Source organism: Zootoca vivipara, chromosome 7, assembly GCF_963506605.1.
Source record: "Zootoca vivipara chromosome 7, rZooViv1.1, whole genome shotgun sequence".
Taxonomy (NCBI): domain Eukaryota; kingdom Metazoa; phylum Chordata; class Lepidosauria; order Squamata; family Lacertidae; genus Zootoca; species Zootoca vivipara.
In genome coordinates, this window is record NC_083282.1 from 74,956,016 (window position 1) to 75,094,415 (window position 138,400).

The 138,400-nt window shown below is 43.6% G+C and overlaps 4 protein-coding genes across 10 annotated transcripts; 2 read left to right on the top strand and 2 right to left on the bottom strand.

The window, feature by feature from the left end:
- The first annotated feature begins 28,093 nt into the window (after positions 1-28,093).
- ADA (adenosine deaminase) lies at positions 28,094-64,552 on the top strand. 3 transcript variants are annotated; one of them, XM_035122735.2, is made up of 11 exons: positions 28,094-28,210; positions 35,983-36,044; positions 37,375-37,497; positions 39,702-39,845; positions 42,346-42,461; positions 53,443-53,567; positions 54,907-54,978; positions 56,116-56,217; positions 56,447-56,514; positions 57,765-57,894; positions 61,049-64,552. In XM_035122735.2, exons 1-11 carry the CDS (start codon positions 28,175-28,177, stop codon positions 61,151-61,153), a joined length of 1,083 nt encoding a protein of 360 aa, XP_034978626.1. In that variant the 5' UTR covers positions 28,094-28,174; the 3' UTR covers positions 61,154-64,552. The 3 variants fall into 3 exon arrangements, with proteins under 3 accessions (XP_034978626.1, XP_060133261.1, XP_060133260.1); XM_060277278.1 differs by lacking the exon at positions 28,094-28,210 and adding an exon at positions 28,916-29,686; XM_060277277.1 differs by lacking the exon at positions 28,094-28,210 and adding an exon at positions 29,716-34,758.
- A 7,068-nt stretch (positions 64,553-71,620) lies between these two features.
- On the bottom strand, positions 71,621-94,093 carry PKIG (cAMP-dependent protein kinase inhibitor gamma). 4 transcript variants are annotated; one of them, XM_035123287.2, is made up of 6 exons: positions 93,680-94,093; positions 89,463-89,533; positions 84,685-84,757; positions 81,229-81,408; positions 74,099-74,277; positions 71,621-73,790 (listed from the first exon to the last, which is right to left on the bottom strand). In XM_035123287.2, exons 3-6 carry the CDS (start codon positions 84,732-84,734, stop codon positions 73,711-73,713), a joined length of 489 nt encoding a protein of 162 aa, XP_034979178.1. In that variant the 5' UTR covers positions 84,735-84,757; positions 89,463-89,533; positions 93,680-94,093; the 3' UTR covers positions 71,621-73,710. The 4 variants fall into 4 exon arrangements, with proteins under 4 accessions (XP_034979178.1, XP_034979181.1, XP_034979180.1 ...); XM_035123290.2 differs by lacking the exon at positions 84,685-84,757 and having other exon boundaries at positions 89,468-89,533; positions 93,680-94,091; XM_035123289.2 differs by lacking the exon at positions 84,685-84,757 and having other exon boundaries at positions 93,680-94,090.
- A 12,675-nt stretch (positions 94,094-106,768) lies between these two features.
- Positions 106,769-119,807, top strand: SERINC3 (serine incorporator 3). The gene is made up of 10 exons (XM_035122587.2): positions 106,769-106,951; positions 110,738-110,899; positions 111,750-111,910; positions 113,733-113,812; positions 114,389-114,526; positions 115,158-115,327; positions 116,187-116,277; positions 116,628-116,811; positions 117,373-117,597; positions 119,086-119,807. Exons 1-10 carry the CDS (start codon positions 106,913-106,915, stop codon positions 119,222-119,224), a joined length of 1,389 nt encoding a protein of 462 aa, XP_034978478.1. The 5' UTR covers positions 106,769-106,912; the 3' UTR covers positions 119,225-119,807.
- A 1,149-nt stretch (positions 119,808-120,956) lies between these two features.
- On the bottom strand, positions 120,957-129,862 carry TTPAL (alpha tocopherol transfer protein like). 2 transcript variants are annotated; one of them, XM_035122589.2, is made up of 5 exons: positions 129,768-129,862; positions 127,018-127,472; positions 124,994-125,187; positions 124,351-124,461; positions 120,957-122,748 (listed from the first exon to the last, which is right to left on the bottom strand). In XM_035122589.2, exons 2-5 carry the CDS (start codon positions 127,454-127,456, stop codon positions 122,473-122,475), a joined length of 1,020 nt encoding a protein of 339 aa, XP_034978480.1. In that variant the 5' UTR covers positions 127,457-127,472; positions 129,768-129,862; the 3' UTR covers positions 120,957-122,472. The 2 variants fall into 2 exon arrangements, with proteins under 2 accessions (XP_034978480.1, XP_060133263.1); XM_060277280.1 differs by lacking the exon at positions 129,768-129,862 and adding an exon at positions 129,489-129,734.
- Between the last annotated feature and the right edge of the window lie 8,538 nt (positions 129,863-138,400).

The window sequence follows — 138,400 nt, forward strand, 5'->3', positions numbered from 1 at the left end:
CTTTTGTGACATCACAGGAGGGCCACAGACAACGGCAACAGCTGGACAAGCATCAGCATGGCCTCCCCAGGCCTGGCCATTGTGGGGCACTTGAGCCTTATTGGCCATGTCAGTGATGGAGCCAGGGAACTTCTGCAAAAAGTGTGTTGTGCAACCTGAAAGTTTGCTTCCAGATTGGACATTATTTAGCAAAGCAAAGTACACCACACCTGGAAGAAGAAGGGGCAGCTATTGGTTTGAGGCCAAAGATGGACCCTAGTAACAGACACTAGAATGCGATATCCAGGTGTTTATGACAAGGTTCTTTCATAGCCTGCTCTACTAATTTTGATGGATGGATGGCAAGGATGCGGCTGAATGTTCATTTGCCAATGAAGTGCATTCCTCTGTCCTCTCTCTCTCTCCCCTCTTCCCATTGGACCATAAAAACACATGCTGGGAAATAGCTGAAAGGAAAGGGAGGAAGCCCTCTGTTTTCTTTTCTAAATTTGGGCCAGCTGGAGCTGTTTGAAGCATTTAAAAATAGCCATGAAGGGAACCTGCCTAGTTCCTGTTTGCTTCTCTCTTCCACCTTTTTTGCCCCTCTTTGCACTCCTTGCAGCTACAAGAAATAAACTTTGGCACATAAAGCAAATACTACCAGATCTGGATCGTATTCTGAGCCACCTGAAAAGGGGTGGGGCTGCTCCAATGGCTCCCTGTGCTCAGGGCTGAATATGCTGCATGCCTGAGGAACTTTTGGAGCCAAAGTAACTCAAATTCTGGCCCAAGCACCATGCACATGGTTCCTGCCCTGATCTAGCTGCCAGGATCCCTTTTAGGACATCAGCAGAATGCCAACCAGGTGTTCCAGAGACGGGTCAATAGGTGAATTTAATCCTTTCACCCCTGCCCTGTTTTAATCTCCCAACCAAAAAGCTGAGGGGTGCAATTTCAAGTTCTATAACATGCACATTTAGGGTAGTGCCATGCAGACTAGCAATAGGTTATAAAGCCCACTAGGCATAGTGGTTCATAAAGACTTCTGTTTCCAATAATGACTACAATAGTACAATAGTACCAGGTAAGATGAGGAGAGTACCTCGGGCGGCAGGATTCACAGGAGCAGCAGATCCGGCCTCCAAGGAATGATTGGCAGCAGGAGTTAAGGCATGTTCCTTGGGGGCCAGGTCTGCTGCCTCCTTAGCAGCCTCCCATAAGGCCACCTCTATAGTATAAGAGGCACTGCTGGTCTCCTGCCACCTTTGTTCCCAATGTAGATCTTTATTTCCCCACTTGTTCAGTGTAGATCTTCACTCACCCCTTCTTCCCATTTTGTGGTTTGCCTCAGGTGCCAAAATGTCTTGGGCCTAGGGTTGCCAGACTCAATAGAGGACAGGACTTCTGTGCCTATAATTGCCCTGCTATCTTTTGAGTCTGGAAACCTTAAAGAGAAACCAGCAGACCCTTTGTTTAATTTCCAAGCAAAGGGTCCACTGGTTTCTCTTTAAGGTTTCCAGACTCAAAAGAGAGCAGGGCAATTAAAGGCACAGAAGTCCTGTCCTCTATTGAGTCTGGCAACCCTACTTGGGCCGGCCCTGCCTGATACTAATGGTTACACAGCAAACAGGAGTGCCTGGCGTGCTATGGTCCATGGGGTCACGAAGAGTCGGACACGACTAAATGACTAAACAACAACACAGCAAACGCTTCTCCCTGATCCAGTGAAATAGTTGGACTTCCCATACCAAGCCAGGTTGCATGCTGAAATAAGGGAGAGAGATGTTCCTCTTTTGGCTTCAAGGAGCACTTTTTAACCCTTATGACTGGTTTATCTGACCTCAAGTACATAACCACACTAGCAGTGCAACAGTCATGCCTGCCCACAGCCTACCCTAGAGCCTAAAAAAAAGTCTTGTGTGGTGCGATGTTATTAATTCCTTTCTGGTGTGTTTATATGACCAAGTACCAAAGAGGTTATAATAAGTGCTGACTGGTGGCTCAGTTTGCAGCTCATCAGAGAGACCGGGGAGTCCAGCTGACTTTCCACTCTTCAGAGATTGTTGTTGACAGTGCTTCAAATGCCCTGTGAATGATGGCTATGAGCAGTAAAGCTATCAGACTGCAATATCAGACTGGGAAAGCTTAACCTTACAGGTTGTGATTATAGAGAATCACAGAATTATAGAGTTGGGGGTAATCTAATCTAACCCTTTGCAGTGAAACAGGAGAAATAGGCATGCAGACCATTAGCTCATATATGCTTTTGGACTCTAGATCCTATCAGTCCCAGAGAGCATGGCCTAATGGTCAGGGACACTGGGAGTTGATAGGACCTAGAGTCCAAAAACATCTCACGAGCTACAGGTTCCCCATGCCTATTTTAAAGCCATATTTCAGGTATACCTATAACATTGTTAAATGCTCCCCACTTCCCCCAAGCAGTAAGAAGTTCCAGGGCACAGCTATCAGGGCATGGCTCCTGCCTGGAGGAGAGATCACTAGAGATATATTGCTTTTTAACTATATTTGACTTATTTACAAGAAGCAGAGCACAGGTGGAAGCCAGGATCTAGGAATTCAAGAAGGGAGCAGATCCAGTGCCACACTTCAGATCTCCAGAGAGGGATGTGGCACCCCAAGATTCTTCCAGACCTCACAGGTACCCATGGCCGGCCCAAGATATTTTGCAGCCTGAGGCAAAGGACAAGATGACACCTCACTCTATTCCCATTCCATGCAGAGAAGCAGACTAGACTGCCAGTTGAATCTTACTTGTAGCCTTATCCTACAGCACACCTGAGGAAAGCAATCTAATAACAGGGGTGCAGGCAGGGGCGTCGCAATGGGGGGCGATGGGGGCGGTCCTCCCCTGGGTTCCACTCTGGGGGGGGGTACCACTTGGCGCCCCACCCCTGTGACTCCCAAGCCGAGCCTCCAGCCTCCCAGTAAAAAGTCCACTCAGCGCACCATGCCAAGCGGGCTTATTACCGGGAGGCTGGAGGCTCGGCTTGGGAGCATAGCTGCCAAGTTTCCCCTTTTCTCACGAGGAAGCCTATTCAGCATAAGGGAATTTCCCTTTAAAAAGGGAGAACTTGGCAGCTATGCTTGGGAGTCACGGGGGTAGGGGCTGTTGTGACGTGGGGTTTGTGTTTTCAGCTCTCTTGACAAAACATGCTGGAGACAGTTCTCTAGTAACAGCTCTTTATTAAAGTGAACAAGACTGAAGACTGAGGAGAGGAAAGCTACATTTATAGGGACAGGGGACTAGCTAGGAAGGGATACATTTTGGAGGGAACAATATCAAGCAATCACAGTGCTGCCTTTTGGAGGAAACCAATAAGACAGAGGATCCAAATACAGCAGCTTAAATGAACCAATAGTAGCTGTACCCTCTGGAACCAAAAGGCAGTTACTTTATCCTAATGCAAATACAGACAATAATAATACAGATATAAAATCCTTTGACTCAATACACAACACCCCTCCCCCCCTAGTGAGCACAGCAGACGTAATCCCTCAGGTACTGTGGGGTCCTACAACTTCTACCTGATCTCCTGACAACAGGTGTTGCAGGTTCTGGATTGGGTGTTACCTGTGGTGGAGGGGCTGCTATAGGGGTTTCATCAGGAACAGATGGAGTCCCAGACATCTCAGGGTCCCCGACCTGTACCTCGTCATCATGAGGACTAGCAGACCCTGGTTCATTTGCTGAAGCCCCTGGTGACTGTACCTCTGGACCATTTTCACTCTGGTCTTGCAGCTGTGCGTCATTAGCCAGGGATGAATTATCTGACTCCTCCCTGCTGAGCGCCCGGCGCCTCAGCTGATCTATATGTCTCTTCCAAACTTGCCCATTTTCCAAGGTCACATAATAGGACACAGGTCCACTAGCCCGGGTGATCACACCGGCCACCCACCGCGGACCTCGTGAATAGTTCCTCACCCAGACCAGATCTTCAGGGGCGAGATACCTTGTTGTGTCAGTCTCAGCCTGGGGGGTTGCTCTTGAATTACGGTTTGGCATTTTATCTGGGTGGACATAATCCAGCACCGTTACCAGTCTTCTACCTAAGAGCAGCTCGGCTGGCGACTTGCCCGTCGCAGTACACGGCGTCGCATGCTGCAAAAATAACATTCGCGCAATGCGAGCCGACCAGTTACCCTCCATTAAGCGCGCAATGGATTCTTTGGCTGTTCTTACCATGCGCTCAGCCTGCCCATTGGAGGATGGGTGAAAGGGCGCGGATGTGACCCCTCTTATAAAGTTATCAGCCAAGAATGCCCTGAATTCTTGGGATACAAAAGCTGCCCCATTATCTGATACAATGGTCTCAGGTAACCCGTGGGTAGCAAACAGCTGCCTCAACACCTTGATTACGGCAGCTGATGCCATGCTAGGGACCATCGCCACTTCTAACCATTTGGAATATGCATCAACGATAACCAAAAAGACCTTCCCTTGGAATGGCCCAGCAAAATCTATGTGCAGCCGGCTCCAGGGAGTCCTGGACTGCTCCCACCAGTGGACTGGTGCTCTGGCCACTTCTGGCCGCACCTCTTGGCATGCCTTGCATGTTCGTACCCATTGTTCTATGTTCTGGTCCATTCCAGGCCACCACACATAACATCGGGCTAGCGACTTCATCCTGACCATTCCCGGGTGTCCCATGTGAAGCGTCTCAAGAACCCTGTTTCTCAGTGGTGCTGGGATTATCACCCTATCTCCCCATAGGAGACAACCCTTATGCATGGACAATTCGTGCTGCCTTGTCGCATAAGGCCTGAATTTTTCTTCATGCGGACCACCTGGCCACCCCCTCCCCACCCAAGTGAGCACACGGAGAGAGAACAGCATCTTTCCTAGTTTTCTCAGCTATATCCGTAGCTGTTACAGGAGCCCCCGGAAGTGTTTCTAGCATCATAATGTGCTCCGCCGGAGCAGGATCCTCATTGCTCCCGCCAGGAAGGGGCAATCGACTCAGCGCATCAGCATGGCACAACTGTTTCCCCGGCACATGGGTCAAGGTGTACTGGAACCCATTCAGGAATATTGACCAACGCAACATTCTGGGGGAGAGAATTTGTGGCGTTTGTTTGTTTGGGTTGAACAACCCTAACAGTGGTTTGTGGTCCGTTTCAATGGAGAAATGGCGACCGTACAAATAATCATAGAACCTTTTGATTCCGGACACAATAGCCAGTGCCTCTTTATCAATTTGAGCATAGTTGCGCTCTGTGGGCGACAACGTACGGGAATAGAAAGAGATGGGCTTTTCCGACCCATCCGGTTCCCTATGACTCAGCACAGCCCCCAGACCGTATTGAGAGGCATCACATGCCAGGACCAGCGGCTTTGACTCATCATAATGAGCAAGGACGCTCCTGCTACTCAGCATTCCTCGCAAGGAGTCAAAAGCCTTCTGCTGCTCCCGCCCCCATCGCCACACATTCTTTTTCTGCAATAGTCTATGTAATGGTTCAGCTACCGAAGCTTTCTGGGGTAAGAACGAATGATAAAAGTTAATAAGTCCCAGGAATGACTGCAACTCCGTCTTGTTCTGTGGTCGTGGTGCCTCGATGATGGCCTTAATCTTAGCATCTGTGGGGTGGATGCCTGATGCATCAATTTTAAACCCCAAGAAATCCACAGTTGGCACCCCAAAACTGCATTTTTCTTTTTTCAGTTGCAACCCCACCTCCTTGAACTTGAGCAACACTGCACGGACACGCGCAACCAGTTCCTGTGGGTCTTTTCCAGCAATCAAAACATCATCAAAAAATGGCAAGACCCCCGGCAGACCTCTTAACAGGCGTTCCATGAGCCCTTGAAAAATCCCTGGGGCCACACAAACTCCGAACTGTAATCTGTTAACTCTGAACGCCCCTTTATGTGTGACAATAGTCTGTGCTTCCGCTGATTGTGGGGTTACTGGCAGCTGTTGGTAAGCTTGTGCCAGGTCAATTTTGGCGAACACCTTGCCCCCAGCCAGTTTAGCCAACAGATGTGATACGACTGGAATGGGGTATGAGTTTCCCCTGAGTGCCTTATTGATAGTACATTTGTAATCTGCACATATCCTGACTTCCCCATTTGCTTTAAGGGGTGTGACGATTGGAGTCTCCCACTTAGCAGAGTCCACGGGTGAGAGAACTCCCTGCTTGACCAATTTATCCAGCTCTGCCTCGATCTTGGGTTGCAGTGCAAATGGCACTCGCCTTGGTTTGAGTCGGATTGGAGCCACCCCGGGGTCCAACTCGAAGTCAACTGGGGGCCCTTTATAACAACCCAGTTTTCCATTAAAGAGACCAGCAAATTCCTTGCATAATACCTCACTCATCTCAGGGCAGGTTTGGATTGAATTAAGCCCTGAGATACTCAGTCCCAGGGCAGGGAACCAGTCAGTGCCCAGGAGACTGGGGCGACTGCCCTTCGCAATCACCAGTTTGAGTACAGCCTGTTTGTCCCGGAACTGTACTCTCACGGCACACATTCCCATAACATGGATGCGGCCTGCTGAGTACGACTGCAAGGTTGCCGGAAAGGGCTCCAGAGGGGGCAACTTACCCCTGGGGAAGAATGTCTTCGCGGTCTGGTCCGACACGATGGTGAATGCGGATCCGGAGTCCACCTCCATGTCACACTGCTGACCCTCAATCTTCACCTTGACGTGTGCCTTGCCTTGCGCTGGAAACTGCACGGCCCTCCCGTTGATCTCCGTTACGTAGTGGCAGTCCTTTAGAAAACGAGTTGCTGTGGGCGGTCTGCGATGCTCCAGTCTAGGTGCTCCTGTCGCTCCCGACGCCGCCGATCTACAGACCCTGGCGATGTGACCCGTCTTTCCGCACGTCCGGCAGATAGCATCCCTGAAACGACAACTCTTCCTTTCATGGTTTCCGCCACAACCTGGGCAACTGCCTCGGCGATCTCTGTGCACTGTGCAGGCCTGACGCACCGACTCGACCCCACGGACTGGGCTCTGGCTCGGAGTAGCCTCTAGCTCGTCCATGGCATGCGCAACTTCTATCTGTGGCTTAGTGGCCTTGCGACTGGCATCAAGCTCCTCTCTTTCATAATTCTCCGTGGCGGTGGCCTCTTTCAAGGCTGAAGCAAGGGTAACCTCTTCTTTAGCCACGATGCGTCTTCTGGCTTTCTTGCTGCTCAGACCACCAATAAACCGATCCAGGAGAGTCTCTTCCAGATTTTGGAAGCCGCAGTGCTGAGCGAGCTTCCGGAGTTCAGCCAGAAATGTGGATACAGACTCCCCAGCATGCTGCTGCCTCTTATGGAACTCCATCCGCCGGGCCATCTTGGTCTCAGTAGGCGCCAAGTGGCTTGTTAGGCAGGCAAGAATATCTTTGAGAGATGTCTCACTCAGCTTCGCTGGAGCAAGTAATGCCTTGGCCAGCTTGAAGGTCTCGGGCCCACAGTAGCTCAGGAATGTGGCCCTTCTTTTGCTGGCATCGGTGATCCCTTGAGCCACTGCAAAGAACTCGAAGCGTTCGACGTAGTCTTCCCAGGTGTGGGGCTCTGATGGCTGGAAGGGCTCCAATACCCTTGGACTCTCCATGGTCCTAGCGGGCAGGGTCGTCTTCTCAGCTGGCCAGTGAGTCTTGTTCTCAGCTGCAATCCGGACTCTGAGGCAGGGTTGTGTTTAACCGCTCCTCAGCATTCCGGATCCCATCCTCGTCGCCAGTTGTTGTGACGTGGGGTTTGTGTTTTCAGCTCTCTTGACAAAACATGCTGGAGACAGTTCTCTAGTAACAGCTCTTTATTAAAGTGAACAAGACTGAAGACTGAGGAGAGGAAAGCTACATTTATAGGGACAGGGGACTAGCTAGGAAGGGATACATTTTGGAGGGAACAATATCAAGCAATCACAGTGCTGCCTTTTGGAGGAAACCAATAAGACAGAGGATCCAAATACAGCAGCTTAAATGAACCAATAGTAGCTGTACCCTCTGGAACCAAAAGGCAGTTACTTTATCCTAATGCAAATACAGACAATAATAATACAGATATAAAATCCTTTGACTCAATACACAACAGGGGCGCCAAGTGGCACCCCCCCACCGCCACCGCACCGAGCGGGCTTTCTACCTGGAGTTTGTAACTGGAGGCGCATGGATTGGAGTCGCCCGGGGGGGCAGCGATACCCCGCTACGTAATACGCATGCGCATGAGCACCGAGCAGGCTTTTTACCTGGAGTTTGTAGCTGGAGGCGCGCGACTTTGGAGGCGCGGGGTGGTGGTGATACCCCGCCACGTAGCAACGCATGTGTTGTTACGTAGCAACGCCCCCCCCCCCGGGTGCATGGCAATTTGTCGCCCTGGGTGTCACGGCGCCTCGCTACGCCCATGGCTGCAGGAAAGACTGCCTGGCACACACAGTTCTATGCTCCCACAGGGGAGAATGCCTGGGGGCTGCTGCTGCTGCTATCCTCTAGCACCTATCATCAGAGACAATTGTCCCACTCTACCCAATGGTAAGGCTGGCCCTGCAGCTTGCTATGAGCATGCTTGCTGTCTAAAAAGCTGATTTTTCACACAGAGAGACCTCGAATCAGTTCCTGAGGCAGTGTGTTACTTTCACATAGCCTTTCCCTTTGCATAAACATCAACCAGGCATCCTGAGCAATTAGCCAGCAATCTTCCTAATACAGTAAAAGGAAGCTGCAGCCAGGAGTAGTTACCCATAGCACCGTGTTGTGTGTGCATATATAAATGTGGCAAACGCATCCTGCACAAGAACATAGAAAGCTGTCTTATACTGAGTCTTGGTCCATCTAGCCCAGTATTGTCCACACTGACTGTCAGTGGATCTGCAGGATTTCAGGCAAGTTGACATTCCCAGCCATACCTGGAGAATCTGGGGGTTGAATGTGGGACCTTCTGCATGCAAAGCAAACTCTGCGCTACAACTGCAATCTGTACAGTCAGATATAAATGTCATGGGGATCACAGTAACCTTAGATCGTTAGGAATGTACACTCTGTGACAAATGCACACTCTGAGTTCCTCCGGCTGCTTCACATGGGTTTGGAAGGGGAAGTTACTCTAATCCTAATAAAATGTTGCCAATGGCTGCCAAATCCCACTTTCAGCCCCAGAGAGGTTGGTCTTCAATGCAAATTTAAAAAATTGTGTCCACAAGTTGAGGTTTCCTTAACTTAATGTTTTTGCCCAATAAACTATGTGCCATTCAGGATGTGCTGCAAACTTGACCCCAGTGGATTCATTCATTTCCAAAAATGCAGGAACATTGGCGTTGAAGCAGCACTGTTCCCAGTCGCTTACGGTACCTTTTCTCTGAACCCAAGTTTTCTTGTGGACTCTGGGGGAAAACTTATTTTAGCCTAGACTTGCATCATGGTTGAGGAATGATCAAGAGGAGTGCCAACTTCATGAGAGACAGCCAGTCGTCCACAAACCGAGGTAGCTGACTCCCTAATGATCTGTTTCCAGATTCTCGACAATTGACTCTTTTGCCAACATCCACACACAAGACAAACACTTTTAGAGTTTTGACACAGCAACAGCCAACAATTCAAGGAGTGACAAAATCTCAGCTGCAAGAAATGGGTATCATTGCCTTTCAAAGCAAAACAAAATACACAAAAACTTGACTTATTTTCTGCCATTGTTGGGATAATAATCCTGGCTTAACTTACAGAGTCCTTGTACTATGCAAAGCACATTGAAACAGGTTCTATGAGTGCTTTGTCTGGTTGTTTTGTGACATTTCATATGTCATGTAAGAGCTGGAAAAAAGATTTGAACATGCAGTCCTCTGAGATTGATGCCGTTTCCTACTGCTGAACTGGCTTGTTACAGGTGCCTGTTGATACCGGTCAGCATTTGGTAGCAGTCTGCCAAGCAGCTATCTGTATTGACGAGTTTAAGACTACAATCTCAAACCCCTTTGCAATTGGCTGCAAATAAGTTGGAATGCCCAGAGGTGTCCCTGTGCCTAGCCCTGCTGACTTCAGCCCAGTGAGTGGTACCAGCATCACCCTGCAGGTGTAGAGATCCCCATTCTGCCCACCAAACTCACTGGCAGGTGAGAGCACCACCCAAGTGGGGCGTTCTGGTGATGGGGAGGGTTGGAGCCTGCCTGTGATGGACTGGATCTGCGGCAGCAATTTGCCTCTCCCCCACCTTCCACCCTGGCTAGTGTGAGCAGCAGGATTGAAGATGCAGCTGTGTCTCGGACACCCTGCCATGCCCTGCTGGATGTTTGGATTGCCCTGCCCACAGTCAAAGTGAGGCCATGCATCATGTCCAATGAAAAGACAATGGCACTGTACTTTTTAAAGCAGAAAACATAATGGCAGCAATCTGTCTCCTCTGGATCCTCAAGTCAGCAGGAGAAGTCAAGCCTCTGTGATTTTTACAAGTTAACCATCTCCCCTGAAGTAGCCCCTGCAGCTGCCGACACGGGTGATGAAATCTCACACACAGGTTTTGTGACACACACACACACACACACACACTGAAATACCCCTCTCCATTGGTGGAAAGGTGAGCACACAACCTCCACACTAACACTGGGGGATAGCCGGAATCCCACTCTGTGCACCAACTTTATTTTCTAGAATCATAGCATTATATATATTTGTGCTAGCAAAGCAAGGAGGAATATTTTTCAAATATTCTGTCTATGACAGCAAGAAGAGGACACAATTTCACAGACTCTCCAATCAAGCATTCTCACAAATGTTTGCTTATTTGCATGTGTGACAGACACTTGGTTGGATGGGCCTGTCCTTGCCTCTGCTTGTCCACCAGGTTTCTCTTACGCACAGCAACCCAGGGCATGTGGGCAGGGGGGGGGGGTTGCAGTGATTTTTAGGAAGTCATTAGTTTGCACCAGGCGTCCTATTGGAAAGACCCAGTTTTCTGAGTGCATGTTCTGGAAGTTGGGCAATAGGGGCAGTACAGGATTCCTTTTGGTGTACCAACCTCCCCGCTGCACCAAGGATTCCCTGCCCGAGCTGCTTCAGGTCGTGGCGGATATTCTCCTGGAGACACCTAGTCTGGTTGTCCTAGGGTATTTTAACATCCATGCCGACACGAACCTACAAGGGGCCGCTCAGGACTTCGTGGAAAGCATGGCCGCCATGGGGCTGTCCCTGAATAAGTATGGCCCAACTCATAGCCACGGACATGCCTTAGACCTGGTGTTTACCTCTATGGATGTTGGTGATCTGACATTAAGTAAAAGTGAAACAAAAGAAGTGTCATGGTCAGATCACTTCCTGGTGCAACTGGACTTCTCCGCGACCCTTCCCCTCTGCAGGGAGGTGGGACTGATTCAGATGGTCTGCCCCCGCCACTTAATGGATCCAATGGGCTTCCAGAGAGTGGTAGGGGATGTTTTATCCCATGTTGATGGCCTTTCAGCTGATTCCCTGGTGGCCCGCTGGAATGTGGAGTTAACCAGGGCTATTGACTGTCTGGCTCCAAAGCGCCCTCTCCGATTGCATGGAATGCGTGGTTTTCCCCGGAGCTGAGGGTGATGAAACAATCGTTGAGACAGCTAGAGGGCAGGTGTGGAGGATTCCCTAGTCTTGAATGGGGTAACTGTGCCCCTGAAAGACCAGGTGCACAGCCTGGGAGTCATTTTGGACTCACAGCTGTCCATGGAGGCACAGGTTAATTCTGTGTCCAGGGCGGCTGTCTACCAGCTCCATCTGGTACGCAGGCTGAGACCCTACCTGCCCGCAGACTGTCTCGCCAGAGTGGTGCATGCTCTGGTTATCTCCCGCTTGGACTACTGCAATGCACTCTACGTGGGGCTACCTTTGAAGGTGACCCGGAAACTGCAATTAATCCAGAATGCGGCCGCTAGACTAGTGACTGGGAGTGGCCGCCGGGACCACATAACACCGGTCCTGAGAGATCTACACTGGCTCCCAGTACGTTTCCGAGCACAATTCAAAGTGTTGGTACTGACCTTTAAAGCCCTAAACGGCCTCGGTCCTGTATACCTGAAGGAGCGTCTCCACCCCCACTATTCAGCCCGGACACTGAGATCCAGCACCGAGGGCCTTCTGGCGGTTCCCTCATTGCGAGAAGTGAGGTTACAGGGAACCAGACAGAGGACCTTCTCGGTAGTGGCACCCGCCCTGTGGAACGCCCTCGCAGCAGATGTCAAGGCAATAAGCAACTATTTTACTTTTAGAAGACAACTGTTTAGGGAAGTTTTTAATGTTTGATGCTGTACTGTTTTTAATATTCGGTTGGAAGCCGCCCAGAGTGGCTGGGGAAACCCAGCCAGATGGGCGGGGTATAAATAATAAATTATTATTATTATTATTATTAGCATGTCATCTCACAGCCCACACTTGTGACACAATCACGGACATTACTGGGATTTCAAAGGTGGAATTGATGTTCGAGCAAGTCAATCAAAACATTGTGTTTTGGTTTTTGGGGGAGTTTTTAGGCCACTGGTCCTATCACCTCCTGGCAAATAGAAGGGGAAGAAATGGAGGCAGTGAGAGATTTTACTTTCTTGGGTTCCATGATCACTGCAGATGGTGACAGCAGTCACGAAATTAAAAGACGCCTGCTTCTTGGGAGAAAAGCACTGAAAAACCTAGACAGCATCTTAAAAAGCAGAGACATCACCTTGCCAACAAAGGTCCGTATAGTTAAAGCTATGGTTTTCCCAGTAGTGATGTATGGAAGTGAGAACTGGAGCATAAAGAAGACTGATCGCCGAAGAATTGATGCTTTTGAATTATGGTGCTGGAGGAGACTCTTGAGAGTCCCATGGATTGCAAGAAGATCAAACCTATCCATTCTGAAGGAAATCAGCCCTGAGTGCTCACTGGAAGGACAGATCCTGAAGCTGAGGCTCCAGTACTTTGGCCATCTCATGTGAAGAGAAGACTCCCTGGAAAAGACCCTAATGTTGGGAAAGATTGAGGGCACAAGGAGAAGGGGACGACAGAGGATGAGATGGTTGGACAGTGTTCTCGAAGCTACAAACATGAGTTTGACCAAACTGCGGGAGGCAGTGGAAGACAGGAGTGCCTGGAGTGCTCTGGTCCATGGGGTCATGAAGAGTCGGACATGACTAAATGACTAAACAACAACAGGTTTTCCTGAAAGCTCAACAATTTTGGTGGTTTCCTAAAGAAAAACTCAACAATTCTGTGGTCTTTCTGAAAAAAGCACAAATTTCAGGGTGTTATAGTTTTTACTTTTTGAAATATGGCAACCCTACAATGCAGCCAATATAAAGTAGCAAAATATGCAAGAAGGTAAAACTGAAGTAAGCCCATGCATAGATAAAACAGTTATATTTATAAGAATATTTATTTTCAAGAATGTTTATAAGCTCATGAAAAATACCAAGGCAGTATGCAGTACACTTAGTGTACGTCAATTAAGTTCACTGGAAGGACAGATCCTGAAGCTGAGGTTCCAATACTTTGGCTACCTCATGAGAAGAGAAGACTCCCTGGAAAAGACCCTGATGTTGGGAAAGATGGAGAGCACAAGGGGACGACAGAGGATGAGATGGTTGGACAGTGTCATCGAAGTTACCAACATGAGTCTGACCAAACTGCGGGAGGCAGTGGAAGACAGGAGTGCCTGGCGTGCTCTGGTCCATGGGGTCACAAAGAGTCGGACACGACTAAACGACTAAACAACAACAACATGTCAATAAAACTCCTGTTCTCATCTATCATTCCTTTTAAGCCTGTTTGAGCTTAAATCTGTGGGGAAAGATAGCTGGGGGTTGGACTGGATGACCTCCTAGGATACCTCCAGCTCCACAGTTCTTATGGAACCAGCCACAGAATGGCATTACTGTATTCTATGCAGCCCCTCCACAAACCCCTAGAGCAGTCAACAATGTGCTGAATTTCCTGTGCTGTATTCCAGAACATATACGGCACCTTGGCTACACAGAGCTTGTCTTAAAGACCCATGCAATTCCTAAAAGAGGTCGGAACATTTATTTGAACAAGAAAGCCAGAGAGCCTCCTGTGGAGAATAAAATATGACTGTGCTGGCAAAAGGGACTGGCCTGCGTGGAACATGCCTGGTTTGCAGCCAGTTCAGCAAGCGCATAGTGCCCTCTAATGGCGGCTTGGCACAGATACTGACAGATTCATTAGAAATGCAGGAAAATAGGTGTATGGATATGTGATTGAGAATAAAATTAGTCTTCAAATGTATATAAAATGTGGAAAGTAAAAGAAAGAAAGAAAGAAATGCAGGAAGTTACATTGCTATTGTTTAGTCCTTTAGTCGTGTCCGACTCTTTGTGACCCCATGGACCAGAGCACGCCAGGCACTCCTGTCTTCAAGAGGTCAAGTGGCAGAGGCGGTTGCTTAGTGTGTCATCTGTACCCAGGCTTGGGTTTCAGCTCTTTCCTAATTAACCGAGAGCTGTGGTCATTTACGGATTGCTGAATTGATAAGCTTGTTTATCTGGTATCCAGAGGATTGCCCAAGAGTGCTCTAGGAGATGGCATCAGTTTTACCTGCTGTGGAAGAAAAGAAAGGGCCATGTCATGACCATAGATGTGGGTGGGAAATAGTGAGATGATACACACACAGGAAAAGCACAATATTTGCTGACTGCAAATGCAACTCTAGCTTACAGCAAAAAAACAATGATTAGCAGTGCTGGGATCTACCAGGCTAGAAACATCCAAGATGGCCATACAGGTATGGTACCAGAAGAATCAGAGACAAGGTGCAGCTGAATACTACCAGTTCCTGGGTGATCGAAAGCTAGAGAAAAATATGGCCCTTATTGTGCTGCTTGTGATCTTCACATGTGGGCCTGTGGGAAGCAGGATATTGGATTTAAAAAGCCTGTCTGAGTGCTGTCTGTTTCATGAAGAAGAGACTTTACCAACTTTATCGGTTTTCAGCCTCCTTTTGCCTGGTGCAGGTTGATAAACTATTTAACTTTCTGACCCCAGGAAAAGCATACATCTAACAAGCATGTTGCAGGAAACAAATTGTGTGGGTTTAAGGCAGGCTATTTTGTACTCGTATTTTATCTTGAAATAAATTAAAATAGAGGCACCCCAATGCAAAGGTAGGCTGCCAAACAGAGTCTGGAAACAGAGTCTAACTCCGTTTCTGCCAATGTTGTTAAAACATTTTCAAGTTTACCTGAACAGGAAAAAACAGGAGCAGGGTGGGAAGCAGATTGCATTTGTTTTGTTCTGTTCCCAACTTCTCTTTGGGAAACTGCAGTCATCACTGAATGACAGTATGTACTTTAAAAAATATATTTAGTACTTTGTTCAAATATATATATTAATTACAGTACAAAACAACAAGAAACAGTGTTTAAGTATTTCCTTTCGGAATTGTTTTTTGGGTGGGGAATGGGATAGTACAACTATAAAACTTGGAGTTCCTGCACTCCCATTAATAGCACTGATACTTTTCTGTGTGGATTATGCCATTTTATGCTACACAGGAAAAAAGGAGGCTGCCTTCTACCAAGTCAGACCATTGGTCCTCCCAATGAGGAGCAGGACTCAGAGAACTGATTTTGCTATTAGCATATATGGTGACTTTCTTAAGAAGCACTGCAGCTGCACTTGAAATACACTTGTTCTGCTGAGCCAGCATAGTATGTGCTACGTTCCCAATGGATGCCATTGTTTATAGCACACACAATCCTCTTGTGCAAAGCTTTGTAGTTAGGGTCAGGGTGATTTTAATTGGCCTGACCTTGATCCAAGGTATCTATTTTTATCCTTAATCAGATGTTGCTATGGCTTTGAAGGCCAGGTTATTTTCTTAAGCAAGGGTTTCCTCATCTTGCGGTTTGATTCAAAGCAGAAGTGTGTGTCCACCTTACCAGAAAACCATTGATAAACAGTTCCCAGAACTCTGTTATCTGATCACAATGAATAAGTCTCCGTATGCATAGAAGAGATGACTAGGGAAATAGAAGCTGGATTGCGGTTTTTTAAAAAATAATAATGAGAGATTTACCATTTTAATTGTTCTTCTTTCCAGCAGATCAGTGCAATCAGAAAGCTGCATAGCACCTAATCAAACCCACATCTGAATGTCTGATACCTCCTTCCAAATTCCATTTTAAGACTGCGACTAATACAGATTCCATGGTCACAATGTCAGCCGATTTTTGTGCTCTCTCTGAACCTTGCTTTGCTTACCATCTTGTACTGTTCTGGAAAACTTTAAAGCTTGCACACACTTTTGTGACATCTTGGTTGACCTAATAGAGGAATTACCTTAATGGGGATTTTGCATTCTTTACAGAAACTATGTACATTTGAAATTATGAAAAAGTGTTGTGGGTACCCGTCATAAAATGGCTGTCATGGGTGGCATGACATTAACACCAAATTGTTGCTGTGGGGTATCATACCCTCCAACACGCTGTGACGAAAAACTGGGATGGCATCTTCCGGGCCATAAGCCTGCATGAGTCATGTGACCCAGGCAAGAACGCGGCCCTGAAAAAGCACTTTTTCAGGGTGAGATGGTGGTACCCCAAATGACCGCTGTCCTCTCATAGGGAAAAACAGGATGTCCCGTGGGAGGGCGGGGGGGCGGCGCGGGGGTTGGGGGGCAGGCTGGTCAGCGCCCCCTCCATTTTGGCGCTCTAGGCAATGGCCTAGTTTGCCTAAATGGACGCGCCGGCCCTGCTCCCCTGTTCAGATGGAAGTGAGGATGGGTAAACAGTCCTTGAATCCAATGAAATGTGGGCATATCTGAAGGGGTATATTGAATGCAGGAGAGGCAAAGCCAGTGCAAACAGGAGCTGTCAGGAAGAGCAAGCAGACTGCTGCACATTTATTTTTTTATTTTTGAGGGGATATTTACTGAGAACTTTCAGAGGCACCAATTGGAGCTACTGGTGGGCACACTGGCACCTATGGGTGCCATGTTGGTGACTCCTGTGTTAGGTGACAGATTGGAATGTGAAGTCCATCACAGTCCAGGAAGGTGACAGAACTGGGAGAAGACTACTATGTTGCAACACCTCAGGCCTTTGGAATCTCTAATCACCAGTTATGTTGCTAATTTGTTTATTATTCTCTCTTGAGGCAATGATGTAAATAATGTGCTATTTTTAAAGAGATTGTTTTTAATTGTTATTATCTTGTAATTAACAATAACAGGAAGATCTTGCAAAATTAGCAGTTGAAAGCTTCAGAAACGCACAAAAAGGAAACACCAATGAGAAGGTGAAATTGAATGCCCTTTTTCATTCTCAAAAATGGATTGCAGTATCCTAATTTACTGTAGACTCTGAGCAATCTTAGAACATTGTAAAACCATAGATTAAATATGGCATCAGATTATTTCTTTTACAATATTCAATAAAATTATTCCTTCTTATTAAAAAGATCACAGGTTTGTTTGTTTTTTGTTCTCTAAATCTAAGAAAATGTTATTTTAGCCACAATGGCAAATTCCTATATTTTGCCCTGCCATTATTTGATGGAAGGTATCATAAATAATTTCAGCTTCCTTGCAAATCGTATTCTAGCAGCTGTTAACATATGTGAGATTCACAGATCTTTCCACATAATTTAGCAAGAAAAATACCAGCTGGAAAGGAATTTCATACCGTCATTAGTATTTATTTGGTTTTGAGTTTCCTCAAGCATTGGACAAATAAGAATCCCACCACATGTGAAAGAAGTCTCCACTTTGTTTTTGACATTTGCATCATACAGATGGATCATTTTATTAATTTTATGTATCATGACTGGGGGGGGGGTGTACTATGTATTCAAAATTTTGAACTGGAATCTCTGATTGCCAGGTATATTGGTGATCACTGTAGTTTATGTACAACAATAATGTAAATTACATGTTCACATTTTAATCAGCTCAGTTTTATTTTAAAATTTTTGATTGCATATCACTGAGAGTTTTAGCATTACTGTATACTGTTGTTCCTGACTCTTACATTGTTTCATAGTTTTGTTTGGTCAGGGATTATTCCCCTTTGTTGTCTTGGTTACTGCTGCAGAAAAACAAGAGTTCTGCATGTGATGTTTCTATGCAAAGCTTGAATGTATACAGGATGAACCCAGTGACCTGATCATTCACAGCAACTGTTAACTAGTGATCATAACAGCTTTTTTTCTGGATCTGTCATCTATTGGTTCTAATAATTCGTATTACCTGTAAGTACACCTTTTCTCCAATGAACCCCAAACATTGCATACATGGTTCTCTCCCTCCCCATTTTATCCTCGCAACCCTGTGAGATAAGTGAGGCTGAGAAACAGGGACTGACCCATGGCCACTCAATAAGTTTCATGGTTGACTGAGGATTTGAACCCTGGCCTCTGAGCTCCTAGGCCAGGCATAGGCAAACTCGGCCCTCCATATGTTTGGGGACTACAATTCCCATCATCCCTGACCACTGGTCCTGTTAGCATGTGAGTTGTAGTCCCAAAACATCTGGAGGGTCGACTTTGCCTATGCCTGTCCTAGACCAACAACTCTTAATCACTAAATCATACTAGCCCTATTGGTCTGTACAACTTCCTTCTCTGCTAAGCTACTGGGACAGGCATCAGTTTTTGCATTGTCGTAGACATATGCAATTACCCTTGCAGAGTTAGCCATCTACCAACCAAGGAGAAGCCCGTACCACTCCCTGAAGAATGCTTCTAGAGCAAGGATAGTGAATATGGTGCCATCCAGGTTCTGCTGGGCTCCAACTATCATCGGCCTCAGCTAGCTATGGTCAAGGATGGTGAGAGTTGTATAGTCCAGTAACATCTGGAGGGCACCACATTGACCAGCCCTGTTCTGGAGTGTCTTGTATCAAGGTGTGTCGTACTGTTGTATATATTTTGTAATGTTAGCATCACAGATCATTACACCAGCACTTCCCAAACATGTTTCTATTTTAAATTAAAATTAGAGGCACACTTCACACTTTTGCCTCCAACAGTTTGCTTCCTCTGAGTAAACAATCCTCAGAGGAGCCTCCCTTCTACCTCCCAACATGGGCGTAGGCAGGGGGGGCAGGAGGGGGCAGCTGCCCCCCCCTAGAAGCAAAAAAATTAATGTATTTTACAGACCATAACCAGCACTTTTCCCCTCCAAAAACTGAAGTGGAAAGGGCTTTGCTTTAGCAAGAGCAGCTAAGTCTCCGCTTGCTGGGGGGGGGGGGACACAGCAGTAACAAAAACACATCAAATAAATAAAGCAAAGTGGCTACCAGTAGTTAAGCAGTTAAGACAATGGAGCATATATCCCCAGGCAAGATTCGATAGCTGACCATTTCACCCTATTGTTCTTAAGTGGCAGTTGTTAATGAGCATTCAGGAGCATTAAGAGTTCTATTGGCGATTTAATGAGGGTGCAGACTCAGAGGATTCAATTTGAATAAGGTGGCTCTGCAAGGCTAAAAAGAAGTGAATAAGAAAGGGGGGGCTGTAGCTTTGACAGACACAGTGATGTTTATAAAAAGCATTGGTGTTCTAGTCTGCCCCTCCTCCTGCATCTGTATACTGTAAATCAGGGGTGGCCACCTCCCAAGAGACTCTGATCTACTCAGAGTTTAAAACTGGGGGTGATCTACCCCCTTTTGGGGGGTTCAGGTCAAAGCTATTGAGGTTTTTTTAAAGGAAGGGAAGCCCTGTTTTTTGGGGTTTAGGTCAAACTTGTTGAGCTTCTTTTAGGAGGGAGGCCCATTTTTGTTTAGGGTTTCAGGTCATAGTTCAACTTTTTTGAGGGAGGAGGAAAATTTTGGGTGAGCTTTTTTTAGGGGTGCCAGTGACCTACCAGTGATCTACCACAGACATCCAGTGATCTACTGGTAGATCACAATCTACCTGTTGGACGTGCCTGCTGTAAATCAAGCAGAGCGAAAGCTGCTTACAAGGCTCCTGTACATGCAGAGTTCCAGCATCACAGCGTCACCCAGAGGCACCCACAAATATGAGTTATCCCTCTCTCTATTTCTTCCTTCCTTCCCTCCCTCTTCCATCCTTAATAAAATACGGGGGGGGCAGATAAGCCCCACATAGAAAGCCCATCAACATGGGGGGATGACTCTTTCAAATACGGTATTTACCAGTAATTGGGGGGGGGGGAGAGGCACCTAGGCCTCTAGGAGTTGGCTGCTATGCCTAGGAGTAGGACAATTCAAGAAAGCAGAACGATGCATATGGTATGGTAATATATCAATAGAATCGTAGAATTGTAGTCGGAAGGGACCACAAGGGTCATCTAGTCCAACCCGCTGCAATGCAGGATTTTTTTCCTAAGGTGGGGCTTGAACCATGGTTGAAATATTATGCTGATATGCAGCAACGCCTCGGAGCCGTCGTGGCTGCGGCCATGCCTTGCCTCGCCCTCGCCCGCCCTGCCACCCCCTCTCGCCTGCCCGACCCTCCCGTCCTCTTGCTGCAGAGTTCCAGCATCACACCGTCATCCAGAGACACCCACAAATATGAGTTATCTCTCTCTCTATTTCTTCCTTCCTTCCCTCCATCTTCCATCCTTAATAAAATAGGGGGGGGCAGATAAGCCCCACATAGAAAGCCCATCAACATGGGGGGATGACTCTTTCAAATACGGTATTTACCAGTAATTGGGGGGGGGGCACCTAGGCCTCTAGGAGTTAGATGCTATGCCTAGGAGTAGGACAATTCAAGAAAGCAGATTGATGCATATGCTATGGTAATATATCAATAGAATCATAGAATTGTAGTCGGAAGGGACCACAAGGGTCATCTAGTCCAACCCCCTGCAATGCAGGATTTTTCCCCTAAGGTGGGGCTTGAACCATGGTTGAAATATTATGCTGATATGCAGCAACGCCTCGGAGCCGTCGTGGCTGCGGCCATGTCTTGCCTCGCCCTCGCCTGCCCTGCCACCCCCTCTCGCCTGCCCGACCCTCCCGTCCTCTCCAGCCAAGCAGGGTAGCCGCCAACGCTACCAGCCCCAGAAGCACAAGGTGGCCGCTGCTGCCACCGCCACGATGTCATCAGGCCCGTTGGCCCTTTAGCCCCACCCACTTTGTGGCCCCTCCCCTTCTGTGCCTTGGCCCCGCCCCTGAACGACCATGGCTTGCCCCCCCCTAGTTTTGATCCTGGCTACGCCCCTGCCTCCCAACATCATTTCTGAAGTGACGATTACTTACAAGCAAAATAACCACAGTGGGCAATTAACAAGGCACTATTGTAAGCATATTTATAGGTCCCTATAGGTTTAGAGCAGGCTTCCTCAACCTCGGCCCTCCAGATGTTTTGAGACTACGATTCCCATCATCCCTGACCACTGGTCCTGCTAGCTAGGGATCATGGGAGTTGTAGGCCAAAAACATCTGGAGGGCCGAGGTTGAGGAAGCCTGGTTTAGAGTTTTCCTATGTGCTACCGTACTTTAAAGCATTTGTGGCTGCCATGGAATAAAGTGGTGTGCTTTTTCAGTGGGTGGCAGGATTATGTGTTCAGGTAGGCGAAAAGCAAATAAATGTACTGTGTAAGAGTACTAGAACTGTGTAAAAGACTCAGTGCATGTTTCTGGGCTTGTGTTTGAAAAAGAGATGGGCAGAACAAAGGCTGGAAGTAAAATAGGAAGCGTGATAGCACTTAGCAGATCTAAGTATGTGTACCCAAGTATATGCATGCACATTTGATTACATTTACCCTTTTATTGCCCTTTCCTTCTTCCCTTCCTTTTGCTGTCTCTTTCCCAATCACAGTTAAAATGCAGGTTGTAAATTACTCAGTCAGTAGGAACCTGTTCATTATTTGCTTACGTTCCAATCATGTGCATAGGCCTGCATAAATAAATAAATGCAGCAGGACAATGATTACTCACTCAGTGAAGAAGGGAGAGAGCAATTGGAGCCAAATGCACAGCATAATGGAAAGGCAATATTTTTATTTCAAGGACATGACTTCTAATTTACAAAAGTGTGAATCTGATTCTACTCTCAGGTAGCTAATTCACTAGTGCTGGGGTCCCCAAGGTGGCAAAGGTGGGACTATGGCAGGCCCGGCTCTAGGGGTAGTCTCGGTGGCGCGGGGCGCCAGGCCAGCAGGAGGGCGCTGCACAGCAAAGCCATGCGGAAGCCGCGCTGCGCCCGCCCACCAGGGCAGGGGCGCCGGAGTGATCTCTGCGCCAGGGCTCCAGGGCGCCCGACCGGCTTGAGACGGCCCTGGACCATGGCAAACCATCCAACCTTTGGAGACCCAAAACTGGGATGCATGTCTTCCAGGATTTGTTCCCAGGTGAGTCATGTGATCTGCCCCTCACTCTCCCCTCCCCCCAAAAGCACTTTTTCGGGATGAGAGCACAGTGCAAGATTGCGACACCCAAATGGCTGCCACGATCTCGCACGAAAAAACAGGACGTCCTGTTTTTTCCAGGGCACTTGGCAGGTATGCCATGGCACTCCCAGACACCCTCTTAGGTGCCCATCAATGAGGGTTTATTGTTCACTTGGTTGTTTGGGGATGGTGGCCTGTTTTTTCTTATCTGTATTTTATTTGTTTTAGGGTCTGCATAGGTGTGTTCCCTGTTGTTGGTGGTGGTGGTGTGTGAAGATGGGTCCTGAGCCACCTTTTCTTCAGTGAGATGGCTATTTTGTGGTACACATTACAATTTCTTAGATTTCCAAATGTGCTCCCAAGTCCAAAATGATTGGGGATCCCTGCCCTATTACTACAATAGCACGTGTGCCTATTCAGAAGTATGTTCCATTGTGTTCAATGGGGTTTTGTTCCCTGGAAAGTGTGTATAGAATTGCAGGCCAATAGTCATTTATACTCCACTGAAAAAGAAAGCAAGGTTGAGAAGCATCTAGCAACTACTGTAGAATCACTACTCACTATTGGACGACAAGAACCAAATAGGCAAAACGAACAACGCAGATGTAGTGTTTCTTATTGTGGGGGTAGAATCATAAAGGAGATACAGAATAGTGTGGTTTGGCAGTTTGTAATACTATGCACAACATGCAGAAGCAGTGCAGCTGAAGCAGCATGGGGGAAAAAACACCATAGCAACTTTTTATGTTAATCATGTCAGAATCTAGGGACTTCCTTGACCTTCACTTGTGGTTTTCCCAAAAAGGCAAACTGAAACCACATCTGTTCACCCAGCTTTGCCGGAACCTGCCTGTCCCTGCCTGTCCCATGCACTATCATCAGTCATCTGTGAACTGTAAACAGGTTTCACAAGAGTTTGTTTTCAGCATTCACAAGAATTAGGTACAAGCACCCCATACAGCAAGGTTAAAAACTTAGTCAGATGACAAAAGCTACAAAGCAGCCATGAACACATTTAGTCCTAGAGCACACTCTCCAGAATGGCTGCACCTTTCATTTGACAAATTGGACTCCGCAAAGGCTTGTGCCGCAGTTGATGTGTAGATCTTCATGGTGCTGCAGGTAGAGCTGTCACTTACGCACTCCCACTCTCAAAAAAGGGGGTGGGGAGAGGAGAGGGAAAAGGGAAAGGCAAGCACGAACTTGCATAAAAACTGTACGCTATTGTTGCTAGAATTTAAAAGGAAACGCATCTCGCCATAGTGTGGAGACCTTTGGCCTGCTTAGTCTGCTGTCCAGGTACAAATTGCTGACAGATAACTTCAAGGTCCCTTCTGTTCTCTCTTCTGATGTTTCTTTAATCTTTAAATTGGACATGGACTACTAGGCATCCCTTCAAACAGAGAATGCCTTCAAATAAGGGGCTGTTATCTGACAGTTCCTCAAACAGAGGCATGTCATCTGTAAAACAGGGGCGACGCCCACCCTAATAGAGGACTTGTATGCCCCGCAACAGACTAATAAGGCTTCCCTTCTAGATTCCCTCCCCCAGCAATTGTGACATCAACAAAAAGAAAAATGCCAATGTGTTCAATACAAAATTGGATAAATCTGTGTATTTTTATAACTATTTTTGTTATTATTTATTATTAAAACACTGACATCCTTGTGAGCCTAAAACACCATCCAAAACCATTAACAAAGGGAATAATTAAAAATACTGACTAGGTTAGATGAGAACTGTGTAAGCAAATTTCTTTAGTTTTTGAACTTCTTGTTAAAATGGCAGCTGCTAATTATTATTCATTTAATTTTTTTAAAAAATGCTTTGTCCTTCAAAGGAAGGCTAGATACACTAACTCAATTTAAAAATAACACCAGTCAGCATTATAATACATTATAAAGCAATAGCAGATAAATGCAAAACAAAAATAACATCTTAAAACTATAGCTCTATTACTTCCTGCTACTCAATATCAAGTTAAAATCCTGCCCTAGTCTACACTGAGCTCTGTGCAAGGCTGCCTTGAAAGAACTGGAACATTTATGCTGGTACAAAATGCAGCAGCACAAGTGCCAGCTAGAATCTGGCAGAGCAATCACATAACACTAACGTTGCATCAGTTTCATTGGCTGGCTCCCTATTTGCTTTTGGGCCCAATTCAAATGGTAATAATTTTTTAAAAAGCCTAGGACCAAACCACCATCTTCAATTGGAGCCAGCCTCCTATCTTAGGTCTTCACAGTGGTAATCCTGTTATAAATTCCTAATGTTAGAGATCTAATGGATAGGTATGCTTTTGACCCTTTCCCCATCTCTTCTATCTCCCTTTTACCTTTGTCCATGGCTTCCCCAAACAATTTTTGTTTCCGAAGTATACACCTTCACTCAGTGGGGTCACTTTGAAAAGGGGCCTCCCAATAAGGCAGGTGTAGGTACAGTCAGTGGCGTAGCGCGGGGGGGGGGGGGGAAACGGACGGACGACACAGGCAGTTGCCCTGGGTGCAAAATTGTTAGGAGCGCAAAATTTCAATACCCAGTGCTGCCTCAATACAGCCGTGTGCTTCTACCACTGGGTTCTGTTGAAAACCATTTCTCCATGTGAACCAGGAAATGACCTCTCCAAACAGAACAACTTTCCTTTTCTCATCTCTGCAGCTGTGATCTCCTGGGTGACACAGATGCCATTAGGCAGTTGAATGTGCATGCAGGAATGGCTGTAGCTGCTGCGCAAGTCATAGTTGGTAAAAGACACTTCTAGCCACTGAAGCAAACTGCAAACCCGCTCCTTCACGAGGAGTGCAACCCCATCCAATTACACAAAACTCATCCTTAGATCTAACTGCTGTTTGCAATTCTGGTTTGTAGCATGCTCAAACCACAGTTCTATCGTTCAGAAACTGTAATTAAACTGTAGTTTAACAAACCTGAAAGTCTGAAGTTTATTTGAGCTTACAAGGGAAGTAGGAAAGGAATCATAGGGAGTATACCGCATGTGATGCATTCCTGATCATAATTTGCTGGACCAAGGATGTGATGTATGAACACGGTCTTTGTATTATTTGTATGTTTGTTTAATTCGTATTCCGGACATTTGCAGGAGGGGGGAGAGAATCTCATCTTAATTCTTGAAAATGAAGAACAAATATAGAAAACTGGATATTTACAATTAGCAGAGAAAAACTCAGAAAAAGCTTTTAATAATTTGAACTACGTAATCTGAAGTTTAGTTTTATTCAAATGCCTTATGTTAAACATCAGAAACAAGCTACTATGTGGGTAGCAGAGCTGGAATTAAACAAGCTTGACATTTTCAGAGCTCACTTAAATTGTAACTACTGCTTTTTGTGTTGTTGAATGTGCAGCATAAAACCTAAGTCAAATACCTCATTGTGCATTTGTGTACAGAGATTAGTTCAAACCTGTTCATCTAGTATCATGGCAGGTGATATTTGCAGAATGTTGTCAGTGCCATCAGTATCTTACGGTCTTTTCTTCTATATGAACTCATGTAAAAGTTGTTTTGTATCCAAGACAGCATTAAGAGAGTTATAGGAGTTCCGTTTTAAGCTTCCTTACCTATTGCAAACAGGAATGCCACCTATTTTTCAGACAGGGGTTAAATGTGCCTCATTTAAATTGGAACCAGTGATGGCGGTGAATGCCCTATGTAATTGTTTGGAGGTGATTGGAGGGTGGATGGCAGTTAATGCGTTGAGGTTGAATCCTGACAAGACAGAAGTGCTGTTTTGGGGGAAAGAGGACGGGCAATGGGGGTGGGACTCCCAGGTCTTGAATGGGGTAACTGTGCCCCAAAGGACCTGGGGGTCATTTTGGACTCGCAGCTGTCCATGGAGGTGCAGGTCATGTCTGTGTCCAGGATGGCTGTTTACCACTTCCATTTAGTACACTGGCTGCGACCCTGCCTTCCTGCCTACTGTTCTCACCAGGGTGGTACATGTTCTGGTTTTTCCCCACTTGGACTACTGCAATGTGCTCTACATGGGGCTACCTTTGAAAGTGACTCAGAAACTACAATTAATCCAGAAAGCAGCTGCTAGACTGATGACTGGGAGTGGCAGCTCGTATAGCATAACACCGGTCCTATGAAACCTACATTGGCTCCCTGTACGTTTCCGAGCACGTTTCAAAGTGCTGCTACTGACCTTTAAAGCCCTAAACGGCTTCACCCTGTATACATTGTGGAGGAACATCTCCATGCCATCGTTCAGCCTAGACACTGAGGCCATTCTTCTGCCGGTTCCCTCACTGCAGGACGAGAAGTTAGAGAACCAGGCAGAGGGCCTTCTTGGTAGCAGTACTTCCCATCAGATGTCAAAGAGATAAACAATATTATTATTATTATGAAATAAAAAATATGGTCTTATATATATATAACTGTTCATCAATGTACCAAGCAGACACGTACACAAGTGTATGGGCCACATGTGTGAAGCAGCACAGGACAGCCCTGAAACCATTTTTGACTCCCAAACTGACAAAATGTTTCTCTGCAAGGAAGGAGGGGGTGAGGGAACCTTCCCATTGTCTCGGGAATTAAAGTGATTACCATCTCAAAAGGAATGGCCAGACTACTAGGAAGGGCAATCAGAGAAGGCATTATCAGATAGCCTGGCAGACAGGGGATAAACAATGTACTCATATTTCTGTTGTAGACCGCCCTTGTTTTCTCTGATGTAGGTATGATGTATCTGGGGGGTGGTCTTGGGCTACCCCGGTTCTGTGATGTATGTATGGTATGATGCTTCTGGGGGTGGTCTTGGACTCCAGGGTGGGCAATTTTAAATGTCTATATAAGGGCAGGCACGCCTTTGTTCTAGGTCCTCCTCTTTTCTCCTGCATGAGAGAGAGCACCCTGTTGCAACAGTTCAATAAAGTTCAAGCTTACTATCTGCTTTGCTTCTCAATATTCTCTGGTTGGCCTCTGTTATTTTCTCCTACCGATGGAGAACCTACAAAGGACTCTACAAGGGCTCTTGTGTACCCCATAAGGGGATAAGGGCATATTTTGTTTATTGCAATTATTAATATTAGGAGTCTCTCTTTCTCTACCAGCTGAGCTATCCCAATTTCACAAATTACAGTTGTAAAATTCTTAGGGATAGTTTTAGCTTCTTCTTTTTTGTAAACTGCTTTGCGGTGTTTTTTTTTTTTTTGCAATCAAGCCGTATATAACAATCAATCAATCAGTCTGTCCGTCCGTCCGTCCGTCTGTCTCCAGGTGAGGCTAGGAGAGACACCCCCGACCCTGAAGAGCTACTGCTTCCAGTCAATGCAGACAATCCTGAGCTAGGGCCTTAAGGCAGGATTGCTTGTTCCTAACAGAACTCCGCACATGCTCAAGGGTGGCGGGAGCATTAACCTGATTTTGTGTGCCTCTTTGGCAAGGCCTGCCCACTCTTGCAAAGGCAAGGTGAGGAGACCACCTCAGGCGTCAGGACCCGCAGGGGCAGGAGATCCTGATGTAGATCCTGGTCGCTGGTGTCGCTGTTCTTCACTCACCCTTTCTTGCCTGGTAGGATGGGGGCGCCATTTTGTGGCGCCAAAATGCCTTGGGCCGGCCCTGCTTTCTGGCATTCATAACCTGAACTGAACCCTAGAGGTGTTGGTGGTGAGGGTAGGGTGCGGGGGGGAAAACACTCTGTATGTGTGTCAGAGATGAGCCGGCTTCGTAGCCCTCGAAGCCCTGGTATCCCTGGCCGCGACCGACAGCGTCTGTTACTGGCAGGGACGCGTTGTTGTTTCCCTCCCTTCGCCTCAGCCGCTCTCCTCGCTGCCTCGCACACCGGGCGGGCCGGTCCCAGAAGAGACCGCTGGGCGGAGCCAGCCCTGCAGGAGAGCAACAGGCCGGGCCGGCGGCCACTGACGCCCGGACTGGCGGAGGAGCAGGAGGAGGCAGCAGCATGGAGAACAGCCCGCCGGTTTTCGACAAGCCCAAGGTGAGAGAGCTGGGCGTCCCAAAGCTCGCCGTCAGCGCAGGCGGCTTTCCCGGGCTGCTGAGGTGGCGACCGACCGACCGCCGCCGGGCTCGCCCTGCCCAGGCACCTTCGCGGACCTGCCGGCTTCGCCAGGGGCGCTTGCTCGGGAGGAAGCCCCGCGGCGCCTCAGCGGCACTTACTCCCAGGGAAGCGCGCCCGGCGGGAGGATCCCTCCGTGTGCTTCCCTCTCCTGCCTTTCTCGCTCAGCCCGAGCAACCTCTCCCCACCTTCATTTCCCCCTCAACGTTATTTCTGTTTTTGTTGCCTCTTTAACGCCTCTCCCTCAGACACCCGTTCCCAGAAACAGGTCACCCAACTCCCGCCCCCCTCAAAAACCGGTGGTATTTTGTTGTTTGGTTACTATTTGCTGTTTTATAAAGGTGGGTGGGCTTCCCCGCCCTGTCTTATCCGGGGAAACCCCGGCCAGATGGGCAGGGTATAAATAATAAATTTATCATCATCATCATCTGCCCCCTTCGCTTACCTCTGTATAACCAACTCTTTTAGTTTCGGCTTTCCCCACTTTATTTGCACCCTACTCCCAAGACCCCAGTTCCTTTTCAATTCCTGCCTCTCCCACCCCCCCCACCCCATCCCATTACATTTAATGTTACTTGCCTTACAGCTCCTGGCAGATCTACCTAGGCTCCCCTCGGAAACGGCAGGATAGAAATTTTATAGATAGATAGAAATTTTATAGATAGATAGATATACACAGTATAGCAAATAACTGCCTATTCTCCCCCACTTGCTTCCTATTACTTGCATTTTATCTACTGTTGCACATGTTCCTGCTGCACGTTGCCTGTTCCTGGCCTAAATGTCCTCTTGCCTTATCCATCAAATGATAACATTAGCGTTGGTACTCCTATGACCTTTAGCCCCGCTTTGGGCATCCTGTTTGTAGGTCTGTCCAGTTTCTATTGCCGAGCATTACACAGAAAGCTAGATTTTGCTTATCAATTACGGCATTTATTTTCCGCCAAGGAGCTCAAGGATGCATAGGGTTGTCTTCCTTCCTCATTTTAACATTCCAACAACAACCCTGTGGAGAAGTTACAGGTAGGTAGCCGTGTTGGTCTGAGTCGAAACAAAATTAAAAAATTCCTTCAGTAGCACCTTAGTTGGTCTTTAAGGTGCTACTGAAGGAATTTTTTAATCCTGTGGAGTAGGTTAGAATGAGAGATAGTGACTGGCCCAGTAACACCCAGTGAAACTTGTGGCTGAGTTACTCAGCATTCAGAGCTTCCTGATACGGTACTTCTGTCTTGCTCATAGATAAGTGCTGTTTTGGCCATGTAAGGATAGGCACTCAGATTTCAGTACTGATACATAGAGTGAACAAACAGTATCTGTTTCATCAAAGTCTTTTTATGGTGTGCCTTCTGCTTTTGTCAGTATTTCAACAAATGCAGTCTGAATCTGATTGCAAGCTAGGTAAGTGTGACTTAACTTTTTTTTTCTCAATCTGAATGTATAAGACATTCATGAAGACTGTCTCCATGTGGATGCATACATCCACATTTTATAATGGGAAGTCAATGGGTGAAAATTTTGCTAAATTGCTGTATGCTTTTTTTGGTGTATTTTAGCAGCTCCTGCAACCTGAACTGCACACACCAACTTCAAGCATATAACTTTGCACGAATTGTTTAGTAAAACAGCACCTTATTCTTTATTTATATCCCACCTTTTTTCTTCAAGAAGGTCAAGGTGGTATACATGGTTCTCCCTCTCCTCATTTGATCACCACAACAACCTTCTGAGGTAGGTTAGACTGAGAGGCACCATCTGGCCCAAGATCACCCAGTGAGCCTCATGGCAGAGCAGGGATTTGAACCCTGGCCTCTGAGCTCGTAGTCCAAAAGTCTTAGCGACTAATAATATATAGATCTAATCCATTCAGCACTGATGAACTTGCATTCATTGCTGATGACGCGACAACTTTTTGCTGGAACCAGCTTATTTATCTTCAACAAGGCTCAGCAGAAACAAGTACCGTAGGAGTGTTTAACAAACAAGAAACCCTTGAAACTACTTCAATCTAAGCAGTAATCATATGGGTTGTATCTCTGACACTCTCCTTGTTTAACATTCAGTGACAGCACATTCTGCTAGTCAGTAAAGTTCCAAACAGCAGCGAAGTTCCAAATGATGAGGAAGTAAAAATGCAATGCTGAATTGCAAGAATAAGACATGTAGTAAGTTTAAAAATAGCTTTTCTTTTATGATTCATTGCCATTTTGAGACACAATATCTTCACATTTTTGCAGAAATCTGATAAAACAAGATTTTACGTATTTACGAAATAAGTGGTGCCATTAGTCATTACTCAGTGGGAGTAGTTAAACTTAGATCCAGATATTATGGTTAAAATGAGTTGGGGTAGTTCTGTGTTGTGCCAACTCATTTCATCCCTTTGTGGGTTTCTTCACTGCTCAAACTCAATTCATTAAATAATAAAGTTCACACAAATTCAGTGAAACACAACCTCCATATAAAAAAGCATTGGCAGCAGCAATATTACTGCATCCCTAAAAACAACATTTAATTTAATTTATTAGATTTATGTACCACCCTCCATCACAAGATCTCAGGGCGGTTCACAAGATAAAAGCACAGGTTAAAAACACAAATAAATACAGGGTTAAAATAAAAACAACAAGACAATAACCCCCTCCCATAAACACATTTCAAACACTAGACTATTAATCAGCCAAAGGCCTGGTTGAGGAGAAAGGTTTTTGCCTGGTGCCTAAAGATATATAATGAAGGTGCCAGGTGAACCTTCCTAGGGAGAACATCCCACAAACGGGGAGCCACTACAGAAAAGGCCCATTTTTGTGTTGCCACCCTCCAGACCTCCTGTGAAGGAGGCACATGAGCATCTGGTAATCTTTTGTAACACTTCTGAAATAAGCTGAAACATTGGCAGGAAACTGACCTTTACTGCTATGGAGCAATTGTCTGGACTGCTTTTCTCTGATGCTTCAGACTGCAAGTAATATAGTAATGATGACACTCATGATTGATATTTACAAATTTCAATAGGATATGTGGAAGAGGACAGTGCCATAGGTTTGTCAGCCCTAGTTCTAAATCATATTGTATGAGATCAAAGGTCCATGTAGTTCAGCATCTTGGTTTATGTTAGTGACCACCCAGATGCCTTTGGGAAATCCAGAAGCAGGGACTACAGTACAGTATTCTCTAAGCAGTTTATTATAATAAAAATGTTGACCCTAGTTTATTAAGAGCACTTTGCCTTCCCTAAGTAGTCTCATTGACGTCACAAACTGAGGAGGAGTCATCTGCTTTCTTCTGATAAGTGGCATCAGCTGGAAGACTTTTGCTAGTTAAGTTCAGCATGCATACTGAAGAATTTGCAGTATCAGGCTTCAGCGCTCCTTGTTTTATTTATATATAACATCTAAGTGAGTTCTTGGTCTTTGGCTCTGAATTTGTTTATAAAAAGATAAACAACAGAGGCATAATAATCATATGGTGAGGCTTTCAGACTTGTACTGAAGATAGACAATTGTTTGGTTACAGCTAGGAGAATTTTAACAATATTGCTCTTGATCCTCTTCAAAATTGGATATGTTGAATGGAACGCAGCTTGTGAAATTTTATTTCGGGAATGCATCATCTAGAAACAAGCAAAAGTTTATTCTTGCTTCAGGAGTATTTTTTACCCATAAATAAATTTAACTGGTGGATTAATTAACTACCCAGCTGCCTTTCTAACCCCATTTACCTGGGAGTAAGACCAGCGGAATTCTGTATGACTTATTCTGAGTTGCCATGGTTAGGATTACACTGCAAGATTTCTTTAATTGGATGACAGTCAACTATCATGCTTACATGATATAGTATAACAGAGTGTCATAGATTTGCAGCGCAACGAGCCAAATTTTATTAATGAAATAATTTCAAAAGCAAAGCAATGTCATCTAGAATAATTCCACCATCAGCAGCATAGGAAAAAAATATACTTAGTTTGAAAAAGTTATGAAACAACATTTTGGGATCAAACCTAAAATCATATGCATGTTACCAAGTACCTGATAAGAATAACTTATTAAAATTTAATGTACCAAATTAGTTTGTAAATAATAAACATGTAATTAATAATTAGATAAAATAATAAACGGAGCTTATTTCATTTCCCTCCCAATTTTTAACCATCCATTGTATTCCAGAGAGATAATGTGGTAGCTGGGACAGGGCAGTTCATTCGCCATTTTCTCCCTGCTGAGATGTGTTGATAATGGTTCCAGAAAGTAATGTCTGAGCAGGCTCCATTTAATTGGTTGGAGGGCATTTTATCAAGCTTTCCAGTGCTCCTTTATACCAGGGGTGGCCAAATCCCAAGAGACTGCGATCTACTCACAGAATTAAAAAGAGGCAGTGATCTACTACATTTTTGGGGGTTCAGGTTGTTGAGCTTTTTTTTTAGGGAGGAAAGCCCATTTTTAGGGGTTCAGGTCAAAGTTGTTGAGCTTTTTTAGGGGAGTCAAAGTTGTTGAGCTTCTTTGAGGGGAGCCAGTGATCTACCAGTGATCTACTGGTAGATCACGATCTACCTGTTGGATGTGCCTGCTTTATACCATTGAGACACCCAGTCATTGTATCAATGTAAGTATGTGTACAATGAGTCAGTGAGCCTGGCTGTTAACCAGAAGAGTGGTGGTTGGAGCCTACCCAGGGACAGCTGTGAGCAGAATTCCTGCACTGCAGGGTGTTGGAATAGATGGCCCTCAGGGTCCCTTCCAACTCTACAATTTTAAGATTCTACCAGGTCGTTTACAATGCATTGCTCTTCCCAGTATAAAAGGTTTGAAAACAGCCTGTATGTATTTGTCAAGCTGTAATTAATGGAACTGGTTGAGTGGGAAGAAGTATTCTATAGTAATGATAGTGGTGTGAGCTTACTGTGAACTTATTCATCTACTAAAACCCTTGAGGCATTGCAACAGCTTGTTGAACACTAGCATTGCTATGATTTCACTTGGTTGCATAAGTGTCTTGAGATCACTTTGATCCTTTCCCAGGGAGCGTAGTACAATTTTATCCATGCCCTATAAATACTGTACCTCAGCTTGCACCAGTTTCTTTTGTTAGGAAGGGAAATACTGTAATGACTATGTTTATGTCTCATAAATTAGAGGTTTTCTCTGCAACTAATCTGAAAATACACTTATTAGTGAGGGGCAATTCATTACAATAGATGTCAGGAAATCAGAGTAGCCCCCCATTGGGCAGAAACATATGGTATTAGAGAAGTCAAGAATTGGTTTAACCTATTTTAACCTACTTTCTAATATTTATATAATTAGGTTTTAGTAATAAAGTTACTAGTAATAAAACAATTGAATAACATGAAATTAAAACTCATCTAAAATTTGTACAAATTTTACAAGGAACTACAAGAAAATAAATTCTTAATGTGACATAGAAACCTTATTCATGTACTGCGCAATCCTAACAATTAGTCAGAACTCTCACAATGTGTAGCTTGGTTTGTATGAGGTTTTGAGCAGGTTTCTTTTTTGTGTACAGCAGTTGAAACATTGCATTGTGGAATTATCAGATCTAGACCAGATCAGCATCCTGATGGATACCTTCCATCTCTCGCAGCTTTTGCTATATCCAAGGAAGGCATTGGAATTTTGAATACAGTATATCTTAATATGAGCCTTCTGCAGACTCATTGACTTACAGACAGAGTTATTGTCATGTAATAAGGAACCATTCTGGGGTTCTTTAGAAATTTCATAAATAATACGTTGGAAACAAAGTCTGCTACTTGTTGCTGAAGTGTACCACTATTCTTAAACTACAGTGGTACCTTGGTTTATGAACACAATTGGTTCCGGAAGTCTGTTCATAAACTGAAGCATTCATAAACTGAAGCGAACTTTCCCATTGAAAGTAATGGAAAGTGGATTAATCCGTTCCAGACAGTCCGCGGAGTAACCGTTCATAAACTGAAGCGAACTTTTCCATTGAAAGTAATGTAAAGTGGATTAATCCGTTCCAGACCGGTCCGTGAAGTACTTAAACTGAAGCGTTCATAAACTGAAACATGAGTGTAATTGGTTCCGGAAGTCTGTTCATAAACTGAAGCGTTCATAAACTGAAGCGAACTTTCCCATTAAAAGTAATGGAAAGTGAATTAATCCGTTCCAGATGGGTCCGCGGCGTTCATAAACCGAAAATTCATAAACCGAGGTGTTCATAAACCGAGGTTCCACTGTACAGTCAAACCTCGGTTTGCGACCGCCTCCGTTTGCAACCGCCTCCGTTTGCGACCGCTTCGGTTTCCGACCACCGTGGACCCGGAAGTGTTTACATCCAGGTTCCGCAGCGCTCGGATGTGCAGAAGCGATCTGTGCAGCGTGCACAGAAGTGCTATATCGGCGCTTTGCGCAGAAGCGTGCATCGGGGGGGCGACCGATTCGGGGAGCGAATCTGCTCCGTGGAACAGATTGCGGTCGCAAACCAAGGTATGACTGTAGCTGAATACATTCTATTTTCAACTCACAACCGTGGGATGCCTGGATTGGGCATGTTATAGTGAATAGTGTTATGTTCTCTCCACTTTTCTGAGTTGTGAGAAGTTCCAGCATATGCTAGGTTTAGTTTTCTTTGGAAAGAGGTCACCGGAAGTATATGGTGTTCTGTAACATTTGAATGTATTTACACATATATAGGTTGGGTGTAGGGGAAGGCAGGGCTTAAACATTCCAAGATCAACTGCTCTCACATCAGATCTCCGGAGGGAGAATGCCAGCACTCCAAAATACTATTAGCTTGCAAAACCCAAAACTCACAGACATCTCTTTACCACAAAAGGAAATTACTAGTGCACTCATGATGAGCTATGCTGCTTTTTACAAACAGGTTCAAAAGAGTGTCCATAAAATAGGCATTTTCAATGGGAGCAGGCAAATGAAGCAAATCTTGGAATCTGATACGTTTGTGGCTTCTTCCTTTATAAGAAGCTGCTACGCAATCATCAGCCAAATTACTACAGTGGTACCTCGGTTTATGAACACAATTGGTTCCGGAAGGCTGTTCATAAACTGAAGCGTTCATAAACTGAAGCGAACTTTTTCCATTGAAAGTAATGGAAAGTGGATTAATCCGTTCCAGACGGGTCAGCGTACTTAACCCGAAGCATGGGTGTAATTGGTTCCGGAAGTCTCTTCATAAACTGAAGCGTTCATAAACTGAAGCGAACTTTCCCATTGAAAGTAATTGAAAGTGAATCCGTTCCAGATGGGTCCGCGGCGTTCGTAAACCAAAAATTCATAAACTGAGGTGTTCATAAACCGAGGTTCCACTGTATCCTCATTTTATTTGTTTAGATTTTGTTGTATAAGCAGGCATTATGCAGAGATCAGAGAGTAAGAATATTCGGTACTCTTTTTACATCTGAAATTTTGACACTGAGAAGTCGTAATTGCAGAAGAAACCAGAGGCTTTGGCTAGTGAGTTTCTTGTACAATTATGAAAGCTTATCTTTTCCCTTTGCTGCTCTAGAAGCTAGTTTTAAATGTTACCAACTTTCAAGTTGCTTGTATTTTGGAGGATGGGGAGAGAGAGTTGTTGTGCTAAACTCAAAACTCTGACTGCATGCACATATTTGTCAGAAAATGTCATTTTCCACTCTTAGGTCACAAGCTTTAATGTATATTACTATTCTCATTCTTTCAACTGTTTTGCAGGTAGAACTTCATGTCCACCTAGATGGAGCCATTAAACCAGAAACCATTCTATACTTTGGCAAGTGAGTGAGTGGTTTTGGGTTTGGGTGGTGTTTTTCCTTTTTATTTTTACAAAAGCTCATGCTTAGTCTGGATTGTTTGCATAATGTCCCTCAGTTGTTAATGTCTCCAGGAAAAAAGCAAATGAAATATCATAACCTTTGATCAGGCTTCATTACTTGCATTTTGTTAGTTTAATACAATTTTAGAGGGTAAGATTCCACCTAATTGTTCTAGAACAACTAGTGTGCTTTGGTAAGGGAAATATATCAAAAGCACAGTTCTGTGCATGTATGTGTCCCACTGTGTTTAATGGACCTTATCCCCAGGTAAGGGTGCATAGGATTTCAGCCTCAAAGTTTGCAAGCTGCAGTAGTGACATGTTTCTCATCCACTATCCCTCTGCCCTCTGCAACTATTTTGAAATCCATCCCCAGTCAGGAAGGTGAAGGAATCTGGGGAGTCAGAGACAGAAAAGAGTCAAGCAAGCTAAGAAGTGTGAGGGGGCCTGGTCCTCTGCAGAGAACTAAAATAATCTATTCAGAATCAAGACTATCACTAACTGGTTTTCTTGTTTTAAAACTTTTTCCAAATGTGAAAATCTATTTAAAAGTTCAAAGATTTTCATAAATAATAACCAGTTATAAATATACTTTAAACCTAACTATTTCAGCAAAATGGGAAGTTCATATAAGGTTACTGCATTAGGAATTCAGATTTGCAAAGGGGACTGCTTAAGGCTGAAGTCAGATGCTTTTATTTACAGAGATACCAGTTTCTATGAAAAAAGGAAATTTGACAGAAGAACCAGAAGGGCCATGAAACATCTGGAATGCAAGAATATAGCTTACCAGCAATTGTACTCCAAAAAGGGAATTTGTTATTTCATTAGCCAGCACTCAGTTTAGTTTGGCTTTCAGCTGAGGATAGAGATTCTACACAAACATTTTCTGATTTATTTAATCAGAAAGCCAAAATTCTACATATTTGCGATTCATTTACATTCTTTGTTCAATTGGTTTAAGAGAATTGTCCTCAGGCTGTCAACTTTGCCTCCTTCAACATAAAAACAAGAAATTTTATAATATAAAAATAAATACATAATTTCATTAATCACATAGTCACTTTATATGTTGTTACATAGGTTACAATGTATATTTTTATAGTATTCCAGAGCATAAGAGAGGAATTATAGACACAGAAAGTGCCATCAGATGAATCAGTGACTACATGAAAAATATCTAGGGCTTTCTGACCATCAGTTTTCTTCATTGACGTACTAAAAGGATTTAGTTCAGAACTTACTCAAGTAAGCCTACAGCAGTTGATATATGTATTTTCTTTAACATCTAGGAAAAGGGGAAAACAGCTTCCTGCGGATACAGTAGAAGGCCTTTTACAATATGTTAGCTACAGCGAACCTGTCAGTCTCACAGAGTTCTTAGAAAAATTTTCTTTCTACATGCCAGCAATTGCGTGAGTAAAGTAACTTGCTCCGTCTTTACTGTTGTCAAACCTCCCTTCTATCCCTTAGAGTCGCTGTTGATGCATGTTGTATAGTATATGACCACCAAGCAAATCTTGCTTTGGTTTTGCCCTGATTATGTTTTCTTGCCTATTAAAGCATTAGACTAAAATAGTACAAACCTTTAATTTGTGAGATTGCTTAGAGATCAGTGCCGTTATTCCCGCTGAGAAAGAAGCAGCCTGGTGTATGTGACTTGCTGGTGCATGGTGACCCTGTACCCTACCAGTAGTTAATGAGTGGAACAGGTTCATAATCTGTCTTCGTCCTTGAAGCCCTGTGTGGGCAGTTCTAGAACTGCTGTCAGCAAGATTGGATTCATTGGGACCAGCACAATATGCTTTCAGCATAGCAAAATGGTCACCAGACTGCTGAACCCGTTGCAGAACTTACTGATTTTGACACATTGGAGAAATCTCTTCCAATACATAGTTTTTTTGCATTCTGATTCTTGGAATAAATTCTGGTCCACATTGACCTTCTAAATCTTAACCAAACACAGGCTGACAGGCCATACTTAGGAAAAGCACAACTACTGCTAACTTGAAAAATATGGCTTTTGGAGGATTATGATTTGCTCTGTACTCTAATATCAAAAAGGGGAGCTTTTACTTCCCTTCCAACTAGGATCCTAATTTGCAGGGTCCGGGGGAGGGGAATATAGGACCAAGTTCACAGGACAGCAAACACGACATTCCTATTCCTTGAAGCCTTTAAACTTTTATTGGATCACTTAGGCATGATTCAGAATAGAGAGCGTACTACTTCCTGAAATCCAAATTAATATCCATTCAGTTGTGAAATCCTTGCTAATCCTTGCTTAGTATGGCACTGGCAGATTTAGGGAAGCGCAACCCATTTGCCCACACTGGGTGGTGAGCAATGACAAACAGTGGAAGGCCAGAAATGGGGAGGCACCAAATTTTTGTGTTGCACAGGCTGCTGCTGAAATTTTAAAGTCTGCCACTGATATGTGCCATCAGGTACACATTTTAGATGAAAAGGCAAACTGTGGTTTGCTAATAGCAGCGATTAAGAAATCAAGAGGAGTCAGAGAGATAGTGTATGAGTTTGAATCTCATGCAACCTCAAACAGTAGTTTGTATTACATCTGAACTAGCATAGTGTGTGAATGCTAGTAACTGACTAGGCAAGCCACAGTGTCTAAAAACTGGGAAGAACTGGGATGTTTCTTTTGGAACCTACAGGCCTTCTTTGGCATCCTTGAAATTTGGCTGCTTAGGAAATGACAGTGTTGGCTCATATTGTTGTTTTTTCAGATCATGAGTTAGAACTGACTCATAACTTATGGACACCACCTTAAAATTTAGGCACTCATGAATAACAGAAATGTCAAATTTTGATGGCTGGTAGGAGGACATTGGCAAGTAGAGAAAGTGCTGGTTCCAAAACAGAATAAGTACATAGCCCATATCCATTGAATCCAAAGTAGACTTTGATTTTTATCTGTTTTGCACACCTAGAACTACAACCACTTTCTTCAGTTCCTTATCTGCAACTCTGTGTGAGAGTTAAACTGAGTGCCTTGCCACTTGGAATGCAAAAAGGATCGAAAAGATTATTTGCTGCAGCTAATTGGCTACTTAAGTATCCAGAATTTTCCCATTAGCCTATGTAGCTCATGCTCAAATAGGAAAAATGTTTTTCCTGCATTAATGTGAAAAACATAGCTTATCTGCTTCGTAATATTTTAGAATTGGATGAGAGACCATATTGGCTCCTTTTATATGATTTTAATTATTGTGAGCCATTTTAAATTTATTTGGCGAAACAGGATATAAATGTACCAAATAAAATTTTATTGATCTGTGGTTAAATCAGGCTTGCAAATTCACAAGGGTTTGAACAATGTGTTGCTGAGGCATATAATTTTGGTCTGCTGAGAAGCATTAACTCCCACAGCACTGCATATCCATGTTTTGTATAATATAGTTTAGATCAGGCATCCCCAAACTTCGGCCCTCCAGATGTTTTGGACTACAATTCCCATCTTCCCCAACCACTGGTCCTGTTAGCTAGGGATTATGGGAGTTGTAGGCCAAAACATCTGGAGGGCTGCAGTTTGGGGATGCCTGGTTTAGATTGTTGATTGACTACAGCAATTATAGAAATCAACATTTTTTTACATTCACAGGGGGGACCGTGAGGCTGTGGAAAGAATTGCTTATGAATTTGTAGAAATGAAAGCAAAGGAAGGTGTAATCTATGTTGAAGCCCGGTACAGCCCTCACCTCCTAGCCAACTGCAAAGTGCATCCTATCCCTTGGAACCAAGAAGAGTGAGTACCTTCTTAAAGGTGTAAGATGACACAATATAAAGTAACCTTCCTAAGAGAGGTAAATAGTTGGTGGCATACTACTAACTGGCAGCATACAGTTAAAGAAAATATGTTGCTGCTTGTGCAATTCTGTGATCAACAACACATTTGCCTTGAGTACATCTTCAAGGGTAATGTGAAATTCCTTCACATTCCTCTTTGCACTCCATCCTACACCAGGGATCAGTGCAGTATGCCCAACCAGCATTCTAGAGTCCAAATAATAAAACGTACCAGTCTCTTTGTTTAAAGGATGCTTCCTATGCATTTCTGATACTTTTGGTTCAACAATGGGTATCTAATTGACTTTCTTTGCATATACTATTGCATATACTATTGTTATATTTTCCCCAGAGAATGAGAGAAAAGTATGAAAGTGCAGTGTTGCTAAAGTTAGCATTTTAGGCTATGTTCACTTTCCTGGGAGTAAAACCTGTTGAACTCAGTGTGGATTAGTTCCAAGTAAGCATGCATAATCTTGCAGCATTAAGGTCCAATTGGTGTCATGGGCAGGGATTAGGAACTGTTTAACCTTCCCTTTGAAATCAGTGATACTCCGAAATATCATTCCCTAGTTAAAATACTTCCATCCTCACAAGTACTCACTCTCTTAATGGAGTAGCATAGGATGGGGATAGAGTATTTAGATTCTTCAAATCACATAAAACTCTTTACTGTGCACAATAGAAAAATAACTAAACTTTCAACTATAAAACAGAAAAGGGATATTTAGAAAATTAGCTGTTGCTTGAGGTAGACAGTGAACAGATACTAAAATCCTGCACCTCAAATATGACATAACGTAGTTGAATATTAGGTTACTGTAATTAGTCAGGAGACAAAGATCTCTAGTCACCCTTATGTAGTTGTCATGACTTGCGTGCCCACACACACCCAAATTTCAAATAGGTTACAATAGGTCTATGTTATGACAGGTTGCAAATAAAAGGCATCACATGTGTAGGATGAATAAAATAAGTATTTGTGATGCGCCCACAATTAACAGAATTGTTGAGGCTTGCCTTGTGTTTCTACTTTTTTGACAAGAAAATAACCTTTGTTTTAGAATATGAAATCCACAGCTTTTGTATTTACAGAGCACATGAAGTCCATCTGCCTTTAGCTTTCCATTTTGGAAAGCAGAACTGGTGATTTATCAAGCCTGTCATATTTTTTCCTCCATCCCTCCTTTTCTTTGAGAATGCTGCCACGTTAGTGAGACCTCCTGCCCCGAGTACTTCATCCATCTTGCCTATGTGAAGCAGCTGTAAGAGTTCTTGGCAGAAGTTACTCTTAGCTGAAGAAAAGAACCAGAGCTCAAACACAAGCATTTTTCTTCCCCAGCTCTTTAAAAAAAAATCCTCACAGTTTTGACTGTTATAGCTACTGGTTTGAAACCCTGCAGGTGATCTTTCTAGCTCTTAATTTGTTTAGAAGAAACCAGAGCTTTGTTTGACAATAGATTGCTAATTTGTATAAGGGAGTTTTGGGAGAGAGAATAGAGAAGGGAGGAAAGTTTGCTGCTATTGCCTGCAATTCCTGCCAGGGAAGACTGAAGCTGTGCATGTTAATAAAGAGCAGGGAGGATGCTATTCCAGCTGGAAAAACCCATTTCCTTATAGAAATACTCAATGATTTACCATGGTCATTACCAAATGATAGCTGACAGCTAAACATCCCAAACTATTTTGCAAAGTGGCATGCTGTTTCATCTTCAAAAGAGGGTGTGGATTGCTAGGGCAGGGAGGTTTCTGTAGAAGAGATAGACCAGTGTTCTACATTTAAAATATAGACGTAAATTTAATTTGATTTAATACCAAGAATACCAAAGAAATCTAGACTTTTTCTGGTATGTTCATAGTGCTTAGAAAATGTTTTGGGACCTGCTGAATCTGAACATAGGAGACATTATTAGCCTGATTTGGGCCACTGATCCCTTGAGGACCAATATTGTCTGCTGTTCCCAACTCTGCTACCGGTATCTGAGGGCTCATCCACCCTTCTGCTTGCCCTGTTACTTTCTCCCTGCGAAAACCCACTCTTTACCACTGAATCGGAGCTGACGTCAGTCAGGTTTTCTGTGAATTGATGTTTGTTCCAATTCAGCACTGAAGAGCGGGTTTTCTCAGGGGAAGTGGCAGGGCAAACGGAAAACTGCTCAGACCCAAACAAAACCTCTCGTACTTTGCAAGTGTGAATGAGCCCTGAGATCCTTTCAAATGGAGGTGCTGGGGACTGAACCTGGATCTTCTGCATTCCTGTCATCTGTTCTACCACTGAACTAGGTTTTATCTGGCAGGCTTGTTTGCTATTTGTACCCAGAGGTTGGTTGTACTGAGTCCTTTGTAATTCAGCCTGAGAGGCAAGCAGCTTGGTGATACAATTATGAGCACTTCTTTGAGCACTGATAATAGGAAACAACGATGCCCTAACTGATCTCTTCATATTTTTCTTTGTACAGGGGAGATCTAACTCCAGATGAAGTGGTTAGCCTTGTTAATCGGGGGTTAAAAGCTGGAGAGAAGGCTTTCAACATCAAAGCCAGGTCTATTCTATGCTGCATGCGTCACATGCCAAGTAATGTATTACAGGTCATCTGTGGCTCTGATTGTTACTTTACCAAATCTGTCTTGCTCACCTCTCTGCCACCCCTACCCCTACCCCACACACTGAGGTCAAATCCTTTTGCAATATATCAGTGAGGAATTCATTGTGTTTAGATGCTGAATCACAACATCCCATCAGCCAATTACCCATTCCCACCACCCTTCTGAGTAATACCCCTCCCCACTCTCTCAGTATATATAAGGGTCTGGGGACTTCTGTTTCAGTGTATCTGAAGAAGTGTGCATGCACACGAAAGTTCATACCAATGACAAACTTAGTTGGTCTCTAAGGTGCTACTGGAAGGAATTTTTTTTATTTTGTTTCGAACATAACCTTGTTAACTATTCTCACTTAAGTGTAGGTCCAGGGATAGAAACCGAGAAACAAATAGAGGCAGGAGGAAGATACCTTCATATAACGATAGCTAAGAAAACTTGAACAGGTTGCTTACCATTCAGGCATGAGAGATTGGACTAATTTTGTAGTAATTAGTTGGGAATTTTTGACAAGTATGAATTAACAGTGCAGTTGTTGTGGTTGGTATTGGTAATCTTAGACTTCTTCCACAGTTGTTCTTTTCTCTCTATTTGTCATCCTTCATTCATTCACTTTCTGCATATGGTTCTAATGACACAATTAACAAATGATTACATCCTAGTATTTTCTGCATTGGCCTTCTATTTTTGCCCCAGGCATTAATTTCACATATATGCTATTTATACAGCTCCCTCTCTGCAATCTATTGACCCAGACCTATTGCTTATGTTCATATGTTAAGTTAAACTAGCCTACCTCACAGGCTTTGCAAAAATAAAAGGCGAGAGGGGAGGAAAACCTACACAATCTTGAGTTCCTGGGTAGAAAAGAAAGATACAAATGTATGCCACACAGTGCATAATTCAGCTATGGAATGCACACCCATGGGAAGCAGTGATGACCTCCAACTTGGATGGCTTTAAAAAGAGGATTAGACAGATTCATGAAGGGTAAGGCTATCAGTGGGTACTAGCGACAATGGCTATACTCTGCCTCCATGGTTAGAGGTAGTCTGCTTCTGAATACTAGTTGCTTGGAACGTAGGAAGGGAGAGTGTTATTGCCCTCAGGTCCTGCCTGCTGGCATCTTCTCAGCTGCTGGGAACAATATGCTGAACTAATTCGTAACAATATCCTTAAGGCAAATAAGATGCAAGCCCCCCCCCTTTTTAACATATTTATTTTATCCATGCAAGAAGTCTCAGTCATACTTAATGCTTGTGTGTTCATTTGAGTAGACAGTCATTTTAATGATTGCTTTGTATTGCTTTTAGAAGTTGTCACCGCCATGATATTTTGCAAGACAGAATGTAAATACTTTTATGTATTTATGTAAATGCAGTATGTAAATATATACATTTCTGAATAAACATCTAAAACAGGCTTCCTCAAACTCAGCCCTTCAGATGTTTTGAGACTACAATTCCCATCACCCCTGACCATTGGTCCTGCTAGCTAGGGATCATGGGAGTTGTAGGCCAAAAACATCTGGTGGGCCGAGTTTGAGGAAGCCTGATCTAAAACTTCATCTCCTGGGGCTATTAAATTTTGGGCATATGGATGTATAATACAGAAATGCTTCTGCACTATTTTTGGCAGATGTGGTTCTTTGAGTTTGTAATACTTAATTTCAAATAGAGTTTATAGTTCACAAGCTAGCAGCAGTGGAACATGTGGCATGTAGAGTGGCAACTGTGCCCTTCCAGAGATGGCAGAGGAAAGGCCTCTCTGTGCCACCAGGAAAGGCCAGGTGAGGCAGTGCTGGATCATAGAGTTGTAGAGTTGGAAGAGACCTCAGTGTCCAATCCCCTGCAATGCAGGAATCATGCCCACAACTGTCCCTGGGCGGACTCAGCTCATGTTCTGCTTTGTGGACTAAAAATATTTTGATCTTAGAAGATGTTTGTTGCCAGAATTTTTGGAGAAAATGTCAGGTTGGATATTAACATCTGCTAAATGCAGCTGAAGTGTCTGAAATGATTAAAGTGAGGTTTGATCTTTATTAAATGATGAAATGAATTGCCTTAGTGTGTCGGAGCACTACACAGTAGGTAGTTAATTGTTAACAACATGCTATCTTATCTCTGCTCTTTGCTGAAGTATGGTTATGTAATGAATTAAGAGTCCGCATACCATCTTAATCACAGATTGCCGAGCTAATGAGAATTTTCTGTCTTGAGTTTTGTGAAAGCAGCTGTCAATTAAAGTTAGTGTCAGTGAAGCTTTGCCTATGCCTTGAAACTTTGGCAGGTATTAAAGATCTTGCTGAGCTGATTTCAAAATATTGCCTGGAACTTAGAACAGCCTCTTTACAGCCCAGTCCTATATATTTAGGTGCACCTAAGTCCATTCATTTGAGTGAACTATGGCATACCCAACTTTGCATAGAATTGACTGCAAGTTGAAAGGAAGCTGCAAACAGGCAGAAGTTCAGATCAGTCAAGCCTCTTGGTATAAGCTGCTGTTGTCTGTACTATCATATATAGCAAACATCTGTTTTTTAAAATAATACTGTAATTGGAACACCTAAAAACAGGTGCTTTGCTGTGCAGGGCCGTCTCAAGCACGTCGGGCCCCGTGGTGCAGAGATCGCTCCGGCGCCCCCGCCCCCCCACTCTGTTTCTGGCCACAGCTGGTGGGCGGGTGCAGCGCGGGGCACGGTTTCCGCGTGGCTCCCCCCTACCAGGCTGGCGCCCCGCGCCACCCAGACTACCCTTAGAGCCGGCTCTGTTGCTGTGTGCAGTACAAACAGCCGTTCTTAATAAGGAGCCATCATTATATCTATTTAGGCACCAGGCAAAAATGGTCCTCTATAACCAAGCCTTTGGGCTTTAACTACCTGTGGCTTTTTAGAAGTGGGGGGATGTTTTTTATGTCTTTCTCTTTCCTCTTGGTTTCAATGTATCTATGTGGAGTTATTGTCTGTTTGGTTGTAAGTTGTTTTGTGCAAGATAAAGTGACTGCAACTTTAATAAATTAATTAAAAATGTAAAGTGCCATATTTTTCTGGTTTTAAGACACCCCCATGTATAAGACGACCCCTATTTTTGAGCCCAAAATTAAGAAATCTATTTACATATTTAGTTGCAACATTCTGTGTTTAAACTAAAAGAAAAATGGGAAATATAGTCTTATACACGGAAAAATACAGTAAGTGGAGTGCACCACAGTACCCACTCTGTTTCAGTTTTCCACAACCTGGTCTAATCCTAATGTTGTTACATTACAGCTCCCATTATCCTTGAAACATTGGCCCTGTTGGCTAGGGCTGATGGGAGTTGTAGTCTAACAACATCAGGAGGGCACCAGAATGTGTAGGGCTGCCCTATTTCTCCTATTTATTTGAACCAGGTGCAACCTCTGTAATGGGTGATGGATGGCTGTGGATGAATAAAATTTGAAGCTCAGTTTAGACAAGGCAAATATGATGATGGAAGGTTCCATTGATAAGATATTTGTAGAATTGACTGTTCCTGATAGCAGGATTATTTTACATGGCAGAGCCAGCCAGAAACCCAGGCAACCTCCTCAGGATCACTGGTAGGACTGGATCTGCTGGAGGGTGATCTTCCCTCTGCTCTTTCACACCTGTACCTCAAGTATGGGCAGGATTGAACCCTGAAGTGCTTTGGCTGCTTCACCAGATGCTGCTTCTTCTTTGGTGATCACTTGCAGCCGAGTTGGATTGTCTTCCATGAATATGGTCTTTTAACAGTGTGTCCATAAGTGACTGTTGAGGCCAATTCTGGATCCTCACATCCTTCCATAGTAGGGACATAGGTTTCTGGATGGGAGTTGATCACAGTGAGGATTTGCCTAACGTGCCTTTCTCTTAGCTCCCAGCTGCACCACAGCTGGAAGTCACAGAATTGGCTGCTATGGTTATCGTTTAAGTGATTTCCATATTAAGCTTCTGAAAATGTATTGGCATTTATACTGCGACTTGTCAGAGTTAATCCAATGCTTTATAAAGAAAGGGTCACACTTTCCTGTTAGTGTGTGGAAATCTGACAGCTCTGATATTATGATTGGCACTGTGGTTGGAATGACTCCGGTTCAGGGCCAAGATAATCTGCAGTACATATATAGTCACTTGCACAACTCTCCATTGTGACTTCTGTGCTAACCCTGTGCTTACTCAGAACTGTAGTTGAGCAATGAGCAATAATAAAGCTTTCAAGCCAGCTATGGAATTATGTGGTAACAAGCATGTCTAGAGGAAATTGACTAACAAATGTAAAAAATAATAGGAAGCAGTTGTGAGTATCTCCTGAAAATATCTTCTTAAGGAGGTCTTCTCCAATAAAGTCTAACCTAAATACAGTAGTAAAGGTAAAGGGGCCCCTGACCATCAGGTCCAGTCATGTCCGACTCTGGGGTTGCGATGCTCATCTCGCATTATTGGCCGAGGGAGCCGGCGTACAGCTTCTGGGTCATGTGGCCAGCATTTATCTACTTGCACTTTGATGTGCTTTCGAACTGCTAGGTGGGCAGGAGCTGGGACCGAGCAACGGGAGCTCACCCCGTTGCAGGGATTCAAACCTCCGACCTTCTGATCAGCAAGCCCTAGACTCTGTGGTTTAACCCACAGCGCCACCTGTATCCCGCAAATACAGTGGTACCTCAGGTTAACTACTTAATTGGTTCTGGAAGTCTGTACTTAACCTGAAGCGTACGTAACCTGAAGCGAACTTTCCAATTGAAAGTAATGGAAAGTGGATTAATCCCTTCCAGACAATGAAAAACACCCCCTAAAACAGCAATGTAACACAAATTTTACTGTCCAAACGAGACCATTGATCCATAAAATGAAGGCAGTTATCAATGTCCTGTACTGTACTATAAAATAAAGAAGATGAAAAAATTAACATTTACAGTGGTACCTCAGGTTAAGTACTTAATTGGTTCCGGGGTGCCATTTGCACCCCGAAAAGTACTTAACCCGAGCAGCAATAATGCGTGCGAAGGGACAATGGTTTTGTGCATGCACGTGTGCAGATTGGTTTTGTGCATGCGCGTGCGCAGCGGGACCCGGAAGTAAACACTTCTGGGTCCGTGGAGTACTTAACCTGAAAGTACTCAACCTGAAGCGTACTTAACCGAGGTATGACTGTAGTCAAGTCTCAATCATAAGTTAACTATTGCCTGAAGAAAATATTTGAACTCACTGCTCCTTTATTTTTCTTGCAGTTGGCCCAGGGCAATAATAAAAAGAACCTTTGCAATTGCAGATTAGATAATGAGATAGCCTTCCCCTTGTTCTTTCAAACACTCTGATATATATGACCTTAATGCAACGATAGCCCTTCAGCGTAAGAAAGCATGGGAGCTGTTTACATTAGACAACAGCAGACATATTTCGCTGAATGGACCTTTGTAGTTTATGTTTAAGATAGAAGACCATCTTGTTAACTGTCCTCTATGCCTAAGTTTAAATAGCATGCAAAGAGGTGTTCTTGTTGGGTTAAAAGGCTGTAAACCTCCCATTGCCTTAAAGCTTGAGTGATGCAATACCTACCTGTTTCAGCTGGTATTCAATAACCAAATAACAAAGGCGAAAAAGATCTAGAGTGACTGTATACTGTTTTTTTAATTAGCTGATTAGTTTTAATGGTTTGCCTACCCAGAGCACTTAGGAAGTGGTAGAATAAAAAGCAAAATATTTAAATAAAACTACATTTGGTTCACTAATATAGCAATTACTTGGACCCCTTCAGTTGTAGAAAAGAAAGAAAGTTTGTTGGCGTTGCTTTTTGAAGTTTTTGTTCATTTCTTCATGACAAAGGGGAAGCTTGTTGGTTTGCCCCCAACGTAATAAAGGCCTTTTAAGATTAAACTCCCTAATGTGTAGCATTTTGACCTGCAAGGAGCCAAAGACCTGGAAGCAAAGTGCCAGATTTCTCCGAGCTAAGCCATAATCCTTTTCTTTCAAACATTAACTTGGTCTGTTTTGAGAAGAAATGTTTTTTCCCCCCTGGCTGTATCTTGAATTCTTAGAGCTCTGCATTCAGTGACCGCACTATGGTTGGACTGTGCTAGCTCCGCTGGGATGTATTAGGCAGAACCGGTAGGAAAGTGAAATGCAGTAGTTCCACTGAGAAAAGAATTGCACTGTCCAACTCTCCTAGTCATGGCCAAGTAGTCAAGACATATTTACATAATTATTCAAGCCTGTGACAGCTGCAGGTTGTTGGCTTGGTCTTATGAAAGATACTGTTGCCACCTGCTCAGAAGGCTTCTGTTGAATAGGCTGTGTGTTAATGACGATATATTAAGGAAATAGAACTGAAGAAGCAAGGGCAGACACTTACCATTCCAATAAGCCAGATGCAAAAAGTAAGGAGAAAATGATGATCTGACGAAGTTCGTGGACTAAATCAAATTCATTATTATTAGAAATTAGGAATCTGCATTTGACTTTTGAAGGGTGTACAGATGTGTAAGAAAGTACTGTACTCCCTTAGTAGGCTTAGATAGCTGCTGAAATTATAAGCCTGCATGTCTCCCTACCACCTCCCAAGGAGTTTCTTGATTGACTTAAGAAACAGAATGCATAAGTATTTATACAGATCAGTAGAATGTCCTCTTCTAGTAAGTTTTGCAATAATTGTTCTTTTGTGATTTATATAGTGCTGGAGGCTTTTAAAGCTGACCTCTTCCATTAAGAATGCTCAAAGCCGTTTGAAACACCTGCCTTACACTTTGGGAGGCTTGTGCAATATTTGCTTTGTCTTTTCAGTAGATTTGACATTGTTTGAGAAGTTCTGCATTAGATTCTACCTAGAAAATATGGTATACTGTCATAGTATCTGATTTCTGACCTCCTTCCTCTAACAAATCTCTTAGGAGCTAGTAAACTCCCCATAACCTTACATTGATTATAAAAACAAGAAGATTCTCTGAATTGGTTCTAGCAGACATTTCCCAGTGCAATAAAGTCCAGGGCAGAGGGCTCACAGTTGAAAGATTTTTGCTTAGGAAGGTTAGGCAAAAGTTGGTGGTTCAAGCCAGAAGAGCGCCTCTGTCACCCTAGTGCCAACTTCTAATGAAAATGCTGTGTTTGTTACAAATGCAGGTTAGTAGCACTCATTTCAGGGACCCAGGTGGCGCTGTGGGTTAAACCACAGAGTCTAGGGCTTGCTGATCAGAAGGTCGGCGGTTCGAATCCCTGCAACGGGGTGAGCTCCTGTTGCTCGGTCTCAGCTCCTGCCCACCTAGCAGTTCGAAAGCACATCAAAGTGCAAGTAGATAAATAGGGACCGCTCCGGCGGGAAGGTAAACAGCATTTCTGTGCGCTGCTCTGGTTTGCCAGAAGCAGCTTTGTCATGCTGGCCACATGACCCGGAAGCTGTCTGCGGACAAACGCTGGCTTCCTCAGCCTATAGAGCGAGATGAGCGCTGCAACCCCAGAGTCGGACACGACTGGACCTGATGGTCAGGGGCCCCTTTACCTTTACCTTAGCACTCATTTCAAGTGACTAGTTTAGATTAGTGATTCCTAAACTTTGTTCCTCACAGACCACTTGAAAATTGTGCAGGTACTTCATGAACCACTTAAGGATTTCTCTGCCTGTTGTAGTGATTGTATTTTTCGGTGCTAGATACTGTATGTTTTTTAATTCTATTTTTATATTTTTTATTGTTTCTCATATATTGTATTACAATTTGAATCCCATAGAATTGGGTGTGTGTGAGAGAGAATGCAGTATATCTGTAAACACTCATTGAAAACAGCTTCTGTCAGAACACTTCCCATTCATTGGCTTTTAGGGAAACCACTTATATTTTTATTTCTTAAAAATTGTATGCTTTGCATGCAAACAAACTCAGCTAACACCCTGGGTGCACCCTGGATTTTATTGTATTTCAGTTTGAATTCCATAGAATAAAACAAGAAAATACAATATATAACAAATAAAAGACACAATAAATATAGAGTTAAAAATCAATGTGAAAATTTAATGTGATGGGTCTGCCATCTCCCATCATCAACAGTTTCCAACCACAAATCCAGACACGTCATGGACCATCTGAATGAAGTTTGAACTACTGGTGGTCCACAGACCACAGTTTGGGAACCCTTGGCTTGGATCAATGAAACAGTGCGCCATTTTTCTCTAACTTGTAATCATCCATAAATTATAGCAGCCCATGCATGAAGCAGTGAGTGGAGTAATGGAATAATTGATGGGATTCTAGATTGTGTTTTAAGTCTTTTTTTAAATGTCTCTATCTATCTATCTATCTATCTATCTATCTATCTATCTATCTATCTATCTATCTATCTCATGGTGCATCCAGAGTGTTTGCTGAGTTTGTTTGCATGCCAAACATACAGTTTTCTATGAAATCACAATTAGAGTTGCTGAAAACCAAGAAATGGAGAAGGTTCTGGCAGAACCTGTTTTCCAACAATGTTTGCAATTATACCGCAAATCTTTCTCCCCACCCTCTCACACACACAAAAACTATTAAGATGTCCTCAGTATTTTAGAAGAGGCTTATATTTATCTCTTCCTATCTGCTTTCTATTTTGTCTGGCAGCTGACCCAATTAAATCACACCTAACAAGATGCTTGGCACTCTCTGAACTCCTGACCTCTGGACTTCACAGCTTTTGTAAAAATCTGAGCCTTCTTAATTCCATGTATTGTTGTTGTTGTTTAGTCGTGTCAGACTCTTCGTGACCCCATGGGCCAGAGCACGCCAGGCACTCCTGTCTTCAATTCCATGTATAGCTATTGTTGAAGTTTACTTTTTTCGCAGGAGACCATTTTAGGATTTGTATTTTTCTCTGATTCTGGATAGCTTAGTGGCCTGCATAATATGCTTTTATATAGAACCGTTTTGTGATTTTTTTTAAAAAAAAATGTTCCCTATGAAAGCAAGGTGGCACAGCCCTTTTCTCAGTCCTACCACCCTAACAGGCACGTTTGGTGGGGACATGGGAGAGGGTCTTCTTGATGGCTACTTAGATAAGTTAGACCGGCTCCCTCCTTGGTGTCCTTCCACTAGCAAGTGAAGACTTTCTTATTCCAACAGGCTTTTGGGAATTGACTGTTTTTAAGGAAAGGGGACCCAGGTGGCGCTGTGGTTAAACCACTGAGCCTAGGGCTTGCTGATCAGAAGGTCGGCGGTTCGAATCCCTGTGACGGGGTGAGCTCCTGTTGCTTGGTCCCAGCTCCTGCCAACCTAGCAGTTCGAAAGCACATCAAAATGCAAGTACATTAGATAAATAAGAACCGCTACAGCGGGAAGGTAAACGGCGTTTCCATGTGCTGCTCTGGTTTGCCAGAAGCGGCTTTGTCATGCTGGCCACATGACCTGGAAGCTATACGCCGGCTCCCTCGGCCAATAATGCGAGATGAGCGCGCAACCCCAGAGTCGGTCACGACTGGACCTAATGGTCAGGGGTCCCTTTACCTTTACCTTTAAGGAAAGGGGTAGTCTGTGATGCTTTTATTGTAATCATCTGTATTTTTTAATAGAACGCTCTCGCTCTCTCTTCTGTTAATGGTTAATTGTTTTTATAATTATTGGTTCCCTCCCCCCTCCATGTTTTTACCTGTTTCTGTTTTATCTGCATACTGTCTAGAGTCCCTGCCAGGGAAAAAAGGTGGGGTATAAATAAATGTAATAATAATGGAAAGTTTTTTATTATTGTTATCTGTTGTTTGCCAACACTCTGCATCAGATAGTAGTCCTCATATTATTAGAGTTAAAAGGGGTGAAGGTAATCTTTTTTAAAAAAACACAACTAATTAAAGTGTCCAGTTTTTCATTAATTTTGACAGGGCAATGATTAAAACTCTATATCTTCTCTTATGCTGAGAAGTGATGTGAACAAGTTACCTGCACACACTGAAATATTGAGACTGGGTGTATAAGGAAGCAGTTGCTTGACCATGTATCTAAACTCGACACTTCCAGGGGCAAGAAATCACTGCTTCTGTGAATGGTTGCCATGAAACTTTAAGCTTTATACAAATGATTTTCACAATTTGTCCCTAGTGTTCACTGTTTCCTCCCTATATCCATGAATACCTACCGGTAACTGCTAATGACAATACTTCGTATATCTGGTGAAATGGGCTCTAGTAGTCCACCAAAGCTTATGCCACAAACGTGTTATTATTTAAAATACCGTAAGTTTGATCAAAGTTTATAGAGAGTAGGTAATTTTCAGAAACTTCAGCTTTGGTTTTTGGCAATCCTTTTGCCCCACACAGCTAATAATACAATACATCGCAGTGTGTGGTTTGTTTAGGGACCTTAGATTCTTCATTTTAAATAGAACTACATGTCACTTCTGGACATTTTGGTATCCACAGGCTGAAGTGTCCCATTCCCAAAAGCAGACTCATTTATTTAAAAAGCTAGAATTCTTTATGGCTATTGGACTGTTGGTGACAGGGTGAACTCACGTTGCTCTGTCCCTGCTCCTGCCAACCTAGCAGTTCAAAAGCACGCCACTGCAAGTAGATAAATAGGTACACTGCAGCAGGAAAATAAACAGTGTTTCTGTGCACTCTGGTTTCTGTCACAGTGTTCCGTTGTGGTTTAGTCATGCTGGTCACATAATCCGGAAGGCTGTCTGTGGACAAATGCGAGCTCCCTCTGCCTGAAAGCGAGATGAGCGCTGCAACCCCATAGTTGCCTTTGACTGGACTTAACCATCCAGGGGTCCTTTACCTTTTTACCTTACCAACAATTGCCTGATCTTCTCAGAAGGCCTTGTCAAAGGAGGGAAACTCTAGAAAACAAAGTGATGTTTTTATGTGACAAATATTTTTCTATACATGGTGTGTGTGTGTGTATGTATGTATGTATGAATGTATGTATGTATGTATGTATGTCATTGGCAGCTGCAGAAACTCAGCTGCATCCTTACAATATTTTTGTGTTTTTCTTTCCAGGCTGGTCACTGGAAGTGGTGGAACTGTGTAAGAAGTATCAGAATGATACAGTGGTGGCTATAGACTTAGCTGGCGATGAGTTGATAAATGCTGAGACTTACCCAGATCATCGGAAGGCTTATGAGGTTTGTTCAGATGATATGAGTAAGGAGCCGAAAGAACAGGATTGGGGGGAGTTGGGGAGTTCAAAACCCTCAGTGCCTGCCTTACATGTAATCTGAGAAGAACAGCATATAAGACTCCCATTCCAGTGTTTTATTATCATGCACTCATGTAAAACTTGCTGCATCTTTTTATTAAAATGGGACTGGTCTACAGGTATGAGAACCTAATCCCAACTGCTAGCAAACCTTCATTCAGTCACAGACTGAGACTAGAGATAAGAAATGTCTGGCTAAAGCTTTCCAAATAGAAGATTGATGTAGTTACTCCTCTCTGTAGATTCACCCAGGTATAAATCAATATGCTTTCGCTGGATTTTTTTTATCAACCATGTGAACAGTTATACATGGGGTAGAGTTTTGCAGGTGCTCCACCAGTTTTAGCCAATGACTCTTGGGTGCCACCGACTGATGCTAAGCTCTTCTATGAAAGACTTAATGGGGGTGAGGGAAATACATTTTCCTCCAGGCGAAAAGCTTGTCCACGCTTACCTTTTGCCCTTTCTAGGCACAGATCCAGGCTTAAAACCTCTTTCTCCGAGCATTTCTCACTGCCCCCCAACCTGCACAGCTTCCCCTGTGAAACTTGTTCTTTAGCATGTCAATTCAGGTTTTCCATGTTTTGCCGTTTCCTCCGATTAAGAGGAAACAGGGGAAACTGTGTGTGTGTGTGTGTGTGCTCAGACATGAAATTTTAAAGCACAGACCATGCCTGGAAAGAGTGGAGGAAAGGTGCTAGAACACATAAAAGTGGGAAGGAGGTAGGGAAGGAAATTTACTTCTGCTAGGATTATTGTTACCTTCAGTTACAATAAAGTAATTCCACCAGCATTTGAAGACATGCCCAAGAACTTTCAACCAGTCTCCTGTTTTAATCTCCAAGGAGCTTTATTGCATAGTTTAATTCCACATGTTTATGTTTTAATGGAATTGTTTTATTGTGTATTTTAACAATGCCGTGTAATTGTGTTTTTTATTGGTTTTTTTATATTTTGTAAACCTCTTTGAAGCCTATTTTGGCATTAATGGTATTTTACTACACATTTTATCATGATTGTTGTGAAGCAAAAAGTGACAATCTTTAGCTTTGCATGTATTTTAATAAAATAATAAATTTCCCTCTTCGGGAGAAATACCAATTTTAAGCAGATTTTTCTATTGTGCATATTCCAGTTTTTAGCAGCTCTGCTTAGACTATAGCCAAAGAAAGATAAGGTAGCAAATGCTACCTTAAGAAATTCTATGGATCTCTAGCATTTGCCAGTCAGTTTTTATTCTCTTCCTTGTGTTCCCTTTTATTTAGGAAGCTGAAAGATGTGGCATTCATCGAACTGTTCATGCTGGTGAGGTTGGGTCACCCAAGGTTGTCAAGGAGGTAAGAAGTTGTACTGCAGAACAAAAAAAAGGATGTTGTGTCATTGGAAAAGCTGACAATTGACACTGAATATACAGTAAACAGTAGAATGTACGATCTGAACCATGGGGGAGAGAGAGGAAGGAGAGCTCTGTTGTGACTGATAGGTCAAGTTTGTTATCAGAGGGAACAATTTTACCTAGACTCTCCATTTCCAGCGTCTTGAAGGTGGAAAGTGAATCCTATTTAGTTCTTTCTCCCTTCCATTCAACTTTAAAGGTGCCTAGTTCAAAAATTGCTAGACCAATTTGTGTGCAATTTTGATACTTTTACCTAGGGCTACCTCTCACATCTGCAATTTTCAGACCACAGGATGCTAATTCCTCTCTCTTTTTTTACACACACACACACACACACACACACACACACACACACACACACACCAAAAAAACTGTAAGGGCTGCCCTTGAAAGAAGACTGCTGCAGCTATCCTTCTGAAATTTGGTGGGATTTGTCTCTGCACAAGGAGCAAATATGCATGTACATTGCATATAATTCTTACAAAAAATCAAAACAGTTATAAACTGTTCCATAGTGTGGTGTAATTTCACAGGAGTAATCCACTCAGGAGAGGCAAACAGAGATGCACCCACTTCTTTAAAAAGGAAAAAAAAGTTATACCAGGTGTTTTATTTCTGTCTTCCACCCATCTCTCTAATTTGATTGTGATTTGAGTGCAAACTACATAGCTTACTTTTTCAGGTAAGAAAACTATTGCTATTTGCAAAAGACAGCGCATTGAAGATCATAAAGAGAGGAAGGAACGTGTGAGCCCAATGCTTGTTCATGTAATAACAAACTAAATCATACTCTCCCACTTTTTTAGTGTGTTTTTTTTTTGGTATTCAAGGGTTTTGGGGTCTCCAGAAGGTCTGTGCCATACGTAGCATGACTGTGTTTCTAAATAAGCTTTTAGCAGATTGTGGTAAGTATACCTTATATAATAGGAGTAATAGCTCGAAACAATTTATAGAGCTGCTCTCACTTTAATGCTGTGGGCTGTAGTTATCGTGAACTGTGTAATAGAGAGTAACCTATTTAGCAAAAAGTTGATTCTATGTTCCCACCCCCACCCTCCAACCCCGTCTTTCATTATAGGCAGTCAACATCCTAAAGGCAGAGCGAATTGGTCATGGCTACCATGTCTTGGAAGATGAAAGCCTATATAAACAGCTGTTGAAAGAAAATATACATTTTGAGGTAATGGAATGTCTTTCAAGTCTCCATCTCTGTTACATGAACCAGATAATAGCTGCAGTTGATATTAACAGAGGAAGCTGCCTTGTATCAAGGCACACCATTAGTCCATCTAGCTCAGTATTGTCTCCCTTCACTGATAGCCACTGCCCAGCATTTCTAAATTATGAACATAAGCATTTTAAAGGGTAAGTGTACTAATTCTGTTTTGTTTTTTTCTATAAATATACAGATCTGCCCTTGGTCTAGTCACCTCACTAGTGCATGCCAAACCGGCTTCAGTAATCATCCATTAGTAAGGTAAGGATTTGGGTTGGGTATTTTTTTTTTAACTTCAGAGTAATCATGCTACATTTAATTCAATTATTTTGACATTACTTCTCACTTATTGGATCAAAATCACTACCCAGTTACCAGCTCAAATCCTAATATTGAGGTGAGCCATGAGGTTTAAGCCTCCCAGTTTGCCATCTGTCAGAGGTTGTTGCGGCTACTCTCGAGTAACGACTCTGCACCTGCTTGTCTTTAAACAATCTTTATTGGTGCACTCTATGTACAGTGTAACGTGGTGTCAGCAAACATGTCTTCTCAGTCCGATGCAGAATCCGGGACTGCCCCCCTGCGCCCCCTTTTCCAACATAAAAGGCGCGGGACGGACAGTCTCCTCCCTTTCCGTCTTTTCCTTAATTCCGGAACTGAGGGCAAAGGTCTGCGCTCCATGTTTTCCCTTTCCCCCCTTCTCTCCTCCCTCCGTTCCTGGCTGTGGGGCTCATGCTCTCCCAGGCTGTCAGAGCCCCGGTCCCCTCTTCCTATTTCCTGCCTTGCCTCTGCCGAGTCTGCGCTCTCATGACTACTAGTCGATGAGCTGCTCCTGATTAGAGGAGGGGGTTCCCTGTACTCCCTTCCTCTTACACCATCTAATAATAATAATAATAATTTTATTATTTATACACCGCCCATCTGGCTGGGTTTCTCCAGCTGCTCTGGGTGGCATATATAGCAACATAATAAAACATCTAGGATTTAAAACTTTCTGATACAGGGCTACTTTCAGAAGTCTTCTAAAAGTTGTGTAGTTCTTTATCTCCTTGACATCTGAAGGGTGTTCCACAGGGAGGGCGCCACTTCTTAGAAAGCCGCCTGCCTTCTAGAGCATTCAGTTAGCACTTTATCTAATTTGTCTTTTTTATAACAAAGAAAAGTAATACGACAGGAAAATATTCAACAATATATATTGGATCTTAGATTATTCTTAAAATCTGAGAAAACTTAATATGATTTGATATATGATAAAACATTTATTACTGATTTCACCCCTGTGATATTGTATGCCAATTACTTGAAATGTGTTGTATCATGTCACATTATTGTACAGTGAAAAATAAATAAAAAGTATATTTGGTGTTTGACTGTAGTTTAATGGAAATTGCCTATGAGGTTCAATACAAGTGGGATAGAAAACAGGCTTCACTATATTTTTTCCCATGAGGAAAATGCAAATTATACTCTAAAAAAACCCTGATGTTCTTTCAATTCTGTTTTTTTTTCAGGTTTATGAAAGATGAAGCAAATTATTCCTTGAACACAGATGATCCACTCATTTTCAACTCCACAATTCACACAGACTACAAAATAGCTCACAATTGCATGGGCTTCACTGAGGAAGAATTCAAGAGGATGGTAAATTGGTTTCGGTTTTTCGCATTGGTTGTGCTTGATCCTAAACCTCTTTGCTTTGAAAGAATAGCTTACTTCCAAGAAAGCTGTGCTTCGATCTGCAGCCAAAGTAAATCTTCTCAAAGTTACTTCTCCAAAACAGAGATGGCCTTATGGGAGCTCACCATGGTGGGCATAGAACCACATCTACAGCCTGTCCATTTCTGTGAATTGTACCCCACATCTGCACCAAATCACAACTCTAGATTGTAGAGGTATGGTGAGATTCTTACTGCCATATAGACAGGCGCAGTAGATAGTCAGCTCGCCACATAATTATAAGACCATTGCAGAAAGGTTACTGCTTTGTAAATGGACATCCTAATTCACAATCTGTATCTGCATATATTCACAAACTTTGTCATTGTGTGATAATAATAATAATAATAATAATTATTATTATTATTATTATTATTATTATTATTTATTATTTATACCCCACCCATCTGGCTGGGTTTCCCAGCCACTCTGGGCGGCTTCCATCAGAAAAATGAAATAAAAGAATCTATTAAAGATTAAAAGCCTCCCTAAACAGGGCTGCCTTCAGATGTCTTCTAAAAATCTGGTAGCTATTTTTCTCTTTGACATCTGATGGGAGGGCGTTCCACAGGGCGGGCGCCACCACCGAGAAGGCCCTCTGCCTGGTTCCCTGCAACTTGGCTTCTCGCAACGAGGGAACCACCAGAAGGCCCTCGGTACTGGACCTCAGTGTCCGGGCAGAACGATGGGGGTGGAGACGCTCCTTCAGGTATACTGGACCGAGGCCATTTAGGGCTTTAAAGGTCAGCACCAACACTTTGAATTGTGCTCGGAAACTTACTGGGGGCCAATGTAGATCTATCAAGACCGGTGTTATGTGGTCTTGGCGGCCGCTCCCAGTCACCAGTCTAGCTGTTGCATTCTGGATTAGTTGTAGTTTCCGGGTCACCTTCAAAGGTAGCCCCACGTAGAGCACATTGCAGTAGTCCAAGCAGGAGATAACTAGAGCATGCACCACTCTGGCGAAACAGTCTGCAGGCAGATAGGGTCTCAGCCTGTGTACCAGATGGAGCTGATAGACAGCTGCCCTGGACACAGAATTGACCTGCGCCTCCATGGACAGCTGTGAGTCCAAAATGACTCCCAGGCTGCGCACCTGGTCCTTCAGGGACACAGTTACCCCATTCAGGACCAGGGAGTCCTCCACACCTGCCCGCCTCCTGTCCCCCACAAACGGTACTTCTGTCTTGTCAGAATTCAACCTCAATCTGTTAGCAATCCTCCCCACTTCATAGCTGGCAATCTTGAAACCATTTTTAGCTGAATTTCTACTTACCCACCCATTCAGCCCTTTCTTCCTTCTTCTCCAGAACTGTCAGTTCTTTGCTTAGTTGAAATGGGTACATATCTGCCCATTCACCCCAAGAGCCTTGTTGACTTGGTATGTAGAAGCATGGATATAATTGTTATTTTAAACACTGTGCCCATAAATAGGAAAAAAGCATGTGGATATGCAGAAAATATATCAGGGTTTGGCTTAAATGAAAACAAAGGCACAAGGCATACAAATGGCGAAAAATTCTCATTTTCACTACAAGCCAGGAAAAACAATCTCTATTTACAATCTCTCTGGAGAAATGTTGACTCATCCTGGCAGGCACATTACATGTCAGGAGGAAAGAGAGTGCCGAGTCACCACATTGTTTAGCCAACAAGCCAGCATATGACATGTTATTTATATAGCAGCACTACCAACATATGGTATCAACATATATGGCACTTTACAAAACATGAGGTGATATGATCTTGCTTCCAGAGATCAGCAGTTAAACTGCTTCTGGAAGTCCAAACAAAGAACCATCTATTGCTTGCACTGCTGCGCTCTCAGAGCAGTATTTTAGTTTTGAACAATAAGCCCACAAGGCTCCAACTTTCGTGCATCACCGTGGTTTTCTGGCAGTGGTTCACACCAGCCTGACATGGTAAGGAGTTTTGGGGGAAGAAGGCCACTAACATAGGGCAGCTCATTGTGTAGTCTGCTTCTCTCGCCTACGGAGACTAACCAGGAGATGTGGCAGGTACCACCTGGCCCTTTAAAGAGGTTGAAAAGTGATCCTTTACCGCTAAGGGTCCTCCCATGAGGACAGGTTGGGAGTCCACTTTGTCTGTGATCCCTGCATAATGCCCCAGACCAGAAGTTGTTTTGACACAGACAGTAATATGAGAACAAAAGAGAAGTATAAACCTTTGTAGCTGTAATGAGGAAGGTAAAAAACTCAGAACCCTAACACTGGCAACTGAGACATAGCACATAGCATAGGAATGATCAGCAAAGGCATACAATTGGGCAGGCAATGAAAACATTTGTTTGAATTTTAATGGGTTCTTAATTTATAGGCCAATGCATTTTCCCCATCCCATCAGGGAGCAGGGCTGTACTGCTTTGTCGGACAGCTTTCCCCTGCCGCAGCCCCAACATCCATATATTAGGCATGGACAACTGAAGGGAGAGAACCATGTGGATTTCTGCACACTTAGGTTTCCCTGGGAGCTGGATCCCCCTTTTGGTGGCGGTGATGGTGGGCCACTGGAATGAGAAATGGGCCAAGTGCTTTGATTTTCCCACCAAGAACCTCTCTAATTTCTAATACTCCATGCCTTGAGTGTGATCATGATTAAGGAAGCTTTGTAGTAGCAGTAGAAAAATCTAGTAATAATAATTTGCATGAGGTCTCTACTTAAAAGTTCTGTGGCAGGAGCAGCACTGGGAAAATGCTGCCTTTGATTCCATAGAGCCTCCACTAGTCCTGATGGACAGATCATTGCTCTCACTTAGCATAAGGTGGTGTTGCATCAACTGATCACCAGATCTCTGGAATATGACTGTGTGTGCATCTTAAAGTGTTCCACTTTGCATGTCTAATCAGGAGTAGCAAGACTTAATCCCAGCTAAGTGATCAAAGCCTAAAGACTGTTTTTAAAAGGCTGTCATTTGCCAACTTAACAAAAAGCTGAAAATGTAGGGTTGGAAACTGCATCCATTACTTTCACATAGACTTGGCTATTAATGCATACTAAGACACTAGCAGAATATTATACTTGCTGAGCTTCACTTCTATGTTTGTTCCAATTTTCGCAGAACATAAATGCTGCCAAGTCTAGCTTCTTGCCAGAGAAAGAAAAAAAGGAGCTTCTCTACAAGCTGTATGAAGCCTATGGGATGGTACAAAGCACAGAGTTCTGATCCATATGATGCCATCTACTCGTGACCTCTTTTCCTGACAACTTCATGGTAGTCGGAGACCTCCATTTTGTTTCTTTGAAGACAACGCACAAACTTAGTACTGTGTTACTATCTTGTTTACTATTACCATCCACAGTGGGGCATACAGTATATATAAAGAACAGTATTCCTACAATGTTTGTGTTATATCTGCCTAGAGCACCCAGATCCCATAAATAAGATGGGTGCTATGAGTTTACATGAGTTTTTTTAGGCTGGAGATAATAATCTTTTCATAGACTGGAAAGTTTGGAGGAGGGGTTGCTTCTTGTAATGGCTGAATTTACCTCTGTTTACCAAAGTGGAAGCAGGTTTTAGAGACTGTATTAATTCCAGGACCTAGTTGACCAGAAGCAACAGAGAGACAAAAGAATGTGTATATACAATGGGAAGCAAAGCATCTCTCAAACCATTTTCCTCTCTCTTGAAAGCTATAACTTATCTCTGGCCTTACTGAGATTTCTCTGTAATTTGTGTTCTGTATGCCCATACACTTGAAACAGAGAGAATCACAACTGAGTTTTTTTCAGATGTTTAACATCTTTTAGTGGGGAATCTCACTTTATCCCTGGTTTTCTGATAGTTTGACACAGTCATTGGCTGGGTTTATTCCTTCCTTGATTCTGCTTGGCCTTAATACCAACTTAATACTTATTTAAATGTCATCAAATTCTTTGGAGCTAATACTTAAAGAATAGTGGTTCTGATCCAAGGATTGTTGAGTGCACCTGGAAGATAACAGTTCCTACCTATATTTCAAGAATGCTAGGAGCATGCATCACTATCCAGAAGACAGTGTTAATGGTGATCACCTTGAATGACTCTTCTGAGTCATATGCATCTGATCTGTGCATATAGGTCCCAATATAGCAAGGGATCACTTCCGAATTGGGGCAAATGACTGTAGTCCAGATTCAGCATCTTGCCTTTCCCCAAATCAGACTTGTCCAAGATGTCTTAAGCTGTGTATGTTCAAAGAACAACACAGCACTTTTTAAAAGATTGATTTGCAAAAGAAGCAAACTCCTTTATTCCAGTACACTTGCTGAGACAGCTGCTTCATCTGCTACCTGCAATATTGGAACTGCTGCTCTTTTTAACTGGCAGTTTTGACTAAGCTGTGTTTTAGGTTTTTTCCTTGTCTGTTACCAACAGTATGGTAAATTTAGCTAATGGTGCTAAGTTATCTGGTAGGTTCTCAACAGCATGGTACACAAACCAGTTAGTCTGAACTTCTGGAATTGAACTTCATGGTATTTTGATTCACGCCACCCCCACCTCCAATCCATGGGACTGATTTGACTTATGCAAATACTTTGGTTTAACCAAGTTATGGTCAGTCTGTAAGTAAATACCTTAAAAACCACATGTCAGTGGTCTTTTGCAGAAATTAAAAATACGGTATCCAAATCAAAGTAATACTGCATCATTACCATGCCAGGATGCCTCATCTCACATACATTTGTGGGATTTCTTCTAGTGATTATAATATTCTATTTTGCATCTTTTAGAAATACTCATTTGTTGTGGAATCTTTTAAAAATATCCACAAAGTCTCCATGTATCTGAGCATATCCTTTTGTCCTTGTATTTCATTATAAGGAACCTGGAAGTCTTGTACTTGCAAGGATAAGACTAATGTACTATAGAATTTGTCTCCTAGACTCACAGAAATCTTCCATTCTGGAACTTGAAACTCCCAAATACATGTGCTTTGATCTGAACTTCTATTCTTTCCATGAATAGAACAGAGTTCATAGAACAGGGATTTCCTGGTTCTCCCTTCCCTTTGCATATTTGTTCCTAGGGACTGGGGAGCCTTGGATGTGTTGTGAGATACGTTGTGGGGCTGCAGATGGAGGAAGGAGTTGGCAAGACTTGCTCCCCTCTTACATGAACAGAGCAGCATTTAAAGTGGATCTTTTAAATTATGTAATTTTATCAGATTTCTAGAAAAGTGATCAGCATTTGTGAACCTCTAAAGATGCCTCAAGGTGCTTTTAGTAGTAGAGCATGAATAGTTTGTGCAGTGGCTCAACATATGTTAAACTACCCAGGTTTTATTTATTTTATCTTTGTGCTTCATTCATAAGGACTAGTTGTTGAGGGCACAAACAGATACTCTAGCAAAAGCACATCTACTGCAACCACATGTTTAGCTCCCCTTCCATAATGTCTAATAGAACTTACTGATTTAATCACGACACACCATGTTTCTGTCTCCTTCCAAGTGGCAGCCAACAACATGAAGTGGCGTGACATCAGAATGCAGGTGAGTTCTTCTAGATGTCATGGACAGGAGGGTGGTGCCTAAAGCCTCAGCTACCATTTTCAGTAACAGCTGTGCACTTGATATAAATCTGGCTTGGCCCAGAGACACATGTCTTCAACCACACAAAGTGAATTCACACAATCGTTGTTTTTTCTATCGACAGAGCAGGATTTCTTAGTTTAACATTTCTGGACTGAAGTACTTGTGAACATGGCTGGCGCACAATCTGAATGTATATTAAACTGTTCACAACAAATGGAGGTCTATTGTAGGCTTCTACCCTGAGCTGAAAATGAGACTTGAGGCCCTTTATAAAATGAACATATCTTTATGCTTTTTAAAAAATGAAAAAAATCTATATCAAGGAGCTGGACTTGCTTTAAACACTGTTTCTTTGTGAGCAGAAAGCTCTTCACAGAGCCCTTTGTCTGTTCAAGCTTATCACCAAGTAGCTCTTGACATTGCTGGGACTAGTGGTCCTTTTCTGTCTTAAGTGTGGCCATGAAGTATTAGTTTTGTAGGACATAGGAATGACACACATCTTTGCTTTCATCACAATGCAAGCAGGGCTTATTCCTATCAGGTGTATCTAGCACCAGAGATAACAAGTGGTACAGTACATGCAAGCCTGAGTCTGCATGACCCAGAGCCTGTCTATCACTGTATTTCTGATGCTGTACGACTAATTCTTCTATATAATAGTGATATTGGCTTAGGTTTAAAATGTTTTTTAAAGTTCATAAACACAGCGAAGGAAATCATCCAATGCCATATTTCAGTGGTTATATAGGCTGGTATTGCAAAGCTTCAGACACCAAAAATATGCCTCTGATGAATGGCTTTGACATCACTTGGTCGCATGTGAAAAAGAGACAGCGTTGCATAGCACTTGTATCCGAAAATAAGTTCTGAATGTAAACTATAATGTCTTATGTATAACCTGAAATATATATATAGGAATTATTTTGTTATTTTTATAATGTCAATGAAAAGTTATCCTTATAAATTTTTCTTATGTTGTTCACATCCTGAAGAACAAAGGAGAATTTTTATTTTGGTTTAATGAAATAAATTCCATTTTAACTATATGCATATGTCACTGTTGTTGCATCAGAAAAGTTTTCAAGCCCAAATCTGCAAGATGTGATTCAATTAAAAAACATAGAAATGTTGTGATTATATCTCCAAGGCAGGTATTGTCACTTGGTGGAGCAAGGGGATGGAGGGATGTCTAGCTGGACTCCACCTGGACTGCAGTAGCTATGGAACCTATGAGTTGGATGAGCAAAAATAACTAATGAAGGAGCTGTGGGCTAGACATCCACTTAGAGTGCCAATGCGTGGCTAAATAAGACAGAAGAAACGAGAACTTGTGCTATTGTTCTTCATGCTTCTCAAGGCCAAATTAGATGTGACACCCAATTACATGCCTTACCCCAGCAGCTGGCTATTGCAGCTGCTTCTTTTTAAAAAATGAAATTAAAAGCTGCCTCAAGTGGCTGTGAGTTTGAGTATAGGAAAGCAACTGGGGGAGGGAAGAAAGGAAAGGGTTAAGCAGCACTGCACACACATTCTCCATGTCACTCTTCCAGAACTACAGGCTCTTGGGGAGTCTTTTTACTTAGAAACAAGACGTAGGTGGATAGCCTTGAGATTTCCAGTGAAAAGGGGTAGCATGTAAGATCCTTCATAGCCTGTGTTTCTAATGAGTGCAGCCATTTCTCTCCCCCCACCCCAAAAGAATTATCCTAGGAAGATGCTATTTCATGATGTGGTATCATTTCCATGGGGCATAAACTCCCAATGGAAATGCCAGGCTGTTGGGGGCTGCCAAGCCACTGCTTGAAGCAACAGTGAAGCTTTGCTTTTTGTTTCTTTAAAAAAATAGTAATGGGCCACCTCATCTTTAAAGTAAGCTCAGTCCTGTCTTAATTTTTCTATTTTTTATTTCTATTTTTAATTTTTTGCCTGCCCCAGTCCCCAATCACTGATACCATCTAACTTTCACCAGGGAACGAAGGGTCCTATGAAAGACGAGTGGGAGATTTGGGCCAGCCTTCGTATAAGGCAACTTCCTTTGTTCCTATCCAGATTGGCCTGAAATAATCCAATCAGTTTTGGAATTTGCTTTGAATCCTTTGTCCAAAAAGGACATCAGTCAAGGGGAAACATCTTGCAAGGGGGACCAAGTGATTGCCAGTAGATAGAAGCAGATAAAACTTACTAAGAGTTTGAATGATCACTGCAACACCAAATATTCCAGCGGGTAACACAGTGCTTTGGAAGGCCAATGTAATGCAGGCCAACAGACAAGTTACAGGACTGCCTTGGAAAGTGCTGGATTCTCCATTGGAAGCTTTTAAGCAGAGGCTGGATGGTCATCCTTCATGTATACTTTAGTTGAGATTCCTGCATTGCAGGGAATTGGAACAAGATAACCCTCGAGGTCCCTTCCCGCTCTACAGTTCTATGATTCTATGAAGTCTGAAACTGAATATTCACATCTTTCTATACAGCTACATATGCAAGATCCATCAGCTTTTGGTTACCAACCTACGGTATATAGTAAGGAACTGGGAAATACTACATAACCCGGATATAATAAATGGCTTCATGACCATTCAGTGGGAAATGCCTTTGGAAAACAGAATGTTACATGATTTAAAAGAGCATGATATTTCAGTACCACTGGCAAATGCTCTTCATATGTTAACTCCCCAATGAAACTTCATGCTGAAGTAGCTTGGAACCAGCTCACAGGGGATTTGGCTAAATATAATACTTAACCCAGGCATACTTAACAGGCTAGAAGCACTATGTTTAGCATGTCTCCTGTGATATCACAGTTACTAGTGAATAACCTACTGTCCCTCTTTCCCCCCATTGTGGGTTTGCATAGGAGACTGAAACAGGAAAACTCATTTTGCTGAACAGGGTAATTGCTGTTGGTTATGTCTCAGAAAGCTCTTCCTTATTCACACCACCCTCTACGGCACGGGTGTCAAACACAAGGCCCGGGGGCCAAATCCGGCCCGCCAGACCTCATCATGTGGCCCGCCGAGCGCCCCAGCCAGCGGGACCCAGCAGCGGGACCTTGCTGCTGAAGTGCCGCGCCGACAAAGCGCCAACAAACAGCTGGGGCCTGGGGGGGTGTAGAAAGGCGGTCGGAGCAGCGCTGCGTGGAGCGCCCCGAGCCACAGCAGGAGAAGGAGGAGGCAGCTTGCCGGGTCAGCGCCCGGCAGCGCCGACGGAGAGTCCCGAGCCTCTGCGACGCAGCAGTGCTCTGTAGCACTTTGAATCCTCCTCCTCCTGCCACGGCTCGGCGCCTGGAAACGGCTCAGGGGCGTACCCAGGATCAAAACTAGGGGGGGCAAGGGGCGGGGCCAAGGCACGGGAGGGGAGGGGCCACAAAGTGGGAATGTGGGCGGGGCTACAGAGCCCAGGTGAAATCAAAATAAACAGTAAAAACTACAGCAAACTGATCACATATTTTAGGAAGGGGTCCCCAGAGTTGTTGACCTTTGGGAACTGACACCACACTTGCGTATTATACCCCAGAGGACAGGATCACACTTCAAAATGACCTTAACAGATTAGACAACTGGGCCAAAGCAAACAAGATGAATTTTAAAAAGGAGAAAAGTAAAGTACTACACTTGGGCAAAAAAAAATGAAAGGCGCAAATACAGGATGGGGGACACCTGGCTTGAGAGTAGTACATGTGAAAAGGATCTAGGAGTCCTGGTGGACCACAAACTTGACATGAGTCAACAGTGTGATGCAGCAGCTAATAAAGCCAATGCAATTCTGGGCTGTATCAATAGGAGTATAGCGTCTAGATCAAGGGAAGTAATAGTACCACTGTATTCTGCTCTGGTCAGACCTCACCTGGAGTACTGTGTCCAGTTTTGGGCACCACAGTTCAAGAAGGATTCTGACAAGCTGGAACGTGTCCAGAAGAGGGCAACCAAAATGGTCAAAGGCTTGGAAACAATGCCTTATGAGGAACGGCTTAGGGAGCTGGGTATGTTTAGCCTGGAGAAGAGAAGGTTAAGGGGTGATATGATAGCCATGTTCAAATATATAAAAGGATATCATATAGAGGAGGGTGAAAGGTTGTTTTCTGTTGCTCCAGAGAAGCGGACACGGAGCAATGGATTAAAACTACAAGAAAGAGGATTCCACCTAAACATTAGGAAGAACTTCCTGACAGTAAGAGCTGTTCGGCAGTGGAATTTGCTGCCAAGGAGTGTGGTGGAGTCTCCTTCTTTGGATGTTTTTAAGCAGAGGCTTGACAGCCATATGTCAAGAATGCTTTGATGGTGTGTGTGGGGGGGGGAGGCGGACGTGAACCTGAAGCGACGGCGGCGAAGGGGAGAAAACCAGCGGCCGCCTAGAGGAGAAGAGGGAAGTCTGGGGGTGGGCGGGGGGGGGGAGAGAAGGGAACCAGGCTTGGATCGGGGCCTCCGCGGAGGTCTGGAGCAAAGCCCCGGCCTCCGCGAAGCCTTCCGAGGCTCCGTTGCTGCAGCGGTCTGGCAGGCGCTGAACGACTCCCGACGTTCGGGAGACCTTTGAGCACAGCCGCGCTGTGCGCATGCGCCCTGCACGGCGGCCGCCGGAGTCCACAGCCGCGCTGTGCGCATGCGCCCCGCTTTGCGCATGCGCAAAGGTCTCCCGAACGTCGGGAGCGTCAGCCCTTGCCCCCTCCTGTGTGGACTCCGCACGGCTCGGGCGCAAGAGACTGCTGCGGGCGCCGAACTCGCGCTCCGCTGGGCTGTCCTCCGCCTCTGCCCACCAGCCCCGCCGGCAGCGCCACTCTTGCCCGCAGCTGCCCGACCGGCCCTGCCTCTAGAGTAGGGCAGCGGCCCCTCCCTGCCCCGCGGTGGGTACGCCCTTGAAACGGCTGCTGCTGCTGTGGCTGAAGCACAGACAAAGCACCCAGCAGCGCCGCGTGGAGGAGGATTCAAAGTGCTACAGAGCACTGCTGCGTCCCAGAGGCTTGGGACTCTCCGTACGGCGCTGCCGGGCACCGACCCGGCAAGCCGCTGCCTTCTCCTCCTCTTGCCTCACCTCCTCCTGCCGCGGCTCAGCCTCATGAACGTGAGCTCAGCAGCGGCTCAGCCTCACAAACGTGCAACTCTGAGGCTTTACACACGTCTCCTAAAACGAACACCCGCTGCCTCACGCTGCATGGGAAATGCTTTTTGCCCCTGGGTCCCTTCGCGCTCTTTTCTGGCGCTGAATCAAGGCGGCGACCCCCCCTTCCCTTTCTTCCTCTCTCTCGTTCTTATTCTTTCTTTCCCTCTCCTTCCTTCCTTCTTTATCTCTGTCTTCTCTCCCTCTTTCTTTTTCTTTCCTTCTTTATTCCCTTCCTTCTTTCCTACTCTTCTTTCTCTCCCCTCTTTCCTTCCTCTCTCCCTCCTGCTCCCTCTTCTCTTTCTTTCTTTCTTCCTTCCTTCCTTCCGTCCTTCCCATCTTTCTTCCTCTCCCTCATTCTTATTCTTTCTTTCCCTCTCCTTCCTTCCTTCTTTATCTCTGTCTTCTCTCCCTCTTTCTTTTTCTTTCCTTCTTTATTCCCTTCCTTATTTCCTACTCTTCTTTCTCTCCCCTCTTTCTTTCCTTCCTTCCTCTCTCCCTCCCACTCCCTCTTTCCTTCCTTCCTTCCTTCCTTCCTTCCTTCCTTCCTCCCCTCCCCTCCCTCTCCTCAGAAACATAGGATGTTGCTTTATACTTCTGGCCCTTAAACCCTGGAACCAGGAGAACAGCTCCAGTGAGTCAACCTCAGCCAGTCCCTTTGGTGAAGGGTGGTGGCTCACTGGCAGAACATCTGTCCTGCATGCAGAAGGACCCCAGCATCTCCAGGTACCAGTAGCTCTGCAAAGCTCCTGCATGAAACCCTAGCGAGCCTCCACCACCCAGTGCAGTTACCAAAAATCATTTTTCAATAAATTGTACAATAATTGTACATTTGAATATCTACTTGCCATTATTCTGACTATGTTAGTTATTACTTACATTATTACAAAAAACAGTAATAATTGAATGCAGTGACAATAATTTATGATAATAAAGAGTGGACACATAGTCCTACAAATACAACTGGCCCTTTGAGGGTGACCAAACTGCCGATGCGGCCCCCGATGAATTTGAGTTTGACACCCCTGCTCTACGGTAACTCTTCACCCCAATTAAAGGGTAAGGAGAAAGGGCAGAGATTGGTTTCTTATTGAAAGAGGTAACACAAAGCCTCTTGGCTTTCTGGAAGGGGAAGGAGTGGCTGGCATGTTACTGAGAGAGTTTGGATTGAGTAGGCAGTTGTATTAGATGATCTAATAGACTTGAGTCTGATTTAACCATGGAAAAATTGAGGTAGATCAGGCATAGGCAAACTCGGGACTACACCTCCCATGATCCCTAGCTAACAGGACCAGTGGTCAGGGATGATGGGAATTGTAGTCTGGAGGGTCGAGTTTTGACTTCTTCAGGAAGTAAGTCTGAAGAGCTGACACAAATAGTGTTTGCAATAGATGAAATCAATTAAAAATTAACACATCGCTGGTATCCACCCAAGTGTTTTTAAAGCATATGTGGATTGCTGATCTTCTAACAGAAATGTGTCATTTGGCCTAATGTACTAGAGGACTGGAAAGCTGCCAGTGTAACACCAATTTTACAGTGGATCTGGAGGGAAGTGGAGTGTGTGTGTGTGTGAAAAGCATTACATACCCAGTAGCTTAATGTCTATTCTGGGTAAATTACTGGAAGATATGAAAGACAAAAATTATCAAGCATTTAGAAGAACGTGCCTTACTGAAGAAGAATCAGCAATGGTAAGTCCAGTCTCAGTAAACCTTTAGAATTATTTGAGTGGGTCCTTCATATGGATAGGAGCGAGCCAGTAGACATTGTGTATTTGACACTCTGTACAGTTTGGGTCTTATCTCAAAAGAATGTAGAAATAATTACCTTTATACTCCGGCGTATAAGATGACTGGGCTTATAAGACGACCCCCAACTTTTCCAGTTAAAATATAGAGTTTGGGATATACTCGCCGTATAAGAAATATGACCCGGCGTATAAGACGACCCCCGACTTTTGAGAAGATTTTCCTGGGTTAAAAAGTACAGTGGTGCCTCGCTAGATGAAATTCGTTCCATGGGTCAATTCGTGTAACGAATTTTTCGTCTAGCGAGTCCCGGTTTCCCATAGGAATGCATTGAAACTTAGTGCGTTCCTATGGGCTCCAGGAGACTGGCGGCAGGGAAGGCAGGCAGGCAGGCGCTTGCTCTCTTGCCTGCCTGCCTTCCCCACTGCCTGTCACACGAAGATCGGCAGGCGCTGCTTGCTGGGGCTTGTCAACCCCGGCAAACAGCTCTCACCGATCTTCAGATCTGTGTTGTGTGACAGGTGGGGGTGGGGGGAAAGCGGAGGATCGTTCCTCCGCCTTTCCCCCACCCCGCCTGTCACACGAATTGAGCATTTGGCTCTGTCGGGCGGGCGGAGGGAGAAGCGGAGGATCGGATCGGTCCTTCGCTTCTCCCTCCCCCCGCCCGACAGAGCCGAACTACGGCGGTGCGGGGGCTTTTCGCCGCCTGCCTTCCCCAAGCCGAGGGGAAGGCAGGCGGCAAAAAACCCGCAGCTGCGCGGGGGCTTTCGCACTGCCGCGCTTTGGCTCCGTCCCCTGGAGCCGAAGCGGCACAGTGTGAAAGCGAAAAGCCCCTGCACTGCCGCGCTTCGGCTCCGGGGGAAGGAGCCGAAGTGCGGCGGTGCGTGGGCTGCTTCCCCCCGCTGCCTGGCACACAGCTGCTTGCCTTTGCAGCCTTCGTCCCCGGAGCCAAAGTGTGGCGGTGTGGGGGCGTTTTGCCACCTGCCTTCCCCAAGCCAAGGGAAAGGCAGGCGGCAAAAAGCATTGGCAATTTCTCGCTACACGGCAGACTTTGCAGTCGGAGGTTCATTTTTCTATGGCCACGCTTCGCAAGACGAAGCGGCAGCCATAGAAAACCTCGTCGTCTTACGAGGCAACCTCCGATCACAAAATCCATTCATCTAGCGAGAAATTCGTCTTACAGGGCATTCGTTAAGCGAGGCACCACTGTAGTCTTATACGCAGGAATATACAGTACTTAAATTCATAACTGTAAACATCTCCTTTTATCCCATCCCATCCCTTAACAGTCATATTTGTCATATTTTCTGTGTTTTCTTATATACGGTATGACTGTTGTCCCGTTGACCCCCCCTTTTCCATTTTTTCTCTTCTACTCCCTTTCCTCCCTTTATTCCCACCCCAACCCTGTTCCTGTGTTACATATAGCAATGGTGCTCTCTTTGACAACTGTAAATTTGAAAACTTAATATATATTTTTTTAGAAAGAAAGAATGTAGAACTGGAACAGAGCAGTCAAAATGATCAGCAACTCTCTTATGAGGAAATATTACAATGTCCAGAGCTGCTTAGTTTAGAAGTGTATGGACAGACACGACAGGCAGTTGTATAAAATTAATGCATGGTGTGGAGAAAACATAGAAATAATTTATGTGCTCTCCCTGATCATAACTAGAATCCAGGGTTATCCAGTGAAGCTGAATGGGGATAGATTCAGGACACACAAAAGGAAGAACTTCCTACAGCACAGAGTTAATCTGGGAGACTGTGGTGGAGATGGTCAACAATTTAAGATGACTTTAAAATGAGATTAGACAAATTGATGGACAACAAGATATTCAATGGATTGTACTAGTATATAATCAAGGCAGTATGCCTCTGAATACCAGCAGCAGGAGAGAGCTATGGCTATCATGTCACGCTCATTGTCTGCTGAGCAAAAACAGTGCTGGGCTATAGCCTTGGGTTTGATCCAACAAAGTTCTTTTGTTCTTAGATTGCCACACTAGCGCAGCCAACTACCATTTCCACCCCACCCTGCTTGAGGTGTGCACACATAGACCAGTGCTTTAATGCCCCCCAGAGGCCAGTTTGAGAATCCTGCCATATTCCATGGATAGACATGGCTGTCTGTACTCAAGATTGTGAATATCTGTTCCTGCAGCCCTGTAACAGTAACTTATATTGGCACAGGAATTGGGAAATTAACGCAGACGTTTTCTGGCACACTCCTAGTTTAGATTGGGTTATGAGCAGTGTTTTTTTTCTGGGGGTACACAGGGGTACGCATACCCCTAAACATTTTGTGAATCTAAGTTTGGCCTCATTGAGGGGCAGTATTTCAATATGAGTAGGAAAATGAGAGTACCCCTAAACATTTTTTCAAAGAACAAAAAAAAGCACTGGTTATAAGACCAAATGAAAACCCTGCAAGTCTGGGGCATAAAGTACTAGAAAAGAGCAAAACACATGAATGAAGAACTCATTTAGTTTTAATTGCTGGGGGGGGAGGGACAACAGGTTTATGGATCTGCATGCAAGTTTCACCACAAGATACAACTCTTAACAGAGGATGCAACAATTTACCAGAGGCATTGGAACTCTAGAACTTGGTAATGAGTTAGCTTGAAGTAGTGCTGCCTTCCCTTTTTAGCACGCACAATTAAGCCCATTTTTTAATCCACTGGTTTGTGCCTCTGAAATCCTTTTCTGCATACCAGAAAGAAGAAGCGACGTAAGCAGAAGTGGTATGTCACTGGTGCCTCTTTCATGGAGACCACTTCCTGTGGAATTGCCATTGAACTGCATTAGTGTTGTGCAAGGCTGCATCTGCCCTTATGCAACAAAAAGGTCATTGGCTTCAATGGCGATCATTTTGGAGAAGTGGCTGGCGGATTATTTCCTATACTTCTCCTCACCAATGTTCACAGCCCGAAAAATACCAGCACTTCTGAGATACAGCATGTGCACAAGTGAGATACATACCGCAAGTCACCTAACAATCTACAGGGAGATAGGAATAAATAATAGTTTATCGTGTGAGCAAAATGTACCTTGTACGATAAAATCTGCAGTCTATATATTATTACTGAAATTGTGGTTTCCTATACAGGAAAATAGTTGCCAAAAGGCTCTCTGAGTAGCTCAAGTCACTAAACATCTCTTGGTGTGTAGTGTTGCAGAGTGTGAGAGAGAGACAGTTCTCTGAAGGTACCATCTGCCACAGAAAGTGACTGCAAGAGCCAGATGGCCATGGCAGAAACCTTTAAGTGGAGACTCCTTATTGCAATTGTGTTTCTTAACAGATGGAAGAGCCGTAGTTGTTGTCGTCCACCGTTCTGCAGCCTAAACCAGAGCTCTCACAAGGTCGGGCTGCTATCTTGGCTCTTAGGAGTCAGTCCACATTCCTTCTCGGTAGCATCGGTCGAATCTTGGTTTTCTGTAAAAATAAATGATCAAACAGAGAGTTGTGTGAATTGGATCTGATGGAAATTGATTTCTTTGGCAAATAAAGCTAGTGTGGCTATTGCCAATGGTTCAGTGGTACTAGCAGAACACTAGCTCTTCAGCAATGTGTCAAGAAGTGTGAGAAGTCGGATGTTAGTAGCATGTGCCGATGTCCCATCATGATGCAGTGATTTAGATAAGCCCCGTGTGTTTTGCAGAGAACATACTCATCTGAGCTTCCTGATTAGATCAGCTGCCTGAGAAGCAGCTCGGGTTGGACTTGGGCAAAGAGGGACTCACCGTCCCCTGCAATAGCGATATCCTCCATGGTGCTTGCCAGTTTCTCCAGTTTAAGAGCAGCTGCATCTCCTTGGAGGTCGGATATTGCGTTTCTCCGGCCGCTCCGGTCACAGCTGATGAAGTCAGAATAGGCAGCCTCGGTCTCCATCGTCTCATTCACATTGTATGAGGCAGGATCCCTGTGTAACGGAGATGTGCACGCTTGAGAAAATGTCAAGGGGCACGAGGTCCATTTTCACTGAGCAATTCATAAGCATCATATGAAACCACTGTAACTAGCCAATGTAATTAAGGAGCCATTTTGAAATTATGCCTTTTCACTTTCTCCATATAGCTCAGCAGTTGCAAGCCAGACCCACTGCTTTAAGAGGAAATTCCTATTGGCAGACCATCTAGCTCGGTAGGAAGTGCCAGATACAATTTGGAAAACAGAAAGCCTCTTAGGATGCCAGTAGAGTAAACCCAGTCCTGTATATTGGGGCCAGGGGTTGGGCACCACATTGCTATGATTCTTCCTCCTACCTTTTTTTTTTTTGTATGAAAAGTACCCACAGAAGGCTAAAAGCAAGGGTGGAGGGCTGACAGGGGAAGAGGCTACTTTCACTTCCATTGCCTTCCATTTTCACAAAAATGGGAAGTAGGAATGGGCGACTCTGTCAATGTTGGTTTCTCATTTTTCTATTCTTAAACTGAGTTCTCCACATATCCACAACAGGTGGCAATTTTTAAAAGTCCTCATGAAACTTCTTCAATTTTGTACAAATCTCTCCTAATATGCACATTTCTTTAAAAAATATGCAACTTTGCCTAATATACACATATTTGCAAAGCAACGTTCCCTAATACAGTGCATTTTTGTATGCTGTTTTCACCAACAGACGTGCATATTCTTGGCTGGAGAATTGTACTGCAAAATTCAGAGAAGTGCAGCTTTCAAAAGATGGCAATGCTTTGCTTCATGTATTGATTCAGAAGGCATAAATTAGGTAGATTCACCTTTTAAAGGTGAACGGAACCAAATTTATCTCTTAGTCCTGCACATCACCTGCTTTTGGGAAAGGAAGGGAACAATTTAAACAGCCCGTCTCTGCACTCCAGCCGGGCTGCCACTCCTGATTTCAGTCTCCCATGGCTGCTGTGAATTTTTAAAAGCAGAGTGAGGGAGAATGGTGAAAGCGTCTGGCTCTTTCAATGTTCTTTGGTGTCCTGCTTCCTGCAACCGCAAAGATTAGAGCACAGGGCTGGGCTGGCACAGTGGCATCACCATCGTACCTCACACCTATGAGAACATGCAACACAAACTAAAAAAACTGGCCACCATTGGGATGAATGTTCAATGAGAGGGGCCTTGCCACCCTACTAAGCTCAGCAGGTTTGGTACAAAAATACTGCCAGGCATAATATCCTTTCTCCCTTGCCCTCCCCCCAAGCTCAGTTGTAAAGTCCATGATTGATGAGGAGCTAAAGGAACACAGAGCTAAAAACTGATTACCCTTGAGAAATGTATTCACCTTCAGCATCATAAAGATACCCTTTCTCCAACTGGGGCATTCTGCCACCTCAAGAAATATTATCTGTCTGCAGTCCAAAATGGAAAGACCTGAACTGAACTCCTGAAGTCCATAGTATTCACACTGTCTTTCCTCTTGTCCAGATCTGGATTTATCTTTTTCCAGGATCTGAGAATACACACCTATATTCTGAGTTGTGGTGTTGTCCTTTTGGAGCTATTTCCTGAAACAAGCATGCTATAAACTCTGACAAACCAACTGATCAGGTTGCTACACTGGTATGAGGAGGTGACACAGAGTTGACCTAACAGCTGTATTCAAGAACAGCAATCCGGGACCAGTGAGATGGAAGCTTTCAGAAAAGGGCAGGGCACATGTACCTAGCATTAAAAGACACCCTCAGGACCCAAATTAAAAACAAATAACTCTCAAAGCTGCAACAATCCCACCATAAAGCCTGCGATGAGTTGCAAAAATGAGCTGAAGTCAGGAGAGGACTAAAGAGAACATGTGTTTTCTCATCTCATTGCAAGCTTTCACAGCAGCTACTATACGGTAGATACTAGTCATTTGCTGGTAGTATTTCTGGCACCATATACTGAAAATGTCAGGTTGGTGCCAATAACTTAGAAATGCACCATGAAGCAGCTTTCCCCCACCCCTACATGACAAGCTGCACTTTTTCTATAGACATTTAAAGATATGGGACCCGGGTGGCGCTGTGGGTTAAACCACAGAGCCTAGGGCTTGCCGATCAGAAGGTCGGCGGTTCGAATCCCTGCGATGGGGTGAACTCCCGTTGCTCGGTCCCAGCTCCTGCCAACCTAGCAGTTCGAAAGCACGTCAAAGTGCAAGTAGATAAATAGGTACCACTACAGCAGGAAGGTAAACGGCATTTCCGTGTGCTGCTCTGGTTCGCCAGAAGCAGCTTTGTCATGCTGGCCACATGACCTGGAAGCTGTACGCCGGCTCCCTCGGCCAATAACGCGAGATGAGCGTCGCAACCCTAGAGTCGGTCACGACTGGACCTCATGGTCAGAGGTCCCTTTACCTTTAGACATTTAAAGATGTCCTTTCTTTGCATCTAGACACCCTATTGCCTCAGTTCTCAAACTATTCTTTTATTAGGGCACTTGAAAAATGCTGGAGGTCTCAATAAACCACTTAGTAAACTTTTTTGGTTTTGCACACCAACCACACACTCTCTTCATATGACACTCTGGGTGCCTCCATACACAGCAGCTCACAGTGGTCTTGGTGCTGCTCATGCGAGCATGTTTTGCACCGTGTTTTCCACATGGCAATGTCCTCATCAGAGTCATGCCCCATATTAATTTCCTGTTTAATCTGGATTCATCATATCCATGGAAAATGCATGTGGAAGTGGTAAGTCTGGGTTGCAGTGTGTGTGTGTGTGTGTGGCATTTTGATGAGGACAACATTGTGTGCACAGTGTGAAAGACTTGCAGCACTGGGTCCACAATAAACTGTGATAAGCTTCTCTGAACTCCTTCCGTTTTTAACTAGATTGTTCTCTACCCACCGTGGCTTTCGCAAAGAAGTAGCTAATGATGCCATCCATAGGAGGGGTTGGGACCATCTCACCCCCTCCCAGAATTCATGCACCATTTTCTATCATTGGTTTTTGTTTAGTATTTGATATGTGTTAAATAACCTTGATTTTGATTTTTTTTTTAAAGGCATGATCAATACTGTAACTTATAAATATATTTGTTGGAAAATGTAAAAGTCCTCTCAGGAGATTACTATTTTAAGTACAGTAGTTCCAGAGGAACAGAATCCAATGGCACCTTATAGAATGATAAATTTCTTGTAAGATACACTTTTGTGGGCTGCATCCTATTTTGCTAGATAGATTTGGACAGGACTCATTGCTCATGGAATATCTTATTAGAGTTCTAGTTGGGAAATACTGGGGCTCCAGTTAAGAAAGAAAGAGACAAATCTGGTGTGCTGGACTGAGTACATTGTATGGCCAGCAGATGGAGTCTTTGGGTTATATTTAACTCCCATTTACAGTAAAACATGGGATCTCGACAAGGTTCTCACATGTTCTGCAGCAGGGTTGTGGTCGCTCTCAACAAGTGGCATGGCGATTGGCTCAACTGTATGGGAAGCTGCTTTAAACAAACAGGTTCTCACATGAAATGGTGCTTATTTGTTTTCAAACTAAGGTTACCAGATTTTTTTCAATGAATTCGGGGACACTTTAAATAAATAAATACCACATGTTCGGGATGTTGATACTGCAGTGATGGCGGTGGCAGAAGGGCGGCCGCTGCCTTGACCTCAACCACCACGTTTCCCCTTCCTCTGAGGCTCCTATGTCCTTTCTCCATGAGCCTGGGCAGCCCCTGAGTTGTTGGTTCTTTGGTGGTGGTGGTGGTGGGGAAGCGGTGGGTGGGGGGTCAGGCATGGAAAGTGGAGACGGAGGGCCAAGAATGGCGACGGCAAGGCTCGGGCAGTGCGATGCCTCCCTTCCCATCAGAGCAGCCCCAATCCCATTCCTACTTGCGTGCAAGCAGGAGGTGGCGGGGATCCTTCAGCTGGGAAGGGAGGCTTCCCGTTGCCTAACTGAGAGATCCCTGTCCCCTCCCGCTTGCACGGAGTTGGGAGGCTGCTCCGGTAGGCAGCATGAAGCCTCCCTTCACAGCTTAGTTGCTGGGGTCAGGGAAGGTGGAGGCAGCCCAGAAGCTGCATCTTAGACCCCCTGCACCACCATCCTATGGGGACTTTTGAGCAGCTCCTGAAGCCAGCCATAGCCAACTGCTCCGGGCTGCTGAGACTGCCGCTGCTGCATTTCCTGGGGACATTAGATGAAATCTGGGCACATTCCGGGGATGGAATTTGTCCAGGGACTTATTCGCAAATCCGGGGACTGTCCCTGGGAAACAGGGACGTCTGGTAGCCCTATTTCAAGCAGCAAGACTGAAGTACAAAGGCATGGTCCAAAGATACATGATGCATCCATCTTGCTGGAGCGAAGCCTGAGAGTGAGGCCATCAGAATCTGATGGAAGAAATGTAGGACACCAACTAGAAAGAAAAGTTGTTTTTTGTAATGTGGGGAGGGAAAGTGGCAATGTATCCCACTCTAATTCATCTGATGTTTCAGTTGATGATCTCCAAAAGCTCTGGAGCGATAGCTATGACTGAGTTTTGCTTTGTTTTTCCCTGAGGCCAGAGGTGATGGTAGAATGGAGATCAAGGTGTGGGGGTTTTTTCCAGGGAGGATTCGCATGCTGGCAAATAAAAGTTGATTCGGAGCTCTTGGGCAACAAACCTACTTCCTCAAGAGATCTAACTTTTTTGTGATATGGAAAGTTAGAAGCAAATGCAATGTAAAGAGTAGGATAGCACTTGCTTTGATGCAACATCGTCTAGCCTCCCTGTGAGCAAATCAGGATCAATGCACAATAAGTAGATCATCTGGAAGCACCCATAATGTTAAGTTGGTCCTAGAGAATAAGAGGTGTGAAGCAAGCACAAGGAGGTCTTTCACTGGCTTCCCTTTTGAAATTTCGAAAATTGTCAATAGAAGCAGATACATATAAGAAGAAAATTGGCCACGGAGGTGTACTAGATCTGATCTGATCAGTTCTGCAGTCTCATTTCACCTACTTGGCACTATCTTGGTAACACAAGCCCAGAACTTTATCTGCAGGATATAAAGGTGTGATCAGTTCTTTCATGCATATTTAACTGAGTGCAAAGTCACAGCCAATGTCATTTGAAACTGAGGTGGCATTGAATATTTAAATTTTGAGGACTGGTGTCGGTATCTGAGATGTAGGGACGCGGGTGGCACTGTAGTCTAAACCACTGAGCCTCTTGGGCTTGCTGATAGGAAGGTCTGGAGTTTGAATCCGTGTGACAGAGTGAGCAGTTTGAAAGCACACCAGTGCAAGTAAATAAATAGGTACTGCTGAGGCGGGAAGGTAAACGGTGTTTCCATGCACTCTGGCACGCATCACAGTGTCGCGTAGCACCAGAAGTGGTTAGTCATGCTAGCCACATGACCCGGAAAACTGTTTGTGGAAAAACACTGGCTCCCTCGGCCTGAAAACCGAGATGAGCGCCGCACACCAGTCGCCTTTGACCGGACTTAACCATCCAGGGGTTCTTTACCTTTTACCTTATATAGAGATGTGATGCATTTGATCATAAATAGAAAATGATGTAAAACAATGCTACTGCTGCGTTTTTTAAAATGAAAGTTAGAAATAGAATTCTAACCAAGCTTGCTTTTTCTGTTTAAAAGTGAATTTTGCCAGCAGAATAGTGATCTTGGGATTTGGATAAAGGAGCCAAGAGACTACAGCTTAGAATATGAAGGATCACAGCTTCAGAAGTAAGGGTGAGCAAATATGTTGGTTTCAGTTTCTCATTCAGTTGGGTTGAATGATCATTAAAATGGCAACTAAGATTCAGTGTGCAAAGAGATAACCCAGGTATAAAGTGATGTGCCTCTCAAAACTTCATAGATATGCTAGTGGGGTTTGAAGTGGTGATGATGACTAAGACTATCTTGGAATAATAGTGGATAGCTTGGTGGTAACGGTGGCCTAGTATATGGCAGCTGTGAAGAAGGCAAATTCCGTGTTCAGGATTGTTTGGAACAGGACTGGGGGCGGCGACGTGGGGGAAGAGAGACTGTTAGTATCATGTTGTCATTATACAACTCTCTGGTGAGGCTGCACTTGGAGTACTATGTTCAGGTTTGGTTGCCACACCTCAAAAAGGATACTGCAGAGCTAGAAAGGGTTCAGGAAAGGGAGGCATTTGCAAGTTCGTTAGTTCAGACAAAAGACAAGAAAGGGAGGCCATGATAGAGGTTTGTAGAATGGTGTGGAGTTAGATGGGAGTTCTTCTCCCATAATACCCAAAGTCACCCAGTGAATCTGAATATTCAAAGATTCTGGACAGACAGAATGAAGTACTTCCTCACATAGCACACAAAGTATGGAATTCGTAAGCACAAGATGTAGCAACTAACTTGGATGGCTTTAAGAACGCCTTGGGGGGTGAGGGTATCGATGGCTACAAGCCATGATAGCTGAGTATTACTCTCAGGCATTGAGTAATACTCCAGTTGCTGTGAAGCACAAGTGGGGAGAGGGCTGTTGTGCTCATAACCCTGCTTGTGGACTTCCCATTGGCAACTGGCTGGCCATTGGGAGAAGAGGGTGCTAGATGAAATGGGCCTTTGCTCTGATGCAGAAGTGCTCTTCTGATGCTCATGCTAGCCAGCTAAGTCACAGTGCCTTTGAATGAATGCTCTAGCTTCCTCTTTTCTCTCTTAACCCCAACCCCAGCCAGAACCAAATCAGACCAAAGATCCATCCAGTCCAGCATTCTCTTCCCCATACTGGCCAACCAAGTTGTTACAGGAAGTATATAAGCAGGGCCTGCTTTCCCCCTCCCCATTTCCCCCTCCCCATGCCCCTGAGCATGGAAGCTCTGTCTAGTTAACATAGCTAATAGCTATTGATAGATCCATTCTCCAATGGCATGCCTAATTACTTTTTCTTTCTTTAAAGCCATCTAGTTGGTGAGTTCCATAAATTAACCCAAACCTTACTGTTCTACCCTGCCTTACCTCTTGCATTTCTGATTCTTTTGCTGCTCCTCAGCTTTGCAGCGAAGACACATACCCTGTGCATCTAACATGTCTCCATTCATGTCGATGCAGCATTTCTGACATTGTTTGAGCAAGGTTACCTTTTTTTCCTCGGCCATTCCAAATGTTAAACTGGCAGGCTCAGCAGTCCTGGACTTACTGCAGCGAAGGGGAATTGGGAAAAGCATTAACAACATAACAGTAGGTTTGCAGCAACCTTGTAATTCAGCTTAACCACCTATTCTCCTTTTTAGAATCAGGAGCTACTGTCTAGCACATGCCCACTGAAATCCCATTGCTAGGGGCAACTGGAGTGTATGGAGATATACTTAGGGAGCTTCTGTTTTCTTGATAAGCGCTCCTGCTCTCTTCAGCTCCTCGCTGACTCCGACCACCTGTACTATCTACTCCTTGCTTGCTTTCTCCCTTCACTTCAGGTTCTGGCTGACTCAGTGGATGTGAGTCAGAGAGCCTACATCTTGTGGCACAACAGCCATTGGCCAGTGGCCATTTTTAGTTCCAGAGAAGGGTGGCGGCTTAAACTAGGCTTTAAACTCAGCCTATAACTGGCCTAATGAGGAATGAATGTGTGAAGCTGCTCCTCTTTGTTCCCATGCATAGCCCTCACCTGTTATCTAATTCCAGCAACTTCCTTCTCTCATTACTCCTGCCACATACCCGCTTTTTAAATGCCCTGGCAGTTAAAGATCCAACAGCCTCAACTGTGAAACAGACATGTGCAATTCTTTCCGCCCTGCAAGTTCTGAATGGAATCCTTTGCCCCACTCAGCCTTGTCAGAGCAGAGGACATGGCAGGATGGATTAAGAATGGATTATATTGCCCCCCCCCCCGGTAGCAGCGATTTCAGGGTGACGTCGGCATGCTGCGTCAACCTGTCAAAGAGCAGGAATAAACCATAATAGTGTAGCGCTGACAAGCCACGCTAAATGTCATGATAGGAAACACGTATCAACAGGAGGGATCAATGGGACATTACAGGGCAGCAGGTCATGGCAGAGCGAGGTAGAACAGGGCAGAGCAAGGCAGGACAAGACGAAGCAGGATTTGACAGGTCGGGACTGGTCAAGGAGAGGCAAGTCCGGAGAGAACAATGGGGTCCTGGAAAAGAGGTGTGGGATATAGCTATTCATGATCAATTAACATGTGCCATTAAGGTAAGATGGGGAATACGCAGAGGAAACAATTTCGAGGAGATATGGACGGTGTTTGTAGAATTTGTACTGTTAAAACAGAAAGGGGCCAAACCATCGCAAGAGGTGTTGAAATTTTGGGAGGTTAACGATGGAATCGTCTCAGTGGTGGGGTGCACATTTTTATTCTTAATTTGTGATTATTACTTTGTAAAAAATAGAAAAAGAAAAAAGAGATATGCAAAATACAATGGTAAAGGGGTGTGTGTGCTGAACTGACGAAATACCTGTATACTACTTATCTGCATGTAATGCCCAATTTGGTCTTGAGTGGCCTGGGGAGGCCATTTATTTAAATTTTTCCATGCCTAGGTTTTTTTGGGATGTGGACTTCCAAGAGATGCTGTTCTCTCCACAAGATGCTAAGGAAAAAAGGGGACAGGCAGCATCCAGATTTTTAAAATATTTATTATTATTATTATTATTATTATTATTATTATTATTATTATTATTATATTTTTAGGCTGCCTTTCAGGCTAATACCCTCACAAGTGGGTTTACAAAATATATGAATTGTGTAATCCATTCATGATTTGACTGTGCATGTATTATTATATCCTCATCTGGGCTTTTTCAGGTGAAACAACAAACGTCTGTGAACTTCTCCCAACAATATGTCACAGGCATACTGAATGTCCAGTGAAGATACAGTTAGTTTATAAATTTGCACAACAATCTGAAAAGTTGCGAACAGCATTTAAAAATAGCTGCCCTCCTGCACTTTGCAGCCAGTGTTCAAACTTTCCCCTGGAGCTCTTGAATGATTTAAAGTGTACAGATTACTTACTTCTGAGATCTTATTTGATGCAAGTATTAGATATCAAGAAGACCTGTGGGCTTTTTCATTGTGGCTACTGTAAAAAATCCCCTTCTAGACAGTACAGTATTATTCAAAACAGAGAGGGGGAAATATCAAGGTTGTGGGCCTTTCCCCAAGATATCAAGTTTCAAGCAGAATCACTACAAATTTCACCAGCAATAGCTATTAAAGCTATATGGTTATAGTGTTCCCTGGAGATTTTATTAGTACTGTAGATGATTATTCAGGTATGAAAGGAATTACTGCAAGTCCATCAAGTGGGTAGCACCTGGTTTACATATATGTAAGGATCTGAATATTCGTAATGCAAACCACTGAATATTATTCATGTTAACATGAACCATTGAATAATATGACTAAGCTTATTGCACATATAGGCTGAATGCTTTATATCGTATGCCAGAGGCAGGCAGACCTCAGACCTGGGAGGGATCTCGTGTGTGTGTGTGTGTGTGTGTGTGTGTGTGTGTGTGTGTGTGTGTTGGGTTTTTTTTACTAGAACCCAAGATCTACCAACTGGAGACAAGCACAAACTAGCCTCTGAGCACATGCTCAGCCCAGGAATTTGCATACAGTTCCAAAACTGAACTCTCAGCCCTGCCACACAAAAACCCAGTACTGTACTGCAAATCATTCCAAGATCTACTGGTACATCCCTCTGGAACTACCTTCTGCCTACCTCTGCACCTGCTCTGCACCCATGGGCTACTCATTGTTAGTGGGGGGGTCAGGGCAGCCCATCCTGTTTCACCACCTGAGGCAGAATAGGAAGGTGCTGCCCACCTTTGCTGAAGCCTTGCATACCAGCAAGATCTTGCAAAACTCTCGCGAGATCTTGCCGCTTCTCCTTGCTTCTCTGGTGGCAGCAGGAGGGGTGGGCAGGGTGCCCCCGGGAGCACTGCTCTTCAGGATCCCACCACCTGAGGCAGCAGCCTCATTCTGCCTCATGTGTGGACTAGCTCTGGTGGGTGGCTGTATGTGTTGAATGCAAAAGGCTTCTTCAGATTACATAGGATGGCAATACTCAGCAATGCTATGAAGTTAAATATCAACTTTTATATGGTGCTTTCAAGGTGCCGAAAGCATTTCAAATGCACTACAAGGAAGAGGATTGTTTCACCATTTTATATTCTGTTCTTTATCATAAAAACGGTTGGTTTATGCTTTTCGAGTTGCTCTGATCAAAAGGGGCAAAGGTTCAGCCAAGATGTTTGACACTAAAGGGGGAAAGGAAACCTGAAGCCTTGAAAGGGAGTGGGGGAGTGGGAAGAAGCCAAATAAATTATGAGGACGAGAAATGCAAATAAAACTCTACTACGCTTCTGATTAGCTGAGAGGTTTGGCGAGTGCTGAGAACGATGTGTATAAGCAGAGCTGGAAAAAAGAGAGCTAGCTCTATTTACCTGTCAGGAAACCCCATTGAATTCAATAGGACTTGCAGCTGAGTAGACATCGTTAGATGGTGTTGTCAGAGTGCTATTGAAGAAAAAGTACAGAAACCAGAAGAAAAAAGCCAGAGGACTGCAGTAGATTTTCCAGGATTAAAGTTAACACTGGCCTGGGAGTTGTTTTAACACTTAGTCTAAACAGGGTATCAGGATGTGTTTTCCTGTGTATAGTTTGCATTTGTTCCAAGGTTAAATGTTCAAACTTTTTTTTAACTAACAACTTCACAGCTGTTTAAATTGTTCCCTTATAGAAACCTTTAGTAAAAGCTAAATTTGGTTTGGTCTGTTTGCAGATATTTCCGGGGTGGGGTGGGGTTTGAACATCTTGGAAGCATGCAGCACTATGAATAGTGTCTCCCCTCCCCAAAGGAACAATTAGGCCCCTAATTGCCTTACCATACTATCCAGTTTAGAGAAGAAGAAGTGTTTGGATTTGATATCCTGATTTATCATCACTAAGGAGTCTCAAAGCGGCTAACAATCTCCTTTCCCTTCCTCCCCCACAACAAGCACTCTGTGAGGTGAGTGAGGCTGAGAGACTTCAGAGAGGTGTGACTAGCCCAAGTGGCTGCATGTGGAGGAGCGGGGAAGCGAACCTGGTTCACCAGATTACAAGTTAGTCTGACAGGAGCTAAAGATATCCACTGGGTGGCAGCAGTAAGGGCCACAGAAGAAGTGGTAAGCTTAGCTAGAGCGCACATTTCCCCTCCCTCTCATGGTGCAGGTTGCAGCCTGTGCTTTTCACATCAGCCAGCATTATTCCCATATTATCATTATCCCCATATTACAAATGTGGGCAGAGCTCTGACACGGAAGGTGAATGCAGGCATCAAATTCCCCCCCTGCAGTACGGTCCTGGCTTTGCAACTTGGCTTGCGCACGTAAATACTAACAAGTTATCAGCGTCAAATGTGTCTCTAGGAAAATGCATAATACACACGATTCACACATGAAGCAAAAAATGTGAACTTGGGAGAGATGAATCTTTTCACATGTGTGGTCCTGAAAATGTGCTTAGGCCCCCAAAATTCAGAGAAAATTTCAAAAGGGACATTTTATTACAGCGGGGTTGGAAAAATAAGGTTTCAGTCACTACAATCTGACAAATGCAGTACAAATTATGGGTGTGTTTAACCTTAATATGCTAATACATTCCCATCCCTTGTTGCTGTTGGCTTCCATCCAGTGCTGTCTTAAGCATATGCGGTGCCGGAGTGCAAAGATCCGCCCACCCGCCCCCAGTTGCCCAGTCCCAGGCGTGCAGGTGGGCGGAGCCGGCCGGCCGCCTCAGCATCTCGCTGGCTCAATTGCCCCCGAACTCACGGCACAGAGCCGCCCATGGCAGAAGAGCCCATCGCGGTGCTCCAACCGACAGGCGGGCTCTTCTCCGGACTCAACTCTCGGGCCCCAGACTCTCGGCCTGGCGCCCCTGAGAGCCCAGCACCCAAGTGCCCTGCACACCTAGCACCTATGGGTAAGACGGCCCTGCATCCATCTGTCTCAAGAGACAATGGCGTGCGTCTTCAGGGGTGATGTCAAACCCCAGTGTTAGCAGCACCCAAGCGACCTCCCCGGAGCGCAAGCCTGAGCAATGTGTAGGGAGCTCCTGGGATGCCCAGATGACAAGACACCCACCCCCCTCAGTCCCAGTGATGTGGTCCAAAGGAAAGCAGAGCAATACGCCTGGCAACAGCTTGGCTTCAGGAATTGCTGGAAGGAGATGCCCAAGGCACCATCCAACCGTCTTAGAGACTCCACTCCAGATCCTTAGCGTTTTCTTCTCCTGAAGATATCCCGCACGGTCACAGAGATTAAGGATCAGAGTTTTCCTTCTCCTAGATGGGCTACTTCTCACTTTCTTCTACAGCACATGCACATGCAGAAACTTCCTTTTTGACCACTGGACCCACTGTTGATCTTGTCCACTCATTCCGGTGCAGGGGAAATCCCTACCTCACTGAGTGTTTGAGATCTATTAGCTATCCTCAGCTGGTTTAGCCAGCCAGTTGACCCAGGGTGTGGCTACTGTTGCATGCGGACAGCTTCTAGGAGCTTTAGGTAAGACCCTAGTGCAGGGTGCGCACCAAAGGTGGACAAGTATCCTGGAGAATTTAATGCTGGCCGGGTCATCAGTGTTGCCCCTTCAACATAATGCATCAGGCAGCCCGGCCATCTTTTTAATTTAAAAATAAAAAAAAATTATATTAAAAAAATTATGCCACATGAATATTCTTGTGTTGCTGTTGGTTTGTGGCCTGTTGGTTTGTGGGGATTGTGGGGAAGCTTGCGATAGCATCCTTCTCCCTGTGTGGTGTTCCAGAATTCTGCGGAATTTGCAACTTTCCAACAGCACATTTATTTTGCATAGGAAATGAGTTTAAAACCATTGATAAGAAAATGATTTTTTCATTTTCAGCTTTTATAGCGCGCAACCCCAGAGTTGGTCACGACTGGACCTAATGGTCAGGGGTCCCTTTACCTTTACCTAACAAGAAAAATGAAATCTTTACGAATATAATTTACCTTCCCCCTCAACTTCCCTCCCGTCCCTTCTGTGGATATTTATTTCATATCTTTTTATTACTGTATATCCAATTCACATATACGGTATTTATAATTTTCCCTTTATATTCCCCTTAATGGTCTCTTACTGCATGTGCTTTTATCAGTCCCACTAATGTTTTTAATTTGTTTCCAATGTGTCTTCAAATAGTCAATAAATTTCATCCATTTTATTTTTTAAAGTCTCTCTTCTTGATTTCTTATTCTTCCATGAATTGCCAATCTTCCTTTGTCAGAACTGTTTCTTGCTTCCATCTTTGGACATAAATCATTCAAGCAGCTGTGGTAACATACATAAACTCCCCCCCCCCCTTCGGTACGTACTTCACCAATTATTCCTAAAAGAAAAGCTTCTGGGGTTTTTTTCCCCACAAAAGAAATCTGAATCATCTGTAGAAAGCAGAAAACTTCATTCTCTCTGCAGCTCTCAGGAAGCAGAAATAAAGTAGGGCCCAAGAGGGTGTTGCTATGGAATGAAGTTATGCTGAGTTGCAGCAGGGAGCGTTCTCCTCTCCCAAGATGCTGTTGTTTGTTTTCCTTCATCTTCTTGGTTTTTTTGTTTTTGTTTTAAAACAATGCTTTCATTTTGTCTGAGCTCCTTTGAAGGAGCTGGAAATTCCTGATTTTCTCAGGGATGTACAATAAATACTGCATGTGCAAAAAAGACTGTGGTGTTCCTCAAAGAAGCAAGGATGGGTTAGGGTAAATTCCAGCAGTCTTGCCGTACTACACACAGCGAACTATTCATAAGGCAGAGAATTCAGGACTATATTTAGATCCCTTGCTTCAGTCCTAGTGCAGTGCTGCAAATGAGTGGGGCAGATGATTTGACTTGGCAAGAACTGTCTGGTGCAGCATAGAGAATGAATAAGATATGCATGCTTTGTGGCACTCCCCCCCCATTGCTAGTGCGGGGTTTTTACTCCCATGTTCACATGGCATTATCCAAAATGCATATGTCTCTTGTACTTTGCTACAAAATACTACTGTTCAATGCTGTTTCTCAAACCAACTTAACACCAAGTAGAGTCCTTAAATGAGAGGTTTTCAACCTTTTTGAGTCCACGGCTCCCTTGACCAGCTACATTCTTTCTGCAGCACCCCTGTGGGGCTCAGGAGCCCAGTTATGTCACCCCTTGCCTGGAGAGCTGGCAGCCTCTCGCCCTTTTTTGAACACCTTCCCTTGTGAAGTGTGCCCTCAGTCTCTTCTCCCCTCCCCTTGGGAGTCCTCCAGGCAGCAGCTGCCGTTGCCCTGATCTCTGAGCTGCTCCCCTGCCCTAAGGAGGGGTGCATCCTCTCAGGGGCACAGAAGATGCCCCTAGCCTTTGTGACCCAACAAAGAATAGCCAAAGGGTCTGTCGGAAACAGAGGCAGAGCTAGCTGCTCCAGCACCTGGAGCGGTGCACATGCTGTGCACCCGGGGGCAGGGCTAGCCGCCCATGGGGGGCGGAGCTTGCTGTACACGGGGTGGGGTTGGCTGCCCGCAATAAGCATCCCAGGGGGGCGGGGGGCAATATCACCCTCCTCAGGGATGACACTCGGTGTGGACCACCTCCACCGCACCGCCTTCCTCCACCAGTGGTCAGAAACAGTGCCCGGGATTCATATTTTTCCCATTTTTGCACAATTAAAAAGCTTTTGTGTCTGGATGTCACACAGCATGCACAAGAAAGGCCAGGCAGTGCCTGCCTGCCTGCCTGCCTGCCTGCCTGCCTGCCTGGCCTCCCACTTGTTTGTCTATATGTAGTAGTAGTAGTAGTAGTAATAATAATAATAATAATAATAATAATAATAATAATAATAAATTGTTTGTACCCCACCCATCTGGCTGGGTTTCCCTAGCCCCTCTGGGTGATTCCAACAAAGATTAAAAATACATTAAAATACAATAGCAAGGGCTGGTGGAGTTGTTGGCTGAGCTCCGCTTGCTTGCTTGCTTGCTCGCTCCGAGGCCACCATCATATGATGCTTTTGTTTTGTTTTAAAGACAACTCTTATGGGCCTTGACAATGTTTCATTTCCAAAAAGGAGTCAGTTTTTATGCATCCAGTTGCTTCAAACTGCGAAATATGAATATCTGCAATAGTACAGTGCTTGCACACGCATACAGCCACCAACTTGTGTGTGTGTGTGTGTGTGTGTGTGTCTGAGTTTGTGTGTTGGGAACATACCTTACTTAATTCATTTTCCTTCTGCTGAGGATAGACATCTAGCTCCATGCACCAGAAGGCATCAAGTAGTTCTGGAGAGGAAGTAGAAAGGAAAGGAGGATAAACGTGGTCCTTAATCATTAGCAAACACTTATTCTGGACCCTTTTCAGGACTCTGTGACCACAAGTGTGAAGGGAAAGCAAGACTTGAAGGGGAACTGGAAGGGAAATGGAAATTTAAAAGATACATCATGGTTGTATCCAGCACTGCATAAGTTGACTTCCACTTGCACAACAGAATCTCCCCTTCTTCTCCTCCTGCTTCAGCTCCCTAAAATCTGCTCTGGTTAGGATATTGTAGCATTGTTGCTGGGTCAGGGTGGATAAGATACTGTGCAATTGCTGCTACTACAGCAATTGTGCTTTAGATACTGTGCTTTAGATATACCGGTATGTCCTTTAGATACTGATTTTATATAATCTTAGCATCCCCTAAGAAATCCCAGGAATAATAGTTTGGCGAGATTCTGAGAACACTCGTGACAATGTGTGCCCATCTTCCAATTCCAAAGAATGATGGTTATATCAACTAAAGTCCGTAATGTAGAGATTCTGGTTATCTAATCATGTGGCAAGATGGTGTAGGAAAACTTTCCCACTAATGGTTTCTCCTTATTTTTACTTCTGGCTTGGAAAAAATGGGCTATATATTCACTGATTTGTTTTATTTTATTGCCCCCTGGGTTCCTTGCAAAGTATGCAAATAAGCCTGTATCCAGCTGAGTTTTCATTCTGGAATTTCCCGAGTAGATGGACCAAGATCCGGAAATGTCTTTGGTAAGTTAGCAGAAAATCCACACAGTGAAGTTCATAGAAAAATCCCCCCTCCACGGTTTTAACGATTTTGGCTTGTATCCAGCACTTAAAAACTTCTCTGGGTTTCCTTGTTTGCAGCTGCTTGTTGCTAACATTGTCAATATATTTTCTTTGGTTTCTGACAAGTACTAGTGTATTGCAGTCTTCCGAGCTGAAAAATGTCACCAACAAGAAAACATGAGCTGGTCTGCCTTCCAGAGCAAGGATGTGATCGCCGCCGCTTTGTTTTGTTTTTGATCAAAGTTTCATCTCCGGAATCAAAAGAAAGCAAATGATGCAGGTACAAAAATGCTGGATATAATCCTTCACATTTCAAAATCTAACAAAGCTGTCCTAAAAAGGATAAATTGGTTTTAGGTCAGCAGGTATCAGAAGTACAACTCTATTTGGTTACAAAACAGTGCCAGTTCCATAGGTATAGATGGAGGATGTAACTGTTATCTGAATTTCTACGATGGAACAAATGACCTCAGTACAGATGCTCCAGAAGTACAGATGTCCAACAAATGCTACGTAGACATGTTTTTGTTCCAAAGAGGAAATCCTTTAAAGATATAAGTCATGGTAATGTCAAGATCTGAAGGTCATCGTGACAGCTCTTGTTTCATGGAATAAACATTGGAGGAGGTGCTGGCCAGGTCATTAATCTCTTTTGCTATTTCTTTTTCCAGTGGGTATCAATACTTGACGCTTCAGAGAAAAGGTATATCTATACCACATACTTTAATAGCCAGGCCTGTTCCCTAGGAAAGCACTGGAAGCTGCAGTCCTACGATGGGGAATTGGGAGCTCTAACAAAGAATCCTCGGGTGCTTCATGGAACTACAATTCCCAGCATTCTTTGAGGAAAACCACAACAGTTAAAAGTGGGAGGAGATATGGAAGGTGTTTGTAGAATTTGCAGTGTTAAAACGGAAAGGAATCAAACCATTGCAAGAGGTGTTTAAATTTTAGGAGGTTGGATACGGTAATTACAATGGAATGGTTTCAGGAGTGGGGTGCACATTTTTATTCTTATTTATTTATTATTATTACTCTGTCAAAAAAAAAGTGGGACAGAAGCAATATAAGTGTGGGTATTCCTAAAGAGGGTATAAAAATCCTCCAGAGGCTCATGAAAGAATATTTGTCCCACTTGTCCTCCAGCTCAAGATGGCATATATCATTCTCAACCTCACCCTATCCTCACAACAGCCCTGTGAGGCGGGTTAGGCTGAAAAATGGAGACTGGCCCAAAGTTATCTCATGAGCTCCATGGCTGAGTGGATATTTGAATCTAGATCTCCCCACTTCTAAGGCTCCTCCCTATTTCCGTCTGTCACATGATCTCCCCACTGTTTACTACTGAATAGGAACAAACATCAATAGGGTTTTCTGCAGATTGATTCAGCAGTAAATAGTGGGTTCCCCCAGGGAAAAGACAGGACAAAATAAAAACCTTTCAGACCCATGCCTGGAAACCCTGGGGCGAACAGAAAATATCATGGGGCAAACAGAAGCGTGGGTTAGCCCCTAGTCTAACACTGGGTTTCATGGTGAAGTTTATTCCAACCTTCTGTTCAGCAGCAGCAGCAGCAGCCAATAGACTTCTTTATGAAAATCCTCACCCAAGATTGAAGTCATCCAGTATGTGTCGCGTGGTGAGCTCCATGGATAAGTGGGGATTCGAACCCTGGTCTCCCAAGTCCCAGTCCAACACAGTAAATCTAACCCCTCGTGAGTGGGTCCCGAGGATAGACATTTTGAGAATTTTGAGCCTGATTTAAGAGTACTGGAGAACTCGAGCTTGCACAATATTTTGTGACATTCTGGTTGTCCCAGTGTGGGTTTTGGAATTTTTCTCATAGGCCAACAAGGCTACCTTTACTTTTTGACTGTCATGTGCTTGCAATACCATCAACAGGGATCCAGCATAAAGGGTACTAAGGTGCTTTTCTAATCACAAGAATTATTGAGGCGGCCTAAACTTCAAGGCCAAAGGACCCATTACTTTTTCCTACAGACATTAAGATGGATATAGAGAAGAGATATAAGTGTTGAAGAGACTCAAATAGGTGAAACACTGGACTGGTCAAACTTGGGTCTAATTCGCACAGCCAACAGATCTCTGTAGGGAAGAGCCATGGTTCAGTGACTGAGCCCATCATGATCTGGTGGTCTGTATGAGGAGGGTTCCAAGTTCAGTACTGTATCTGGAAAGTCAATTAAGAGCATCTCAGATAGCAGAGTTGAGGAAGGAGGACTTCTGCCTGAAATTTTGGAGAGCTACTGCAAGTCAGAGTTGGCACTAGTGAGCTTGACAAATCAAATATCTAAGTAAAATGCAATTTATATTCATACATAAGAACTGTATATAAGAACTTATAAGACCTGTAACTTGTTGAATTAATGGCTTGAGCTTGCTTTTTCCACCTCCCTCCCATTCCTATTTCCTTGCGTGCCATGTCTTTTTAGATTGTGAACTTTGAAGGCAGGGACTGCCTCAGTACGGACTTTTGTAAGCCGCTACTCTGAGAGTCTTTTTGGCAAAGGGGCAGGAATTGAATGCTATAAATAATAAATTATGATATATAATACATCTTTGCTAGCTTGCTAGCTACCAGGAAGAATAGAGGTTTTTTCCAGTTTGGACCTCCTCACCAACCATTCTTGCCTTTTAGGCCCAACTTTGTGCCTCCAATCCATTGTGAACATCACAATGTTCTTTCTGTTCTCAATCACTTGTTAATTGGTGGTGACAGTTGTTAACATTCACAACAGGTGAAGCAGTTTGACAATCAATAGTGTCAATATTCTTAACCATAAAATAGAAAAATGCCTCATTGTCCAACTCCTTCATTGGCAGAATATGATGCTCATTCTGTACCATGTTAAATACAATTATTTCCAGAGTAAAACAAAACAAAACAACCCTCTCATGCACACACACAAATAAAATACATGCACGAAACCAGTAATTTTAATAATAGTTGAATTTCAGTTTTGTAAAAACTTCACTTTATTTTCCCGCAACTGCGAAAGATTTCTCACCCTTCATTTCACTGTTGCTCCCTTCATTTAATCTTTGATAAATCACTAGAACATTGCCTTTCCCCCACAGCTGTTATACATTTCATGTGGAACACAATTCTGCCACACACCGAAAAGTTCATGCGGAAAAAAGATCTTTTAAACAAATGTGTTCTAGGGAGGACCCCAGCCAACCACTTAGACACTGGACAAAGTGATTATTGCTCAGGGTCCTCCCACAAATAGATTTTACTTGTCCTTCACTATCTAACACCGTGCATTTTGTGGCATAAAAGCGACGGTTTCCACGCGGCTGCTGCCTACCATTGTTCAGAACGCAAAGTAATACTTACAGGAGATGGCTCCAAGCTCCAACAGCTCTCGGTGTGGCGAGTTAGGAACCCCAACTGTTAAAACTCAAGGCTCAAGTGCGGCTCGGTCACCCACACATTCCCCCAAGCGTGAGTGTGCTTGGAATGTCAAAGGGCCAGAGCAGACAGCTTAGTCACAGTTTCAGACTTACAGTTTCCTTGCGCTAATAGCTGCTAAATGTAGTCGCACTTCTAGGGCTCAGGAGGCGTTTCCTCACTGCCTTCCCTTGCCAAGTAAGTCCCTGTTTGTTGTAATCCAATGCTCGGCCTCGGTGATGTCAACCAAGCAGCTACTTGCTTGGCTCCCATCTCCCTGCACACAGGAGGGATCTGTTTCCTTTGCTTTTGTTTAACTTCACATTGTAACCTCATCTCCCAGCAGCTGTGCTGTGAAACATCCTTCCTTCTGTTTTCTGTTTGACAAAAGAGGCTTCCTACTTTAATATACCCGCTGGCTGTTGTTTAGGTGTAAGACAAAGATTTATTCTCAAGGAAGCTATGGGCAAAATCAAGGCATATTGTGGGTGGAATGCATCTCAGACATTTGCCAACTAAATTATTGCTCAGAGTCCTAACACTGGGAAATTGGGTGCCAGTTCGCATATTACCTACCCATTTTACATTAAAGAAGAAGAAGAGTATTAGAAGAGTTTGGATTTGATATTCCGCTTTATCACTACCCGAAGGAGTCTCAAAGCGGCTAACAATCTCCTTTTCCCTTCCTTCCCCACAACAAATACTCTGTGAGGCATAGCTGCCAAGTCTCCCGCTGAAAAATGTGGGATCAGCAGCGGCGCGGCACCGGAAGTCGCTTCTACGCGTGTCCGGAGATGCGTAGAAGCGACTTGCGGTGCCGCTCCGCCCATGCCTGGGCACCAAAAATCAGATACAGTGGCACCGCAAGTCGCTTCTACGCATCTCCGGGCATGCGTAGAAGCGACTTCCGGTGCCGCCCTACCCATGTCTGGGCACTGGAAATCGGGCGGCGCCAGGACCCAAAATGGAGCCTCCCTGGCAGGTAGGAAATCTAGGGGATATACGGGATTTTTCCCAATCCGGGCTGCCCGCGGGAAACGGTTTAAAATACGGGGGTTTCCCGCGAAAAACGGGAGACTTGGCAGCTATGCTGTGAGGTGAGTGGGGCTGAGAGACTTCAAAGAAGTGTGACTAGCCCAAGGTCACCCAGCAGCTGCGTGTGGAGGAGCGGAGACGCGAACCTGGTTCTGCAGATTACGAGTCTACCGCTCTTAACCACTACACCACAGTGGCTCCCAATTCAATAAAGCCCTTCAATTCATTTATATTTCGAAGGATCTATTATGCAATGGTCTGAGGGCCTCAGTGCCCTGGCTATATTTGAACATACTTCATATAAACATCAATTTCAAGCAAATACCTGATTGGACATCTGGAGAGCTTACATTAACTTATATGTTTACTTTAAGATCCATGTACTGATGGTTACTGCATCCATAATGTGAACTGATGGTGGGTTGTTGTTGTTGTTGTTTTTAGCTACTATTAATATTATGCACATTTCATTTCCTTTTTTGTTACTAGTTATCCCTTTCCATTCCTTTGTTAAATTTGCAACTCAAAAATTATTATTTTTATAATCAATGAAATAAATGTGGTGATGTCACCTTATGAAATCTGATCACCTGAATTAGTGGAAATTCTGCCAAGGATCTGCCTAATTTACACTTCCTGAAACAATATGTGAACGGAAGCACAGCCCTCCTTTAAAATTTTCACTTCTCTGAATTTTGCAGTGCTATTCTCCAAGCAAAACAGTTGTGCAAGAATGCCTATTTTAGGGGGAAGTGTGCATTTAAAAAAGCATAAAAATAGCATGCGTATTAGGAAAAACATCTTGCAAAAAGTGTACACGTTAGGGGAAATAATTGTCCATTTTTGTGAGGACCTTTTCAATGCAATATTTTGCAAAAATGCAGACTGATGCAGAAATGTGATGAACTGAACTTAATATTAAAATGAGAAACTGAAATGGCCTGATTTGTACATCCCTAGTTCTCAGACTAGCCTATTGCCCCATGGACAGAAAGCTCATTGCTCTCCAGAGTCATCTGCTTTTCTTTCCAGAGAAGTGACTGCTTTTCCAGAGAAGTGGCTGCTTGAAACCTGTCATGAAATGGAAACTAAACCCTGGATAGCTTTCCAAGCCTAGCTAACAGGCTGTGTTAAGTGCTGGCTGCACTCCAACTTTATAATTGGCTTCATACACAGCTAGGATCCACAGGTAGTGAGATATCGTTTTACACTTAATTGCTCTCAGCTTTTGTGGAGTTAGCTGGTATAGTGTAGTGATTATGCGTTACAAAGATGTCAGCGGGCAACATCAACCCTGCCATGTGGGAATCCCTTGCAGAGGACTGCAGTGCCTGGCAACAGACAGTCAGGTCATGCATCCACAGCAGTGACCAGAGGAGAAATGACCTCTGGGAGGAGCGCAGAGAGAAAAAAGGCTATGGCACGCACCTGTAACGGCAAAACCAGACGCTTTCATCTGCCCCAGCTGCAACAAAACATTTCTCTCCCTTATTGGTCTCTACAGCCACAGCAGGTGCTGTAACTCTCCAACGGTTTCACCCCCGAAAGGTGCACTTCTCCATTGTCTCCCGAAACAGACAGGTGCCAACTCAACTCAATGTGAACTGGGCAGTTGCTGTTTAAACTTTCCCATGAGCAATAGGTGGCTTTAGATAGGTTATCTATTATCTCTGCTGTAGGGGATGATATTAATACTGGCTGCTTTGCGGAGCTGTTGTGTGAAGATCATTACATTATTATATTGTTACACACACACCCCAATTCCCTGAGTGGTGAGCAGTGCTTAATTGGAATCTGTTATGTACTGAGCTGAATCCTAGAACAATAGGATCCAGAATCAGCAGTCTGATTGGTCCGCAGGAACCACCCAATCCAACTCCAGGTGGAAGTGAATCAGCAACCTGATTGGCCTGCAGGAGCAGCCAAGCAGGCTGCTGACAGAAGTCAATCCACAACCTGATTAGCCCACAGGTGTAGCCCTGAAGTAGCCAATCACACAAGGCCCATTGTGTAAATAATGTATATAAGCAGATGTTTTTGGGAAAAGAGCCATTCTTCTCTTCTTCTCCTTTGATGACTACGAGCTGAATAAAGAGCATGAAATTCACTCTCGACTCCGAGTATACCGTGTTTCCCCCTTTTTAAGACGTAGTCATAATATAAGACGTAGCAGGATTTTCAAGCATTTGAGAAATATAAGCCACACCCTGAAAATAAGCCATACCTAAGACGGCCCTGGATAGAGCTCCTGAGGGTGGCCAGCCTCGCTATCGCCACCTCCGCTACTGCTGCCACCCCGCACGCTCTTCGTCCCCCTGTTGTTGTTTTAGTTAGTTTCTCCCCGCTGCAGCGTCTCCCGGGTCCCGCATGCTGAAGCGCGGGCAGATAAAGGTTCGCTCCGCATAGGATCGGCCTGCCGCGGCTGCAGAGCGGAGCACCGAGCCAGCGGCCTAGCCTCTTTCTCTTTTTTTGCCCAGCTGAGGAGGCCTGCAGCCCCGCCGCCGGAATCGGCGGCTGCAGGGCGGAGCGCTCCGCAGCGCCGAGCGCTCGGAGAGCCTTGCAGCGGGCAGAGCGCCGAGCCAACAGCCTGGCCTCTTCCTGCCCCAGCCGAGGAGGTCTGCCGCCCCGCCGTCAGAATCGGCGGCTGCAGAGCGGAGCGCTCCGCAGCGCCGAGTGCGCGGAGCGCCCTGCAGCTGGCGGAGCGCCGAGCCAGCGGCCTGGCCTCTTCCTGGCCCGGCCGAGACCTGCCGCCCCGCCATTGGAATCGGCGGCTGCAGGGCGGAGCGCTCCGCAGCGCCGAGCGCTCGGAGCGTCCTGCAGCGGGCGGAGCGCCGAGCCAACAGCCTGGCCTCTTCCTGCCCCAGCCGAGGTGGTCTGCCGCCCCGCCGTCAGAATCGGCGGCTACAGAGCGGAGCGCTCCGCAGCGCCGAGTGCGCGGAGCGCCCTGCAGCTGGCGGAGCGCCGAGCCAGCGGCCTGGCCTCTTCCTGGCCCGGCCGAGGAGACCTGCCGCCCCGCCATTGGAATCGGCGGCTGCAGGGCAGAGCGCTCCGCAGCGCCGAGCGCTCGGAGCGTCCTGCAGCGGGCGGAGCGCCGAGCCAACAGCCTGGCCTCTTCCTGCCCCAGCCTAGGAGGTTTGCCGCCCCGCCGCCGGAATCGGCGGCTGCAGAGCGGAGCGCTCCGCAGCGCCGAGCGCCCGGCAGCGCTGGGCAGAGCAAAGAGCCAGCGACCTGTCACCTCGGTGCCTGGAACCTGCTGCTGCTGCGCAGAGCGCCCAGCAGCACCATGCAGAGCACCCAGCAGCACCCCGAGCCCTCGGCCCGGCCCGGCCAAGGAGGCCTTAAGGTACCATAAAAACATAATTAAAAAATTAAGACATCCCCTGAAAATAAGACACCGTGTGTTTTTTTGAGGAAAAAAAGTTATAAGACGGTGTCTTAAAAAAGGGGAAACACGGTATTTCAGAATCCATTTTCTTTGGAATGAGGAAACAGGAAGCTATTGCATTTGGTAATAGCTGTATTTATTTATCAATACAGGCAGCCCCCCCCCCCCGGTTAACGGGATTATGTTCCAAGGCCCCACACATATTGGTGAAATCACACATAATTGAAACTCACTGAAAAAGTTTGCAAGCACCCCCTTCTGCCCCCCCCCACTCCCATTCTGCCCTTTTAGTGACTTTTCACTTGGGGAGTCATAGTTGACCATAATAAATTGATTGAGGGGGTGCTGTTTACAGGTTACTATAGGGATATTTATTGCGATGGAGATAAATATTAGTAAATATGAACTCATTAATAGTGCAGTGCTCCATTCTACATCATTGCTCTGACGCCCTCTGTCGCCCTACCCCCAAAACCTCTTGTCACCAACCAGAGTATCACATAGCTGTCTATTTGATCCAGACAAACACGTCTTCTTCTGGCAGAGCGGGGGCAGAGAAAACATTTGTTTCAGCTCAGTCTGTTTTGTTCTTCTGCTCTGCAGAAAGGAATGGACTGTGATCATCTAATACAGACCTCCATTTAGCCATAGAAATTCTCAGCCAATGCAAGCAGGAAAAGATAACGTTAATCGGATTAGTAAGTAGAAACGTTGCCAGGAAAACTCCCAGTGGAGAAACAGAATTTCCCCACAAGTGTGGTATTTCCACCCAACACCCGGGATAATGGTATTTTAAAATTAACAATACAAGAGACGACTCAAGTCATTTTTTTTGTGCCTGGGTCAAACAAATCTCAGTGTCACACACACACACGCCGGTGACAACTAACAACAGGTTAGCTCTTAATGGTATTCCACAATCTGCCCTACCCTGTGCTAGGCCTGGCCCTACACAGTAGAACTATGGAACCATTGTCCTTTAAGATGTATTTATTTAAAACACTTATGAGCCAAGAATCTACACCTGCACATTGGGGGAAATAGGTAGCCCAGAGCACCTTTGCTTTAGATGTCCCTTCTATGAAGAGGCACGTAGGGAGACCTTGGATTCCATACTGGTGAGGTTGACACCCTGGAAAAGCAAATATACGACATGCTCCTGTTAGGCAAAGACCAGAAGACAGCCCGGACGGTCGCCAGATTCTGTGTCCAGATCTGCAGATAGAGACCTTCCCCTGAGACAAACCAGTTCGTTTGAAAGTCCCTAATTCTGACCCAGAGCCACTTCTCTGTGGCAGTTTAAAAAAAAAAAGTTTTAAGTATTTTAATGCTCATTGCATTTATAAGTATTAATTTTATTGTTGTATAAAGTTTTATATATACGTTTTTACTTCGGGAGTGTTCTCCCAAATGCACTTTCAAAAGCTGGTCTTTGACCGTAATACAGTAAATTATTCAATTCAATTCACTTATGAGCCACTCTTCAGGAAAAGAGTGCAGGAAATGAGCTCCTGCAAGTATATGATGTTCACTCCACATCTGGTCAGAGTCAAAGGTTTGAGTGTGGCAGCACCTGTGCTCTGGGACTATTACAAATACCTGCTACCCAGACACGTAAGCAAGTTGTGTACACTGGTTTTAAAATTTGGCAGATTTTATTTGCATGTTGATAATTGTTTTGCAAGAATTTCTGATTAAGCGATGTGACTCAGGGGTTCCCAGGTGTCTAAGAAGGAAATGAATTAATGGTACAAAAGTGCCCTAAGAAACACATCCTATCCATCTTGGGTTTGTAAGTTTGTCTCACCCGAGAAGTGTGGACATGCAAAGAGAAAAGATGGTCACTTTCGAAGCTGCACGAAAGAAGACTCCAAATGGCTCCCTGCACCCGCCTCAATGTTTACTCTGTCAAATAGCTATTTATAGCTCTAATAATCTGTGTGGAGATAAAACATTTGTGGACCCAAATGCTTTCCATCTCTGGGGAATTTCATTCCACAAGTATATCCCAGCTACTTCCCAAAGAAAACTCCCTCCCACACTGCTTAACCATATTTGTTTTTAAATGCGTCTCCGTTTTTTATCATCATCATTATTATTATTATTATTATTATTATTATTATTATTTAGTCACCTAATACAAGCAGTCTCTAGTCAACTTATTATTACCAATAGTATTATTAATTTGATTTTGAAGACTATAAAGGAGAGAACTTTTTAAATTTATCTGCCACAAAACATGTTTCTCGAATTTCAGTGTTCATCATTCCTGTCTGGAGGATATGATAAGTATTGTGTTTGTTCTGAAAAGTTGTTCTACTTGCTTTCACTTCACACTTTAAAATCAAAGACCCCCCCCCATAAGACATATTGGTATAACATTTGCTGTAATAGCAAGACTGTAAGGTGGTATATGTTTTATGTACTATTTTTGTGTTGTGTCTTAATATCTCATCCAATGGTGTTGAGCACTGGGTAATATCCTTTTGCTTTTAAAATAAAATATGAAATAATAATTCTGAAACAGACACAATTCTGTATCGATAGAGTCACAGAATTGTGGGGATGGAAGGGATCCAACCTTCTGCAATGCAGGCTCACTGCACATTTTACTAACCAGGGTTTGTATTCAACGCTACTGTTTCACTTGTACATTGGTCTTCTGCTTGTGCAATGGAAATGCCTTCTGCTCTTCACCTACCTGCAATTTCCGACCTGTGCACAATCAAAATCTGCTCTAGAATGTGAGGAGAGGAGAGGAAGGAAACATCCTGTTGTACAAGCGGAACTCCATTTGCACAGCAATGAATACTACCCCAAGGTTCTAAGATTAGTGGGAAGCCTTCAGTACAGAAGGCTCCAAGTTTCAGGTGGTCACCTTCCAAAGTTGGAAGACTGCCTAAACAGTGCAGAGGCAGAGCCAGGACACTTCTCTTCCCAGTCTTAATAAACTCTATATTACAGTACATACTTGGCTGTGCTATTACTTTAATACACAACACTTCCCTTTTTGTGTGAAGTAAACATGCTTTCAAATGTCTGATCAGGGCTTAAGATAATACGACTTATTGGATGTCCCCCCCCCTCATTTACTATGAAGTCCAGTCTTTGAAAACTTGATCAACATTAACCAGTCGGATACTGCAGTTAAGCAGGTGGCTCACATTCCTTCCAAGATTTCCTCCAAGGAGAGAAGCACACATTTTATCTCCATATCAGCCTTTTCAGGTAGGTGAAGCTGAATGACTGGCCCAAGTGAGCACACAAGAAGAGAAAAGTCCTGCAGGCAGCAGGACCAGATCATATAACAGTATGTGGTTCAGTGTCCTGTTCTTGCAGTGGCCAACCAGGTGTCTATGGGAAGCCCTCAAGAAGGCCCAGCAGCTCTCTCCCACTGTTGTTCCCAGAGTGCCTCACAATCATTTTTCCTTTTCACTACCCTGAACAGTTTGGTGTTATCAGCAAACTTGGGAGTCAGCTATACAGCTGCAAATAAAACATTTAAAGTGTATTTTAAGTGCAATATACAATGTGACTCTAGATGGCGATGGCGAGCCTTGTGGAAAATTTAATGTATTTTTAAAAAACACTTTAAAAAGCATTTTCAGAATGGTTATTATATGTGTGAGGATTCCACCTGTGTCATCTCATTATTCATTTCTAACTCCGGTTCATTCAACATGAACAAGTTAAAAAAACACATGCCCAAATACAGAGCTTCAAGGCTGAGTGGGGATTTGAATCCTCTCACTAACCACTACGTGGAATTGGCAAGTAGTGACAATGACAAAATACATAAAACCGATCCACAAGCTGAAATGCAGACATGAGACAGTTGTCTGATTTTTTTCTGCAGTCCACTTAGAAGCATTTCTGGAACTTTTGCCTTGGAACCAAGCCAGTTTTGGGTAAACAAGCCCAACCGCAAGAGATAAACTTCATGTTGATATTGTGGTCAGGAGTGTTTGACGGCTAAATTGTTCTGGATTTTGGTTTTGATTTTAATTACTAAGTAAGAGGGATGAGAGGGCGAGGAATGAGAAAGTAACCCAGTTCAGTTAAATGATTCCCTCGCATCTTAACAAAATTAAGAAATTTAGCAAAAGACATGGGAAGAGATGTGACTCCTAAGGAGATCATGTGAAACTATTTCATAAGGGGGCGAAGAATCCTCTTTGCAAAAGTATAAACAACTCAAAGAAGTGCAACATATTAAGTGCTTCCAAACATTCCTTCAAAAATCTGGAATCTAAAATGTCAGCTGTTATGCCAAGGACAACATACATGATTAAATTACTTATGGGGGCAGGGTGAGTATTAACTGTTTAATAGGTTCTGTTTGGAAAGATTAGAGTGGTCTGAAAAGCAAATGAAAGACCAACATTGTCAAAGAGAAAATCGCCATTGTAGTTACTGGTATTTAAAACCCAATGCTAGATCTCTGATAGTTCTACATTTGTTGTAAACTGGCATATATGCAGCCCATGTTGTGTATTGCCTCTACATAGAAAACTCTACACATACATATTACTTAAGTGGAGAATTGCATTGCAAAATTTGGAGAATTTTGAAAGATGGCTTTGTTTTAGTTCTTCTATTGTTTCACAAAGTGTGAACTAGTTAGGTTTGTTTTTAAATGTGAAATGAATTGAATTTCTCTTCCATCGCTAATTAGGATTCTCATGAAAGGGTTTTGAATATACTTTAATTAGGGTTGCCATATTTCTATTTTCACCATTTGAATCTCGGACATGTCAGAGAATATCCGGAGATAATGGCAACCCTACTTTAATGCAAAAATATATTATTATTTTCATTTTCATATTCTTTTTTTCATTTAAATAAGGAGAAAGTAGAAATAACAAATATAGATCTAAAAGCACTAACAGCAGAAATTTCAAAGCTTTAATTTTTGCATCTTCCCTTCCTTCTACAATTGACTGTGGATTGGAGTTCAGTTCATTCTGTCCAATGGGAATTCCTGTCTGACAAGCTATTTATCACAGGCTTCATAGATTGGGATAACCTTCTGGCATATTCTGGTTCTTTTCCCACAACAGTCAGAAAGCTGATTTCATCCTTATCTCTTTTTAAACACGTGCAGCTGGAGATGATGCAGAACAGAAGCAGGATGCCTTGTGTTGTTGGGAAAGAGCCACTAGAAGGTTCTCTGATGATGTTATCTTTGGAGGCATTTCCGCATAGCCATTTCCTCCAAGCATTTGACAGAACAGCTCTTTCACTTTTCCAAGCATGCTGTTCCTCAAGACTAAAGTGGAAATCTTATGCACACTTCTCTGGACGTAAGCTCCATTGAACACATTAATATTTGCTTCTGCTCTGTAATTTGATAACCATAGTATCTACCATTTAGCTAGGACATGAGTGAACTTCATATCAAATCATATCTGATTGCATTTATTAAACCATTTGGATTTTTTTCTTTTTCTTTTTGAATCCATGTCATTTTGTTATGAAAATGTCAGCCCATACTTCTTTTTTACATTTAATTTGAATTTTTTCCTTACTACAGAAAATGCAGTAAGTAAAAATAACCCATTTTATATCAGTAGTCACTGCTGGGTGGAAGCTCTTTAGTGCTCTGTGAATGTGCGTAGTTTTTCACATGTCAGTGGGTGGCCTCTTAACACCATTTATCTACTTCCCACTTTTTAAAAGAATAGGTCTTTCTGTGGTTTGCAAAGTGATGGGAAAATGCACCAGAAAGCGTGGGATGAACAATGGCTAATGGTAAGTGAATAATTATTATATAGCTGCCTCACAAATGAATCATAACAAATGTTCGATAGAGACTGGATATAATCTAACCTGCATAGGCTTTGTGCAAGCAAATCAGGATGAATGCTCAATACCCAGGTCATCTGGAGGGACCCTAAACACCAGTTGTTGGAGAGCACACATGGGAAACAGTGCTTTTGCACCCAGGTCCTGCTTCTGGGCTTCCCAGAGGCATGTGGTAACAGGATGCTGGACTAGCTGGGCCTTAATATAGATTATTCAAGGTGCTTCTTGTGTTGTTTAGTCGTTTAGTCGTGTCTGACTCTTCGTGACCCCATGGACCATAGCACGCCAGGCACTCCTGTCTTGCACTGCCTCCCGCAGTTTGGTCAAACTCATGTTCGTAGCTTCGAGAACACTGTCCAACCATCTCGTCCTCTGTCGTCCCCTTCTCCTAGTGCCTGCCCTCAATCTTTCCCAACATCAGGGTCTTTTCCAAGGATTCTTCTGTTCTCATGAGGTGGCCAAAGTATTGGAGCCTCAGCTTCACGATATGTCCTTCCAGTGAGCACTCAGGGCTGATTTCCTTCAGAATGGATAGGTTTGATCTTCTTGCAGTCCATGGGACTCTCAAGAGTCTCCTCCAGCACCATAATTCAAAAGCATCAATTCTTCGGCGATCAGCCTTCTTTATGGTCCAGCTCTCACTTCCATACATCACTACTGGGAAAACCATAGCTTTAACTATACGGACCTTTGTAGGCAAGGTGATGTCTTTGTAGGCAAGGTGATGTCTCTGCTTTTTAAGATGCTGTCTAGGTTTGTCATTGCTTTTCTCCCAAGAAGCATGCGTCTTTTAATTTCGTGACTGCTGTCACCATCTGCAGTGATCAAGGAGCCCAAGAAAGTAAAATCTCTCACTGTCTCCATTTCTTCCCCTTCTATTTGCCAGGAGGTGATGGGACCAGTGGCCATGATCTTTTTTTGATGTTGAGCTTCAGACCATATTTTGCGCTCTCCTCTTTCACCCTCATTAAAAGGTTCTTTAATTCCTCCTCACTTTCTGCCATCAAGGTTGTGTCATCTGCATATCTGAGGTTGTTGATATTTCTTCCGGCAATCTTAATTCCGGCTTGGGATTCATCTAGTCCAGCCTTTCGCATGATGAATTCTGCATATAAGATATGCCCAGAGGCATGTGGTTAGTCACTGTGGTAACAGGATGCTGGACTAGCTGGGCCTTAATATAGATTATACAAGGTGCTTCTTATGACTACCAATAGTTTAACAAAACTATAATGAATACCCCCTTTTCTAAAGCAGGTTGCATGATATGAAGGGTGTTTAAGGGACAAAGGAAGAGTAGATTTTTGTCTTAACTCTCTTCTGGTGCTGAAAACTATTTTCTCGACTTGAACATGTTTTTTTTAGAGGCACACTGTTCTTTAACTGGGTATCCTTCATACATCATCAGCCACTATTTAGCACCTGCCAGGGATAGTTGGATCTCAGGACTCTCAACATAATATGTACAAGCAATAACAGAAAGGAGATTGTAACTAAGGATTGTAACCACAGACACAAAAAGTGTTGACTTCCTTTTGGTCTAAGATCTTTAACAGTACTGGAGATTTTTTTAAGATTTACTGAGCTGCACATATTTCTGAATTACATTCCAGTCATATGGAAGTTATCTGGTGAACAGCACAAAAGGCAGATGCAAGCTTATGGTGGCATAAAGGGTACTTACTGGCAAATGAATGTTTATTATGGACTCAGTACTGTTCTGGCATGCAAAGGTGGTGTTGTTTTCTTGCAGCACCTACACATTTTGCCAGCTCACTCCTCCACCCACATTTATCCCTGGACGAAATTCAAAATGGAAAACTGTTTAGCTAAAAAACCAGCATGAAATATCTTAACAAACTGCTTGCAAATTGAGGCCATCATTTTAGTGACTTATGAAACGTTTGACAACTTAGCAACACAAACACATTTATATAAATAAAAAAGTTGTTAACTAATTTTGGACACACTTTGGGCAGAGATCAGTTCAAGGTTTTTGTACCCCATGGGGAACAAGCCACCGGGCATCGCATTACAAGTGAGCAGAAATGTGAAAGCAACTTTTTATTTATTTATCTATTTTAAATTTTATTTATTTGGTTTTTCAGATTAAAATGTTACTTTGCTTTTGAGCAACACTGGCTGAGGCTAAGGAGCAACTGCAGAAACGACATTAAGCCTGCAGAGCAAAATAAAAAAATTCCTTCAGTAGCACCTTAAAGACCAACTAAGTTTATATTTTGGTATGAGCTTTCGTGTGCATGCACACGAAAGCTCATACCAAAATATAAACTTAGTTGGTCTTTAAGGAGCTACTGAAGGAATTTTTTTATTTTGCTTCGACTCAGACCAACACGGCTACCTGCCTGCAGAGCAAGGCAGCTGACGAAAGAAGTGCCTGGTCTCAGGTAACACCATCCTGCAGGCGCAGCCCATGCAGAAAGCAAGCTCTGAAGAGGCTGTTGCCAAGGGAACCGTTCGCACCAACGACGGCTAATCCCATTGAAGATAGGTGAGGGGGAAATAACCCTTCTCCTCCGTCCCACCCGCTCGAAGAGACTAAGCTCTCTAATAGGCCAACCGCTGACAATAAACGCTTGTCCCTTATAAACCTTATAGCCAATCAGCGTCGATCATAGTCATAGCGTCACCGCCAACCCTGCCGCACATCCCGCCTCTCTTGTTTGGATTTGTTTTGGTTTTTTCCCTTTTCCGGCCTCGCGACAGGCTGGGCCTCGCCTCTCCATTGGTCGGCTGCCCAGACCCCACCCCCGATGACCGGGCCTGCGGAGTCCGGCCAATGAGCGCCGCCCGGAAGGGTGGCGGCGGCGACCACAGAGCCAACAACAACAACGGCGGCGGCAGAAGCGCTAGGCCCGGAGAGGAAGGGGCCGGAGTGAGCCAGAAGTACCCGCGCGGGAGAAAGCAGAGAGCGGAGGGGCTGCGTTGCCGCCATGGGGGCCGTGCTAGGGGTTTGTTCCGTGGCCAGCTGGGTAAGTACCTGTGGGGAAAAGGTCGGGTAGGCCCCGTTGGGCGGCGGCTTCCGGATTGAGAGAAGTAGGCCTCGTCGTTCCTCACCCCCTGTTTCAGACCTCCAGTAGGTGTTAGGGTTGCCGCCGTTTCCCACGGGGGGGGGGGCTCGACAGACGTTCCCAGGTGGCCTTTTGCGGCTGTGGGGTTCAAAGCGAAACCTCCATGTCTAGGAGCACTATACCTCTATAAATACCGCGACAAATAAAGTAACTCATTATCCAGGTTTGGGGCCTCGCAAGAGCCCTTGCCTGGTGGCTGCTGGTCTAAACGAACCTTGAGGCCATATTCCGATGCCCGTTTTAGCCGCGAGTAAGCCCCACTCAAGCTTACTGAGGCTTGCTTCTGTGTAGACATGTTTTCGTTTCGTTTGTATAATTGTGTCTTTCTTCGCTTCAGATTTGTTTATTTATTTGAATTTGTATACCACTCTTCCTCCAAAGATCACAAGGTGGTTTGCAACATAAGGATACAAAATTCAGCACACAAAATACACAGTAAGAACAAAAACAAACCAATACCACTTTCCCCTGCCACCAACACATTTATAAGGCCATATAGAACGTTGGTCAGCCTAAATATGTCATGAAGGCGCCAGACAAGCCTCCCTCTAGAGTATTCCATAAGGGGGGGGGGCGCATCCCATTCTTATGTTGCCACACTCCAGAACTCTTGTGGTGAGGAGGTACACGAAAAAAGGCCTCAGATGATGATCACAGGGTCCAGGGCGTTTTGCAATACTGGGCTTCCCCAGTATTACAAAAATGAACAAAAACTAGTAATGGCAGGTTAGCATCAATTTGGAAACAGGATAGGGTATTTGGATTTTCACTCTTGTAATATGTCAGCGATTCTCAAACTTCTTTTTTGTGGGATACTTTAGAATTGCTCAGATTTCAGTGGATGGCTTAATAAAACTTCTTTTTGTTCTGCATTGTAGAGCAAACACACACCTTGCTTTTGGATTAAGTTTGAAGATACAGAAAGGAATTCCCCCCCCCCTCAGTGCCAGCTTCATTATCAAAAGCAGTGCTATCACTATCCTTGTACTAGGTTGCTTAAAGGAGCCTGGTATTTTATTTAGTGAGAAACTGCTAGTCTACACCCATGTTATATCAAGAAAATCATAGGCTACTGTTTGAAAACCTCTGATATGCTACATTCCTGTACTGTATACAAAGTAGTATTACACTCTTTTTTGGCATAGGTTTAATTTTTCTTACCTATAGCTTAAAAAATAATAATTCTGGAAGTGGTGGCAGTCCTAAACATTGGATTGGGGAGGGGGCTGTGTTTTTAAAATTATTTTTGCCTACTGTTTGTCTTTATGGCAAGGAAGGATAGATCATTTGGACTGTAGTTTTCTTTCCTCTCCTTGCCCCTGGACCTGTGATTTCATCTCTAGGAATGATGTTAGTTCCTCACCCAGGAAGTGGTGGCTGAGTCATAGCCTTCTCAGCATGTTGACCGCTACCGGTATCATTTATCCATGAGCTTATTCCTGTGTAAGCAGGTATTACAAATCCAGTATTGGGTGACTGTCCTTTTTTAAAAAATCAACATTCTTGGTCTGGCCCCATTTGGCTGTTTTGGATGGGTTTAGTAGATCACCCTAAATTTATATATAAATTTTTTATTAAAAAAAAACCCTAGGATCTCTACAGCACAACCGTGGTATGTTCAGAATACAGAATGTGTGTTCATCTGCAGTATCACTGAGGTATTTAGAATAAGCAAGCTTAATTCAGATTAAGTGATGGTAAATAGGCAACATCTCTTTAAATAAGGGAGAGCTGTCATAGCCAATTGAACAAAGGATGATTTCTTATTTCTTGTCATCAGAAAGGGCATGAAGCTTAACATTAGCAGCTGTAACTTGGAGTTATAGCAGCTATAATTCCCTCCAGAGTGCAACCAAATATTAATCAAAGACTTTTTATTACATAAAAGTAAGCTTTTTTGTGCTGCCAAGTTATCAAATGTTTAATAATTAACTGAAATGATGCCATCCATTTGCAAAGCAGTTCCATGCACTTGAAAGACCAGAAAGTTGTACGGAGATACTCCTCAGCATTTCCATGACCTCTCAAAGAGTAGTGTAGAAATGAGTTACCCTCGCCACCACCAGTTTGAGTTGCCTATTTTTCTTTTTCCAGTAGTAGTTTGGAGTTAGTCCCTATCAAGAGAGAGTTATGTGCATATGTGCAAGGTATTGTGTTCCTTTGTTTTCAGGCATGAGTAAATGGAGTGTGCAGTGTCTGTGTGTGCATGAAGCTGAGGCATGAATCGTGGGCCTGTGCAGCTAACAATAAACATGCACTACAATAGTTTTACAGCATCCACTTCATTTATTCTTAAAGTGGCTGCTAGGGTATTCTAATGTACCTGTGAGAACTGTTAACATGCCACTAGAAATAAGTTTACTCAAAAGCTGCTGTAAGACGAAGGCACTAATCTGTTCAAGTAGCAACCCATAGTGTATCTGCATGGTTCACTGGTCTGCCTTTGCTTATTTCCAGCCAGCTTTCCACTAGGAGTAGAAATAGCAATAAAATATACGTTAAACAGCACATTCCAGAATAAAACAAGATGGATAAACTATAATCAACAATTTAAATTGGAACTGGCGGCTACTTTCCCCCTCTTAAATCAGCCAAAAAGGCTGCCAGACATTGACTGCTCTTTTTATGAAACACGAGGCTTAAAGTGCTTATTTGTGAATGAACCAGTTTGAGTTTTCTTTATGTTCTTGTGACTGCCCAGATATATGACTTGTTATAGAATATTTTAATATATTTCAATCTTATTTTTGTATGGCTCTAAGAATTTTCTACAAATCATCTCGTTAGGGGTGCTCCTTGATCCAGTGTGCAGATGGGGTCAGTAGCAAAGGGCACCATTTTCTAGCTCTGGCTGGTTCCCCAACTACAATGCTATCTGACAAAGCTACAGTTTGAAAAGCCATTTTAAATTTAGAGAATAGTTTATCAGTAGAGAAATGGCACAAACCATTCTGAAAATCTGTCAGCCATTAAGGAACATGTTGTGGTTTATGATTCTTTTACATCAGGCACCCCCAAACTGCGGTCCTCCAGATGTTTTGGCCTACAACTCCCATGATCCCTAGCTAACAGGACCAGTGGTCAGGGATGATGGGAATTGTAGTCCAAAACATCTGGAGGGCCGAAGTTTGCGGATGCCTGTTTTACATACACAATTTGGACATAGTGCTAAACCATACACTCTTTCGCTTTCTAAAAACTGACTATACTGGTTTATAAGGTGATGATAGATTCATGATGGTGATAAATTCATAGATCTAGTGGGACGCGGGTGGCTATGTGGTCTAAACCACCGAACCTCTTGGACTTGCTGATCGGAAAGTCGGCAATTCAAATCCCCATGATGGCCATGACAGGGTGAGCTACCATTGCTCTGTCCCAGATCCTGCCAACCTAGCAGTTTGAAAGCACTCCAGTGGCGGGAAGGTAAGCGGCGTTTCCGTTGCGCCAGAAGCAGTTTAGTCATGCTGGCTACATGACCAGGAAGCTGTCTGGTCAAATGCCAGCTCCCTGAGCCTGAAAGCGAGATGAGCGCCACAACCCCATAGTCGCCTTTAACTGGGCTTAACTGTCCAGGGGTCCTTTACCCTTTTTTAAACCTTTTAGATTCATGTGACTCTATACACAGTATGTACTTTCTATGTAAGCGTTAACACTTAAGATAATATTTTCATTTCCATTTTACAGATACCATGTCTGTGCAGCGGTGCATCATGTTTGCTGTGTCGCTGTTGTCCCAACAGCAAGAACTCTACGGTGACCCGGCTTATTTATGCCTTCTTGCTTCTACTAAGTACTCTTGTTGCTTGTATCATGCTGGCACCAGGAATGGAAGTGCAGCTGAAAAAGGTACTGAGACTTCTTGTGACTGTGTTTGTAACACAAGTCACGGTGCACAGATTCACCTACATATCAAATGGCATGCAACAGAGACTGAAATACAAGATGATAGTATTTTCATCAGACTCTTGCTGTAAGAAGGGAAGGGCAAGTGGATTGTTTGACTGGGCTCATATTCCAGTGTCCTATCTCAGCTAATATCAGAAGAATGTTCAATATATAAGCTGAAGATCTTTAGGTTTTTTTTGCTAAGCTTCATTCACCCACCTTATGCAATTTCTCTTCAAATGCTATTTCACTAGGATTCTCTGGTTTGCTGCAATAGTAGTCTTTCCCTGCTTAGGTGTGTACCTCTTTTGCATGTTGGTGATTGGGGGCCCTGGGGCCTTCAGCTGATCCTCCTTTATTGTGTTCAATTAAAGATGAGTTTGTATTACGTATGTCACAGCATTAAAAGTTTGAAGGGTCACCTAGTCCAACCCCTTGCAATGCAGGAATCCCAACTAAAGCATCCATGACTGATGGACATCTAACCTCTGCTTTAAAACCTTCAATGAAGGAGAGTCCACAACCTCCTGAGGAGTTATGAAACTTCTAGTCTGTCTACCATAACACAGGGTGATTTATGTGTAGTTTGTGGGCTTTATGAAGCCCCAAAATACTATAAAGTGGGCCACCCAGTTGGTAGTGCAAAGAGAACATCAGATTTCTTTTTTCATTAGCATTTCAAATCTTGTTGAGCAATGGAAGCATATGCCGAAAGTTCAGTAAAATGGTGTGTTGTTATTATTTTGTACGGTGCCTTCAAAGTCTGCTTCAGCTGTGAAAAATATTGGCATTTGTTGCTCTCTTCTTTCAGGTGCCTGGATTTTGTGATAAGTTGGTTCACTGTGAAGAATTGGTTGGATACAGAGCAGTCTACCGAGTCAGTTTTGCCATGGCAGTGTTTTTCTTTCTCTTCTCACTAATCATGATAAAAGTGAAATCAAGTAAAGATCCAAGGGCTCCTGTACATAATGGGTAGGTTGGGAATGTGGACTGGTCTCTTATTTCCTCTGCCCAGAGCGTCAAACTCATAAGCTTAGAAAATGGCCAATTGAATTATGTTCATGTTTTACTGAGTGGGAGCTAGTGCCCCCGTGAGGCGAAATAGAGGTATAACCACTAGCTTCTACTTATAAAAAAGATACTCATAGACCACGGGTGTCAAACACAAGGCCCGGGGGCCAAATCCGGCCCGCCAGACCTCGTCATGTGGCCCGCCGAGCGCCCCAGCCAGCGGGACCCAGCAGTGGGACCTTGCTGCTGAAGCGCCGCGCCAACAAAGCGCCGACAAACAACTGGGGCCGGGGAAATGCTCTTTGCCCCTGGGTCCCTTCGCGCTCTTTTCTGGCGCTGAATCAAGGCGGTGACCCCCCCCTTCCCTTTCTTTCTTCCTCTCTCTCGTTCTTATTCTTTCTTTCCCTCTCCTTCCTTCCTTCTTTATCTCTGTCTTCTCTCCCTCTTTCTTTTTCTTTCCTTCTTTATTCCTTCTTTCCTACTCTTCTTTCTCTCACCTCTTTCCTTCCTCTCTCCCTCCTGCTCCCTCTTTTCTTCCTCCCTCCCTTCCTTCCTTTCTTCCTTCCGTCCTTCCCATCTTTCTTCCTCTCCCTCATTCTTATTCTTTCTTTCCCTCTACTTCCTTCCTTCTTTCTCCCTTTCCGTCTTCTCTCCCTCTTTCTTTTTCTTTCCTTCTTTATTCCCTTCCTTATTTCCTACTCTTCTTTCTCTCCCCTCTTTCCTTCCTTCCTCTCTCCCTCCCACTCCCTCTTTTCTTCCTCCCTCCCTCCCCTCCCCTCCCTCTCCCTCTCCTCAGAAACATAGGATGCTGCTTTATACTTCTGGCCCTTAAACCCTGGAACCAGGAGAGCAGCTCCAGTGAGTCAACCTCAGCCAGTCCCTTTGGTGAAGGGTGGTGGCTCACTGGCAGAACATCTGTCCTGCATGCAGAAGGACCCCAGCATCTCCAGGTACTAGTAGCTCTGCAAAGGTCCTGCATGAAACCCTAGCGAGCCTCCACCACCCAGTGCAGTTACCAAAAATCATTTTTCAATAAATTGTACAATAATTGTACATTTGAATATCTACTTGCCATTATTCTGACTATGTTTCTGCTTTCAGAGCTAGTTATTACTTACATTATTGCAAAAAAACAGTAATCATTGAATGCAGTGACAATAATTTATGATAATAAAGAGTGGACACATAGTCCTACAGATACAACCGGCCCTTTGAGGGTGACCAAACTGCTGATGCGGCCCCCGATGAATTTGAGTTTGACACCCCTGTCATAGACTAACAGCAAAGTCCAGTTAAATCTATTCTAGCATTTGTGGGGCAGGGTGGGCTTTATGTTCACTGGATATTAGGCATTAAGTGGGCGATTTTGATGGGGCTTCCCTGTGAGGTGTTAACCTAACACTCCCATTTTGGGCTCATCAGTCCTTGGCTCCTGGGTGCTTCCCCATTCTCCTGTGAGATGGAGCAGGCAGGCAGGTCTTGGTGGAGATCTGGAACCATGTTCTCACCCCTAGCTTAGGGTCTCTAGGAAGGGATCACCAGGGGGTTATTTACCAGGAGCAGGCGAAACGTACAGTAGACAATACGTCATGAATCTCTTGAAGTAGACATGGGGCTTCCTTTTAGCTAAGTGAGATTAGGATTGCAACCCAAGTAACTATGCAGGCATATACGTGACCACCTCTCTTTATAATACTTTGGCACATCCCTTAAAGGTGTTTGGCTTTGTTAGCTTAAGAGAATTTATTCTAATCAGTGTTCTTTTTTTTATTTAAAAAAACAGGTTTTGGTTTTTCAAAATAGCTGCCATTGTTGGCATCATGGTTGGAGCATTTTACATTCCAGAAGGACCTTTCACAACAGGCAAGCATTGATGGATTTCCCTTAGCTGTTGCTATTAAGTGAAGCATTTGGTATTCAATAAAGTGTCTTATTAAGAGTTGATTCAGTTGTGCTCATGTCCCAGGGGGGTGACTTAGAAGTTCCCAGAGTAGTCACAACTATGGTGACAGCTCGTATTTTGCTGAACTGTTCTTTTTAAAAGAATCGGGTTCATGAAGAGCTGGGGGTTATTAAATGCAAAAGTTTTTAAGAGCGTATATACACTTGCCCACTCACCTAGTAGATAAAGGGCTAGGTTCACCTAATGAGCCCTGTAAGCCAAAGCGTACACAACAGGACTTTCCTCCTTTTGCCCTGTGTGCCCGTTACCCAAAATTGACTCAGAGGGGGGTCAGGAGAACACCAAGTATAGTGTACAGAGGGCAGAGGGGGGGGGATGGTTCTGTCAGGCAAGCTGAAATGCTTGTGGGGAGGAAACATTCATCATAGCAAGATGCTGAATTCCACCCAAAGGCTCTGTAACTTCCTTTAAATATTTTCACCCAGAAGTTGTCAAAAGTTAAGAGGTTGATTATAACATCCTCCTTTTCTTTCTAGCATTGTTTGCTATTGGCACTTGTGGCGCCTTCTGCTTCATTTTAATCCAGCTGGTACTGCTTGTTGATTTTGCGCACTCCTGGAATGAATCCTGGGTTGAACGAATGGAAGAGGGAAACTCCAAATGCTGGTATGCTGGTAAGTGCCGTTTAACTAGTAAGTAGCAAAAATCAGCAAGAGGCAAGAAGTTTAGTATGAAGCTCTGTGTTTATTGGCCAACGTGTCAGCATTGTTGATAAAACAAGTTCGTGCCTAGTGAAAGAATTGGGATCCACAAAACATCTGCTAAACATTGTTGCTTAAATACTACCACTGTAGCAAGTTATGTGTTGGGTGTTGCATAAGAAGTTGTGACATTCGGAATGAAGGATTTGCCATTTAAATCTTAACTTTGCCAATGTCTTGCCTGCCTCTGAGCAAACCAGGTAGCTGCTCTTCTTACATTATGGAGAAAATACGTGAGATGTTGGTGTGATTGTATACAACTTTTGAATATTAAATGTGTTTATTAGTAAAAAGTTGTGAAGGCAACCATATAAGCTAAGGAAATGCTTTATAAGCTAAGAAAATGCTTTATAAGCTAAGAAAATGCTTTATAATTAATTTATGGTATTATATTATGCAAGCCCTGCGGAATATATCCATTCCCTTGGATGAGAGGGATAATATTTCCCAATTTGAAACAGAGTCTTAATAGGTGTTCTGATAATCTTTTGAAAAACTGCATTGTAATTTAACAATTGAATGTTGGAATGTGCTTTTTCTTTAGCTCTGTTGACATGTACTGGCCTTTTCTACACCCTGTCCTTTATTGCCGTTGTGCTCTTCTATGTCTTCTACACAAAACCTGATGCCTGTACTGAGAACAAATTTTTCATCAGTTTTAATATGCTTGTCTGCATTGCTGTGTCAATCACATCAGTCCTTCCAAAAGTCCAGGTATGATGAATTCTGCATTGGATTATTGTGTGGGATATAGGTTAGGCTGACTTATTAGGGCTTGTATAAATATACTTGGATGTGGTTTTTATCTTGCAAATACTCAGGAGGAGTAGATGATTGAGTGGAGCCAAACAGACTATAAACCCTTTGGTAAAGCTGTATAACACTTGTTGATATTGCTGGAGTAAATGATGGTCATGTAATGTACTGTTTTGGTGCCACTGAACTACAACTAGTTGAGGATCAGTATAATGTTTAGTTGACTGCATTGAGACGCAACATGACACCAGACATTTTGTGTGAGGGCTGGGGAACACAACTAGCAAGGTTGCATAGTCATTCATAGAAGAGTTGCTTACAAGAAACAGATTTGGATACTGAAAGAAGAGTCTGGAGGCTGTACTAAAATACATGAAATAATATATGTGGGTAGGGGTGGCATGAGAAAAGTAACTCTTGCCCATGGAAACTGAAATATTTCTCATCAGTTCCCCAAGTAGTTCTTGTGCTTCATACAGTCGTACCTCGGGTTACGACCACCTCGGGTTGCGAACAATTCGGGTTACGAACTCCATAAACCCGGAAGTATTTTTTACCGCACGCACGTCATGCGCAGAAGCTGTGCGCACGCTTTGCGCATACGCAAAATGGCGGTTCGGGTTGCGTTCGGGTTACAAACTTTTCGGGTTACGAACTGCAACCCGGAACGGATCGTGTTCATAACCCGAGGTATTACTGTATTCCCCTCTGTACAGAAGCCTTAAGTTGTAGTGAAAGTGAAATATTTCCAGTCAAGGCTAACTAACATGGAGTTCAGGTACAATTCAGTTATATAAAATTTGCTTGTCTCAAACAGGAACACCAGCCTCGTTCTGGCCTTCTCCAGTCTTCTATCATTACTCTCTACACGATGTACCTCACTTGGTCAGCCATGTCCAATGAGCCTGGTAAGCTTTCATAAGTGCAGATAATTGTGCCTTCAAAACAATGGTAGTGGAGACAGTTACAAAGGAATAAAAATATACTGAATCTTTGAGTGTATTAGGAACTGCAGTGTATTGGGACTGCACGCTTCTAAGGGATGCACAGTTTGGTTAATTCTTTCTACTTCACATCTGGAAATCATGTATCCTTTGTGAGTTCATGATGGGGGAAGAATTAGAACAAATTACTTAGAAGGAATTTTTTGTAGAGCATTTTCAGTATGACAAGCAAAGAGATCCTGGGTATATTACTAGGCTATAAGCACTCCTGAGAGTGAACACTATTTTATAAATCTCTGGAATTTATTTTCCAGAACGCATCTGTAACCCAAGTCTTCTGAACATCATCAGCCAGATAGCTGCTCCTACTTCCATCCCAGCAAATGTAACTGCTATTGAACCTGTTGTTCCTACACCTGGACCACAAAAGCTGCAGTGGTGGGATGCACAGAGCATTGTTGGACTTACAGTCTTTGTACTTTGTCTCTTGTATTCGAGGTAAGATTTGATCTCTAGTTTCAAAACTTCAGGCAGATTCTTGAGAATCACATCTCAGGTTTAGGCATAATGAACAGGTAGCTGCTGTGTTTTGAATCAAGGGAAACATTAACTGAACATAGTTATGCAGATTTCATCAAATTGTTGGAGCAATAAATAGGGCATCTTATGCTATTAATAAAGTATTTGCGCTAGACTTCAACTGTAACTGAATTCCATGATTTTTTATCTCTTCCCAGCATGGCTGGTGGACAAGAAAGTTGAGAGTTGTAGTCCATCCATTTCTAAAAGGCCATAGTTTTCCCACCCGTTCTGAGGATTTTTAATGTATTTTTTACACTTTTAATTAATTCCTCCTCCAAGAGCTGAAAGCAGATTATATGTTTCCCAGCAGTCTCGTTTCCAAGCAGCTTACATAGCCAGGTCTACTTAGCATCTGTGGTAGAATTGCATTACATACTCACAGACTCAGGTATTCTTGGGCACTTTGAATAAGGCTAAACCATTTTCTGGTAGATTTCAACTAACATTTAACATCCTCTTCCTTGGACTGCTTTGCAGTATCCGATCTTCCAACAACAGTCAAGTGAGCAAACTGACTCTGTCGACAAGTGACAGCGTCATGTTGGATGATACTACCGGAACTGGTAGCGATGTAGAAGATGGAGAAATTCGCCGGGTCCCAGATAATGAAAAGGATGGTGTCCAGTATAGTTATGCCTTCTTCCACTTCATGCTCTTTCTTGCCTCCCTGTATATCATGATGACTCTTACTAATTGGTACAGGTAAGAATAGCCTAGTCGAGATTTCATCAAATAGTATAATATTGTTGCTGACAAGTACAGTTAGGTTATCACAATCATTTCAGATATTAACTGTTTTAATTTTACTTTCTTAAAATATGGGAACCTAGGGAATCTGCCTTATGCAAAGTTGGACATTAGTCCATGTTGCTCAGTATTGTGTACACTGACTGGCAGTATCCTCCCAGGCTTTCAGATAGTCTTGCCTAGAGATGCAAGGGAAAATATCTGATCTTTCACAATTACTGAATAATAGTATTCTTTGACTGTTTTAATGCCGAGAGCTTTACTTACCTTCTCTGTAATCTTGCAACAGCTTTATAATGAAAGTCACTGTTACTCCCATGTGTGGCTTATCTAAAGTCACCCAGTGAGTTAAGCCAGAAGTTTCCAGCTCATAACGTGTGCTTTAACATGCTGCTTCTAGTTCTGCTTCTGTATCAAAATTGTAGGATGTGCATCTCTATAAAGTAGGATAGGAACTTGGTGTATCTGAGCCCTTTTTATTGTTCATAATTAAAGATGAATTTGTAAGTATCAAAGTTTATTAGTAATCTCATCTCCCAGCCTTGCTGATCCTGGGAATTAAGAGAATTATCACTGTCTCCAGAATTCCTGAGCATACAATAGATAATGTGCATAGCCAAATTAAGTTTGAAATAAAGGTAGTGGCATAGTACAGTGGAACCTCGGGTTGCGGACGTAATCCGTGACGGAGGCATGTCTGCAACCCTCAGCATTCACATCCTGAAGCTCCACATCTGCGCCAGCACCGGTGCAACTTGGCGCTTCTGCGCATGCGCGATTGGCGAAATCCAGAAGTAGCCCGTTCCGGTACTTCCGGGTTTCCCGCAGTCCGCAACCCGAAAACATGTAACCTGAAGTGTCTGTAACATGAGGTATGACTGTACCTGCTCCAGTCTGATGCATATATCTTGTTGTATATCTCTCTTTGTTTTTCCCATTAAGCCACTCTTAATACAGTGGTACCTCGACTTACCAATGTCTTGACAACCAAATTTTTCGACTTATAAATGGGGCAAATGGCCGCGCGCTTACAAATTACTCGACATCCGAACGGAAACCGTGGCCTGTTTTAGATAGGGTTTTTTCAACTTGCGAATTTCTCCGTTTCCAATGCATCCCTATGGGAAATCGCGTTTCCAATGGCGCTTTTCGACTTACGAATTTTTCAACCTATGAAGGTGCCTTCGGAACGGATTAAATTCGTAAGTCGAGGCACCACTGTATACAATTCTGACTATTAACTCATTAAGCTTCAAACTGCATGACATCTCGTCAACTGCTACCCCGCTCGGGCACTGGCAGGAAGAAACATAGTTGCTTTCATGGGACTTCTGAGTAGACATTGTTACAATGGGCCTGTTAGTCACCCTAAACCCTAGTTTCTTGCATGAATAAATTAGGCTTTATGACTTAATTCATTTTTACCATTTATTCATTCCACAGCCCTGATGCCGAATTCAAAACTCTGACAAGCAAATGGCCAGCTGTCTGGGTGAAGATCTCTTCCAGCTGGGTTTGTCTCCTCCTCTATCTCTGGACCTTAGTGGCACCTCTTGTCCTTCCTAATCGGGACTTCAATTAAACGATAATTTCTCTGAAAGCATAAAAACATGAAGTTCCTCTCTGCTGAAAGCCAAATGGTCTGTATCGCTTCTTGGAGCCAAGGCTCCAGCCATCTCTCCTGCAACATATACAGATGAATAGAAAGCTGCTAACTTGTATAATGCTTGATGCAAAAATCTAAACTCTGTACATTTTGATATGTTTAAATGAAAGCTAGCTTTACCATTAGTCTACTACAGCTGTGCTGTTTGGTATCGTAAAAGCCAGTGGTGTAAACAACCGAATTGAAAGAAAAATAGCTTGAGCTTAAAGTAATATATTTTAAAGTTATTCTAATGCTTCAGTATATGGAAGTGAAAGCCATACTGCAGGTGTACATTCCACTTCAAGAAAACATGTTTAATGGTGTTTTAACATACAGAATCTGTTTTTCTCAATGGAGCAGCATGTTATGTAGTATGGGAAGTTCAAGTTAGCAATTTTTGGATCACTGTAGACCAATTTTATAGAAAAGTTCTACTGAACTTTAGTATTTGTCAGTTAATTCCAAATGAAGTATCTACTATGCTTTAATTAAATTATATTAAAATAATTTGAAGTGCTTTTTTGTCTAATATGTGCAATGTGAGTAAAAGCCAGTGCATCGTTTTGTCAGTCTTGGCATTTGCACTGTAAACATGTTTGATTAAAATTACCTGTTCCGTGTCTTTTTATTTTGGGTAGAGGTATGAAAAATCCTGTAATCAGAAAAATCAATTCATGTCTGGAAATTGGGGTAATGAGCACCACAGAATGGAAGATCAGTTGTTCTCTCCCTCAGCTGCTTTAAAAAAAACTTAATCCCCTCATTTCACATACCTTGTTGAATCCTTTGTGGCTTCAGAAGGCAGTCAAATCCCATTGTGTTATTTGTATTTACTGATACACTTGGAATTTAAAATTGATTCAATGAGGAAGCAAATATTGTCTTGTAATAACGAGGTTGCTTTAAGGTAGATGGTTTAATATCCACTCATGCATAAAGTTACAATTAAACTATTCCTTTTATAAAATGCAATATAAAAATAAATTCTCACAGGTGTATAATGTAACCAAACACCTGACTTCTAAATACAGCAAAAGGCAAAACAAATACTGAAACAATTTACTGTACTTAGCAAGATGTAAAAACCGACTGACGGAACAGTAGAAATAAAGCACTTCGACTACTATTCTGGAAAAAACCTCAAAAATTTTAACAGTGCCTGTCAAGCCCACAGTATAAATTCAAGTATCTTTCATTTTCTGTTAGACTTAAAGGCAATTTGACAATTGTGGTAGGTTACCAATGTCTCTTTCTTAAGGCCTGGTACTGTTTCGATACGACCAAATAATTTCTTAAATAAAGGTCAAGGAGACATTAGATATATTAGCTGCTAGTATCTCCACTTGAAAAATTAGTGCATTAGTATAGACATAATACCTGAACTTTAACTTCTGTAACACTATGTTAGCTGTTTAATTTGCCCCAAACTTAGAGAAACAGTTTAAATTAAAAGATGAGTTGTAAAAAGCTTTGAGTAATTATAATAAAACCTGTTTCAAATGCCTATCATGGCCTATTTTGATAACATATACCACACAGTATAGTCAATGGGGCCTCTAGTTCATACAAAATTGCTTCACCTTTTGGCAATACAGAGGCAGATGGTTAGGCTTTTTTTTGTGAGGGGAAATACAAGTTTGGCACTAACAATACAGAAAGTCCACCAGCTGAAGACCTTATCTCATATTTACAATAAGCACCAGTTTCTGGTCTGTTGTTGGCACTAAGTAAAAGCCCCCGCAAATAGTTCCAACCGTCTAAGAAAGTGCTAAAAGATGAGGTGGTAATAAGTCTTGACCTGCCACCCTCTAAACATGAAACAGGAGTCAATTCAATCTCCACAAAGGTTTCAGGCTGAAGTGCTGGATGTCACAAATACCTAAGTTAATCTACAACTCAAGACTATGAAAGAAGAGGATGTTGCGTACATAACTCCAAGACCAAACACACATGAGATAAGCCACGAATAAAAGGAAGACATAAAGCACTAATGCACATTAACAAGGACAACCATGAAGGGTGGACGGAAAGTGACCTTTGTAAAAGGAAGCCAATTTAGCACTGAGGTCCAACTGATAACTCCCCCCCCCCCCCCCACACACACTGAACGGAAAATAGTCACATTTACAAAACAGAAATTGTGCTTGTAAAATACCCTGTCCATTTGGTTTACAGAGACACTCAGAAATAAACACGTCTAAACAAGCATCCTTGCTTTACTGGACAGACATCTACAACTACCGGTATGACAGTTTCTGTATTACACCCCCAAGACCTATGGTAATAGAATTCTATAACTAAGGCAGGGTATTAACTGGCAGCTAGGCTAGTAAGCAGAATTACCTGTCCCTTTCAGTTGGTCCTGGTACAAATTCAAGTATGGGCATAAAAACGGTGTACAGATTCTTTAACGCTTTCTATTAGGCAGAGTGAACATGTGCTTTCATTGATTTCAGTGGTTTTAATGATACCCACTACATTTGCAAACCCTGTCTGCAAGATTCAAGTCTACGGTTTGCATCTCAGTGGCAACACACTCCCTACAAAAGAAGAGAATATGCTTATATGTGGAAATAACTGAATAATGATAGCGATAGAGCATGTCAAACCAAAGTGTATCAGAATGGCAGCCCAACATTTACTCCTAGAAACTAGCCTGCTGTAAAACAGCTACCATTATATCACACAACCAATATTATTTCTTGCTTCTCTAGGGAAAGTCAGTATAATGCGTTATGATACTTCCGCTTTGTCAAAACTGTTGGCCATTTTAGCTCTTTTCAGCCGGAGAAAGCCTAGCACTTTGACCCTAAACTTGCTCATTTGGAAGCAGGTCTCATTAATTTCGGAGCAACTTACTTCCAAATAATTGTGCTTAAAACCTTGGCGTTAACAACGTTCCTTAAGTCACATGACACGTTTAATCTTAGGAGATGCTACTGTTTGCAAAGGGTCAAGAAACCGCAACGTTTATGGTGCCTCAAAACTGCACCCTTCTCCTGGATTGCGGTAGAACTTCACCTTGCTCCATGGCTTCCACTTTTTCATTTGCTTTGGTTCCAATGTAAAGTGCCTCCCTCAGCTGTCTCTACCCCTAGGCTACAGTCTACCTAAGAACAAGGCAGAGTTCACAATCCCTTTGTAAACAGGAAGGTGACCTTTTGGAAGCTTTAACTGCTATGTTAATAGCAGGAATAGAGTTGCGTTTTCAAGCTTCGCAAAGAGTCATCACATTGCTTCTCATCAATCTCCCCACTCAGTAATGGGTCAAGAGGAGAAGAGTCACTGGAGGGAGCCAGAAGAGAAGCGTCATACAGGAAGTCATCCTCTGAGGCCAGAAGCAGCTCATTCCAGGCAGAGATATTCAGTTTCCCTGCAGTGCCCCCATATTCTTCAGGTAGGATCCAGGGTGGAAGGTTGTGATGAAGAGAGTTCAAGTCTGACCCATGAAGAAAAAACTGAAAAAGAAAAACCCAGAAGTTTCAACAACACTCTGATACCGTATTCTTGAAATAACCGTGATACATCAATTTCAAGGAATTTAGAGTATAATTCACATTGTGTATTCAAATAACTGGCAACAAGAGATCAGGTTGATCCCAATATTAAATTGTGACCCACCCTGGGGCCTGCTGGCGAATGGCAGGAAACAAATTAAATAACAATTCAAATACATTTCTACACCTGTAATCCTTGTTGCACATTTAAATGGCTGGTTCCTTCAAACCACTATAAGTCTTTTACTAGCTATACATGTCAGTGAGCTTTATGGATAAGCTGATGCATTACTTCTACTGGATGAAGGGGGACCATTTGGAATTTGAAAAATCTAAAAACAGTACGACCGCTGCACAGGAAGGCAGAGGGTTCCAAAACTAAGATTTGCCAAAACTGTATCAATAGCACTGGGCTCCAGCAGTATCCTGTTTTCTCCCCAGCCCTGCCCACAGCACCATATTCTGGGATGGGCAAAAAGATAAGATAAGATAAGATATCTTTATTGTCATTGTCCCCTTGCGGGAACGACGAAATTACGCGGTAGCTACATCCACTCAGATAAAGCATTCCGCATAGTCCAAAATTACAAAACCTAATTAAAAACAGTAAATATAATACAAAATAACAAGTAAAATAAGATGTGTGCTGTAGGCAAAAATATGGGCACAGAAGCAAGGTAGCCTGAAATTAATGTGTACCTACTTCCATACAGAATTCACATCCCCTGGTGGCCATCTTCATTAGGGGGAAGCTCCCAAAATTAAGCAAAGTTGTGCTCAGGAAGAACTGTGATACACGTTTGTGTCCAGGGGATGGAATAGAGTGAGGAGACATGAATGTGGCTGAGTTCACAATAAACCTGGAGGGTGAGTGTTTGTGACTTATTTTTTTAAAAATCTCAGCATTAGAAGAGATACTCACTGAAGATCAATGAGTTCTGACACAATGCTAGCTACTACACATGGCAATCCTAAACAAAAACTTGCTTTTAAGCTCGCCCTCATTATTTCCAAAAGACAGGAGTTAAAAAGGGCCAGGCAGCTGCACCAGATGTCCCATGTACCCCAGCTTTCTGTTTTAACACTGGCTAACCAGATGCCCAAGGAAAGCCCAGAACAAAGACACGAGCACAGTCTTGCTCTGCCCATGATGCTCAACCACTGGTGTTCAGAGGCACACTTCTATATACAATATGCTTTCTCTACCCACCTGGTTGCAACAACCACTACTCCTCTGCCATTGTAAGCTGTGCAAGGTGGGAGAAGAGAGAGGAGGCCCCTTCCAGCTATGCCAAGTAGAATTCCATTGGTCACAATTACACTACAGATACATGCAACTTGCTAGTCTGACCTCTATGAATGAACAGCAGCCTGTCTGCAATATTAGCCACTTTTGTTGTGTCTTCTGGATTGTAAGCCTTTGGGGCGAGGGTTGTCTTGTGTTTACTGATGTTATGTAAGCTGCTCTGGCAGCATTTTCAGCTGACAAGCAAGATTAAAATGCTTTAAATGAATGAATGAATGAATGAATGAATAAATAAATAAATAAAAATAGCCACTTACCCGATTTGCTATTTTTTCTTTTAGAAAGGGTTTGATGATGGCAAAAATGCCCTTGAATATTCGAGGTTCATTTATAATATTGACAGCTTTTATTCTAATAGGAAAGCCATCCTAAAACAAAACAACAACAACAACACAATACCAGTCAGGTTTATAAATACTGGTTACTATATGAATAGCTTTTACCAGTTTTCAAAAACACATATTTTATTTACTGATGTATGAACTCACAATGGAACAAAAATAACTCCTTACGAAAGATTTGTAGGCAGCATGCACATTTGTGAAGATTCATTTTATATATATATTTGTGAAGATTATAACACAAATGTGTGCTGTTCATTTTTCCTTGAGAGGACACCACAAGGTAACACTTTAAAGTACACACACATCTTATCCAAGGTGAAATATAATATTTTAAGAGAAGATTACATGAATCTTCATAAGAATCTCTTATAATTAAAATCCAGGTTTCTTTCAATTGAAAATGAAGACTGCTTCAAAGATAAACTATACTCACAAAGATATTCCACTCCTTTGTTGAAACCCACCCAATTCCATAAGCAGCTGTGTCAAGTGAAAATGGCTTTTAATATTTGTTGGTTATATAATTATTTTCCCCCTTTATAGATTCAGATCTTACCTGAAGAATTCCAATCACTTTTTTGCCTATAAAGGGACCAAAATGAGATGCCTTAGATAAGCCGACTCCTTTGTAGTCTGCAAGGATAACAATTCCATTCACCTGGGTCTCTTCAGACTGAATGAGCTTTTCTAATGTTAAGTATATGGCACGAATATTTTCAGTAATTGGGTAGTTACTTGGGATCCATCTGTCTACGGTTATAAGACAGAGATGATAAGTTGCAAAACTGAATAAATGAACAGTACATTTCAAAATTGAATTTTCTATTTTGTCTTAAAATGGTTAGTCATCCTTTAACAGTCTCTGTCCTAACTCATATTAGTTCTTCATTAAATAACACCCCGCCCCCCCCGGATACTTCAAGAAGCTGATCTTTTCATAAATAAATTAATAAAATATTTATGTTTGTGTATCCTCATGATTTCATCTCTCTCCCACCCACCCCATTATCATTAATGGTATTTTTTTATTTCTCAAATTCCATGGAAACAATTTTAAAATAAAAATGTAATACTGAGTGAATAGAGATACTGGAGCAAGTAATAAGACAAACTTAATATCTACATACCGTACCCACTGCTAACTTTTGTGGCTATCTACTTATACCCCTCTCAATATTAAAGGAGAAAGGTGAGTTTGAGTCATGGGGCAAGGGGGTAGGACATTTTATTATTTATATCATTTATTTATTTCATAAAATTTATACACGGCTTGTGTGTAAAAAACCCCAAAAACCTCTAAACAGTTTACAAAAAGATAAAACATTAAAATCAAGAACAATTCACAACCATATTTTAAAACATACATTAGTTAAAATACTTAAACAGATTAAAATTATTACAACTGGCTAGGTTTATCTCCAATAAGAATGTTTTTTGCAGGCACAGTGAAGGCACCTGCTTGATCTCAACAGGCAGGGAGTTCCAAAATGGCTTGCCTGGTTTTCTCTCTGGGCTGTCACTATGCATGGTGTTGGCCAAAGGTCAGGACAAGCTGACTGGAGGTTTAAACTACTAAGAGGCCAAATTGTCAGCCTCGATCCACAAAACTGTCGTCACCACATCTTTTCTCCTAAGTCAATGAATTGGACCCAAAACATAACAACAGTAGCTTAACCAATCAGGGACAAATAAATCTCAATTACTTTCTTCAGTAGTACACTGTTCAAACCAGGCACCCCCAAACTTTGGCCCTCCAGATGTTTTGGACCACAATTCCCATCATCCCTGACCACTGGTCCTGTTAGCTAGGGATCATGGGAGTTGTAGGCCAAAACATCTGGAGGGCCACAGTTTGGGGATGCCTGGTCCAAACCATTCCATTAGAGATCAAAAATATCATACTCCTTTATGGTCTGTTTAAGGCAGGCCTACTCAAAATTGAGTTTCTTTCAAAGATATGTCTGCGCCAGTGTGCTTTAGCTCACAACTGTAATTTGAAATATTTTTGGTGATTTCCTTAATGATAATATATGCCTGAAAATACTGCATGCATTACTGAGGATGTTTGTTTTTGTTAGCTCAAATATTATGTTACAACACACCATATTAGCATTGAAAACATATTCTGTCTCCTATGTACAATTCAGATTTAAATAACAATTTAAAGTGTTACTTTAAAAGACTGGTGGGAACAAGAAGAAAAAGTAAATATTTATGTAAAGCCAGGAAGGAACTAAAGGAAATGTAGGATTTCAGCCCTCTAGAAATTATATAGCAACAAGTACAACAACAACAACAACAACAACAACAACAACAACCCATCTCCTCATACAGAATTTACAAATAAAAATGTGTTCTGGAAACTGAACTCCCTGAAGTACGTGAATTAATGATACAGTTCCCAAGTCATTAATAGCATTTCACTGGGTTATGCAGTACTACAGTATTAGTAATAGGGGAAAGAAAGCATCAGCATCAAATGAAATATTTGTATCTTTAAAAAAAAATAGATTTTGGTAGCAAGACACAAGAAGCAATCCTAAACAATTAACCAAAGGAGGGGGAGTATTAAAAATATACCTGGGCGAATGCAAACAACATGGCGTCCTTCAGTATCTAAATGAGAAAGCACAGTGACAAAACCAGACTCTAAGGCAGGCTTTATAGCAGATGGTTTCAGGTTAGTAAAAACTTCAGGCCAACTCCTCCTACAGCAGTGATAGTTCACAAGAAGCTGAAGTGCCCGATCATAATCAAACTTCCGGGCTCTAAGGAACCTGAGCAAGAAAGCGTCGTCTAAACATGTTCCCAGGTTAGGATAGTCTTTGCACACCATGTCTCTGAGGGCTTGAACATCTCGAAGCCGCCACTCAGGTTTTTCCTGCAGCTCTTCACGTGCCTTGGCAACAAGCTCAGCGGACAATGAGCACACATACTTTGGCTGATCTGGCAGGACCTCAATCTCTGACAGAGATCCCACAGAGGGACTTGTATTGGTGCCATCACCATTTCCTGACATTGGTTAGTGGGGAAATCTGCAAGGAAGATAAAAAACAACAACAACACAATACTATGAACAAACTTAGCACCTAGGACTGAAAAGTGGTCAGAAGAATCTACCTAGTCTTCCATATAAATCTTAAGAATTGCAAAATAAAACACCTATTTATTGGTTTTATTTGGGCTTAGGAATCACTCTGAAATATTCTTTAGTCAGCTCTGATTCAGAGCAATGTTTGTAAAGGAATAGCTCCACCTACCCCAGTATAACTGCACATTGCTTATAACAAGATACTGTTAGATATCACCTACCTCTTAAATTTGCATATAAGGTTTCATTTCAACTTCCACTAAGAGCTGCAATATTCTGAAAGTGATGCAGAACTCAATTTGCACGAATGGTAAGCCAAACTATCGCTTAATGCAAACACATGAGTGTGTGAACTCTTGGAGAGGAGATTTACTGCTCAGATTTACTGCTGAGGGTTTAGCGTGTTATAGGAACCTAAACTCATAGTTTGTCTCATTCAGACAAAGGATGAGCTGTAATCTTGTTCATGGTTTACAATTCTTAAGAACACAAGAAGAGCCTGCTGGATGAAGCCATGTAGTCCTGTTTTCACAGTAACCGACCAGATGCCTATGGGAAGCCCACAAGAAGGACCTGAGCACAGCACAACAGCAGTCTTCTCATGGTTCATCTTGAGCGAGACAAAATATGAGCCTGGGTTCGGACAACACATTAAACCAAACATCCCTGATGCAGGAGAGAAAGGGAAAGCATGTGCTATTTAAGAGCAGTATGCAATGGCCACCTATGAGTATCATGCCAAAATTTATGGACAAATCTATTGTTATTGTGCTGGGGGCCAAAGCTGTAACTATTCCTTGATAACGTGAAGTGTTAAAACTTGTCAAACCTAAGGTTATGAGCTGACAGGGGGGAAAGACAGGTGAGGAAAAAGGCAGAATTACAACTGCATGTTACATCAGTCCCCCATAAAAACACAAGACAAACCCTGCCAGAAGAAACCAACGGTCCATCAAGTTCATTATCCTGTTTTTCATAGTAGCCAACCAGACATTTCCTGGAAGCCCACAAGCAAGGATATCATAGCTGCCAAGTTATCCCTTTTTTTAAGGGATTTTCCCTTATGCTGAATAGGCTTCCTCGCAAGAAAAGGGAAAACTTGGCAGCTATGGGATATGCAGGCAGCAACCCTCTCACACTGAATCCCAGAATCCAGGAGTCAAACAGAGCTATGCTTCCGCTGAGCATTTAGGTGCCATATACCCACCATAACTCACAGGTTATGGTGTTTCCCCCTATTAATCTTACCAGCCGTGTATATCTAAAGCACTCGCACCTTAAAGAATCTGGGAACTGTAGCTCTCTGAGGAGTAAAAAAGTACAGCCCCCAATGTTCTTTTTCTTGGGGTGGGTAGGTGTTGCTGCTTTACATGCATGGCGTGTCCACCGCCACCTTCTTTGAAAGCACATCACTCCTCCCAATTTCGTAGACATCAGGCTGGATCCACACCAGGGCCGGATTTAGGTTTGATGAGGCTCTAAGCCATTGAAGGTAATGGGGCCCTTTATATGTCCAGCTGTCCTTTGTCAACAACAAATTGTTGCCGTTTCTTTGTGTTGAATACATGCGATATGGTAATTTATGGACCTAATAGGTCCATGCACAGCACAAAACACTGTTGCTGTATGTAGGTTTTATTTTGTTTTTTATCTTATATTTTGGAAATGTACATCCAGGAGTTTTTTCCCCTTTAATTTTTTTGGGAGCCCCCAAGAGTGGGGCCCTAAGCTACAGCTTGTTTAGCTTGTACAGTACGTAAATCCGGCACTGTTTAGATGTACGGCGTGCCCACCGCCACCTTCTCTGAAAGCACATCGCCCCTCCCAATTTCGTACACATCAGGCTGGATCCAGCCCACTATCCCACCGAAAGCAAAAATGAAGCGAAGAGCGGCTCCCATGCCCTATATGTTTCAATGGAACTAACGAACGTGACCCAGGCTGGATCCGGGCAAGTTACCCGTCTTGAGTCGCCTGCCAGTTTCGCAGGGCGGTCTTTCCCCCGCCCCAGGGAAGAAAAACTCTCCCTCCTCACGAGTAACCCTTGGAAGACTCGTTCCCTGGGAAACCACGCGCGGCTTTTGCCGAAGCGACGCCCAGGAGGCAGCGCAAGTCCTCGGCTGGAGCCCGGCCACCGCCCGCCAGGCCTTCCCGGGCTCCCACCTCAGGAGGGGCAGCCGGAAAGCAGACGCCGGCATCTCCCGCCCGCCCGCCCTCCCGGGTCTCCCCGTCCGCTCACCGCAGCTCCAGCTCCACTTGAAACTGAAGGGACACTTTCCAGGAAGAAAACCCGCTCGCGACCCGGAAGCACTCGGGTGACGTCACAAACCTCGGCCCGCCCTGAGTTAACCTAAGAACGCGAGGGTGGGCGGAGGATAAACCAGGGTGTGACTGGGCATGCGCGGAATTCCTTGAAGGCGGTGCAGTTGCGGAGCAAAGGGCCGCGGTCTGTTGGTTCGGAGCCCTAATTCCGGTTCCCGATGTCAGGGCTTAGAATCCACCTTGCGCAGGGTCAGGGAGGGTAGAGGAAAGGACGGGAATCTAAGCTCTAATAAGGTAGAGTTAAAGAAGAGGTAGGGTTTTGTCTTTTTTTAAAAAAAGGATCTCAGTGCTGTGAAATGACCGTGCTTTCTTTCTATTTATTTATTTTTAAAAAGCAGAAAAGAAACGGGCCAAAGGGCAATTCAGGAAAGACTCCTCCAGGGCACTTTTGGTGTGTTTGCTCGTCTTTGTACTTAGCACCTTTAAAAAGTTAATATACGAGCAGGGTTATACTGTATATGTTGTCCGGATTCTGCGGCAGGGCTTTGAAATCCCCTCACCTGCTCTGCCTTAAATATATAACCCAAGTCTTTTAATGTAATCAGAATAGAATAGAATAGAATAATTTATTGGCCAATGTAATCATGCAATATGCTTGGACTCGTAGGTGTTATGCATAAGGAAGATTCTCTTTACAAATAACTTCTTATGACTACTCTGCTGCAACTGAAATTGTGTACACACACACGCACACACACACACACACAGAGATGAGATTGTTTGCAGGGTTTTTTAAAAAAAGGATTAGGTAACGGAACTAGCCAACTGTTACATTAAGGCTCAGTGCTTGTTTTCATTACTCCTTAAAGCATTCTTCTCCAACCTTCCAACCCAGTTGTTTTGGGCCACAACTCCAGAACATCTGGTCCATCAGATTGTGATGTGAAACATCTGGAGTCAGTGGCAGACGTACAATTTTGGGGTACTGAAGCATGGGCGTAGCCAGGATTTATGTTGGGGGGGGGGAGAACCTCAGTTAGTTAAGTATTTTTTTTATTTGCTTGACCCCCTTGGCAACTGAAGCTTGAACTGTTATGGGGGGCCCCCTTCGCAACCAGAAACAAGGTCTGAGTAGCCACTGTTATCATCTTCGATGGGGCTGTCCTGTGTCAGGTCACTACAATTTATTTATTTTTAAAAATTAACTACTACATTTCAGATTGTGAAATAGTTGTACTGTAGTGGATTATCTCACATTACATGAAGCATATTTTACAAAATACACTTTTTCTGGTTTTTCTACCAACATATTAATGTGCAGTTTCATCATATGAGAGCTTTCCTGCAATGTCATTTTGCTAGAGACAATATGCATAAAGAATTTAAGTGCTCTTTAGCAGAATAGCCAGTTTACTGTGACATTCCACCTTTGCAACATCTGTGCTTAATGACTCTCAAAACATAGGGATTGTTGAATTATATACAACCCAAATAAAAAATAAAAATCAATTTGATTTTGTTAAGCGATGTGGACTGTGGAATTGGGGCCCTGAAGCTTAAGCTTCCTTAGATAAGGCTGCCATGCATCTGGAATTTGCTGGACATAGACGGGATTCGGCTTCCAGAAACTGTCCAGGTGGGAATTGCAGAAAATGTCTGGGAAAATCTGGATGTCTTGTAAGTGTAGATTTTGCCCCCACCCCCAAAGAGGAAGAAGCTGCTCAACAATTTGCCCCCCTCCCCAAAAGGGGGGGAAAGATCAACAACTTTTGTGTCCAGATTTCCCCTTTTTGAAATATGGCAACCCAGCTTAGTTTCATATGGTAGAAGATTCAGGTGGCAAAGGCAGCTGTAATGTTTCAGTTAGTGCACTTAAAACATTTGGCCAGCAGAGGGTGCCAAAGGCACTTCACAAATCGAAGCAGGGCAGCAAATGCCTACAATTCTCATACAGTATAGCCTCACTTTTTCCTGTAGGATGGATTTAAATTCACTTTTAGGCTCATCCCATAATACTGAATGGATGGCACCAAAATGGCAGGCCTAGAAGTAATCCAGAGGCCTGAAGAGCATAACGTAAACAGGGTGTTTAGTAGAGCCGAATGATCCTCCGTTTCATTGTCTGTAACCGGTATGGCGTTCACATCACGATAACCGGTTTCAGACTTTTTGAGCTGCCGATACATTGCGGCTCCCCAGCCGCTGCCAGCTCAGAGTACTTCCTTCTCCCTGCCTGCCTGCGCTGTGATGGTGGCAGCCAGGGAGCTGAAATGTATCGGCAGCTCAATTCGCCTTCGCCCAAGCAGGCAGGCTGCCTATTTCCTCTTGGGACGGTTGCTCACTCCAGGAGGAAAAAAGCAGCCCACCCAAACAGATGCAGGGAGAACCTGCTCCTCAGGCTTTGTGAGCTTGGCTTCGCCCGGGAGGAAAGACTGCATCTTTCCTCCCAGAGCGCCCGACCGCCCCAGGAGGAAAATTGAAGCCTGCCTGCCTAGGCAAAGGTTTGAGGGAGGCCTGATTCATTTCCGGCTTGTGCATGAGCTGGAGGGGCATCAAAGCATCCTTGAAACACTCAACTGAGGAGAGGGAGGCCTCTTGCCCCCCAGCTGAGCGAGCCCCGATGCCTCTCCGCCATGCCTGCGAAGACCTGGTGCTGTTCTCCCCTGCATTCGCTGTGGCAGGGAATCGTAGAATGGCAGAACTGGAAAGGACCACGCGGGCAATCTAGTCCAACCCCCGACAATGCTGGAATCTTTTTTTGCTCAGTGTGGGGCTCGAACCCAGAACCATGAGAACCAGAACCAGCTGAGCTATGGAAGATCTGCGATGGGAGTTGGGGAAACTGGCGAGATCCGGATTGATTGTTGTGGGGGTACTTTGCGATTTTTAAAGAGAGGACCCTCAGATACACACAAACACGCACAGGCACTTTGCAAGGCATGCTTACAGGAGAGGGGTCTGTGTTTGATGAATGCAGTGGTTACGGAATATAGAGGGCAGAAATGCAATTGTGTGTATGTGATGGCAAACTTTTTTTGGGGGGGGGGGAGTCCTTTTTGGAAGTCCTCTTGATGTTCCCCCAAGGAGCAATGTGCATGATGGGTCTTCTGCTAATCCCATATTGACTTGTGAACCTTCTGAGTCAGCAGCCAGCAGCTCTGCTTCGCGTGGTGTGGCAAAGGGTGCCCTTGGGGTCTTCTGATGCTGCCCTGGAAAACAGACAGGATCCCAAACATTTCCAAAACATGGCAGCAGCACTCTGCAGTTTCAGACTTCTTTACTGACCACACACACAAAAAAGGAATCATAAACACCAGGACAGAACTGAGGCCGGACTCTGCAGAAGCGCCACCACCTCCTCTTAAATAAACAGGAGCATTAATGGGGTTTGGCTGAGTTGCTTTGATTAATTTTTGAACTCAGGCAGACGATTTGGACTTTTTCCTTGGGTGAAATTTTATCACCAAGGTCAGCTTTCTTATAAAAAAACACAAACAAACCTCAAAATATACTTGTAAATACATTCAAATGATCTTCTGTCTGGTCCCAAAGCAATCACATTTCATTCCATCAGTAAAGACATCCTGTTAAAACATCCATAAAACGTTCAATTACTTTAAACAGATTTGTTTTCTTTTTCCCTGCCACCAAGGTAAATTCAAGCATCTGAACACAATCCAGAAGAAGTTAAGGAGGTTTGGTTCCCATTTAAATCCATGGGGCTTGAAAACCTGGGTGCACACATTTTAGGAGGGGCAAGCCAGTTGTCGGTGTGTTCAGCACCACAATTTGCACACCTGATACTCACAAATCACATACAGAATGTGTCAGTTCCCATTTATTGACTATTAACATTAAATTTGCTGTCAGTACTTTCACCTACAGGGCAGCTTACAACAATTTAAAATTCAGAATCAAAAAGCATTTAAAACAGATTAGTCACAGAAATGGTAGTGGGCCTTTTTATTTATCATGGTTGTTTATTTCATTTATGGATTGCCTGCAATGAGGCATCCCAAAGTGATTTACGATACAATAAAAGTGTGCAGGGCACAACTGTATGTACAAAACCACTGGTGCACTTGTGTTAGCACAAAGATTTATACTTGTGCAACAGAACTTCCCCTCACCACTCTCCTCCCTTTGCGCCTGCCCCAAATCTGCTCTGGAGGAGGGGGGAAAGCCCAGAACAGATTTATGGGGTGTATCGTATGTGGAGACCAGGGAAAGTTCCTGTGAGCAAGCATGACTTCTTCCACTAACAGAAAGAATTTTAGATTAAGAGTCTCGTGTTCTACCAATTGAGCTATTCCAACTGAGCAAGGGTTACCTAGCACTCCATTGTTTACCACCCAATCAGAATATTTGCATAAATGTGTGTGTGTGTGTGTGTGTGTGTGTGTGTGTGTGTGTGTAGCACATTAACAACAACAACAACAACAACAACAACAACATATAAAATCAATTTAGTTCCAATACAGATGGCAGCTAGAACAACAACTAGATTCTTTTATTGGACTAAGAATTGGCTATTTTTCTCTCTCATTCTATCTGACAAAGAGTTTCGTGAATTCAAAAGTCTGTGTGCCACTTCATTTACCTGAGCCATGAGATCGCCACCAGGCAGTACCCATAGCTGTCAAGTTCTCCCATTTTTAAGGGAAATTCCCTTATGCTGAATAGGCTTCCTCGCGAGAAAAGGGAAAACTTGAGAGCTATGACAGTACCATCCTATGGGTGCTATGATGATCTTAGATACAGAGCAAGGCTATGCACACACCACATGTTTAAAGCGCATTCTTCCACCCAAAGTATCGTGGGAAATGTAATTTGTTAAGGGTGTTTGGCATTGTAGCTCTGTGGGTAAACTACAGTTCCTAGGATTCGGGGATGTGCCTCAAAAGTATGGTATATTCGGTACGAAATGTTATAACAAGAATTATCTTAGTTACAGACAGAAGGGTGCCACCAAACTCAAGCCAATTCTGAGCCTCGACCTGCCCACACTAGGAAACAAAAATTCCAGATTGGCCCCTTTGCTCTCTGCAATGCATGCTGGTTATCTTTATTGCTGGACTTGTTATGTTTGTTCAGTTTAGAGATTAAATATCTTCCCCAGGCTTTCTCTGTTTGAAGATATGCCCCGTTTTCAAATCAACCACCTCCCTATGATCGTAAAAGGTTTTATTGCTAATGGTGGAGGAGCTTTTGTTTTGTTTTCTAATGAAGAAATGAAAAGCGAAGATAATTTTCCCAGGCTGAGAACCTGATGTGAGTAAAGCAGTGAAGACTATTACATGGAGCCCATTAAATATAAACCAACTCTCGCTGCCATTCATTTACAGCGCCATTCATCCATATGTCCCAGGGCTGATGTACAGCTCAGAATGGTGAGCTATATTTTATAAAGGCCCGGCAACAGAACATGAGCGGGAAAGATTTAGAATGGGAAGCTCCCAGAGTCACATCCGTCACGGCAGGTCATAAAACAATGCTTTCAGCCCTACTAGCAAATGAATTTGGCACAACTGAAAAGATGGTTGTAGCTCAGTGGTAGAGCATATGCTCTGCATCCAAAAGGTCCTGCGGTTCAGTCCCTGGTCTCTCCATTTAAGGCTGGGGGAAATGGATGCCTGAAATGGAGGTAAGCCATTGCAAGTGAGCGTCAACAATGCTCTGACTTGCTTTGCACGCCAAGTGACCCTTGTGGGGTGCAAGCGCTGGGAGCTATAATGGGCCATAGACAAAGGAGCTATAATGAGCCATAGACAAGAGCATGGATTTAATAAGGCCACAACTTTATTGGTAACAGCAGATCCCAGGTTAGGTGTGGCCTAGAGCAAGGATCCATCAACCAGGGCGATTCGCCTGCTGGGATAACTGGAGGAGTTGGCAGCAGCTTCTGGGGCTGAAAACAAAGTGTCCATCAACAGTAATACTTCAATTGGGCATACACAAAACATTGCCTATGTTGCACTTCCTAGGATTCTTTGTGTTTATGGGGCAGGAAGGGGAAAGTCCTCTGAATGTGCTTTAAAGGTATGGCATATCCACAGTGCAATTTTTCTAGAAAAAGAGGCACCGGAACTCACCACGAACGCCTCCTCTGTTCTCTTATAATGGCAATGGTGCCCACCTGAGAGGTGCTGGAACTGAGTTCCGGTGAGTTCCGTCTGGGAAAAAAGCCCTCCATATAAACAGGTTTCAGATATGGAAGTACACTGAAGCTGGATTCATGGGTGCAGAGGTGGCCCATCCCTTGCAAATGATAGTTTTGGCCAGCAGCTTTAAACAAATCTAATCCACAAGCTGCTTGGCATGAAGAGCCCATTTTAGTTATCCAATATTTTATGGCCTGCTGTAGCATCAGAGACCAACACACAGAGTGTAGGAAAACATCTAGTGAAAGACGCCACAAACACAGCGCTGACAGTTCTGCAGCCCAAAAGCCTCCACAGGCAAACCTAAACACTGCCAGCCTCTATTTTTACAGTGTTGTCTTGCAATCACATTAATGTTTGGCTTCTTCTCCAAAAGGCAGCACTCTGCAAAAACTGGACCTAACGAAACACATCTGGTGAGGGAATGTGCTGTTGAGCGAATAACATTCCTTCTGCAGTAATTTGCAGAGTGTCAATTGACTTGTTTCCAAAGTTTCCTGGAAGGATTATTAGTTAAAATGATTTGGGGGGGCGGGGGGGGGCATAAATTGAACCAAAATGAACATGTCTTTGGAGCATATTGTCAGCAAAAACATGTTCCGGTTCTCTTTTCTTTCCTTGGTGTCATTTGCAAGAAGCAATTTGCTTGCATTTTAAAAAGTTTTATTTCAGAAAATGCCTCCTAGCTTCAAATATTTAGTGTCACATAAATAAAGTTGCTTAGGACAAAGGGATCCTTCTTCACAAAATACATCATCCTGAAACTAGGTATCAGAACCATCGTCTTGTACATATCACAGATCTTACAGATGGAATCGAAATGTATCAAAAGAACTTTGTTGACATTGAACTCTTAGGACTTGTCAGTTAGGGGTGTTAGATAATTCTGACAGAAACGGGAATGGAAATTGCTGCTGTTTGCTTGTTTGTCTCATGTCCAGAATTGAAATCAATCCAGTGACTATGATTGGCATTTTCTGCTGTTTGTTCTTAATCCAGAATTGAGGACACGACCCAATTTGCACGGCATTTCCTTTGCATTGAAATGAATGGTAAGGGATAACATAATAATGCAATTAACTAATTCATTCACAGGAATTCTTCCCATAGCGGACAGCAAGGCAAATAATGTTGTTTTGTTGGAAGCTAAACTGCAGCAGAATGGAAACAGCACTGCATGCAACAAACATGAGCTGGAATGGAAATCAGTACCCTTCTGCTGTCTTATTGTCGGCCAATCTCCATTTCTTTAGGACAACAGTAAGGAAAGGTAGGTCAGGATCTTCTGGTACATATCTGGGTAGATTGGCAAGGAATTTGGACTCCAATTACTGTATTTTCAAGTGGAAACAGCAAAATGACTCCCCTGCCCTAAATCTATTACACTGTTGAAATTAAAAGAGTTTGGGAGGTGGGATTGGATTTTTACGTGGAAGGTTAGTTTGGTTCTGATAGTCAAACAAATTCCTGGGCCCAGAATCCTTTAGTTTTAAGTGTATGTCTTTGTACCTCGCTCTGACTGGTGGATCGTAAACGTTCTGTTAAAAAAAAGAAAGTAGATCCTGCAAGCAGAAGGTCTGGCCACATATGGTATAAAGCACTGGGCATCTCCAGCTGGGGATAATGGCAGCCTGACACAACCACCTGATCAGAAGGTCGGCGGTTCGAATCCCTGTGACGGGGTGAGCTCCCGTTGCTTGGTCCCAGCTCCTGCCAACCTAGCAGTTCGAAAGCACGTCAAAATGCAAGTAGATAAATAGGAACCGCTACAGCGGGAAGGTAAACGGCGTTTCCATGTTCTGCTCTGGTTTGCCAGAGGTGGCTTTGTCATGCTGGCCACATGACCTGGAAGCTATACGCCGGCTCCCTCGGCCAATAATGTGAGATGAGGGCACAACCCCAGATGGTCAGGGTCCCTTTACCTTTTACCTAACATAAAAGGACAGATCGTGAAGCTGAGGCTCCAATACTTTGGCCACCTCATGAGAAGAGAGGAATCCTTGGAAAAGACCCTGATGTTGGGAAAGATTGAGGGCACTAGGAGAAGGGGACGACAGAGGACGAGATGGTTGGACAGTGTTCTCGAAGCTACGAACATGAGTTTGACCAAACTGCGGAAGACAGGAGTGCCTGGCGTGCTATGGTCCATGGGGTCACGAAGAGTCGGACACGACTAAACGACTAAACAACAACAACAACATAAAAGGAAGCCAATGGGGGCTACTTGAGAGCATCCACAGTACCTAATAAGAGCCCTTCTAGCTCAGACCAAAGGCCCATGTTCTCACAGTGGCCAACGAGATGCCTGTGGGAAGTCCGCAAGAAGGACCACAGCACTTCTGTTCTGTGAGTCTCAGCAACTGGTATTTCGAGGCTAGCTGTCTCTTAACAGCGGAGGTAGAACATAGCCATTGTGGTTAGAAGTCACATAATAGCCTTATGTACATTT

Bases quoted from the DNA above. Each gene is read 5' to 3' on its own strand.
- ADA (XM_060277277.1), top strand. From the start codon at position 34,627: ATGTGCAGAAGCGATCTGTGCAGCGTGCACAGAAGTGCTATATCGGCG. The intron at 39,846-42,345 runs GTGAGTACCTTC...TTCTTTGTACAG, and splicing joins ATCCCTTGGAACCAAGAAGA to GGGAGATCTAACTCCAGATG. The intron at 53,568-54,906 runs GTTTGTTCAGAT...CCTTTTATTTAG, and splicing joins ATCATCGGAAGGCTTATGAG to GAAGCTGAAAGATGTGGCAT.
- SERINC3 (XM_035122587.2), top strand. From the start codon at position 106,913: ATGGGGGCCGTGCTAGGGGTTTGTTCCGTGGCCAGCTGG. The intron at 111,911-113,732 runs GTAGGTTGGGAA...TTAAAAAAACAG, and splicing joins AGGGCTCCTGTACATAATGG to GTTTTGGTTTTTCAAAATAG. The intron at 116,278-116,627 runs GTAAGCTTTCAT...TTTATTTTCCAG, and splicing joins AGCCATGTCCAATGAGCCTG to AACGCATCTGTAACCCAAGT.
- TTPAL (XM_035122589.2), bottom strand. From the start codon at position 127,456: ATGTCAGGAAATGGTGATGGCACCAATACAAGTCCCTCTGTGGGATCT. The intron at 125,188-127,017 runs GTATATTTTTAA...TTATAACCGTAG, and splicing joins TGTTGTTTGCATTCGCCCAG to ACAGATGGATCCCAAGTAAC. The intron at 122,749-124,350 runs GTAAGTGGCTAT...TTTCTTTTTCAG, and splicing joins AAGAAAAAATAGCAAATCGG to TTTTTTCTTCATGGGTCAGA.
- PKIG (XM_035123287.2), bottom strand. From the start codon at position 84,734: ATGTCTACTCAGCTGCAAGTCCTATTGAATTCAATGGGGTTTCCTGAC. The intron at 74,278-81,228 runs GTAAGGCAGGGT...TCCGTTACACAG, and splicing joins AAGAATCAGAAATGCAAGAG to GGATCCTGCCTCATACAATG. The intron at 73,791-74,098 runs GTGAGTCCCTCT...TTATTTTTACAG, and splicing joins TATCGCTATTGCAGGGGACG to AAAACCAAGATTCGACCGAT.